The sequence below is a fragment of the Nelumbo nucifera genome, chromosome 2 (genome assembly GCF_055504915.1).
Source record: "Nelumbo nucifera cultivar China Antique chromosome 2, China Antique-T2T, whole genome shotgun sequence".
In the NCBI taxonomy this organism is placed as follows: domain Eukaryota; kingdom Viridiplantae; phylum Streptophyta; class Magnoliopsida; order Proteales; family Nelumbonaceae; genus Nelumbo; species Nelumbo nucifera.
The window spans coordinates 73863058-74007236 of NC_142650.1; the positions used below are offsets into that span (position 1 = coordinate 73863058).

Consider the following 144179-nt stretch of genomic DNA (forward strand, 5'->3'; position numbering starts at 1 on the left):
TAATAATAATAATTTATTATAATTTTTATTAATTGAAAATCCAATTGAATTACTAATATTATATAAAATTAATTCATAGTAGAATTAATTTTATAAATAAAATTAATTTTTCTATGAAAATTTACTAATTTTTAAATTAACTTGTATTATTTTAAATTTTATTTAAAATAATTACATTAATAAAAATAAGTGTGATAAATGATAATTGTTTTTATTGAAATTGGATATAACACATAAAATTCAAAACTAATCAAAAATGAAATTAATTTCTAGGTGGCAAGTCAATAGTTTAACCTTTTAGGTAATATGTGTCAACCCTTAATATATGATCTCATAATTAAATAAAAATTAAAAATATATAAAAATATGAAAATATAGAAACTTTCTAGAAAACATTTAGACACATCTCTAATATTTTATATTAATTATTATAAAAATTAAATACAATAAACAAAAATTGTTTTTAATGATGGAAATAAATTGCAAAATTTAAAACTAACCCACAAGTGAAATTGTTTTCCTATTTGGTGGTAGATCAACAATTTAATCTTTTAGGTCAAATGTGTCAACCTATGATGTCATAATTAAATAATAAAAACTAAAATAAGATAAAGCACAAAATATATAAATTATATGAAAAACATTTGGACATATCTAATATTTTATATTATTAAAGAAAAGGGAAGATATAAAGACCTCCCTTGAGTTTTTTGACAATCATAAAAACCTCCCGTGTTTTTACTTTTACAAAAACCTCCCCTATAATATTGAAAAAACATACAATTACCTCCCTTCCATCATTTTTTAAAAATACCAATTTTACCCCCATGTCTATCAATTCATGTATAATTTTACTAAAATACTCCAAAAATACTGTTTATCTTCTTCCCCAACAACTATGTGTTTGATATAGCTTCTATTTATTAAATAAACATTTGTACTTGATTTTTCATCAAAACAGAGAAAAAGTAGTTGCTAAACATTTTCCTGGGATTTATTGACAACTAGACATCACTAAATGCCATTAGGCACCACATCAGCATAACAGTAAATAAACGCTTTTGCATTGAGTAAAGCGTTAAAATAAAGGTTCTCCAACGATTGATTTGCACGTAAATCAAGACAAATTTATGAATAAATATACATATGAAATAGCATGATGGGACAAATGCTGATTCGGCAATAATATGGCACCATTTATCAAATAAACGAAGCCATACAAAAAACCGCCAAAGTGAAGGCAGAGAATAAAATGTCTCTATATTGAAAAGTAAGCAATCGCTTGTCCTCCATCCCTCCATCATTACAGTGTTCAAATGGGTAGGAATTTGGTTGGATATCTACGGTATTTCGACCAATAAAATCATGGTAATCTGTCCACACAGAGGGCATGCATCCAAATGTACGTTACAACATTCTCTTAGACGGACTTCTCTCTCTAGTGAAGATCCTATAATAGAGATGATTTTTTTGGTAGAAATTTCTGAGGTAATGCGTCTCTCTAAAATCATAGGCTAGGTGAGAAAGGGCACCTGATGATTATAACCTACCTTCTCTAATCGATGAAACAACAGCCCCTGGTGAAATAGGAATGTATAGAGGAGGTTTTTGTTAAAGTGAAAACATAGAGGAAGTTTTTATGATTGTTAGAAAATGAAGAGGATGTTTTTATATTTCACTCTAAAACTAGTAGGGGACCCATCGCACGAGAAAACCCAATGTTTAATTTTCTGGTAAAAATGATCAAAAGGATATATTGAATGTCGGCTGCTGGTAAATTTCCAAAAGTATATATACTAAATTATTGATTTTTTAAATATATTAAATAATTTATTTTCTTTTTAAATATATTATTTACAAAATTAAACTAATTTATCTTTTATTTTTCCTTTTCTAAAATTTTCCAATATAATACTAATTTATATTAATAACAGAAATAATTTTTGTAATTATTGCTTCAAATTACCGTTTTCCTTTACCAATATAATACTAATTTATCTTTAATAATTTAAAATGAAAATCACACAATTTTTAAATAATTTTCCAAAATATATCAAATGTAATAAAATTTCCCAAATTAACAAAATATTCCAATAATTTTCAATAATTATTTACTACATTTTAAAGAAATTTTCCAAAATTACATTAATATATTTTTTATTTTCTTCTCCACAGTTTTCCAAAATTATGATATTTTGTTTGCCAATTTGCAAACTCCACCAGCTCTTTCCTGGAGCTATAATTGTTGACTTTATTTTTCAATTTTATAATTTTTAATTAATTTTAAATGAAATTTATAAAGAAATTATTGGTTGAAAATTTTGTATATTCATTGATTTCTAGTCATTTTTCTGGAAAATAACACAATTTAATTGTTTGTGTAATAAACTTAATTTTAAGAAATTGTAACTACAGTAAAATATTTATTATAATGATTACTCTATTTAATTATTACACCAAATTCAATAATAATTATTAGTGTCATAATTATTTTGAAAAAATAATTAATTTAACAACACTAATAATTATTATTGGAATTACAGTTATTTCAAAATTACTGTAATTACAGTATTTTGAAAATAAAAAATTTTACTATAATAAATAATGTAACTTAATAATTATTATTACACTAATAACAAAATTACACTAATAAAATTACATTAATAAATTTCTGAAGATGTAAATTCCAATGATAATTATTACTGTAATTATTGTCAGCAATAAATTTCCAATAATAATTATTATTATAATTTTCCGTAAAATAATAATTTACACTAAAATTTCAAAGATAATTATTTCCGTAATAAAGTTAATATTAAAAACAAATCTGTAATTAGAAATAAATTTTTCATCACAATAATTATTGTAATTGAATTATTACAATAAAATTCCAATAAGATTTATTAGTTTAATAAAGTTATTTGGAAACAAACTGCAATTATTACACTAATAATTATTATTGGAATTTCTGTATTTCAAAATTATTGTAATTACAGTAATTTCAAATAACAGATTTTATTGTAATTTATAATTCTGTAGTTATTATTATTATTATTATTAAATAATTGAAATTTTTGTAATTTAATAATTACATTATTGGAATTGATACAAAATGGAAAATTGCTAATTATGTAACAATAATCAGTACTATTAGTTTCCATTATTTTAAATCAAGATTCACAGTTTTTTCTATTATTAATTTTTCAAAAATTATTAGATAATGGGAATTACTATTTGAGATTATGAAAAAAGGAATTAGTTAATCTACACTAACAATTATTGATAATAATAAAAATTTCAATAATTATAAATTTTCAATAATGACAATAATTTTCCATAATATTCCAAACAGTAAAAAATGTCATAAAATTCCAAAATTGCACTAAGTTCTCTGTTATTTTCAATTAAAATTAATCAATAATTTTATGAAAATGTAATAATGAGAATTATGCTAATTTTCTGATTAACCAATTATTAATTTTCAATAATTATTTATTGGTTGAATGATCAATAAATTTTCAATAATTTCAGTAATCTATTGAATAATCAATAAATTATCCATAATTTCCAAAAAAAACTACACCAAACTATCTTTCGGTTTCGAATGAAAGTAATCAATAATTTATAATTATCTGAAATCATAATTATATTTTTTATAATGTAATTATTTCAATATCTTTTACCAACAATCAATTACTAAAATTTTTAGAAATTATTGATAAATATTAATAGTATTTTATTGATAAATTAATTATTTGTATTTATTTTCAGAAATTACTATTATTATTTTTATAAGAGAGGATAGGATTGGAAATATAAAATCATGGAGGGGTAGGATTGAAAATATAAAATCAGGGTGTTGGACAATTCATCCATTTTTTCTTTTTTATAAATGGGTAAGAAATAAAATAAAATACAAATTTAAAACCATCCCAAAAATGAGCTATTTTCCTGTTTGGTGGTGAGTAAGAATTTAACTTTTTGGGTCAAATGTGTCAATCATTGATGTCATAATTAAATAATAAAAATTAAAAAATGTAAAAGCATACAAAAGTATAAAAAAATTGTAGAAAACATTTGAACACATTCCAAATATCATATATTCATCATAGAAAACAAAAACAAGTGTAACAAATAAGTATTTTTTATAGAGAAAATATATAAAAAAATGTAGAAAATCTTGGAAACATATCATTTACTATATTATCATAAAAAAATTACCACAGACAAAGCACGTACACACTTACTAGTTTTAATATAAGAAAAAATCTATAAAACTGAAAAGACGTAGTATTGAAAGAGCTTTGACCAATCAAAACACCTTGTAAATTATAATGAATATCACCAGATTGTTCACCACTTTTACCATACCAGTTGATTAGCTGTAAGCTTATCATGTCTTTCTATTATCATAGTCAAACCCTTAATATAAAGATCCATAAAGTGGTCTGGATTTTTTATTTGTTTACTTTTTATATATTAAAAAAGCCAAAAATCCAGACCACCTTATCATCTCCTCATAAGTCTTTAACTGATGAGTTTACATGTAGTTTAGAAAATGATGTTCCTAGCCAAACTTTAGAATAACTGAAGCAGAAGTGTACTGTTGTAATAGGAGCAGAAGTGCAACAATTCTGCTGACTTTACATGTAGATTTCACGGGAGCCTAAGTGCAGTTTATAGAGTAACATATCTTAACTATTGGCACAATGGTGAGAATCTCCAAGACCACCTTCATGATGATGATAAACAATGTAAAAGCTCAAGTTCGTGGTTTGGATCTAGATCTGTTGATAGGCCAGGCTTCGCTCAGCCCATGAACAGGTCTGTTTGGATCTGTTTGGACTGCTGCTACAGTAACCCGAACCAAGCAAGAGGAGGAAGAAGAAGAGGGAGAAGAAGAGAAGAAGAAGAAAGAAGAGAAGGGACTGCCGAATCTGATAGGTAAACCCTATCAGTCGACCCCTTAATAGTTATTAGTCTCTAATCACATTTACAAAGACTAAACTACCCTTACTTAAGTGTGGGGCAAAGTGTCTCTAATAAGACTGCCACATAAGCAAACAACTTAACAAAGATAAGATGACTAAACTACCCTTATTCGGCTCACTTTAACACTCCCCCTCAAGCTGGAGAATATATGTCATATAATCTCAGCTTGTTACATAGATAGTTCACTTTCCCTGAGCTTAGAGCTTTTGTAAACAAATCTGCCCACTGATCATTCGTGCCCACATGTTCTGTGCTTATTTCTCCAGCAAGAACCTTCTCCCTCACAAAGTGGCAATCAACCTCTATGTGCTTTGTTCTCTCATGAAAAACAGGCTTGGATGAGATATGGAGTGCAGCTTGATTGTCACAGTACAATCTCATAGGTTTATCCATGTGAAACCCAATTTCTTGTAGGAGATTCCTCAACCACACTAATTCACAAGTAGTGTGTGTCATGGCCCTATACTCGGCTTCAGCAATACTTCTGGCCACAACCGTATGCTTTTTACTCTTCCACGTCACGAGATTTCCTCCAAGAAATGTGCAATAGCCTGTAGTAGATCTTTTGTCATTCACTAAGCCTGCCCAGTCTGCATCTGTATACCCAACTACTTCAAGTTTTCCTCCTGGTTTATACAATAGTCCACGGCCTGGAGCTCCTTTCAGATATCTTACAATTCTAAGAACTGCATCCCAGTGAGGTATACGAGGGTTCTACATGAATTGGCTCACCACACTGACTGCAAAAGAGATGTCGGGTCTCGTGATAGTCAGATGGTTCAGCTTCCCCACTAGTCGTCTATACCTTCCGGGATCTTCAAATACTTCTCCTGTATCACTGCTCAACTTAACATTTGGTTCCATAGGGGTCTCAGCCGATTTTTGCACCTAACAGTCTTGTTTCTTCCAGTAGATCAAGAACATATTTTCTTTGGCACAGATTTACACCTTGTTTTGACCTGGCAACTTCTATTCCCAAGAAATACTTCAATGTTCCAAGGTCGTTTGTTTGAAAATGATTTTGCAGAAATACCTTTAGTTTGCCAATCCCCAATTTGTCACTACCAGTAATGACAATATCATCCACATAGACCACTAATAAAATCTTCCCAACTTCTGAGTCATAGTTGAACACTGAGTGATCAACCTGGCATTGCTTCATTCCAAAACTCTTCACCACCTCACTAAACTTCCCGAACCAAGCACGCGGCGATTGTTTCAACCCATAAATTGCCTTCTTCAATCTGCATACCTTACCATCCTCCCCCTGAGCAACAAACCCAGGTGGTTGCTCCATATATACCTCCTCCACAAGGTCACCATGAAGGAAGGCATTTTTTATGTCGAGCTGAAACAGAGGCCAATCATACATAACTGCCAGGAAAATTAGCACTCGAACAGAGCCAATCTTAGCCACCGGAGTGAATGTCTCCATGTAGTCCACTCCATACAATTATGAGTAACCTTTAGCAACAAGTCTGGCCTTCAGATGCTTCACACTACCATCTGGCAAGTATTTCACAGTATACACCCATTTACAGCCCACAACGTGCTTACCAGGTGGGAGAGTAGAGAGTTCCCACGTTTGAGTATGTTGAAGAGTAGAAAGTTCCTCCTCCATTGCTTGCCGCCACCCAGGTGAACTAAAAGCTTCTTGGACATTGTTAGGTATGGAAATAGATGACAAAAGTAAAACAAATTGACGATGTGAGGTGAAAAGACGAGATAATGAAACAAATTTGGAAATGGGATGGAGAGTAGAACTACGTTTACCTTTCCGTAAGGCAATGGGTAGGTTAAGGTTTGAGGGTTCAGCAACAGGAACCATGACAGGATCCGCAGATGAGGTAGAAGCTGGAGGAGGGGCCGGTGTCGTTCGACGTGTATACACTTGCCGGATCGGTGGTCGTTCAGTGGTGATCTGCACTGGATGAGGTGATGAGTCTACTCCAACAGCAGCATCTGAAACTGGATCACTGACAGGAAGAGGAAAAGGAAGTAAGGGTGGAGAGGAAGGTGCTTTAGGTCTTGAGAAGAAGGGGACAGACTCAAAAAAGGTGACATCAGGGCAGACATAGCACTTTCGAGTAATGGGATTATAACACTTGTATCCTTTTTGAGTCTAAGAGTAGCCAAGAAAGACACATTTAATGGAGTGTGCATCTAGCTTGTCTATTCCAGGACTCAGATTGTGGACAAAGCACACACAACCAAAGACACGAGGAGTTAATGGAAATGGAGATAAAGTGGGGAACAAGATAGAGAAGGGGGACCGACCATGAAGAATGAAAAAGGGCATCCGATTAATGAGGAAACATGCAGTGAGTACAGCATCACTCCAAAACCGTTTAGGAACATCATATGATGAAGAACAAACCGAGCAGTTTCAAGGAACCGACGGTTCTTTCGTTCAGCCACCCCATTTTGTTGAGGAGTGAACACACCTGGAGTCCCGGTCATGTGATCAGAGGCTCCAGAGTCAATAATCCAGGGAGAGGTTTTAGATGACATGCAAGCAATACCTGAGTGGGCAAGTGTGGCAGTGGTATGCTGTGAAGTGGTTTGGAGGAACCGTTCATACTCATCACGCGGTACACTCACCATCTTCCTCCCAGAAGTAGATGTAGATGTGAGAGGAGTTCGGTCTGCCTGTTTACTGTCACTGATATCAACCTCACCTGCTACAGCATGATTAGCCCATTTAGAAGGAAGGCCATGTAGGTCATAACAGAAATTCACTGTGTGTCCTTCCCTACCACAATGAGTACACTTCCTTGCAGAGTTATTCTTCCCTCTGCCACGGCCTCCCCCTGCGTCACGACCACACCGACCAATCATGGAACTGCCACGGCCTCCTCGGGAGGCATGTCCTCCCCCTCTTATACTGTGTCCACCTCCTCTACGAAGTCGTGAGAATACTTCCTCAAGTGTAGGAAGGGTAGAGCTCCCTAATATTTGGGCTCTAACTAGTCCATACTCCGATTTCAGCCCCACCAAGAATCTTGTAACATCTAGTTGTTCCCTCTGCTGTTGCTGAACTTTAATATCTGGAGTGAGGGGATGATAGACACTGAGTTCATTCCTTATATTCTTCATGCAGGCATAGTACTCTTCTAGTGTTTTGTTTCCTTGTTGCAAATCAAAGTATTCCTGATAAAGTTGATATACCATTGTTGTATTATCTTGTCCAGAATACAGCTTTTTAGCATGTTCCCATATATCCTTAGCCGTATCTAGGAACATGAAGTTGGCACTAATTTTGGGTTCCATACTATTCCATAGCCAAGTCATGATTTGAGCATCCTCTTGTTCCCAATCATCAAACCCTGGAGAGTCAGCCGGTGGTTTATCATCTTTTACATGCTTCACTTTCCTCTTTGCCTTGAGGAAAACTTCCACTGATTTGGCCCATGGAACATAGTTCTCCCCATTCAGTTTAATTGAGGTCATCTGTACACCTAGGTAGTCAGAGGGAACCACCACACTAGGTTTCTGATCATTACACCCATCTCCCATTGCTGCCATGGTACTCTTTCACCGTTGCCTCTAACCTGAATTCTCAGGTACAAACTGAGTGTTGTTATTAGAAGTTTGATGTTCCAGCTCCTATAGAAGCCCCTAAACACAACAATGGGTACACACGCCTTATTCTTGTTCACACTACTACTGATTTCACAACACCACGAACCACATAAACATCAATTTAACACTTACTAATCGCATGCAAGCCCTCTTACAGCCACTCAATAAAGATTGTGCATCACAAGCACCACCATATAGTCATATCTGTTTCACCCAATACAGACCTGTTTAACACTTTTAAGAGGGCACTACACAACCACAAAGAACTCGGCTAGGTCACTGCATTACACTTTACACCACTCGGCCACTTACAGCAGCCCTTACACCACTCAGCAACTTACAGCAGCCCCTACACCATTCGGCTACTGTACACACAGCCCGTTCTTGGGGTTCTCTCCAAGAACTAGGGCAACAGTGAACCTAGTTCTCTAGGTTCTGATCAGTACTAGCAGGTTCTTGAAGGTTTTCTACCCAGAAATACCAGTAACACAAGGAGAAGAGATAATCGACCTTCCTTTGAGAGTCTCAACCAACCATTCACTGCTGAAGCTGCTTTTCTTACTGAAGAAAGTTATGCGCAGCAGAGAGAGATGAGCTGAGGTGTTTCAGACCTAGGACGAACTAGTTCTCTCCATTGACAGCCCAGAAACGAAGGAAGAGAGGTCACGAACCCTGCTGAGATGTTTCACGAACTGAAGTAGGTCAGGAACATGGCTCTGATACCATGTTTGGACTGCTGCTACAGTAACCCGAACCAAGCAAGAGGAGGAAAAAGAAGAGGGAGAAGAAGAGAAGAAGAAGAAAGAAAAGAAGGAACTGTCGAATCTGATAGGTAAGCCCTATCAGTCGACTCCTTAATAGTTATTAGTCTCTAATCACATTTACAAAGACTAAACTGCCCTTACTTAAGTGTGGGGCAGAGTGTCTCTAATAAGACTGCCACATAAGCAAACAACTTAACAAAGATAAGATGACTAAACTACCCTTATTCGGCTCACTTTAACAGGATCCAATCAGTTAAAAGTAGCCAACCTTCTAATTCTGTAAGCTGAAGTCTCAGAATGAAAAAAAAAAAAAAAAAAACAAAACAAAAAAACAAAACAAAACAAAAAAAGAATAGCATTTGATATAACATGTCTATTTTGACTAAAATAGATGCATTCCATGTCATCTTCCTTGTTGACTCCAAGGAATTATGATACAAAAGATCCATATCACCTTATTGCCTCAAGTCATAAAAGCCTTTTAACTGACAAGTTTTCATGTAATTTAGAAAACGATGTTTCTAAACAAGCTTTAAAATAACTAAAAATGATCCAAAGGTGTGAAGTGCAGTTGATAAAGTAACATATCATCAATGTTAGTACAAAGGTGTGAGGATCTCCAATACCACCTTCATGATGATAAACACTGTAAAATCTCAAGATCATGGTTCATACCCAAATAGTTGGAAGTAGTCAACCTTCTTCTGATTCTGCATATTAAAACTCAAAGAATGAAACAAGAATAGCACTTGATGTAACATATCTATTTGCTTAAAAAAGAAACATACCATGTATTGCTCCCATCTTATCTTCCTTGTAGACTCCAAGGGGTGAACCATGGATAGAAAGAAGCATCTCACCATTCTTTGGTAATCTTCGAGTTTTAGGTGTCATTCCAACAGATAGCCTCTGGGTGCTGACCTGTGATTACAGTTAGGAACCACTAAGCCACTCCATACACCTTAAATGGTATATAGGATCAAAAAGAGCATCAAGGAAATACTTTACACAGAAACAATAATATCAATAAAAGTATGGATCCAGAATACTTGATTCACATACCAAGGCCTCCATGAGCCAATAGTATAATAAGACCTAACTACTTAACAACAGCAACAATCATTGTTAAAAATGAAAAGTACCAGACAGATGCAGAGTCACAATTGACCAAAGCTTCTTGGCCTCTTTTGTTCCTCGTTTACTAGTGTAAAATCTTAATTATCTCCTTCATTTGGGTAAATTACTTAAGTCTCCCCTATGTTTGACAAATGCTTTAACCCCCCCCCCCCCTACTTCGACCTCTGCAAATTTCTTCCTTGACATTTCCAATATTTTTTTTTTGATAGATAACAGAAACGTTTATTAATAAAAAGATTAAAAAGGAGGATATAACGGCAGGGAGGCGTAAAATTTCTTAACCCTTCCTAAAAGTTTACTTCATATTACAAAGCTGCCCAGAAAAGAAAAGCTCTTCCCACCCCTTGCTTAGCCAAAGAATCTGCCAGGAAATTGGCACACCTTTTAGTCCACTAAACTGAACTTCCATATTTTGGGTCAAATGTTTAATTTTCCAATAAATTATACAAACCCCTTCAGTTAGTTTGAAATCAACAACTTAACAGAAAATGATAATGTCATCCTTTTAAAAAATTAAAAATTCCCAGTTTGACCATGTATGACACCATTGGAGTTTCCATTGACAAAATACCCCCAAAAGGTTCTTCTACATATTTCAAGAAATTAAGACAAGAGCCTTTTGGGGGTTATTTGGTCAATAGAACTCCAATATTCATTCATGGGCAAACTGGGGATTTTAAAGTGTTCAAAAACATGACATCATCGTTTTCGGTTAAGTTCTTATAGTCAATCAAACGGATCTGTTTGTATAATTTCTCTAAAATGTCAAGGGAGAAATTTGCAGATTGTCAAAATAAAGGGGAGGTTAAAGCATTTGTTAGAAAACACAGAGAAGGTTTAATTAATTTACCCCTTCATTTTTTTTCCTCTTACATCATCATTATTTTCAGTTAAGTTCTTATCGTCAATCTAACAGATCTGTTTGTATAATTTCTCTAAAATGAACTTATCAAAACAAAATCTCTAAAATGTCAAGGGAGAAATTTGCAGATTGTCAAAGTACACGGGAGGTTAAAGCATTTGTTAGAAAACACAGTGAAGGTTTAATTAATTTACCCCCTCACTCTTTTCCTCTTACATATTACACATTGCAGAGAGACTTAAGGGGTGGGAACAGAGTAGGGTGCATGCGAGGTCCATTGACCTTACCACGGAGAGCATGCAGTTACAAAGATTTGACCATATGCTTCCACATACCTCATTATAGTTTCTTGTTACTCATTCTGTATGCTCACTTATCAAAATACATTTTTCTTTTAGATTTTTACATGATAGATTTGAAAATTACCAAGATTTTTCTTATTTAATCAGTATCAGAACAAAGAAATTTTATTTATGTAATATAATAGTAGAGTTATCTTAAAGCAATTAGAGGGGCAATAAGAATTAAGTTGGTTTAATGGTATCACTGCTGATAAAAGCCACAAATGCTTGGTACACCAGGTGACCATTTGTTACCCTGCCAGCATATTTGGTGCCTTCCAGTTCCTTCAAAAAATGCACCACTGAATGGGCCCTTTAAGAAAGTGCCTCATCATTGGCATCCTCATTAGAAAGGAGATGAAAAATAGAAACATGGCATGCATATATGCCAAAAACTCACAAAGACAACAAACCACTAAACTCTGCACTTCTAGAACTCATACACCTTTTCATCATATTCATACTTTTTGAAGTAGGTGGAGCTTCCTGTTCTATATTCTCAAGAAAGTTTGATGTTGCCAATTTGCCATATGAAGAGCCATAGCAAGAGAGATAAATGTAACTTCAACAACCAACAAAGATCTAAAGAGAGATTATCTAAGTAAAATTTTGTTAATTTTTTTGTTATGATTTATTTATATTCATTTATGATAAATTTTTTTCCAAAGCTACATGGATTCCCCATTTTATAGAAGCTTTTGTACACCTTATGTTATATCCTCTTTCTTTTTATTCTTGAATAGTGTTGAAAATTTATGTTACTTTTTGAAATAATTGTACAATAGTTTATCTTCAAATAATAAGAATAATAGAAAGACTTCGTTTGTTGGGGTCGGCACATCAGATGAACAGTGTTTTTCTAGTGATTCCGGAATTGATAAATGTACTAATATCTAGGTAAGTAACAAAGTATAACCTATAAGCCATGAAGATATGGAACACCACTGAGATCAATATTGGATGAAACATTGTATGATCATTGATCAAGAATATACTTACTCCAGGAGTTTGGAAAGCATCTTGCAAGCCAAGCATCTGCGTTTCTGATGGTTCCTCCAAAACCTAGAAAAGGGAAAGATCAGAGTGGAAGAAGCTGAAAGAGGAGAAGGGAAGAATGGAACTCTTTTTGAGGTTCAAAAGTTGCCACAATAACAAAAACGTGGAGTTACATACCAAATCAGGGATCTGCAGGTTTGCAGCACCTACAAGGCTTGTTTTCACTGCCAAGAAATCAAATGCAGCTTCTGTTAAAATACAACTAGGATATGAAATTTATGCAGCCTAGTAAGTAAATTTACCTGATTTACTAGAAAATTCAAAACCACCAAGTGCTGGCATTGCACTGGTGCAAGCAGGGTATGCTATGGACATCAGATGTAGAAAAGATGCATGTATATTACTATCATCAGCATGACTAATGGATAAATGACCATCTTTATCCTTCCATCTCACTTCAAATTGCCCTTTTTCGTTTCTTACTACTGACAGATTAGGCAAAGTTTCCTTGAAAAATTGTAGTGCAGGGGTTTGCATCTGTTCCTTATTAAAATTTGAGCGAAGCAACCGCAAGCCAGTTAGCAGATGTTCAATCTCCACATCACGAATAGCCCTGGTAGCTGCAATTCTCCGTTCAACTGTATGCAAGAAAACAATATTTAGCACTTCCAGATCTTCTAAAGAGAATGAATAAGGAATAAAGAATGGTATGTATAACAGAAAGACAAAATTTTATCAATTTCTTATTACTAAATTATATTTACAAACTGCATATGAAAAGAACATTTAGGATAGCCCTGCATTCAACACATGCCATCAAAACAATTTCAATCAACAAGCTTTCTTACAAATGCAATATTCAGAACATCTAAGCTACTAAAGATATATTAATATTTTTTTATGAACTCCAAAAAATATTAATATTTTTATATGTTAAAATAAAAAAAAAATCATGTATTTTCAAATCATACGACTGAATTCAACTAAGCCTTGTCCCACCTATATGGGCTGAAATCTTGTTCAACCATTCCACTTAATTTGTAGCTATTTGCATAACTGCACTTTGGGAATGACTAGTTCTCTTTAGGCATAAATGAGTGTCTTTCTATCATAGACATACTATATAATTTGCAAATCATGTTCACAAACCATTTTCTCAATCATCTGTTGGCAAATTTTTTATATTTATCTAATTGAAGATCCACCAAAATATTCTGCCAAACTTTTCAAGGGGTAGATCCCTTGGACCTTTCAACATGACAACCAACCTCCATCCATTCTTTGAATGACCCCACATGCCCATGTATGTCCCTCAATTTGGCATCACTGGTCAAAAATATCAAACCCACCCAAGTCCTAGACAAAACTATATAGCATTAACTTCTTTTCCGTAAACCATCATCATAATCTAAGTGTTATCCCAACTATATGGCGTTTCCAACATGACTAGTTCTCTTTAGGCATAAATAAGTGTCTTTCCATCAAATGAATATCAAAAAATTATGAAAACATTTTCAAAACCCAATATCATAGACATACTATATAATTTGCAAATCATGTTCACAAACCATTTTCTCAATCATCTGTTAGCAATTTTTTTATATTTATTTAATTGAAGATCCACCAAAATATTCTGCCAAACTTTTCAAGGGGTAGATCCCTTGGACCTTTCAACATGACAACCAACCTCCATCCATTCTTTGAATGACCCCACATGCCCATGTATGTCCCTCAATTTGGCATCACTGGTCAAAAATATCAAACCCACCCAAGTCCTAGACAAAACTATATAGCATTAACTTCTTTTCTGTAAACCATCATCATAATCTAAGTGTTATCCCAACTATATGGCGTTTCCAACATGAACCCTGTTTTTTCATTCCGTTCAGTTCAGTGCCATTCTTTACCCATCTCAGTCCAAATCAATGCAAGAACCCTTATTTATGTAAAGAAAGAAGATGAGAAAAAAAAAACAAATCCAGTATGAAGATGAGAAAAAAAAAACACTGTAAATCAACAAAATAAAATCCATATAAATCAAATCCAGTAGGAAACTAAGAGATTCTGCAATAGAATAATAAAGGAAGAAGATGAGAGGAAAAAAAAAACAATTCTAAAGAGAACTTCCTAGGAGTTTATAAATCCTTTGCTTAATAAGATCATTGTATAATAAAAGATAAAAAGAACAATAAACTTGCCCACTTCTCAACACTCCCCCTCAAGCTAAGCATAAAGATCAACCATCCCCAACTTGCTTACATAGTGGCCATGCTTTGTCTTTTAGACAACTTTAGTGAATACATAAGCCAACAGTCCATCAGTGCCAACATATAGAAGACATACTTCTCCAAAAGTCACCAATTCGCTGATAAAGTGCTTGTCAATCTCAATATGCTCAAGTTTTGTCATTTTATACTACATTATGGGTTATGTTTATGGCTGCCTAATTGTCACAAATACATCATCATGGCCTTAACATATATAGTTCCCAACTCCTCCAACAAAGATCAAATCCACAGCATCTCTAAAATACCATGTGCCATTACTTGATATTCTACTTCAACAATATAGCAAGTAACATTGTTTCTTTCTCCTCCAAGAAATAAGATTTTTTTTATGAATGAGTATAATTTATTAAATCAGAAATATTCTACTTCAACTACCAAGTGCTGAACTCCTAATTGTTCTGCAATTTGAATACCTTGCACCGCCGCTAATATCTCAGCTCTAGTGGAGTCTCCTATTCCCACGGGGCCTGAAAATAATGCTAATATTTTGCTTTCATTATCTCTCAGCACCCCTCCTATCCCCGATGGGCCTGGGTTTCCTTGGCTACTTCCATCAAAATTTAGCTTTAACCATCCTTCAGGTGGAGACATCCACATTACAGATTTCCTGTCCCTCCTTGCATGGCTGTTAGCCACCACTATCCAATTTCTCCAAAAATCATCAAAGGAGAATGTATGAAATAAGTCCATAGTTCTTAACCAATGGATGGCCCTAGTTAAGATACATTCCTCAACAGCTTGAGAGCTTCTTTTCTCCTTAAAAACCCTTGCATTCCTTTCTTCCTAGATTGTCCACAAGGCAGCTGCTCTAATACATCTCCACATTATTTTTCCTTTTTTTGTAGGCCACACAAAAAAGGAAGGATCGAACAGCTCACTTAAATCTGCGGTCAGATTCCACCTGCGCCCAAACAAAGAGAAAATCCAACTCCAAATAGCACTAGAAAAGGAACAAGATACAAGTAAGTGAGAGCAATCCTCACCACTAGCCCTGCAAAGTACACACCAGTTAAGGGACAAACACAAAGAAGGCCTTTTCCTCTACAAGCAGTCCAAGGTATTAATCTTTCTATGAAACACCTCCCAGCAGAAAATAATAATTTTAGGTGGAACCGGTTTAGGCCAAATCTCCTTGGTTGGAAAGCCCCACTGTCCCTGGGAAGAGAAAAAGGAATTTAAAATAGGAAGCACAGGTAAAGTAACCTTTTGGGTGAGGGGACCATAATCTCACATCCAAACTAAGAGGGTCCAAAAAGACACGGCCAAGAAGGAATAACAGATCTGAAACACTGTTAAGTTCATCATCCCTCAAGCCTCTCCGAAAGCCAAAGTCCCAACTTAAAGAGGGGGGTGAAACAGGAGAAGGGAGAAAATGAGAGAACTTTTTCCTTGTAAAGGCAAATAGAATAGAGAGACGGAAATTGGTCCTTAAGGGCAACATTACCCACCCAAATGTCTTTCCAAAATAAAATAAAGGTACCAAAATTGACATCATATCTGACAAAGTTGAGAAACTAAGGGAGGATACTCTGGATTGCTTTCCACGGGGAAGCCAACGTAGCTTGACGTGATACACCCGCATCCCATCCATTTTCTAGTCTACCATGTATGCTAGCTATCACTTCGTGCCACAACCTCTCCCTTTCTCTAGGTCATCTCCACAACCACTTTCCTAAGAGAGCTTTATTCTTGAGAGTTAACCTTCCTAGTCCCAAACCACCTTCCTCTTTACTTCTACAAACTATTTCCCAGTTAATTAGGTGGTCTTTCTTTTCCTCCCTTGGCTCCCAAAGGAAATTTCTCATTAATCTCTCCAACTTCTTAGCTTCCATATTAGGAATCCTAAACATGGAGAGGAAATAGACTGGTAGGTTTGCTAGGGTAGCTCTCAATAAAGTCACTCGACCCCCTATAGAGATATAGTTCTTTTTCCAAGAAGTTAGTATTTTCTCAAACTTTTCCAACACTGGGGTCCAGAAGCTACTCTCTTTTGGGTTAGCCCCTAGAGGGAGACCTAAGTACTGCAATGGCCAAGTAGCGACGGAACAACCTAAACAATCAGCCACATATTGGATAATCCCCTCATTCATGTTAACACCTACCACACAACTCTTCTCCAGATTTATTCTCAAATTTGATACCTCCTCAAAGTGTTGTATTAATGCTCTGAGATTCCTCACTTTTTGTCTGTCACCCCCTTCACAAAATATTATGATATCATCAGCAAACTGTAGGTGGGTTACCCTAATATTGTTCATTCCTATCTTCTAGCCACTCACTTCCTCTTCCCTATCTGCCTTAGAGATTAATCTACTGAAGACATCTGCAACTAATGTGAAAAGAAATGGGAAGAGTGAGTCACCTTGTCTAAGGTCTCTACAAGTAGGGAAAAAATCTTTGACCACCCCATTCACCAAGACTGAATAATGACAGGAGCTAATACAACCCTTTACCCAATTGCACCATCTATCTCCAAAACCATAACACCCAAGGACCTCTAGTAAAAAACTCCAATCAACAAGATCATAAGCCTTCTCTAAGTCTAACTTACATACAAAACCTTGATTCCCCGACTTTCTCATGTCCTCCACACACTCATTTGCTATTAGGATCTGATTTGTTATTTGCCTTCCCTGCATGAAGGCACCTTGTGCTTGACTAATGATGGAGGGTAGTACTACTCGAATTCTTAATGACAACACTTTAGCCAAAATTTTATAGATACTTGTAACCAGACTAATCGGCCTGTACTCCTTAGGGTCCTTCACATCTATCTTTTTTGGGATTAGGGCTAAGGAAGTGGCATTCACTCCAAGGCTCACCCTTTTTTTGTCTACAAACTCCTGAAACACCCCAATAAGATCTTCTTTTACCACATCCCAACAGTCCTGATAAAAAGCCATTGTGAAGCCATTTGGGCCAGGTGCTTTGCGTCTATCCATTGAGAATATCACCTATCTAAACTCTTCTTCACTGAAATCCCTCTCTAACCAATTTACTTGTTCTTTAGATAACCCATTCCACTCCAAATCATCCAATATTGGCCTATTATTCAATGGTTTTCTATAGATTGATTTAAAGTGATCCACAAACATTCTCGTTATCTCATCTTGATTTGTGACTTCCTCCCCATTTACCTCTAACTTGGCCACAAAATTTTTCCTTCTCCTCCCATTAGACAACGCATGGAAGAATTTTGTATTTCCATCCCCTTCCTTGACCCATCTATGCCTTGACTTTTGCCTCTAGGAACTTTCCTCTCTCAGAAGAACCTCTTCCAAATCCTTCTTTAAATTTCTTCTCAAATTCCTTTCTTGTTCACTCATTATCCTTTGGGCTTCTTTGGAATCTAATTCTTCAATCCTAGACACCAAATTACTTTTTTGCTCCTCTATCCTCCCAAAGTGTTCCCTGTTCCATTCCTTGATTTTGGATCTCAACCTTTTCAGCTTTTTGTGGAATCTCACTCCCTTCCACTTCACCCCTCTTACCTCTTCTCTCCACCACTCCCCAATCAGGTGCACAAAATCCAAGTGAGTCAACCACATATTCTCAAATCTAAACAGTTGTGGACCAAGGGCTAGTGTTTCAAGACTTAACCGGATAAGGCAGTGATCAGAAATGACTCTGGATAAGGCTCTAGCCATCAGGTTCCTCCAATGGTTCTCCCACTCTTCATTAAAGAGGAATCTGTCTAATTTCGAGCAAAGACGGTTTTCTTGGAAATTAGACCAAGTAAAATTGGCTTGTGAGAGGGGTAACTCCTTTAACCCACAAATATTAATGAATTCATTAAACTTTCTCATACTGGTTATGACTGTTCTTTGGGGATTATTTGATTCATTACAAAATCTAATTACATTGAAATCCCCCCCCAAGACACCAAGGGCCCTCCCATAAACCTCGAATGCCATGCAACTCTTCCCACATCTCATTCCTCTCTCTATATGTACTGGGCCCATAGACATTGGTTAGAACCCAGGTAAAGCCATCCCCCCACATTCCTCACCTTTAAGGACACTGAATATCTCCCTATTAGCTCCTCCATTGATTCTACTGCATCCTCCCTCCATAATGTTACTAAACATCCAGACGTTCCCCAAGAAGGAGTTGAAGTCCAACAAACTCCTCTTGATTTCCACACACTTCTGACCCACCTTCTATCCAATTCTGCTAATTTGGTTTTTTGTATCAACACTATATCCGGTTTCTCTCTTCTTAGTAAGTCTTTAATTGCCCTTCTCTTTCTTTCACTTCCCAATCCTCTCACATTCCAGCTGATGATCTTCATTGAGCACTCCTTTCAGACACCCTTCCCAAGAGACTCCACCTTACAACAGAATCCTTCTTCTCTCCCTCTCCCACTGAATTCAATATCACCCTCAATATCTAAGATTAACCTTTCCACTTCTGATCTTTTTTTTTTTTCCTTTTATTATTCCCCTCATTCTTCCTAGATAATGCATTAGCTTCAGCCACCTCTCCCTCCAAGTTGGAGCTTTTGTAGTATTCCTTCTCTTGAGAATTATCTGCTCTCTCCCTTTGATCTAATTCCTCCTCCTTCTCCTTATACTCCTCCAACAAAGCGCAAATCATTTCCCATATTTTCTCCAATTCCTCCTCCTGTCTCTCTCTGGGTTTCCCATCTTATTTCCCCCAAGAAATAAGATTCCCAACCACAAGAGTACAATAGCTTAAGTAAACCTCCTATAATCTATAGATCCATCCCAATCTACGTGTATAAAACATTGTATCTTCAATATGCCCATAATCCAAGAATAAAATACCCCAGCATCTCCTTCAAGTATGCCAGAATCTTCTCAAATGCAACTAGATTGGTGTCCCTAGGTGAGTGTAAATACTGATAAATAACACTCACCGCATAGGAATATCTGGCCAAGTCATACATAACTATTGACTGAACAACAATTAGTTGGGGTATTAATGTCTTATTTGTCACTTATTAATTACTACTAATGAGGGGTATAATTGTAACTATACTCATTACCAATATGTTTAAATAAGAGAGGACCAGCCACTAATGGTAGCTAGAGAAGGACCAGCTACAAGATGATAACTGAGATAAGAACCAACTATCCAAGTTGAATCAACTTGAGATTCAAGCAGCTGTTAGCTGCTACCAGAATCTCAAGGACAAATTAACAGCTGAAAGTAAATATACAATTTAATAATAAATGTGCTATGAAAGTAAACAACTGTAAAGAAATACATGTAAAGCAATTAATGTAAAGTTAAGTTAGTAGGATCAGTGATGTTAGTAGCTCAGTAGCTGCACTAAGAGATCTTGTGACTTGAAGATCTAAAAAAATGAAACAAAATAAAAGCAATGTCTGGAAGATCACAAGGATTCAAAACATTGCAGTTATTTGAGGATGTTAGTAAAAGTAAACTAACAAACAAACAAACAGCAAAACGTGAAGAAAAGAAACACACACAAGGCACACAAGATTTTTATAGAAGTTCGGCCAACTCTGCCTATGTCCTCTACCTCAGACCACGACTGAGGATTTCCACTAACCAGTTGGACTTCCTGGATGCCAACAAAGCCTTTACAACCAGCAAGACTTCATGGGTGCTTGCAAGACTTGAACCAATTGGACTTCGTGGGTGCCAACAAGACCTAAACCAATAGGACTTCTAGATGCCTACAAAAAGTTGTAGTTGGGCTCAATAAAAGTGCCAACAGGATCTTAATGGTGTTCAAAAACTTTGAAAACCTACCTGCTTACAGATATTTCTTTTCTAGCACAGTGGCAAGTTGACAACAAGAGAGCTAAAAATACTTAGCTCAGTGAAGAGATTTGCAATAGATGGGTGAGATTGTACAAGATCAAGGTCTTTTCAGCTTTTCTCACCTTTAACACTATTGAAGCTCAAGAATCTCTTCAAACGACTCTAGCCATATTGCTCTCTCTGACAAACAACTATACACAATGTACAAGGAAAACACAAGTTGTTTTTCTCTAGCTTTATTTCAATCTCTTGCTTCTTGTTTTTGAATCAAGCAAAACTCCTCTATTTGTAGAGGATCTGAGAGCAAGCAACCGTTTTTTAGTTGTTAGAGGGATTTTCCCTTTCTTAGAAATGATTCAAATTTCCTCCAATATGTTAGGAGGCTTTCCATAGATGGCAATAGCCATTTGAGCCTTCAAATGGTCAAATTTCTTTGAAGTAATCGACTATCAGAGTTGCTAGCCGGCTACTTGACGAAGGGAGGAACCTTTATTCTCTCATAGTCGATTAATTCCTCCATACCAGTCAACCAATATCATTTTGAACTCAGTCTATCTGGATTAGTCAACTATGCTTTTTTGGGTAGTTGACTAGTCTTCTCAAAAAGGGCATATTCATGCCTCAACTGTCACAGTTAATCAGCTATGCCTTTTGGAGTAGTCGACTATATCTCACAATCCTAGCATTTTACACTTCGGCTTTCATAATTAGTCAACCATGCGTTTTGGGTTAGCCGACTATGTCTCACAGTTAGGCTAAACATGCCTCGGCTGTCATAATTAGTCAACTATGCATTTCCGAGTAGTGGACTACTCTATAGAGCCTGAGCAATCTTGCCTAATAGACAATCAAACTAGTGATTTAAAAGGCGCACCTAAGACGCGCCGAGGAGCACAAGCAAGGCACATTTTAGGGTATACGAATCGCTTAGGTCTCAGGCACAACACTTTTAAAAGGCATGCGCCTAGTACACCTTGCGTGTTAACCCAAGCGCACACCTTTCGAAAATTCACTTGCTTCGCTCACTGAAGCTCCAAAAAACCCATATTTGCTAATGTTGCTCATTCATTCATCCTAATAAAAAATATTTGTAAAATACACTATTACACTTAAGGTTATAAAACCTTTTTTATAGGGATTAAGAATCTAAGACCCTAAAATGAACTTGTTTGGGCTTGCCTTGAGGGGCTTGGTACAAAGGTGACTCATAGAATCAGGAATGTGTAATGTTTAACATCACATTATTTATCCAAAAAAAAATGTTTAACATCATGTTAGCTTTTTGAAGTAATGCAATTGGGAAAAAATAAAGAGATTAAAAATTTACATGACGGAATATGTTTTATATGTTATGCTTGGTTTTATTTTTTTAATTTTCATTTTAAATATGTATTACATGTTATGCTTATGTATTTTTATTTGAGATAATAGTCTTTTTAAAACATTTATTTTAAAATTTAAGTTTATATTTTTAATTAATATTGTGATTATATTTTTAATGTTTTTTTTTTGTTTTTTGGCAATTTTTTGAATGTGTTGGTATTTTTTGAATTTTTTAGCATTTTTGCACCTTGCACCTCGGGTGCAAAATGGCCCTTACACTTTTTTGTGCCTTGCACTTTTAAAAACTAAGCCCCAACACTTAGAAACCTTAAAAATTCTTATCCAAAAGTTTGAGATCTCTTCCATTGGCTTTCAAAATGCATTTTTCCAATTATAATCACTTGTTTAAGTCCAAGAAAACCTAGGAACCAAACCTATTCTAGCCATTGGTCTCTAAAGTTGCCTACACTGAGCTTAGTCTCATTAAGACTCTAAAGAGTGCATCATATGCAATTGATTACATCAGGATCCTAAAAGATAGACAAAATTTGAGCACAGCTTGATGTACACTTCTCCTTAGAGAGTTGTTGTAGTAGTTGTCCATTCAGTAGCCTTGATATGCTTGAATTGCCTGGTATACGTACATGGATTTAAACCCTATGGAGATTGCAATGAAGACACTCAAGTAAGTGACCACAGTGCACTCACATTGTAATCGGAAACCCAAGTTTCCACACTTAAATAACAAAGGAATTGTGTCGAAGAACACCTAGTTACAACTGGCATAGCCTGAAAATCTCTACAATGCAGTCCCAATCAAAGTCTTAAATCACAACAAATAGACACACTCACGATGAAATGTACTGAACAATTATCTCAACACAAAAGTCCATGCAGTTCAGCACAACATCGTGGCAGTTCTTGCGTTGCAATGACACATTACCAAGGTACTGAAGGCAATAGTCTAACATACAAAAGATCTACGAAGACAAACCAAAACATTAATGTTTCAACCAAAACGTGTAAGGCATGAAAGGCTTTTAGAAGCAGGGTTGTAGCTGAACTTGTGCTAACATGCAGATCCCGAGGAGAAGAGTAGAAACCCATACTGGCCCATATCAGCCCAACGTTCAAAGTATCAACACGTATCGGCCCATATCGGCCAATACATATCATGTTGGTGGCTTCCCGATACGCCCCTCCAAGGGTTGTATTGGGTCAGACCATGGTTCAGAGGGTAGTCGGGCCTTAAACCGACCCCTCTGAATCGGTTTTGAAAATAAAACTTAAAAAAAAGTACCGATACAGGCCAATACGCCTGTTAAAGTGAGCCGAATAGGGGTAGTTTAGTCATCTTATGTTTGTTAAGTGGTTTGCTTATGTGGCAGTTTTATTAAGACACTCTGCCCCACACTTAAGTAAGGGCAGTTTAGTCTTTGTTAATGTCATTAGAATCTAATAACAATTAAGGGGGTCAACTGAATGGGTAGTCCATCAGATTTCGACAGACCCTTCTTTTCCTTCTTCTTCTTCTCTTCTTCTTCTTCTTCTTCCTTCTCTTCCTGATTCGAGTTACTGTAGCAGCATTCAAAACATGGTACCAAAGCCATGTTCCTGGCCTACTTCAGTTCGTAAAGCATCTCAGCAGTGTTCGTAAAGCATCCCATGACAAACATATGCCACAATGAAAACTAGATATCTAGTTCAGGAAAGTTTTATCGACTAGAAATTACAAGTTCGGAGTATATACTTGAAACAAGCAAAGAAACTTTTAATGCCAAAGGCCACCTAGCAAAGCTCGCATCATTTTCTGAAAATAATTTTCCATGGGCCAGGTTTTGAAAGTTGAAATACTTTATGATTTAATTTATGAGGAAAAAAAAAGGCATTTTATAGAATATATCTAAATCAGATATCTTACAAGGCCCTCAACTTTAACAATTTAACAATTTAACCAGCAAAGATGCTGATCATATATTATTTAATGATCAAAGAGAAGAAGAAAAGGGGGAGGAGAGAGAAAATAAATGCAAGTTACAAGTGAAAAATGGAACTTTCACCTTCATGGTCATTTGATGTATCATATTGCTTTTTGACTTGTGGCTCCTTGCGGTTACCGCCTAAGTTGTTATCAAGGGTCTCAGATTTTCTTTTGGCATTTTTCCTGGGCCTTCCTCTTGCCATTAAACAAATATTATGAAAACAAACTCAGATACTATAACTTGACAGAGGCTCTCTTTACACCAATGAGAAGAGGTCCTGATGAGGCCATATATGAAACTGCTTCTTTCTGTAGCATCATACATATTAAAGATGTAAGATAGGCACATGGATAGATAGGAAGTGAAAAAAGAGATCCATCAGATTATAAATCATCATAATGAAATACAAATATAATATAGTTATATACATAGAAGCATACATAAGCAACCCAGATTTGTACATGTTACACTGTGTTTTTTATCTTATGCTTTGTGCCTCAATAAATGTTCTTTCTTGAGATCTAAAAATAGTGCCTTAGTAAATGCCGTCAACTACAAAAGAGAGAAATTGTTGACTGTTCCAACTGCCAGAAACAAAAAAAAAAAAGTTAAAAAATGTTAAAACTGTTAATAGTTCTGTAATAGTGTGGCACAAGTGCACTATAGTCCTTCAACAAGGGGAATTGAAGGAAGAGGCTTTTTCACAATGGGATTGGAATTCCTAGTCATTGATCATGGTAGGAAAACTCGGGGACAGAATGGAACCACTTAAGCCTGCATTTTAGGCTCGGATGAGTTAGTGCAGTTGATGCCGAGTGGGAGTATAGTTGACTCAATAAGATAATATTACAATAGGTGTCGAAGTCTTCAAACCAAAATGCAGATACATTTGATTATTAACTAAGAATCACTTCGACCCTGATTTCAAAAAGGAAGAATGTAGAAACATTCAACTATTAACAAAGTTGTAAGATTCTATGTTACCTGGTTCTGTAGCGTTGTCACCCAGTGCGGGAGGTGGCCAGATTTGCAACGGCAGCGCAGCGGCGCGTTCGTAGTAGAAGATGAACAGAACAGGGGCTACTGAGAAAGAGAGGGGGAAAGAGGGAGGGAGGGGCCGCCGGTGGTGAAAGTCGACAGTGACCGGCAGGGGAGTTGATGGTTGAAGCGTGAGAGAAATGAGAGAGGAAGAGAGTTAGGGATCGAAGAGAAAATATGAATAAAAAAAGGGGTTCGACTATGATATGGAAAAGATATGTATATGCAAATTTTTTAAACCACTCCCGCCTTGGGGTTGAGGCATCACTTCCACAACTGTGGCGCGGGATCAAAAGAACAAAAATCCACGTGGACCTCGGCTTCACCGCCCTTCAAATTTGGGCGTATGACTTTTGGAGATTGGATCTGCTCCACATAAAACGCGCCTCACACGTATGTTGTTTTTCACGGTCTCAATGCACGGTGGATGTGCATGTGAGGCGCCCAACTGTGAAGAGCATATCCCGTTCCTGACCTTTGTATATAACTAGCGGCGTGCCCCTTAGTGCAGGGCTAATAAGTAATAAGAATGCAATAACACATTAAATAAGTAATTTTATTTATTTAAGCAGATTTAAAGTTTGTTATTTGGATAAATAAATCAAATTAATTTAGTGTAATTTAATTGATTAAATATGATAAATTAATTAATTATTAATTTAATTAATCTAATTAAATACTTAAATTATATTAGTTATTCAAATTTTAAAACAATTAATTTTATAATTACAATTAATAACTTTAAAATAATTAATAAAATTTTAAAAAATACGTTTAAGCAAAATTAAGTAACTTAACAAATGATATGCACTATGACATTTTAACAAGTGTATATTATTGGAAGGGTTGGGAGATAGGGATGGTTGGGAGTGGTTGAGTTCTTGGAGTGAGTGAGTGAGAGAAAGTGAAAGAAGAGAGAACGTTTTAAAATATTAGCTCGCTTTTGTTTCATGGAATTTGATTGAGACGTTAAAGAGATGTAGATAACAAGACCTGGTTTGGCCCCAAAATTATAGGTTTAATCCAAAGTTTTGTGTTTAGACTTGGTGTGGGCTTGCCCCTACAAATTTTTAGCCCAAACTTTGGCCCAATACTTTAGCCCAACCCGATCTCACATTAGGCTCACAAACTTCCAAGTGAAGGCTTGGACCTAGGTTTTTGTTAAAGCATGGCCTTGGGCTTGAGTGTGCATTAAGCCCGCAAGTTTCCAAGCTAGATTGGTTTCCAATACTTCAATCCCAACTTAGGGCTTGCTTAGATGAAACATAATTAGAAGGCTTAATTAATTATATTGATTAATTAATAAATATATTAAAAGCATTTATTATCTTGTAAATAATATTAAAAGTTCATCCAATACTTCAATCCCAACTTGGGGCTTACCTAAATGAAACATAATTAGAATAATTAATTAATTAATTGAATATATATATATATAAGTTCATGTAGAGAGTGGTTGAAGATAAATGAAAATTTGAAAATAAAGACGAATGAAAAATTAGAAATAGTAGTATTGTAGTGGGAGTAGAGAGAGATACGGTTGTCAACAGTTCGGGTCCAAGTAGAACTGAAAACAACCCGACAAAAATTACTAAGGACCTGGAACCAAGATTGGCTTTAGTCAGTGCAAGCCCGTGCTTACATCGTTCAAACAACCTCTTGCAACCTTACATTGGGAATATCTTCCCATGAAATAAAGCACAGAAGTACGGAGATATTCCTAATGCAAGGTTGTAAATGATGTTTAAAAGGACTTTGCACTCATTGAAGCCAAACTCCCCAAACCTAAACTAGACCCGACAGGGTTTATAATTTTAGACCCATAACCAAACCGATTAGTTCTCAGGTCAATAAAGTCTAACCTAATGGACCTAATTATAATAAACCTATTGAAAATAATATATATAATATTTAATTTATTTAATATATTATACATTTAATATGTACATATTAAAATAATATGTATATATATATATACATATTAAAATATACATATATATAGCTTGGGTCAGGTCTAAATCAATTTGTGACTAGGTGGAACTGGCTCTGACTCGATAAGAATCTGGACAATATATCAGGAATCATAACCAAATTTATCCAATCATTTCAAGTCCATCAGGTCCAACCCGACCCATTGACAACCCTAGAGAGAGAAGGGATGATAAATGAAAAGTAAAGAGAGTAAAAACAATTTTGTGACAATATTGTAATTACACGTTGATGATACTCTTGTAATTACATGAAAACTCAATATCGTATCCACAACTAAAAGAGAGACAATGATTGCTTTCAATGGCACTCTTGTAATTAGTAAAAATTCAAAGTGAGAAATAATGGCATTCTTCTAATTATATAAAAACTCAATGTCATATGTATAAATATAAAAAAGGCAATGATTGCTTTCAATGGCATTATTGTAATTAGAAAAAAATGAATGAGATAAATAATGGGATTCTTGTAATTAGAAAATGCTCATGAACATCACACTATTTGTGCCAAAAATAGCAAAATATTTCACATAAGCCCATATAAACTTTACACTCTAGGATTCCATTTTAAGCAAAATGGGCACTCCATCCATACCTATTTTGCTTTTAGTATATATATGATACAAACCATATTTATATAAAACTGGCAATTGGGAAGAAGGGGCAACTTATTGAAAATATGAAGTAGTCATATATGTTTGTTCTAATTATTGTTGCGATTGGACTGTAATTTTAGGACTCTTTCCCATCTCAACAAGCCATTTACCTAGGTAAATGCACTTATTTGAGTAAGTATTTCCCTAAGGATGCATTTGGAAACGGTGCAAATATGTAGAGTGTAAAACGGTTTAGATAAATTGCAAAATTATGTTAGTTTTGCACCGACAAATTTACCTTCTTACCAAACAGACTTTTAGCTGTAATGGATGCAACACATGAATTCCAATAAAGCATATGCGTTTTTTTTTTATCAAATGCCCACTTGAATGCAAATTTACTTCTTTTTTATTGATATACTCTTACATCTTATTATCAATGTAAATATGCATTGGTCAGTCATTTGTCAATGCATAAATATAATGTTGCCAAACATAGGCAAAAGTGAACCAAAGTACAAATTTACTCTGAACCAGGATTTATACTCCACTTGCATCATTTCCAAATACAGCCTAAGTTGTACAATGATAGTTTTATCCAAAATAAAAACAAAAAAAGTGATAAGTTTCAAGAGCGTATTACTTGCCTAGGTAAATGAGCCACTCGAGAATAGTTATTTTCCGTAAGGCTCACTAGTACTGAAATATAAAGGTAGGTTTATTCATTTTTCTGGAACCCACCAACTTACCCTCCCCCATTTCGCAAAAAAAAATGAACAAGTCCTTAGAAAATAGTGTGGCAAAATTGTATATCGACATGGTTCATTGTTAGCTTTTATTTGTCTTTTTATATAGAAGATTTTTTCCGTTAAAATAAGAAATGGAATACTTTTAAAGATAAAACCCTCATAATGCCTCTCTCTCCCCCCCTAACATCTGACCCTACTAGGTCCCACAAAACCCCCTTTCTCCCTCTCCACCCCCAACTTATGATAGTAGTCTTACACAAACTCTTTCTCTCTCTAAGCTACACTGTGTCCCACACAAACCCCTCTCTCCTAGTCTCTCCCCTCTCCCTCTCCTCCCTAAAGCTTCAATCAGATCGTGTCGTGCTAGGCCGGTGGTTCATAGTCCACGGGCCGGCATGGCATGGCCCGCAGTGCCCTGCAAGGCTCGTAATGGGCCGCACTCGACCCGTCTAAAAACTAGCCATTGCCCCCCCAAAGTCCCCCCAACGGCTAGTTTCAGATTTTTGGGTGCTTTTTACATAAATACCCCCCTAACAGCTATACAGGGGGTATTTATGTATTTTGCTTATGGAGGGGAGAAAAGTGACACAAATGCCCCCCAACAACTATATAACAACTAGTTTAGGGGGGGGCTTTTTGGGTAAAGTTATAAATAACTTTACAATAACCAAAATACCCTCCCAACAACTAAAAAATAGTTAGTTTTTAGGGTATTTTGGTCAATTAAATTAATTTCAGTTCCTATCCATTTCATATTTCATTCATCCAAGTATGAAGTATCCAACCATTGTATATTTCTATAGGTGTAAAGTGGGTCGTGTCAGGCCAACACGACATAGCCTGTGGGTGGCCTGCACAAAGTGCGGGCCGTGCCGCCCTCCCTCGTGAAAATTTTGGGGGTCAGCTCGGCATGGCCCACGGCCCAGGCCCATGTCGTTCTGCGGGCCGGGCTGAGCCTTGGGCCAAGTCAGGCTGTGCATTGGGCCAAAGCTATTTATTTAAAAAAATGATAAAAAACTTAAAATTTTAATTTTATATGAATTTTGTGTATATAATTGCTTATATATACAATAATTAAATAAATTAGTATAGTAAAATTAAAAAAGTATTTATTTTATTAATAAATTATTATATAATTATAATTTATATAATATTATATAAAATATATAAAATATATAAAATATATATATATGGGTTGTACTAGCTCGCGAGTCGCGGGTGGTACGACCTGCTCGATCCTGCCGTGCCGTGCCGGCCCGTGGACCTAAAACCCTAGGCCCAGCACAGCCTACATGATTGTGTCGTGCCTAACACGGCCCATGGACTGTCGTGTCGGGCCGTGGGCAGCACGACCCGATTTACACCTCTATATATTTCAATATTTGTATGCTTTGTAATTTGTATCATTCAAATTTAAATGAAATAAAATTCCTATTTGAATTGTTTTATTTATTTATTTTTTGGGTAATCGTAATCCATTCAGTCTAGTCCGGTTCGGCCCAGGCCCAAGGCCCGCCCTATGGCCTAGCCCGGCTTGGCCCAAGCCCGCGGCACAGCACGAGCCTGGGCCGTGGGCCATGCTGGGCCGACCCCCAGATTTTCATCGAGGAGGGCGGCACGGCCTATGACGGCCCACGGGCCAGCCCATCATGGCCCACTTTACACCTCTAGCTTCAATTATGGCATTGGGTCCCACATAAGTGCATAACCCCCTCTCTCTTCATACATTTAATAGAAAAAAATGAACTAATAGAAAAATAGCATTAATTTTCTTAAAAGAAAAAAAGAAAAAATAACATTAACAACTTCATTAGATTTCTAAAGAAAAACATCTATTCTTCATTTTCTTACATTAAAATCTCACTACAATAAATAAAAAATCTTAAAAGGTTAATTCTATATCAAAAAAATAATTAAAATCATCAAAAACAAATTAAAAAATATTTTAAAAAAGATTCCAAGTATAATATCAAAAGTATAGAAAAAAATGAAAAAGTATAACAATTAGGTTTGTAGTAATATTAGAAAGAATATTAAAAAAAATATAAATTAGTTAATTAATCTAAGTTCACTTGACTAAATTAAAAATATTTTGACAAAGATAAAAGAAAAGTTAAATAGAAAATCTGTTGTAACCATCTTCCTCTTCTTTCTCATTCAATCTCATATCATAGGTAAGGAGAGGCCCAATCAACTCATCCATATGCATAGAGTTGAAGCTTCTTGATTCTTTAGTGACTATTAACTTACTTTAATTTCCCATTCCTTTAAAAGAGATCTTAAAATTTTTCTCATTTTCTCTTTCTCATAAAAGATTTTTCGAATGGATTTGAGTCCATTCGCAATATATGTGAATTTAGTAAACACGTTAACAATAAATTCATAAATAGGGATGACAACAGGCGAGTTATGAGAAGCTTTTGTAAATTCTAGACCCTACATGCCTCCCTAAACCTCCCAACCCATACCCACCCCAAAACCAAGATTTAAGAATCCAAACCCTTTCCACACATGACAATGCAAAACCCTCCCCAACCCTATCCTCCATGATTCAAGGGTAATGTGGGTTGGGTTTAGAACCTACATCTAATTTTCCTATTATTTATTGTCACATATATGCAATAAATAAGTAAATTAACATGAAAAAACAACAAAATTTCCAAATATTTGATTAATACATGTGGAAACACATATCGGACTTTCCACTATCACATTCTCAGCTCTCTCTCTCTCTCTTTATTGGAAAAATGGGAGAGCACTCACTCGCTTCTTTCTTCCTCTTGCTCTCTATCTCTCTTGAAATTGCTCTCGCTCGACCTCTTTCTCTCTCTCTCGCTCGCTCGCTCTCTCTCACTCTTCAAACTCTCTGCTCTCAATTCTATAGCCTCTCTAAAGGAGAACCATTGAGATCTCCCCTTCCAAACTCCTCTCCTTTGATCTCTCCCCACTCTCTTGGGAATGGTACTTCCTATTTATAAGGAAAGGGAGGGGTGGTTTCTGCAAAAATCTTTAAGGTACATGGGATCTTTTAGGTTAACTCGACAATTAGGGTTTGAAAGGGTGCATTTAGGGTCACATTTGGGTAAGGGGTATTTTAGGTAATTTTGAAAGGAATGATTTGGGAATTTGGTGAGTGAAGGGCAATTTGGTAATTTGAGGGTTTGAGGGAAAGGGGTATTTTGGTATTTTGGCAAATAAGGAGGATTTTGGTAATTTTGGAATGAGGGGTAATTTGGGAATTAGGATAGGGGTATTTTGGTAACTTGGGAATTAGGTCGGGGGTAATATTGGAATTGGTCCAGGGGGTAATTTGGGTAACCTGTTCAAGGGTATTTTGGGAATTAGGTTCAAGGTAATTTGGGAATTGGTTAAAGGGGTAATTCGGGTAACCTAGTCAAGGGTGTTTTGGTCATTTTAGAAGGATGGGTTTTTTGGGGAATTTGTTTAGGGGTATTTTGGTAATTGGTTCGAGGGTATTTTGGGAATTTGATGTGGGGGTAAATTGGTAATTAGGCTAAGGGTACTTTGGTAATTGGTTAAAGGGGTATTTTGGTAATTTAGTGAAAGAATAATAGGATCCATCCAATGGGCGCCAAGAAGGTTGCGGAATGGGTGGGCGAATTTCAAAAATTTTCCTACCTTCTTCCAACTGGGAATCATATTCCCTAAATTTAGAATTCAATATTCAATGATCTTACTTGAACCATAATCGAACCAGATCTAAACCAAAAGCAAAAGGGAGGAATATACCTGATCCGGAGAAGCAGTATCTCCCAAAGTTGGTGTTCACGCCCAAAGAAGAAACCAAGATCCGCTCCTGCTGAATATGACACAGCTGTGGGTGGAACGGAACCAGCAGAGTACATCCTACACACTGGATCCTTCGCAAGAATCCTCTGGAAACTCTGAACACCGAATCTTCTTCAGTCTTTTCTGCAAGACTGATGTCAAGAACTGGTTTCTTGACTTCTTTCCTCTACAAAGATCGAATCTTGTGAGAAGCAATGGCGGCGGCGGCTGGAGGAGAACTCCAAGGGCGAAGACAGAAGAATTGCTGCTCTTCTCTCTGGAGTTTGAATGAGATCTAATCTCTATTCGCAGGAAGCTTTCTTGCTTTCTCTAAAACCCCTTGGTTCGAAATCTGATATTTTTCTCTCTTAGAGTTTCTCCTCCTTTCTTCTTGATTAAGAAACCTCCTAATTAGGAGTTATCCCAATCCAAATCAGTATTTGGATAAGGGATTGTCTTAATCCTATCTATAGATTAAGTTAGCTTACTCTTGTTCTTATCAGGATGTTACCAAATTCAAATCAGAGTGGATAAGGTTAAAAGGCCCTATCCTTTTGCTAACATAATCTCAGATCCGCCCCAGAGATGGGTGATCACATCAGCCCAGCTCGAAATGGGCTTTTGGCCCATTAAGTGTTCAGTGCTTAATTTGTTTCCAATCTGCTGCCCAGTTGGGCTTCTTTGTATGGCGTGGAACCCAAGCATTGATCTACACACCAACCACATGGGTTCGGCCCAGCCTTTATTACAAGGCCCAGCCGAATTCACTGAAAAGCTCAGTGAACCCCCTGAGCCCATCACATGGACCCTATGGGCCCAACACTTACATTAAGTGGTCCCTGGGCTAAGCCATCTTATAAAAACCCAGGGACTGTGGGCAGGTGCAAGATTAGCCCATCAGGTACTATCCTAAATGGTCTTACACTTAATCTCTCAACCCTTTATGATCAAGCACTGCCCGACAAGCGAGGACCTCTCCCTCGGCTGCAAGGAACAGTGCCGCACTCTCCACTCACATGGATCCCGGGAATTAAAACCATTTGCAAACATTTCAAAACCGTACATATATATGTATATATTAATTTTGCAAAACAAAATTCCAACGATTGAAATCAATTGTCGGCAATTTGGTTTCCATCAGAGAGAGTGCATTCCCGATCATTACCCTTCATCCGACAAAGGGGCTGATCCTGTCACTATGATCACCCACTCAGATGAGTTCTCAGACTGTCCCAACATACCCAGGTTTTGATCCCCATCTAAGGATCTCATTGATTGGCATATCAAAGACAGCCCGATCCGACACCTAGTGAAGTGTCATAATCGGGTCTAGGGGTTAGGTGTAACTTTCCAATTTTGCCCATCTATCTCCAAGGTCCAGGGCAATACTAGAAATCTGGTCCGGTTCAAGGATTCGAGTAATCCCATACTGCATGTGCCTTGGGTCTCACCCTGGTGGCCGAGACAGGCCATCCCAACACTTGGTGGCACACCAGTATCAGCCTTGGCAGGATAAATCTCCCCAGACTTATCCAATGGCTGTGAACATTTAAAACTAACACGAGTCTCTATAAGTGTCCAGTTTTAGGGTCTTACACAGAATCATACCAAACAACATGAATCAAACATGCACTTTATTTATTTACACTAAATAACAAAAGTACATCAAATCGGATTGAAGCTAAGGGCATACAAAACTGTCTAACATTTAGGGTATAAGGTGGGGTTCGACAATGGATTTTAGGGATTTGGGGGTTGAGATTTTGGTTCTTTGGATTCTTTGGGTTTCGGCGAGGTCAGAACGGTTTGATCGGTATTCGAGGGTGAGTTGAGGGTTCAAACAGAGGACCGAGCAAAATCGGGTGCTGACACTAGCAATGGGCTAGGAATTAAGAATTCTAAATTAAGACCATCCATACTTTCCCATCAAAATATAAGTGAGACTTTATGGTGCCAAATTTAATGGTAAGACTAAGGTATCATAGAACCATCATAAAAGTCATTACAATTGTCATTCAAAATTTAATATCTAACCATATCAAGAAAATTAAACAAAATACATAGAAGAACATAACAAAAGGAAATTAATTATAAAAATAACAATCAAATTAATTGTTGCAAAACAACTCTTTGTTTTGCAAGGAACATAACATGTGGTTTATTCAAACCGATCGAATAATCCAAATGTTAAAACCATGTTCTCATAGATTTAATAAAAGAAGTAGTCGAACAACTTGCAACCTCCTTAGATCATAAGACCACATCAATGGAATCCCATGTATTAACAAAAAGTAAATTAAAAAAATCTAAAAAAATTCAAAACAGTAACACCAAAACACAGTAGAGCACCATATTAAAATCAACTTCATAAGCATGCATCTACCCCAAGAATCCACCTACAACCATCATATGAAAACCCTGTAAATTAGAAATACCTAGTTGAAAGGAAGAAGAGGATCATGATGATTTCATAAGGTGGCACCTTCAACAAAGCCATCACATGCTTCAATAAAACCTTACAAAATGTGAACAAACAAAGATCATAAAACAATTTCAAGAAAACCAACTATGGATTAATGTCACGCCATTCTTCAAAAGAGCCTTACATGCCTTGGCAAAATCCTGAACAACGGATTAAAATATTGATACGATTCAATATAGGATATGCTAAGTGTATCTTATCGATCGTGTGTATTGGTCCAATACGCCATTGTATCGTCTAATACAGTCTGATAGGTACCCATACGAAAGCATGTTGAAACCTAAATTGATAATGTGCACACTATAAAAAACAAGGCTAGCATGATGCAAACCTAAGAACCCAAGATGATTAATACCTACAATTATATGCATCTTTACCAAGCCACCTTTTATTTCATGACAGTGAGTGGAATAAATTATCTTTTATTAAAATTAATGTCTACATGTAATCCAAAAAAATCAACATACACATGTGTTAATGTGTATGCCCTCAGTTCATATTGATGTGTTGTACATACTTTTGTTATGAATAAAAGAATGTTTATTTCATGTGTTATTGGGTTGTTCCGCTACATACCCTTAGTTCATATAAATATTATGTAAGAGACCTCAAAATTGTTATAATGTGGACTTTAAACTTCACAACCAGTGGATATATTTGGGTAAGTCTATCTTGACAAAGTTGTCATTCTCGCACTTCCCAAAGTAGTAGAGTTGTGATCTCAGCTGCTCGAGTTATGACCTAAGGTGTGAGGATGAGTTTTGTTGGAAACATTGAATCGGACCAAACCCATTATGTTCTTGGACTTTATGACTGGTGGAACAACTGAGTGTTGCTTTTAATACCTATACTTGATATTGATATCACATTGAGCATCAGACTTGTTTTTCTTTGATATACCAACCAATGAGATTCTTCTAGGGTCAAACATTTGGGTATGTTGGGAGAATTAAGTGTAGTATGTATATTGATGATCAATGTTATAGGTTCTACTACTATGTTAGGATGTAAAGAATATTTTATACAACTTCCTCCTTGGAATCCTGAATATATCAACAATATGATTATCTACATCCTCAATGATGGATCCAATGGTGTTGGAAGTTAGACATCATGTCATAAAAATAAAACAGGAAAAAGACTTTCTCTTGTTTATAGTAGAGATATTAATTGCAAGTGATTAATTGAGTTTGTATTTACTTAATTATCTCATAATGGGGTAAACCAATAGACTTGGGCTTTATACTAGTAAGGTTTCAAGTGTTTTAAGTGTTTAGACACTCAATATGCATGCTCATTTAAGCCATGACAGTTATAGTCGAATTTGCCTATAATGGCTAATTAAAACTTACGTGGCCGACCCCACTAGCTTGTATGAAGCATGTGACATGTTGGCTCTCCCATTAAGTTGTGACCAAAGAACATGTAATCTTCTAAATGGATAAATATTTTTCAAAAATAATAAAGTGCTAGTGGATAATTAAGAGTTTTACGTAGTACTAGTCAAATTACGTGATAGATAAGCTTAATAAGACTAGGATTTGACTAGGTGATAGATTCCAATCTAATGGCTAATTTAAGAGACTTGGGCTCTTTCTAATCTTATCTTAATTGAATTAGAAAATGTAAATAGATTAGGAGAAGGCTCTTGCACCCTCCAAAATCTATAAATGAGAAGGGATCAAACCATGCTTTGTTCTCCCTACTACTTGCATTCGTTCCCCCCCTCTCAATTGTGAGACATTTAAATTGGGGTGGTTTTGCACCTTATTTGACCAGAGCTTATATCCATTGGTCCAAGCACTACTCTAGCCTTGTTTCGGGACAAGAAAACCACCAAAAAATGTGACAAAGGTTGGACTTTTGTTGTTATACTTCCTGAAGAAGAAATCCAAGATCGTAAATATAAAGTTGCACCATCTTCAACTTGTTGTAAAGTTACTGGGAGGATTCAAGCTTGGGTGTGAACACCACTTCGAATTTTGCATTTGTGGATTTTAGCACAAATGGTCTAAGAACCCAATCGGTCCTATGAGAAAAACCGGTTTTCTCATGTCTTCGGTTTTAGCATTAGGATTTATTGAATTTTTTAATTTATGTCTTTCTTATTGTTAGGATTTTTGGAACAATACGATCATTGGATGATCATTTCAATATGTTGAACAACTCCAATAACAAATTACAAAGATTAATATTCAAAATTCATATTATATAAACCAATGGAGTATATAAGCTATAAAATCACATTTATATCAAATATTATTTTTTATTTTAAGAAATTTATACAAATAAAATATAAATAATATAATAATTATTTTAATATTTAAAATTTATAAAATTGCACATGACATGTATCTTAATTTTTTTATAAAATATTAATTAATATTTTAATTTGCATTAAATAATAATGTATTTATTATTTATGAAAACAAAAATATTGTTTACAAAATATTCGAGAATATAATATGAATTGAAGATATCAAATCCATTCATCTACATTTATATTAAAAAAATTAAAATTTTACTTTAAAAAACTTTATAAAAATAAAAATATTAATAATGAAATGATTATTTTAGTAATTAGAATTTATGAATTTTCACATGGCATGTATCTTCAAAATTTTAATAGGTTTGATATATTTTATGTTAAGATTATATATTTTTATAAATTATTAATTGATATTTTGTTTTTATTTTTATAATTACATATTTATTGTTTACAAAAATGAAAATATTGTTTAACAAACATCTGAGAATTAATTTTTTTAGTTGTTTTTTTTGTTAATGTTAAAAATTAAAAATAGTAAAATGGAAAATGATATATTAATTCAAATATGTTATTTTTATAGTTTTCGTGGCTTAGACTTTAAACGAATATAAAATAATAGTGGCTTTGTACATGTATTAATTTGAATAAATCTATATAATATGTGTCTTAGACTTTTGATTGATGCATTATCAATAAAATTGTAGGATTTTTATGCCCACTATATTAATTGTAATATATTTCTTCATATATACCATTAAAATATACAATTTCTATGTATTTATAAATTATTTATAGCTATTTTGATATTAAACTTAATGTTATTAATATATTTATAGAATTTGTATACATTTTCTTAATGTACCCAAGCATTTCTATATATATTTCTTCATCCATATCCACGCATTTCCAGAGCATATCCGTATCCATATCCATAGCCCAGTTGTTCGATATGGCACTTTATACCAATACTTTGGTCCTGGTCCTAAACTCCTCAATAAACAAGTGCGTTATCCCTCTTAGACCAATCAACTCCAACTTTGCATAGAAATTAAAGTTTATTCTATACGTATTTTCTAGAAAAGGTAAAAATATAATAAAGAAATGAGAAATGTAAGAAAGAAAGGCATGTCGAGAGGAAAAAAGTAATAAAAAAACATTGTCGTCATTGCATGGGGGGGGATAGAGTATAGAGCCGTCTAGAAAGTCTTTTTGGGAAGATCTTTTGGTAGCTCTAACAATCAAATGATGCATTGAGCTTTTGCATTAAGATCCGAGCAGCCTAAAGCCCGTTTGGTTAAGGAGTGTCTTTTCACACGTCTTTTTGCGCAAAGATGAATAGAAAAAACGCAAAAGCTCCATTTGGAGCTTCCCAAAAATTGCCTATTTTGGGCTTCTCGTGTCTTTTCGGTGCATTGGCTTTTGACAACTAGATCTACTATGAACCAAACGGGAAAGACGACAGACTGCACATAAAGACGCACCAAACGAGGCCTATGTTTTTCCACATTGAAACAATAGGAAGATGTTGCTCCTCCTCTATATTGAAGTTATACTTTCAATTTGCATGATTTAGTTGGAAGAGAAAGATTAGTAATGTGTAAGGAGAAGATACGAATGGGTTAGGAAAGGAGGAGTCCTATTATGGGTAGTTTTTCATTATATCATGATTTAGAGTCGTTGATTTTTAAGTCTAACCCTCTTTTTTCTTTATATAAAGGGAAAATTCCTGATTAGTACACTGTCTTTGGGCCTAGTGCTACTTTGGTCTCCGAACTTTAAAACGTAATAATTCAGTATATGAACTTTTAAAACATGTCAATCCAGTAATTATCGTTAACCCGCCATTAAGTGGTGTTTGAAAAGATACAAATGCCCTTTAGTGTCATCTAATTCTCCTTATCAACCATCCAAATGTTGACAAAAAATGAATAGTCCCAAATCCTTGCCTCTTCTATTAAACCCCAACTTTCTTAAATAGAAGAGGCAAAGATTTGGGATTGTTCATTTTTATCAATATTTGATGATTGATAAAAAATAAGATTACATTCAAAAGACATTTGTATCTTTTCAAATGCTACTTAATGGCTGATTAAAGATACTTATTAAATTTACACATTTTAAAAGTTTGGGAGTTGAATTTTCGCATTTTAAAATTTGCGACCAAGGTAACAATAGGCTAGAGTACGAGAATTTTCCCTTGTATAAATTTACTTGTAAATTTTTCTTCAACATGAACCGAAGAGTAGGATTAGGAGTGGTAGAAGGGGAAGGGACAAATGAGAGAATTGAGGAAAGGGCTCAGGGCTGCAACTAATATTCTTGTCGGTCCCACCATTTCTCTATTGAAGAACCGAACAGTGCATATTCTTAATAAATAATTCAAAGTTTAAAACAGCTTGTAAGGATCATATTCGGTATTGGGTACCGACTATCAAGAGAAAAGATCATATCCCGTCTTCATTACTCGGACTGATCTAATGGTCTATAATCCATTATTCTGTGGCAGTTATTGAGAACATCTCTCATGATGTTTTCAATACACAGTGGGATGTTCTATGGACGTTGTAAGGGGAATCTTGTGGGGGCTGATTTGATATCCCAAAAGCGGTCATAAAATACGTGCCTGTAACTTCCTGTATAATGTACTTCTATAAATCATTTTGACATGAAACTCTCTCCCCTCCCTCTGAGACTATTGAGTCTTGGCTCTGCAATCTGGTGAAGTAGGGAAGTTACAATGGGAGCTGGAAGGAAAACACAAACATTTACGTTGAACCACGAGAGAGGGAAAGGTCCATTAGCGGTCCGTGCAAACTCTAGTGCTTCTGCTCGTGGGTTGAGGAAAGGAGACACTGGTGGGTTGATATTTGGTTGTACTCATGCTACGATGAAGGAGTGCCTGGCAATGCAGTTGTTTGGTTAGTTCTTTAACTTTCCTAATCTCCATTTGAGGTTATGTAATGATGATTTTGTGGTAACGTTTGCGTTTCGTGCTCTTGCAGTTGGTCTTGTGATTTTTTTTGAATATCCATGTTGATTTTTACTCATTGAGACTTCTAGATCGTGATATATATATTTTTGTAAATTAGGTTTCCAGGATTCGTGAAATTTTTACCTGTTACTCATGAACTTTTATCACTATGTTAAACCATCCTGTTTTCTGGTTACAATTCGTGCTCTTGTATTTCGGTTTGTGGTTTTCTTCAATTCAATGCCCACATCGACTTCTTTTTACTCGGTGGAATGTATTGACAGATGTTTATTATTCATTTATGTATAAATCTTGGCATCATGAATTCATGAAGTACTCGACTCTTTCACAGGATTGCCGGCTCAACATATTTCGTACGTGAGGAATGTTGAACCCGGCCTACCCTTGTTTCTTTTCAATTATTCTGATAGGAAATTACATGGTATTTTTGAGGCTGCATGCCAAGGGCAGATGAATATCAATCCATATGGCTGGACTGATGGGTCTCAGAGAAGCCCGTATCCTGCACAGGTAGGCATGCATTGTGTTATTTCTAATTTACTCGAAATTTTCCATTTAGGAATAATGGATGTATTTGAAACAATGGATAATTATATTACTATTTTTCTCTCCCTCCCCCTATTTTATTAGGTTCGCATCCATGTCAGGTTGCTGTGCCAAGCACTGACAGAAGGGCAGTTTAAACGGATAATTGAGGATAACTATTACAGTTCGAGCCACTTCTATTTTGAGCTGGACCACAAACAGACAAGAGATTTGATTGCATTATTTTCTTCATCACCGGTCCAAGGTAGTACTACCTTACCGAACAGTTCTGTCAATTGGAACACTTTGCCAATGGTCCTTTCAAATCCTATTAGAACTCGTGGAGACGATGGCTCTATAACACCAACTTCAGAGATGGATGTAGGTCAATCAGATCAGTTTAACATGGAATCCTGGCTATCAGGTGCTGCATCTTCCTTGGATGATGTAAGCGAGTCACTAGAAGAACACAAAGATGGGGTTGTTGAGGAAAATTTTGAAAAACAGGAAGAGGTATACCGTAGGCTACTTGAAATATCCAAAACTCGTGAACGTTGCAATTCTTCTCCAAAGGAAAATGCTGAAGACATTGCTAGTCCTTCTATGGTAAATGACAAGCATTCAGAGGGTGAATGCTTTTCAGATGAGCAACGGGTTTCAGAAGAGAATAGAGAATGTCCATTTAACTCCACTGATCCTCATTTCATCATATCTAAGGTTATTAATGCTTTTGTTATCTGTTAACTTTGTCTCTCTAGTTTGGTTATTTGTTTATTCTGTACTCATGTTCCCTAATGCGTTTAATGTAGTTGATGTGGAAAATAGAGCAATTGGAGATAGAACAACTCCAAAAGATGGCAGCATTGGAGAGCAAGCTGGTATTTCTGCTCATAATGTTGGATACTAGATTGATTTCTTTTTGTTATTTCTTACTGATTTGTCATGCATCTTTAATTGCCAAATAATGCCTTTGACACTTTCAAGTTTATTGGAACATTCTAATGCGTTTCTGCATCAAATGTTATCATCATCATCCATGCCTTATCCCAACTATATGGGGTTGGCTACATAAAGCCTGCTTCTCCAATCCATTCTATTTAAAACCATATCCAACATTAAATCATTAGTGCTTAACCGTTTCTTACTACTACCCATGTCCTTTTTGGTTTACCCCTAACTTTGCTAGTGTGAGCATGTCTTACATTGTCAGTCCCAAGCCCAGATAAAGGAGGAGGGTTTCATCAGGTTGGCCAATGACACTAAAACTTTTGCCAAACTCTCATTAATATGGATCCTGATTTGTCTTTTCTGCATCAAATATGTATTAATAAAATTATGAATCAAATTCAGACTATTGGCGAATGTACATTATTGTTAAGAAGGTTGACAGAATTATCAATTAGTTAGGGCAGTAGTATTGAATTTGATTTGATTTTACTTGATGTCCCTCATGTAATCTTCATAGTGTAGGAAGACATTTTTGGAGTTATATGTAAAAGTTGTCTTCCTAGAAGACTCTTGGAGCTAAGGTGGTTATTTCTTCTTTGATGAAAAACACCACAATTTTCAAGGTGATTATTTCTTCTTTGTTATTTGATTTCACAATTTTGCTGATTTCATGTTTGTAAGGTGGTCTTTTGGAGCATAGTGATTTCTTGTTTAGTCCAGACTCAGATCTGAACTATTCGTAGGGGAATCCACAATTCAGCCCTCCAGCAGCCAAGGGTTGATCTGATGAGTTTTAATTGTCCCTTAAAAAACCAGCCAACCAGAAACCTACTTCACCTATTTCTCATGGTTGAACTATTTTATCTTTCAATGCCAACCATGGGCCTTATGACCGGTATTTATGTAATCGATTAAACTCTCTTAGTTTCTCTTTGGTTTCAATCATTTATTGACTACAGTAGACAATATTGAACGTTACACTGATTTATGATCTCTATTCTTCTGTCCAAGTGAGGTGTAATGTATCTTAACAAGTAAACTCTCCTTATGTTACACTGATTTATGATCTCCATTCTGCCAACCAAGTTAGAAGGTCTAATATTGCTTTCATGTTTAACTAGAAATGATCACATGACTGAACATTTATATCTTAACAAGTAAAATCTCTTTTTACCTTAAAATGGTGGCCTTTGCTGGATCAAGATACTAAATATATGCTCCTTGCTCCAAATATCAAACCCTTCACAGAATTCAGTAGACAATATTAAACTCTCCTAAGGTTACACTGATCCCAAATTGTAACAGTCTTTAACATCCAGAATTGTAAGTCTTTAATATTTTTTCATGCTGTTTTTGTCAAGGTGCCATCCTGTCACCTCCTTTAGTAATCCTTTTATTTTAATAAAAATTTTATTATTACTCTTCAAAAAAAAAAAAAAAGGTTACACTGATTTCTGATCTGCATTCTGCTGACTAAATGAGAAGATCTAATATTGCTTTCATGTTTAACTAGAATTGATCACAAGATTGAACATTCATATCTGAACAAGTAAAATCTTTTTGTACCTTAAAATGGTGTAAAATGGTGGCCTTTGCTGGATCAAGATACTAATATATGTTCTTTGCTCCAAATATTAAACCCTTTGCAGAATTCATTATATTCCTTTTCATGGTGATTTTTTTTGGTAATAAAATAAAATTTATCAAGAAATGAAAAAAGAAAGTACAAAGGAGAGTGACCAGAAGTCATTCGAGAGAGGCAAGAAAAAGCAAACAACTCCCAAACAAGATGCCCAATCAGCTGAAATCCAGCAACCAGAAAAACCCAAAAACCAAGGACACCAAAAAACAAACCCACATACAACAGCCCAGGCACCTCAAAAACCTCAAAACAAACTTAACCTCAAAGAGAGCACAAACAAAACACACTTCACCCCCCCCCGAGAAAAAACAACAAACTCTCACAGCAAAATTTAACACAAATTCAACATCTCCTTGGAAAGCAATTTATGAGGTCTATCATTTCTTCCTTAATCTCATTTGGTATGATGTGGGAAATGGCCAAAGAGTCTTGTTTTGGGTGGATCTTTGGATAGGTAAACATTCATTAAAGGTCTAACTTCTGTTGCTCTATGCACTTTCCATTTACAAATTCAAGCCCATTTCTAAGTTTGTGAGCGTCTCAACTTTGGGTTTAAATTGGGACTTTGGTTTCAGAAGGGGTCTTAGGGATTCAGAATGTGAGTCTCTCATCTCTCTTTTGGCCAGACTTGACTCGTTTTTTTTTGGATCAAATTGTTGAGGATACTAGGGTATGGTCAATCTCCCCCAATGGTCTTTTTACTTACACTTCCTTCTTTAACTTCTTAACTCAGCCAGCTATCTTGGGGGCAATGTTCCTGGTGAAAGAAATTTGGAGTAAGGCAATCCCTCCTAAGATTCAGGCTTTTTTTTGGGAAGTCTTCCTTGGAATGACAAACACTTGTTATATGCTGCAGAAAAGAAGGCCAAATAAGTGCCTCTCCCCTCATGTGTGCAGCCTATGTAAATGAAATGGTGAAACTGTTTCCCATATCTTTTTATTTATTTTTGATGAATCCATATCTTTTTATTTTTCCCTTTTGTGCTTTGTATTTGGGGACATCTTCTTTCTCTTTTTGGGTGCAGGTGGAATCCCCCACAGGAGGTGGTGGGCCTTTTTGACCCTAGCTTCATGAGGCAACCAAAACAAAGAGGAAGGTTATTATGGAAAATAGTGAGGGCTGCCTTGGTGTTTGGACTATTTGGGAAGAGAGAAATGGAAGAATTTTCAATGAAAAAAGCAGATCAGAGATGGAAATTTTTGAAACAATAAAATAAAAAACTGCTCACTGGGTAAAAACTCTGGAAGACTTCGAAGTCTTCTCTTTGAATGACACCCTCAGAAGTTGGAAGGAAGTGGCTGTATCAGCCCAAGGAAAAGAAAAGTTTTTTATGGAGTGGAGACCCCCAGAAACAAATTTCATGAAGCTGAATTTTGATGGAAGTTTCCTTGGTAACCAAAATGTAGCGGGGATAGGAGGTGTCTTCAGATTCAGGAGGAAAGGTGTTAGCTTTGTATTCAGGGCCTCTAGAAAATGGGGACGTACTGACTGCAGAGCTAATTGGACTCCTGTAGGGATTAAAATTTTCTAGGTACTTTGGGTTCCTTAATTTGGAAGTGGAAGGGGACTCTCAAGTGGTCATTGCTTGGACAAGATGTAGCACCCAAATCCCATGGATCTATAGGCATAATTTTAGGGAGATTGTGAGCATTGTAAGGGAGTTAAATGTTACTTTCAAATGGGTGATAAGAACAGCAAACGGGATGGCAGATACTCTAGCTAAATAAGAGGCTAGGAGACCCCAATTGTTTTAGGCTGAACTGTAAACTGTAATTTGGAAAAGAACACTCTCACCCTGTTGTAATTTTCTGTTCTAACTCTAATAAAATATTTTCTCATTGATCCAAAAAAAATTTAACACTAGCCATTAAAACTTCTTGAGGTTTTGTTGGTCTTCAAAATCTTCTTGTTTGGTCTAATCCCAAAGAGCCCTTTTAGTCTAGCAAAAGCCTAGACCAGAATATCTTGATATTTCTCTGTTTTTTAGGCTCAGTTTGAAGGAGCACAAACACAAATATTTAGACTGCAAAACCTTGTGTTTTGTATTATTTTGTATGTATTTGCACTGTACATATTTGTATTTGTACTCTATCCAAACTGGGCCTCAAGATTTCTATTTGCTAAAACATTCTTCCTGAAATCCCCCAAGCAAGAAGGGTTCTCATTAATCCTTTCCAGCTCCAGGACTGTGTTTTTCTCAAAGAGCTGGACATCAACCAAAACTTCAGTTTTTTTCACTAGCAACTTCTACTGAACTAAATGTGTTTAAATCAATGTGGCCTGCCTCAATCATTGGAGGGTGCAACTGGAAATCTCCAAGATTCACCTCCCAAAACAAACATGCCTAGAGCTTTACCTACATCCACAGCTGTGTCCATAACCTTAGTTAGGTCAATAGCTTTATCAATCTGATGAGTCTCATCTGTACGAACTTCTTCCTCACCATCCTCATCAGAAGATAGGGCCCATCAGGACATTTTCCAACTTCAGTCTCTGTCAAAGGTCTTGTTCTGCATGCCCTCTTCCTGTTGTACACTTTGGGCCCTGAGAAATCCTGGTTTCACATCTGTTTCTTCTCCCCTCCTCTAACCTTTCACTTCTGAGGAAACAGCGTCAACCAAATCAGAACAAAGGCCTGTTCTGCCCCTTCCTCTAAGCCCTTCTCCAAAGTGAAAGTCTTAGCTGCAACAGGGTTAAACCCCTCCACTATGCCCTCTCAGCCATTATGAGAGATCTGTTCTGAGACCTGGTTTGTGGAAGGAGATTGTCAAATGGTGATTAACTGGTTTCAATCAAAGCTGAAGGCCCTTGGTGTTTAAGAAACAAAATAATAGAAGCTATGGCACTGGCACTGGTTACCAATCTGAACTGCTCGTTCGGTTGCATACCTAGGTCTGTCAATAGCTGAGACAGGCTAGCCAGACTTGGGGTGAACAAGAGGGAACCGGAGTGGGGCACACCAGGTCCAGTGGTATCATTTGTAATTTAGAGTGTTTAGTTACTTGTTGATATATGTTAGCTTATGGCTGTTTTGAATTATGAGTTACCCATCCATTCTCTTGTAGTGTAGGGTGCCTCTTTCTTTTTTTAAAAGGTATAGGGTCTCTCTATCTTTTCCTGTTGTTATGTGATAAGGTTACTTGTTTTTTTATTGGGCATATGACCATTTTGAATTTGTAGTAATACCTTTTACACCTACTGATGCTTAGATCATCTGGTTAACATCTGCTTGCTTTGGCTTTCTAAATTGATAATTTTCTTTTTTATTCAAGAAATGCAGATTTGGTTTTCACAATTCACGGTTATTAAGAAACTGCTGCTGGCACAGTTTCTGATCTTATTATGGACTTCTTCATTAATGTACTTTGTGAAAATAACGGTCATTATTCTAGTTATATTATCTATTGGAGTTTTGAGAATTTCAGTCTATGTATCATGTTTTAGATTATTTGCTTTGGCTAATGCTTGTCCTGCCATTCCCATCAATTCTTGAAGAATGTCTTCTTTTTCTTTCTGTCTGAGTTTCTCTTAAGGTTTATATTTTGTTGAAGATTGTTAGTGTAGGGGTATTTCTGTCTTTATACTTATGTTGAGGTTGCTGATATGTAATATTATATTAGAACTAGTGTCCCTCACTTAAATAAGGCACATGTGTCTTTTCCATTATATTAATAATATAAAAACATGAGTAACTTTCCCTAATTCGAACCAAACTTTTCTTCTCTCCTTTTCTCCTCCTTTCTCTCTCTCTTCCTTCCCTCTTTCTTCCTCTTTTTCTTGGCTGTTATCAGACTAACAGAACTCAAAGGCAGGCCAAATTATAACATGGTATTAGAGCTCAACTAAGCAACTCGGATCTGCCCAGATTTCTGTTCTCTACGCACTCAATCTAGGGTTTTCCCTTGATTTCTCTGCCATCGATTGGAGATAAGGGAAAGGGCTGAAAAGGAGTGGTCGCCCTCTTCCCTTGGAGGTTTCTATGCCTCCAGTTGTGTCTTGTGTAGTCGGTTGCTGTGGTTTCTAAGAAGCCCTCCCCTAATCGATGAAGAGAAGAGGGCTGGTTCGTGTGGTGCAGTGGGTGTCTTGTGTGGACTGATTTTCTTCTCGTGTGGTTTGTCTTTCAAGTAATGAGGTAAGAGATTTCTATGCATATTTTCTGTTATGAATCAAGTAGGAATTATGTTTCAGATCGTATGATGGGATTTCAGACTGCAGTGTGCTAGGGTTTATGCTGTTTTTTTTGTGTGATTCGAAGGAGGAATGGTGCTCATATAGTGGTGAGATTTCAGGTAGTCGTAGGGTAGGGTTTGTGGTGTAAAGAGTGCAATCTTCATCAATAACAAGTGCTGAAACCAATGTGATCAGTGTGATCAAACATCGTGCAGTGTGTCGAATTCAATGATAACAGAATTCAACAATAGGAGATAACAGTGATAGCAAATCTAATGTGATGATACCTACTGACTATCTGAATGTTCAAATGACCTCCATTAAACTGAATGGAGAGAATTATGTACCTTGGGCTAAATCTGTAGAAGTTTTTCTGAAGGCAAAGAAGAAGGTGAAACACATAAGGGAGGAGAAACCCTCCACTGATTCTCATGAGTATGAAGAATAGGAACAAGAGGATGCACAGATTATCACGTGGTTATGGAATAGTATGGAATCCAAGATTAGTGTAAATTTCATGTTTCTTGACACTGCCAAAGATGTGTGGGACCATGCTAAGAAGTTGTATTCTGGTAAAGACAATACAACCAGAGTATATCAGCTATATCAGGAATACTTTAATCTACAACAGGGCAATCAGAGTTTTGAGGAGTACTATGCTAGTATGAGAAACATCCGTAATGAGTTGAATATTTATCACCCCCTCACTTCTGATGTCAAAATTCAACAACAACAGAGAGAACAGCTTGACGTGACTCGATTTTTGGTGGGGCTGAAATTTGAGTATGAACCAATACGGGCTCAGATACTAGGAGGGTCAGCTCTCCTTTCTTTAGAAGAGGTGTTTGCTCAACTTCAGAGGACTTCTATTGGATCTATTGAGAACTCTAATGTCTCAGATAGATCAGCCTTTGCAGTGTCAAGGGGCCATGGTGTTAGAGGTGGAGCTCGAGGAGCTCAGTCTGGCCATGGTGGTAATAGTGGTCCGGTATATGGCTGGAGTGGTGGTGGTGGACCTACATATAACCGTGGTGGTGGTCGTACTGGAGGTAGAGATTCAGGGGGAGCCCGTGGTAGAGGACGTGGCTCAGGTCCGAGGAGGTGTACTCATTGTGGTATGGATGGACATACCATTAATTATTGCTATGACTTGCATGGTCCACCCTCAACCTGGGCCAATCATGCCATGACTAGTGACACCAGTTCCAGTTTTAGACAGGAGAATCGTTCAGCTGATCAGATGCCTCCTACATCCACAAATGGTTCTGGGAAGGAGATGGTGAGTGTTCCCCGTGATTTGTATGAGAGGTTTTTCCAATCCACATCTCAGCAGAACACGACTACTTTCGCACACTCAGGTATGGCTTGTTTGGCATCCATACCCAATCCCTGGATTATTGATTCTGGAGCCTCCGATCACATGACTGGAACTCCAGGTGTGTTTTCTTCTCTCTCTCATTGCTCAACATCACAATCTATTATCCTTGCTAATGGTTCCACATCCTCCATTTGTGGTGTTGGTAATGTTGACCTGGACCTTGTATCCCTATCCTCGGTTTTGTATGTCCCTAAATTTTCGTTTAACCTTATGTCCGTTAGTAAGCTGACCAAGTCACTTAATTGTTCCATTACCTTTTACCCTTCTATGTGTGTTTTTTAGGATCTCAAGGCGGGGATGAAGATTGGTGGAGGGCATGAAGCTGGTGGATTGTATTATCTTGACGGTGGTGGAAGAACATTAACAAGTCTCCAGTCATCTCTCTCTCCTTTCCAGTGGCACTGTCGATTTGGTCATCCTTCACTGAAAGTTTTGAAATCTTTGGTTCCTTCGTTGAGTCAACTTTCTGTTTTAGATTGTGAGTCGTGTTAGTTTGGGAAACACCATCGTGTTCCCTTTAGTTCTAGGGCTGATAACCGTGTGTCGAGTCCTTTTTCTTTGATTCACTCGGATGTTTAGGGTCCTTATAAAGTGATGTCATACAATGGATATAGATATTTTGTCATTTTTGTTGATGATTTTTCAAGGATGACGTGGCTCTATTTAATGAAAGAAAGAAGTGAATTGTTTACCATCTTCCAGAATCTTTATGCTGAGATTTGCAATCAGTTTGGGGTTCACATTAAAATTTTTCGTTCTAATAATGGTCGTGAATATTTATCTTCATCATTTCAAGAGTACTTGGACCAACATGGCATTATACATCAGACCTCATGTACCTACACCCCACAACAAAATGGGGTGGCTGAGAGAAAGAATCGTCACCTCTTGGAAACAACACGATCCCTCATGCATCACATGAATGTTCCCAAACGCTTTTGGAGTGATGCGGTGCTTACTTCTTGCTTCTTGATTAATTGGATGCCCACGTCTATCCTTGATGGTCGTTTCCCATTTACTACCTTGTTTTCCACCTTGTCTCCGTTTCCTCTTTCTCCTCGAGTATTTGGGTGTGTCTGCTTCGTCCATAATCTGGGCCCCGGGAACGACAAGTTAGATGCACGATCCCTTAAGTGTATCTTCCTTGGCTATTCTCGGACCCAGAAAGGGTATAAGTGTTACCATCCTAGTTCTCGACGTTCCTTTGTGTGTGCTGATGTTACATTCTTTGAATCTACTCCGTTTTTCTTGGGGTGTGGTGATGCTTCTTCCTCCTCATCACCTCCCCCTCTTCCACTTCCAGTTGCCGATTCTGTTCCCCTTGTTCCAGCCGTGACCAAGTCTTTGCCTCCAGTGCCACCACCTATTGAACGCCCACCTATCCGTCAAGTGTATACACATCGCCCACGTGTACCGGCTGCTACTCCTCCGGCTCCATCACCGTTGACAGATCCGGCAGTTGTCTCCACACCAGCCTCAAACCCAGTATCTGATCTTGATCTTCCCATTGCCTTGCGGAAAGATAAACGCATTTGCACCCTTCATCCTATTTCTAATCATGTTTCACTCACTCACCTTTCCGCCTCCCATCGCCAGTTTATCTCTTTGTTATCCTCAGTTGTTGTTCCTAAGGATGTCCAGGAAGCCCTTGCCTCTCCAGGGTGGTGCTGTGCAATGGAAGAAGAGCTCTCAACTCTACTTCATAATCATACTTGGGACCTCACCGCTCTTCCTCCTGGGAAGCAGGCTGTTGGTTGTAAGCGGGTTTATACTGTTAAATATTTGCCTGATGGTAGTGTTGAGCGCCTGAAAGCTCGACTGGTTGCAAAAGGGTACTCCCAAACCTATGGTATTGACTACACAGAGACCTTCTCCCCAGTTGCTAAGATAGGGTCGATTCGTGTTGTAATCTCTCTTGCAGCTATGTATGATTGGCCCCTATATCAGCTTGATATCAAGAATGCCTTTTTGCATGGTGATTTTCTCGATGAGGTCTACATGGAGCAACCACCAGGGTTTGTTGCTCAAGGGGAGGATGGTAAGGTATGCAGACTAAAGAAGGCTATATATGGGCTTAAACAGTTTCCTCGAGCATGGTTTGGTAGGTTCAGTGAGGTGGTAAAGAAGTTTGGTATGAAACAGTGCCAAGTTGATCATTCCGTCTTCAGTTATGACTCTCCGGCAGGAAAAATACTATTGGTGGTGTCTGTAGGTGATATTGTTATTACCGGGAATGATAAAATGGGTATTGACAGGTTGAAGACTTTTCTACAGGAACATTTTCAAACAAAGGACCTTGATAAATTGAAATATTTCTTGGGGATAGAAGTAGCAAGGTCTAAGCACGGTATTAATTTGTGTCAAAGGAAATATGTGCTTGATTTGCTGGAGGAAACATGTTTGTTAGGTGCTAAACCAGCTGAAACACCTATGGGAAAAAATACTAAGTTGAGCAGTGATATGGGTGAAGTGTTTGAAGACCCTGGTAGATACCGACGACTTGTAGGTAAACTGAACTACCTAACCATTACTCGACCAGATATTTCATTTGCGGTTAGTGTGGTAAGTCAGTTCATGCAGAAACCTCTGGTTCTTCATTGGAATGCGGTTCTAAGAATTGTGAGGTATTTAAAAGGGGCCTTTGGTCGTGGTTTGATATACAAAAGTGGTGGAACACTTGAAATAGAAGGGTATACTGATGCTGACTGGGCTGGTTCTATGTCTGATAGGCGGTCTACCACAGGTTATTGCATTTTTCTGGGGGGTAATTTGGTGATATGGAAAAGTAAGAAGCAGACAGTCGTGGCAAGAAGCAGTGCAGAGGCAGAATATAGAGCTATGGCACATACTGCTTGTGAATTAGTGTGGCTAAGGAACCTTCTACAGGAGATAGGATACAACATTAATACTTCAATGAAGCTCTATTGTGACAATTAGACTGCAGTTCATATTTCTTCTAATCCGGTGTTTCATGAAAGAACCAAACACATAGAGGTTGACTGTCACTTTGCGAGAGGGAAGGTGCTAAATGGAGTGATAGACACTGCATACGTTAATATAGGAAACCAGTGGGTAGACTTATTTACAAAAGGGTTGAGTCGGGGAAGAGTGGACTACATATGTAACAAGTTGGGATTATATGATATATACTCACCAGCTTGAGGGGGAGTGTTAGTGTAGGGGTATTTCTATCTTTATACTTATGTTGAGGTTGCTGATCTGTAATATTATATTAGAACTAGTGTCCCTCTCTTAAATAAGGGCACATGTGTCTTTTCCTTTATATTAATAATATAAAAACATGTCTGGCCGAATGGGAGAGTAACTTTCCCTAATTCGAACCAAACTTTTCTTCTCTCCTTTTCTCCTCCTTTCTCTCTCTCTTCCTTCCCTCTTTCTTCCTCTTTCTTCTTGGCTGTTATCAGACTAACAGAACTCAAAGGCAGGCCGAATTATAACAAAGATTCATTAGTTTTATGATGTTTTTCTGAGTAGATGTTTTATGTTAGTTGTTAGATAGGAGGTGGGGACCACAGTAGTTATGTGAGCCCAAATTTTATTATGTTTTTTGAGTGTTATATATGCTGTTTTATGTTTTGCCGCCCTATAAGGGCATAGTTGTCTTTGTACTATTCTATTATTTTTGTATATGTAATAAGTGAAGGGGGTGGCCAGATTATTGCTCTCTTTTCTTTCAACTTCTCTTCTTCTCCTTCTCTCTTCCTTCCCTCTTCAAGAAATTACTTTCTTTCATATTTTTTATTCAACAGATTTCTACTTGGTATCAGAGCATCGGCTAGGGTTTCTTGAAGCATTCTCATGCAGCCCTAGATCAGCTGACTGCATGAAGTAGTAAAGGGCTGATCGATCTGCTATAGATTGCCCAGTTCTTGGAGTTTTTGGTGGGATCTAGACATCAGGAAGGTGATCTACTGTTCGGCATCAAAATCAGGAAGAACTGGAGTACGAGGAAGAGTCCCAGAAAAGTTGGACTCTTTGTTTTTGATCTGATCTTGGGCGCCCAAGTATTGTTAGTTTTCTTTTGGTTTTTGAAGAGGGTGGTTTGGTTTTTGAAATTTTCTAGGCCTCCCGGAGTGATCGATTCACTTTTCTCACTGTTGGGAGGCGTGGGGAGGAGAGAGATTTCCCTCCAGCTAGGGTTTTCTTCTTCCGGAAGGTCTCCAATCTATTTTTTCTTACTGTTAAACTGTTTGAAGTAAAAGGGAGAGTTGGAATACCGGGATGAAATCTACCGGTACTGTGGGACTGGGTGTTGGAGGTAGTAGTGATATTTTTGGGTCTGGGATCATTACTACAGTAAAACTTGATGGTACAAATTATTTGGAGTGAGCACAATCAGCTAAGATGGCTATTGGTGCCCGTGGAAATTTAGGGTATCTCACTGGGGAGGAGAAGAAACCTGATACAGACTCTTTCCGATGGGTGCAAGAGAATTACATGGTAATGTCCTGGTTGTGTAATTCTATGTTACCTCATATTGCAAAAAAATTCCTATGGGCCAATACTGCTAAGGAGATTTTGGATGGAGTGATTGAAACCTACTCTTAGAAGCAAAATGAAGCCAGAGCCTATCAGTTAAGAATTCAGGTGATAAGTTTGAAACAGGGAGAAAAACCTCTTGCTGTGTATTTCTCCATGCTGAAAACCCTATGCCAGAAAATAGATCACTTAGAAACTGTGGTATGGGAAAGTGTAAATGATGCAACAACTTATCACAAACTGGGAGAGAGGAATAGGGTTTTTGAGTTCTTGGCAGGGCTGAACCCTGAATTTGACATTGCTAGGCAACGTATTCTTTCTAGGGAGGGTGTGACACTCTCTCAGGCCTATGCTTTTGTCTCTGGAGAGGAGGGTAGGAGGAATGTAATGTTGAGACAGCTTGGGATTGACCAGTCGACTATGGTTGGTACAACAAAACCTGAGCCGAATGGAGACATGGGGAGTAGTGAGGCTAGAAGGGAAGATAAGAAGGACTTGGTGTGTGATTATTGCAAGAAGCCTAAGCATACCAGGGACACTTGTTGGAAGCTTCATCCAAATCTTGTGCCTGCTCAGATAAGAAACAAGAAGGGAAATGCAAATGTAGCCACTACAGGAGACTCTCCAGCCCCTCTCTCCCAAACTGATTGGGAATCCATTGCAGTAGAAGCAGTGAGAACAGAATTGGAGAGGTTTGGACAGCTTATGAGTAAGAAAGATTCACCCAACTCTAGCCTTCCAGATGGATAGCAGAATGCAGGAGCCAACTACACCACTTCCTTTTCACATACAGGTAGTTCATATGCAACTGCGAATCTTGCATCCGCTTCAGGTAAGGAGGGACCTCCCTGGATTATAGACTCAGGAGCATCTGAGCATATGACTAATGCCCCTACCATTTTCAGTTCCTATCAGTTGTTCTCTGGTAGAGACATAGTCTCTACAGCAGATGGTTCACATATGCCCATTGCTGGGAAGGGGACAGTTAGAGTGACCAATGATATAACTTTGTCCTCTGTTTTACATGTCCCTAGACTTATACCAACCTACTGTCTGTTAGTTCTTTGACAAAAAAATCGAATTGTTCTGTGACCTTTCTTCCTTGTAATTGTGTTTTGCAGGATCTAGAGTCAAAGAAGATGATTGGGAGTGGTCGTGAGGTGAATGGATTCTACCTTCTGGATGAGATTTCGAGACATCAGGGCCATCATGTTAGCAGTAGCAGTAGTAGTGGGTCAGAGTCAGTAAACCAGATTATGCTTTGGCACAATCGCTTGGGACATCTTTCTTTTAGTTCTTTGAAATGTCTTTTCCCAAAGTTGTTTGAGTCTATTCAATTGTCTACTTTGGAGTGTGAGAGTTGTCAATTAGGAAAGCATTGTAGACAGTCTTTTAAACCAAGTAATAAAAGTACTTCTGCTTTTAATATTGTTCACACTGATGTATGGGGGCCATATCAAATCCCTTCCATGGGAGGATTCCGTTACTTTCTCTTGTTTGTGGATGATTATACACGATATTCTTGGATATATTTGATGAGATCACGTGATGAGGTTCCTAACTTAGTACGACAATTCCACCAGATGGTTCTCACACAATTTGGAGTGAGAACTAAGGCTTTTAGATCAGATAATGCCAGAGAGTACTTTGAGAAGGACCTAACTACGTATCTCTTAGAATATGGTGTAGTTCATCAGAGTAGTTGTGCGTATACACCGCAACAGAATGGAGTTGCTGAGAGGAAAAATAGACACATTGTGGAGGTGGCAAGGAGTCTTATGGTGTGTGCTTCAGTTCCTGTGCAGTTCTGGGGAGATGCAATTCTTACAGCCGTACATGTGATTAACCGTGTTCCTTCACGGACTTTGGGGTTTAAGGTGCCATTTAGCCTTCTTTTTCCAGATGGAGAGATATTTCATATACCTCTGAGGTTTTTTGGCTGTTTTTTTTGTTCACATTCTTGGCCCTCATTGCAAGAAATTGGATCCTAAGGCCAAGAAATGTGTTTTTCTTGGGTATGCTGAGAACCAAAAGGGGTATTGCTGTTATGGCCCAGTGTCGAGGAGCAGATTTGTCACTATGGATGTTACCTTTTTTGAATCCACATTCTTCTTCTCAAGTGGTGTTCCTCAGGGGGAGAGTTTTGGGGAGGAGAACTCACAATCTGTTCCTCTTCCTGTTTCTGTGGTGCCTCCATCAGTTCCGCCTCCACCTGCACCATTAGTTCAGCTAGCACCTGCGCCTCCAGTTTCATTACCTGAGCCACTACGGGCAGCCTCACAGCAATATCAGCGCCGACAGATGATGGTTGACTCCACACATCCTCGATCCACACCACTCTCTGTCAGTCCTTCTGAAACTCCAGATTCGGCAGATACAGTTCTAGGTATTCCTTTTGAGCCTGAGCATGTTATGTTTTTTGATGGTAATGTTTTTGCCCCTAACACCACTGTTGCAGCTGATCCCACTGACCTTGATCTTCCCTTTGCACTTCGTAAGGGGAAGAGAAAGTGTACAACCCACTACATTTCACACCATCTTTCCTACAGTGCCTTATCACCCTCCTACCGTGCTTTTCTTTCTTCCCTGGATTCTGTGTCTATACCCCGGAATGTTACTAAGGCTCTCTCCAAACCTGAGTGGAAAACAGCCATGCAAGATGAGATGGATGCTTTGGTCAAAAACCAAACTTGGGAAATAGTTGATCTCCCCCTAGACAAGGAGATAGTCGGATGTCAATGGGTATTCACAGTGAAGTATAAGGCTGATGGCAAGATAGAGATGTACAAGGCAAGGTTGGTAGCAAAGGGTATACTCAGACCTATGGTGTTGATTATCTGGAAACCTTTGCACTAGTAGCTAAGATGAGTTCAGTTCGTATCCTTTTATCTCTAGCAGCCACCTATTCATGGCCCTTGTTCCAGCTTGATGTAAAAAATGCTTTCCTCAATGGTGACTTACAGGAGGAGTTATATATGGACATTCCAGCAGGCTTTTATGAAAATATTGGTGAAGGAAAGGTGTGCAGACTCAGAAAATCTCTGTATGGACTGAAACAGTCACCTAGGGCTTGGTTTGATAGGTTCAGAGGGGCACTCATCCGTTTTGGATACACACAGACACAGTCTGATCAAACCCTCTTTGTGAAGAGGAGAGATGCTTTGGTGTCAATTCTGGTTGTGTATGTGGATGATATAGTGGTGACAGGAAATGATCTGGAGGAGATTGATGATCTCAAAAAATCATTGCAGCAAGAATTTGATATCAAAGATCTTGGTGAGCTCAAATACTTCTTAGGGATTGAAGTTGCAAGATCCAAGCATGGGATCTTCATTTCACAGAGAATGTACTTGACCTACTGGAGAGACTGGGAAGCTGGGGACCAAACCAGCAGACACTCCTATTGATCCAAATCACAGAATTAATGGTGTGGATGGTGAATTGGTAAAGGATGTGGGGAGATATCAAAGAATGGTGGGCCGGCTGCTGTATTTGTGTATGACACGACCAGATATTTCTTATGCTGTCAGTGTTGTGAGTCGGTACATGCATGCACCTCGGGTTCAACATTGGGAAGATATTGAGAGAATACTTGCATATTTGAAAAAGCACCCTGGCAGAGGCATTCTTTTCTCAAATCATGAGAATTTGAAGCTAGAATCCTTTACAGATGCAGACTAGGCAGGATGCTTAGATGACAGGAGGTCTACATCAGGAGTGTGTACCTTTGTAGGTGGAAACTTGATCTCCTGGAAGAGTAAGAAGCAAGCGGTTGTGGCAAGGTCAAGTGCAGAGGCTGAGTATAGATCCATGGCTCATAGTGTCTCAGAACTTCTTTGGGTTAGATCTCTTTTGAGTGAGATTGGGGTGAAAGCAGAGGAACCTATGATGTTATACTGTGACAATCAGGCTGCAACCAATATTGCCCACAATCCAATTCAGCATGATAGGACAAAACACATTGAAGTTGATAGACACTTTATAAGAGAAAGGGTAACAACCGGAGAAGTTTGTTTGCCTTATGTTTGTTCAGAGTTGCAGCTGGCTGATGTTCTCACTAAAGGGGTGGCAAGGAACAAGCTTGAACATGATCTATGCAAGTTGAGAATGTGTGACATTTACTCCCAACTTGAGGGGGAGTGTTGAAGATTAATTAGTTTTATGATGTTTTTCTGAGTAGATGTTTTTTGTTAGTTGTTAGATAGGAGGTGGGGACCATAGTAGTTATGTGAGTCCAAATTTTATTATGTTTTTTGAGTGTTATATGTGCTGTTTTATGTTTTTCCGCCCTATAAGGGCATAGTTGTCTTTGTACTATTCTATTATTTTAGTATAAATAATAAGTGAAGGGGGCGGCCAGATTATTGCTCTCTTTTCTTTCAACTTTTCTTCTTCTCTTTTTCTCCTTCTCTCTTCCTTCTCTCTTCAAGAAACTACTTTCTTTCATATTTTTTAATTCAGCAGATTTCTACTTATTTCAATACATTTAATATGAGTCGTGGTGTATGCATACTATTTGTTTATTCTATTGTATTTATCCTCAATTTGCTTGAATGAATGGAACTTATTTTCTGCATTCCAGGCAGAGTCAGAAATCAAAATTCAACAATTACAGAATCGCGTGAGACAATTGGAATCTAAGCAAGATCCTCCCAGTGGATGTGAAGGAGCAATAAATGGGTCATGTGATGATAATGAAATTAAACCAAATGGACAACATTCATGCCTTGATGGCTCAATACTTATAGTAGGTGGATATGATGGAAGTTCATGGTTATCCAATTTGGATTCCTATTCACTATTTAGGGATGAAATGATACCTCTGAAGCCAATGAGCACTGTTCGTTCATATGCTTCAGCAGGAACATTGAATGGTAAAGTCTACATTTTTGGTGGCTGGAATGGTAATTTGTGGTATGACACAGGTAGGTGCTGTTTTTCTTTGCTTAGATTTTTTGTCCTCTTATTTTATATTATTTTCTTTTTACAACACACTGACATTTCAATCCTACTTTCTGAAGTTGAGTGTTACAACCCAGAGGATAATGAATGGACTTTTTGTCCACCATTAATTGAGAAGAAGGGAAATTTAGCAGGTGCAACTTTAGATAACAAAATATTTGCAATCGGTGGTGGAAATGGAATTGAATGTTTCTGGGAAGTTGAAATGTTTGACCCTGCTCTTGGACGGTGGATCCCTACTAGATCAATGCTACAAAAGGTACTTATAATTTGTTGTCTGGACTACAAGCTAGGTTTATTAAATAAGGTCAAGCCTACATATTTGTCATCATGAGGGAAAAACTGCAGAAACATATTTGATAGATTGCATGTATGTAGATGACATCAATATGCATGAGTTTACTATATTGCACTATTGCAGTAGTACAGACAAGATGGTTCTTTATTATTATTTTTTGATTGGAAATTGGCATGATTTTATTAATGGCGTTGAAAGTGTACTGTGTAGTTTTAAAAACTGTAAAATCTCTATACATACATTCACAGTTCTATACGAGCTACCCCGATGCTGCTCACCCTTTGTCCTGGAAAGAGTCCCTTAGATAAAACAGAGACTGTCCTCTATTTCAATGGGTATATTCCCAAAATCAGAACCTGCCTACTGATTTACTCAAGAGACTGGGAAACAGCAAATGAGTTAGAAGATTGAGGTATCCAAAATGGATCTGCTTCTGGCAGATGGATCAGGTGTCTTCTCTAATAGAATTCCAACTCCAATTTATCCTGAGAAAACCAGTTAATTATGTTCATGGTCCCTAAGTACCCCTCCTACATCTCATTGCCCAGGGTTTCCAATATTACAGCCATCGAAGTTCTTTCTTACTGTTGATGTTGATGCCACCAAATACCTTCTATTGATGCATCTGTAGAAGAGCATGAAAGTATGCCTCATGTCTTCATCCTGTGATTAACTCTGATTTCAATTAGGACACTTGGTGGTTCTCTAGATTGATGTTATCTTGAAAAATCCAATCATTTTTTTCCCAGATTTTCCATAATATGGTTGCTCTTGCACACCTCTACATGATTTTCTTTTCTTTCTTTGGGAGAAAAAAGTTGGTAGAAATAAAGTGTGTATCTGGCATTGTGGATAAGTAAATTAAAGCAGAAAAAAGTTCCAACATAATATGTACAAAAAAATAGGAGATTTGTAAATTGAAGGTGGTGAGCTTGCATTACATAGAAAGCATATACGTGGTTATAAAACCTAATTTTCTCTTCTTCTTGAAAGAGCTTCACAAGTATTTATCTTTAGATGAAAGACTTGCCCAACATGAGGCCCTTAGATTTTAGGATGTGGAACACAGCCACACTACCTTAACTGGAAAGACTTGAAAAGTTTGGTCTATTGGAGCAATGGCCTTGAAAAAGGAGGCATAAGCGAAGTTACCTAAGTTGCCAAGTTTCCAACTTCTTGTATTACTAGCATAAGGATCTTAGAAGACACCCCTAACATTTGACATTTCTAAAAGGCAAAGTTACCTACCTGAAGGAAAGGATCCTGTGGGGTGTAAATAGGTGTTCTCACTTCTCAGTGTGATATTGGGCAGATTGGTCTATGGAAAGATAAATATTGACTTCACTTGATTTTTTGTAGTAAAGATAAAAATTTATTAAAATGAAAAAGAGAGTACAAAGAAGGTGATAAGGAATCACCCAAGAGATAAAAGAAACAAACATTTACCCATCCTAAATCCCTTAGAGGAACAAACCAAAAGAAACACTCCAAAAGGCATAAACAATCAGCCCACAACCAAACAATGACCTAAATATCTAAAAGCTAAAATTCCTCAATTCAATTGACTTCTCTTCTAAATTGATAAGCCCTTGCAATGTTTAATGCTTGGGAATAGGTTTCAACAACACCATCCCATATATCTTTTGAAGTTTTAGCCCACTAATAATTCCGACTGATGTGTGGCTGTATGTAATTAATAAGCCATGGCATCATATACTTTTCTTGCACCCATTCTGCATGAGAAGAGTTAGCGGATGCAGGTTTTTTAGTTTCTCCACTTATATAACCAATCTTCCCATGCCCACCAATATATATTTTAATAGATTGTGACCACTCCAATTAATTAGTTCCACCAACTGTACACAGGTGATGGATACATTGGGAAACATACCAGCATTCCTAAGAACCAGCTTGGTCAAGCACTTGTTTGAAATCATTCCAGACGGTTTTATTAGGATAATAGAGATTCACATAACTCCCAAAGAAACAAGAATAAAAATTCAGTCAATACTTCCAGTGACTAGTAGCAGGGTTAACTTTAATCTGGAAGGAGAAATAGTACCGTTGATCACTTCAGAGTTCAAACACAAAAAAATCCCCCAGAAAGGCTGTCAATCTCACTGAAAAGATAGGAGAGACTTATCTTAATTTGGGCGCCACTTGCAAACAGTCTTTAAGACTTATCTTAATGTGGGGGCCACTTACAAACAGTCTCTTTAACCTTCAACTCAAAAACTGGTTCTTTGGTTTGTCTTGTTTTGGGCAGGACCTCTGAGTGATTTCTAAGGCATGGCAAACAGCAGCAAAAGTAAGTAAGAATAAACCAGGCAGGAGAAACAGGTTCTGATCATCCCTTTAACATCCCATGCGATGGCTGATCCTAGTATTGCTTGGGAAAAGAGAAACAAGAGGGAAAGGAAACCCCCTGCTCTGATACCAAGTTGGTGATCAAAGCTTAACAAAAGAATAAAAAAAATAATAAAGAGAGGTTTAAGGGTGCTACAACACTCGATAGATAGAAAGGAGAAAGGAGAGAAGAGAGAAGAGAAAAAGGGCTTGAGGAAGACCAAATTGTGGGTAACATGGTGCTGTCCCACTCACTTAAATATGATCTGTAAACCTACAAAATAATAAAGAGAGGTTTAAGGGTGCTACAACACTCGATAGATAGAAAGGAAAGGAGAGAAGAGAGGAGAAAAAGGGCTTGAGGAAGACCAAATCGTGGGTAACATGGTGCTGTCCCACTCACTTAAATATGATCTTTAAACCTACAAAAAAAATGCATCTTTACCCTTAATAAGTAAGGGCAGCAGCAACTGTAAAAAGAAATAAAAATGGACCATGGTCCATTATGATTTATGACATAACAATATAATGGTACAACAGTAAATAAAAACCAAGGCCCATTTCGACAACAATTTATATACCTATTTTTTTCCGTACAATTGAGAGGAGCACTAGTAATAATGAGGGGTAGTACTGCCCCACAAGTCTTCAACTATAAGTCTCGTGCAAGGTTCAAAGTATTGATACACCCTGATACAGTTGAAGGGTTGTATTGGTACTTTATACCACACACATGCCACTTTTCTAGTTTTTCTTTTCCAAAAATAGGAAGGGGGTAGGTTTAAGCATTGTTTAACATTTAAAACAGTTAGTTTTGGTATTAGCCTTAAAAAAGGTTTAAGGCGACACCTAGGCGACAAGGCGCCCTTTGAGGCTCTCGTCGCCTAATCGCCTATCTACTTCCTACTATAAAATACTTTTTTATTCATTCTTTTTTGAGATTATAATTGTAAAATAGACATTATTAAACTAAAATAATCATTTTGTGTGTTTATATACTAATTTCTTTTTATTATTTTCTTATTTATTAGGGTTTAATTAACACAAACATTGCTAAATGCTGTGTTGAACCCTCAAAGACTTAAAAACCTGAACCAATAAGTAAGGAAGAACTAAAAATTTTATCTAATCAGCACATTTTCCTCTTCCATATATTCTGTAGGTGTTCAAGACTGCTATCAGTCTTGATCACTAAGAAGTTTCAGATTCGATGAGAAGAGAAAGTGAAGAAGTAGAAGAGAGAGTGGTGAGAGAGCAGTAGAACACAGATTTTGAGGAGAAGAACAGAATGTCAATATTCTGCCGCCGCCACTTTAATTTAATATATATATGTTATGCTAGTTACATGAAAGGACATATCTGCCCTTGGTGTTTACATAATAACTGCTAACACATAACAAACAATATAAAACTGAAAAATAAAATAAACAGCAACTAGGAATGACAGAGTAACAAATTGACCACAGTTGTGACTAGATACATTCTACCCTACGGACAGAGTGGGACCACAGATGTGGGGCCCACATCAATGTTCTCTACACTCCCCCTCAAGTTGGGAGTATATGTTCATCATTCCCAACTTGGATAGATCCGCTTCTAGCTTCTTTCTTGATACTGCTTTAGTGAGGATATCTGCTAGTTGCATATTGGATGTGATGTAAGGGAGGCATACTTCTTGAGATGAGACCCTCTCTCGTACAAAGTGGCGGTCAACTTCAATGTGTTTGGTTCTGTCATGCTGTACTAGATTATGTGCTATATTAATGGCGGCTTGATTATCACAGTACAGCATCAGGGGCTTTTCATACTCAATACCCAACTCCTTAAGTAGAGATGTTAGTCATAGGATTTCAGCCACTCCATTGGCCATGGACCTGTATTCTGCTTCAACACTTGACCGAGAGACAACACTTTGTTTCTTACTTCTCCAGGAGACAAGATTTCCTCCCACAAGGGCACAATATCCTGAGGTAGACCTTCTGTCATCAACACTCCCCGCCCAATCAGCATCCGTATGGACCTCCACCTTCATGTGATTGTTGTTCTTGAATAGTATACCCCTACCTGGGCATCTCTTCAAGTAGGCTAAGATTCTTTCTGCCGCAAGAAGATGTGTGGTTCTAGGAGAATGCATGTACTAACTGACAACACTAACAACATAAGTAATATCTGGCCGAGTGAGGCAGAGATATAGGAGCTTTCCTACCAATTGCTGGAAGATAACTTTGTCTTCAAGAAGCTCCCCACTCTCGGCACTAATCCTGTGGTTCTGTTCAATTGGTGTATCTGCAGGCTTGACACCTAATTTTCCAGTTTCTGCCAACAGGTCTAGGACATATTTCCTCTGAGAAATAAAGATCCCCTGTTTGGATCTAGCAAACTCAATACCCAAAAAATACCGGAGTACACCAAGGTCCTTCACCTCAAATTCTTGATGAAGAAGCTGTTTAAGAGACTCAATCTCATGGCTATCATCCCCTGTGACCACAATATCATCAACATATACTGCCAGTAGTGTCAAAGAGGACTCCACCCTCTTGATGTATGACTGAGCCTGTACATAACCAAACATCACAAGAGCTAGTCTGAATCTATCGTACCAAGCCCTAGGTGATTGTTTCAAACCATACAGAGCCTTGTTGAGCCGGCAGACCTTCTTACCTATTTCTGCATCGTAGAATCCAGGAGGCAAACGCATGTAAACTTCTTCCTGTAGATCTCCATTTAGAAAGGCATTTTTCACGTCCATTTGGTATAAAGGCCAAGTGTGACTTGCTGCAAGGGACAATAGGACTCGAATAGTAGTCATCTTGGCTACCGGTGCAAAGGTCTCCAAGTAATCTATGCCATAAGTCTGTGTAAACCCTCTCGCAACTAACCGAGCTTTATACCTCTCAATAGATCCATCTGCATTATGTTTCACCGTAAATACCCATCTGCATCCAACTGGTTTCTTTCCTTTGGGAAAATCAACTACCTCCCAGGTGTTGTTTTTCAACAGGGCATTCATCTCAACTTGCATTGCATCTTTCCATTCAGGGACGGATAGGGCTTCTTGCACTGTTCTTGGAATAGGGACATTGGAAATGGAGCTAAGGTAGGACCTGTAGGTAGGAGATAGGCGATCATAGGATAAAAAATGGGAAATACAATGGGTTGTGGATGTAGTACAATGTCGTTTCCCTTTACGGACTGCAATCGGAAGGTCAAGATCATCTGTAGGAGAAGTCTCTGTGGGCTCTGGGACTGTAGTATCTGGACCTGGAGCTGCAGATGAGATTGGAGCTGGCTTGGACTGCTAATGATCATGATCAACCTGCCTGCACCGCCTGTGATAAACCCACAACTGTTGATCCCTCTGACCACCCTCACCACTGCAGCTCTCCCTCAACTCCTGATCCCTCTGACTACCCTCACCATTGCAGCTCTCATCACCCAATGTAATAGGTAAAGGAACTGCCCCACTCTCACTGCTCTCCCCCTGAAGACAAGATGTCAATGATTTAGCAAAGTATTACTTTGCGTTATCAGATCTGAGAACTTTGATCTTGGCATCAAACTAGGTTAGGATAATTTGGTGAAAGTTTTGGGTCAGGGAAGGTACCTCATCTCGTGAACGCATGAGATAAACCCAAGAAAAACGGGTATGGTCATCAACAAATAACAAAAAGTATTTGTACCCACCCATGGAAGGGATATGATAAGGCCCCCAAACGTCAGTATGCACAATGTCAAAAGAATTATCACTCCTTTTATTACTCAATAAATAAGGCTTTCTACAATGCTTAGCAAACTCACAACTTTCACACTGTAACTGAGACAACTCAATAGACTCAAATAAAGCAGGAAACAAACTCTGTAAAGATCGAAAAGACAAATGACCTAATCGGTTATGCCAAAGCATAACCGGACTCACACTCTGAGAAACAAAAGACATCTTCTCAACTGACTCTCCCTAACACAACCGCTCCCCGAGCAGATAGATCCCATTCGCCTCACGGCCAGTCCCAATCACCTTCTGCATCTCCAAGTCCTGAAAAACACATCGGTCAGGGAAGAAGGTTACTGAGCAGTTCATATGCTTGGTAATACTACTGACTGAAAGAAGGTTAGTATCAAGCTTTGGAACATGCAAGATAGATGACAGGGAGATAGTATCTGAAAGCTTGATGTCACCCTTCCCAGAAATAGGAACCAGGGAGCCATCAACAATAGATACCTTATCCCTACCGGAAGACAAATGGTAAGTAGTAAACAATGAAGGCAAACTAGTCATGTGATCAGATGCACCTGAGTTTATTACCCAACAAGGTTCAGTAGTACCTGGAGCTGAGGCATGATAGGCTGAAGCTCGAGTACCTGAATGGGCGAAGGCAGATGTGGTAGGGACTGATGGAGGCTGCGGTGGCTGAGCTGAATTTCCAACTTCCTTTTCTAGCTGTATTAGGGCAGCCTGAACTGCAGTTAAGGTCTCCAAAGATGTTCCTTTTGTGCCAGATGAGGATGCTGAATCAATTTCACGGCAATATGAGCAATGCCCTTCTTGTTCCTCAACTTCGCAGGAACCAAGTGAGGATGCAGTTTCCAACATGTCTCTTTTGTATGTTTGGGCTTCTTACAATGTTCACATACAACATCCTTCTTGTCTTCCTTCCTCCTGTCCTTCTCTGAATCACCCCCTGATTTGGGTGTAACCGCTACAAAGGCTGGTGTGGGTGGCTGAGGTTGCATCATAACCTTCCTTCTAGTCTCTTCACTGTGTACAAATGAGTATGCTTGAGAGACAATCACACTGTCTCTAGTCAAAATCTGTTGCCGGACAATATCATAATCTGAATTTAAGCCTGCCAGAAACTCAAATACCCGGTTTGTCTCAACCTGCTTTCTATATATCTGTGCATCTCTGGGACTCTCCCACTCAAGAGTCTCTAAGTGATCAATCTCACGCCACAGGGACTGCAAGGTAGAGAAATATACTGAAACCGGTCTCTCTCCTTGTCTAAGATTTTTCACTTCACATTTCAATTCATATGCTCTGGCAACATTAAGGGATTGGGAATAAGTTTCTTTCATAACATCCCATATCTCCTTAGCTGTCTTAGCCCACAAATAATTCCGGCTAATATGTGGCTGCATAGAATTACACAGCGATGTCATAACCAAGTAGTTTTATTGTATCCACTTGGTATATGTCGGGTCTCCCTTGGGAGGTTCTTTCATGTCTCCCAAGAGGTACCCTAATTTACCTCTTCCACCAATAGCCATCATGGCTGATTGGGCCCATTCCAAATAGTTTGATCCATCAAACTTTACGGTCGTAATCTGACCACCCATCTCAGAAACATTACCATAACTGATGTTCCCAAGGCTGCCTTCTGCCTGATTTTTAAACTCCATTTCTGTCAAGTCTCAAAACAGCACTTGAACTACCAATCTCAATCAAAACAGTATAGGCCTGATCTGTATTCTCAGTGTATGTGCACAAAACTGAAATAATTCTGATCTGAAACCAACTAGCCAACACAGCAGTAGCTGTCCGTAGAGCTCTAACCCCTTAGGACTCTGAGAACAGCTTAAAAAGAATGTGATATGCTTGCAGTAGGGTTTAATCAGTCCTTAATTTAGCAATTCAGTTGCACAACCCAAACAGAACTGTATAGATAGGCTTGCAGTAGGGTTAATAAGAAACCCTAGAATCTGATCAGCCCTACCAATAAACTTAAGGGAAGCTCCAGGTAGATCACAGGGTTCAGTCAAACACTAGGGCTTGCCGCAAGATCACTTTCAAACCCTAGAGTAGAGAGAAACACAGTTCGGTCCACCCTAGTGAATCGAAGAGAGAAAAACCTAGGATGGTTCGGCCTTCCCCTCCAGATAGGTCCAACCTATCTTCTCTGATAGAACTTATCTTAGAAAGTAAACAACTTACAAGGAAAAAATTGTTTGCTGCCTTCTAGGGTTACCCGAACCCTAGTCTTCTCTGATCCTTCCTGACCACCAACACTCTGCAACCCTAGCAAGTTTCCAATAGCTTCTAGCACCTCTGGCGATCTCCAAGAATCAGTCTGCGAACTCCTCCTTTTCAGCTTCTAGTCCTAGGAGATTCTCATGTGGTCGACTGGTATTAGGCTCACATGAGAAACCCTAAGGCTCTGATACCATGTAGGTGTTCAAGACTGCTATCAGTCTTGATCACTAAGAAGTTTCAGATTCGATGAGAAGAGAAAGTGAAGAAGTAGAAGAGAGAGTGGTGAGAGAGCAGTAGAACACAGATTTTGAGGAGAAGAACAAAATGTCAATATTCTGCCGCCGCCACTTTAATTTAATATATATATGTTATGCTAGTTACATGAAAGGACATATCTGCCCTTGGTGTTTACATCATAACTGCTAACACATAACAAACAATATAAAACTGAAAAATAAAATAAACAGCAACTAGGAATAACAGAGTAACAAATTGACCACAGCTGTGACTAGATACATTCTACCCTACGGACAGAGTGGGACCACAGCTGTGGGGCCCACATCAATGTTCTCTACATATTCTTCTTCTTCTTCTTCTACTACTACTACTACTACTACTACTACCAATGCTTTTTATTTTCTTCTTTTCCTATAACAAAAATAAGGGTTCAGCCCCTATATTTTTTGAATTTTATTTTCCTTCTTCCTTTTCTTCTCATGAATATGTTGATTTTCTATACTTTAATATGAAATTTATACCTTTCTTATGAAAATCATGAATAATTATTAAAGAAATATGGTTATGGTACCTAAGGAACTACCCTAGGATCTATGTTTTTTGCATAAAAAATCCATCGCCTAGGCGACAAGGTGCCCCCCCAGTCGCCTCGCCTCGCCTTGGTGCCTTGAAAATTATGGTGGCCGATACAACGCGATATGCCTAATACGGGTTGACCGTGTTGACATTTTGAACCTTGGTCTCATGACATCCCTTGGGATCTCATTTGTCCAAGTTTGATCCCTAACTATGACCCAAGTTAGTCAATAAGTCTGTCGTGATTTTCTTTCCTGAGCATGTGAAATTACTATCAGTTGGATATTGTGTTTACGTGCCAGTAACAAGATAGTTTGAATCGGCATATATTCCATGGTGATTAGGATTTCTGATTAATATAGTCATTTATGAACTTGCAATCTCTCTCAATCCAGACTAGTTAATGACCATCCCGTACTGATATAGGGCAACTATACCTATGTATTTTGTTTGGGACCCACCATTTACATGGTAAATTTAGGGTCTATCTATAATTAACAAACCACTTAATCTGAAAGAATGACAGCCACACTAATATAATGTATCGAAAGCATTTGTATTAGGTTTTCTATTTGAGTTAGGAAACTAAATTAGATTTGATTTGTTACTGGTAGATACGGGGTAACCTAATCTGAGTTAAAATTTATTACCCCTTTTCTACGGTGGAGTCCTATCACGTCTTTGAGGATCTCCTCTTTTCTGAGGGCTTTGTGTAATGTGTATTTATAGGTTTGGTGTTGACCAAGATTAAATCCCACCTGGAAATTCTCCCTTGCTTCCCACACCTCTGCCATATTGACCTTCATGTCACCAATTCGTTTCATTTTGCTTCTAATATTTTCTTGTCCATTCTCTAGCATTGCAGCATCAATGTAGTTGTTGACAGACACACAAAAGTTGACTTTCATCACAATTTCCTTCAGTTTGCTCCTTCTTATGTAGATTATTCTGTTGTTTCTCCTGGGTTCTGGAGTTAACCTGCAGGCATCAGTGAACTCACTACAATGTTGCCTGGCTTGGTCCAGGATCTTTTTTTTTTTGATAATTGGTTTGGTCCAGGATCTTAGCTATGCTTGGCCTGAAATTCCACATGGTCTGTAGGAGGAAAGTAGTAATTTCTAATACAGCAGAGCACTGCTACTTCTTCAGTTCTCATTCTCAAACTTGCATTACAGATCTGAAATATCTCTAATTTTATGTCTAGATATTTCAACCATAATACTTCATTAAATTCATTTCAGATCTGAAACCATTCCTTTCCTTGCATCCTTAACCCATTATTAATCAATCCATGGGATAACCCCTGTCCTCCATCCTACTTCAGTTAGAGAAGTGGTGGTGCCTGCATAAGGAACACATCTACTTTTTGAGCTTAGGAGGACCTTGTTTGGTTTTCTTAGTTTTTCCTCGATTTGGAGGTTTCATTGTTTTTTTTTTTCTAAAATTTAAATTGGTTCTCATTTAAAATTTTTTGATTATTTTGATTGCCATCTGGATTCTAGAGAGCTCCTTGTTTGATGGATTTTTTATATTCATCTGTGATAACCAATAAAAATAAATAAGTGCAAGTTTTTTTGACAAGTAAAATAGAATTTTATTAATAAACAGATATGAGCATTAGCTGCATTACAAGCATCCCTTGGAGAGGCACAAGATGCTACATCTCCCGTGAAAAAACAGAAAATACAAATTACACCTCAGCCCAAAACAGTTGGCCCCTATTCACCCCTTGTTGTGTCTGCTGTCACATTAGCTGATCTGTGCACTCATTGTATCCGTCCACACCCATGGTGCCCATTTGGCTTGTTTCTGCCATTTGCATGTATTACAAATCCATTGCCAACATTCATTTATAGTTTATTAATTTAAACTTCTGGCTACAAGACAATATTATGTTTTTAGTCATATTTCAGGATCCTTTAGACACCTGTTTTTAGTCACATTTACTGACAGCATGCTCTTTTTTCCCCTTTCCAGAGATTCGCTCCTGCTGCTGCGGAACTTAATGGAGTACTCTATGTTGTTGGTGGATATGATGGAAAAGATTACTTGACGTAATATTTCATACTTCTTTTCTTTATTTTTCACTTTTATTCTAATTTTTGTCACCTTAAGCCAGCAAACAACCTTGTTACAAAAACATTTCATTGAAGAACTTACAATATGATTACTTGCGAATGTACCTAGTTAATATTTTGGTCCTATTTATTACTTGCTCTGTTCGATTATTCTTCTCAAGAAACATGAAATTTGGAGTGGGTAATATATGCGAAAATCAATTATTAAAGTCTGCTGTGAGACATAATTGTGTGGGCTTGGGCCTTTTCTAAGTTTCTGTAATGTATCTCTTTTTTTGTTTAAGTTTTATGGCCCTGGGCCTGTCTTGTACTTTTTTATTTTATTGCTGCCACCTAATCAGGGGCAGTTTTATCTTTGTTGTAATCTTTTAAAACCTCTCATTTATATATAATTTAGGACTGGACTGAATAGAAGCTGCTGTCCCCATTCTGCAAGTTCTTCTCCTCTTTTCTCTTAAAACCTGAATGTAAACATGGTATCAGAGCACTGATATGTCTCTTTCTGGTTGGTCATCATCTCTCTTGCTGTTCTTTCTTTTTTCTAGTGTTTCTATAAAAAACCCTAGGTTTGCTAGTGTTGTATTGAAGTTTCCTTAGCTTTTTTTCTTTGGAAAACGGTCCAAGGAGAACCAGGATGGGTTCTGTTATTGCTCAACATGGGTAAGATAAGGTTTGAGTAGTCTTTGGACTACTAGATTAACCTGTTAATGATAGGTCAAGCTTTGAACTGTTAGCAATAATAGTTCTGGAGATTTTTTCAGTTCATACGAGTGGGAGATTCAGGTTGCATTGCAGGTGGTTGTTAAAGAGAATTGCTCAGTTTTGAAGAGTAGAGATGTCCTCCAATACAAGTGAAGGTGACTTCTAATGAGAACATGTCGGTTGAGGGTTACTACAACATGGAGAACCCTAGTTTCTCTAGCCTTCAGATTAAACATGTGAAGTTGGATGAATACAACTTCAAGGAATGGTCTATCTTAGCAGAACTACATATATTTCAAGCCATGGGATGCTGGGATGTATCAATGGACAGGTCAAAGAACCTAGGTTGGAACTTGGAAGAGCCTACATATGGGAAGTGGTATTGGGAAAATTCTCTTGTCATGTCATGGCTGCTATCCTCCACGACAGATAAGATTGCTAGGACAGTTCAGCACTATCCCACAACATGAAAGATTTGGGAAAAATTGTCTAATATATATGGACAGAGAAAGAAAAATACAAGAGTCTACTGGTTAATCCAAGATATTGCAGCCTTGAGCCAAGAAAATATGTCTGTTGTGACATAGACAGTTCGAACTGCACAGAGAAGTTGAAAGGGTGTGTCTAATGTGCATACGCTCAAAAAGATGTATTATACATTATTTGGGTACAAGAGAAGGGAAAGAACAAAACTGCCCTCCACTAAAACAAATAAGAAAGAGTTATTCAAAAGAGAAATAAAAGATATTGTACATAAGGTACATGATAATATGACATTCCTAACAAAGTTAGCCCATAGTATCTCGACACCCCCTCAAACTAATGCCGAGATAAAAGCATCAATTTGTCAGCAAGAAACTTGTAGCGAGGGCTTGTCATAGCCTTCGTGAAGATGTCAGCAAGTTGAAGACTAGAAGAAACACGAGGAAGAGTGATAGTTCCAGCAAAGTATTGATCTCTAATGAAGCGATAATCAACCTCTACGTGTTTAGTACGTTCATGAGAAACAGGATTAGAGGCAATCTTGATGGCACTGACAGTATCTATGTGGATGGGAATGGGAGTTGGGAGCTACATATGAAGATCACCAAGAAGAGCTCTGAGCCACATAATTTCACTACAGAATGATGACATGGCTTGATACGCAACCTTAGTGGAGGATTTGGATTTCTTGCATTTCTAGGAGATGAGGGAATCACTTATAAAAACACACCAGCCAATAGTAGATCTTCTAGTGTCAAGACATCCAGCCCAATCTGCATCAACATAGGCTGATACATGTAGAGATGATGATGATGAGAAAAGAAGTCCATGAGAGATAGTACCCCTAATGTACCGAATGATTCAGAGAACTGCAGCCATAAGGGAAGAAACAAATTGACTGACAACTTGAACAACATAAGAGATATCCAGCCTTGTCATGGTGAGGTAGATGAGACTACCAACAAGTTGTCGATATAATGTAGCATCTGGAAGAAGTTCACCATCATCCTTAGATAGTTTGAGGTTCACCTAAAGAGGAGTATCCACCTGCTTATCATTGGTGAGGCAAGCAAGATTAACCAAGTTCATAGCATACTTTTGCTTATTTAGAAAGTACCCTTAAGAAGAGTAAGCCACTTCCAATCCAAGAAGCAAGTCAAATGACCAAGATCTTTCATCTTGAAAGAGTGAGAAATACTGTTATAATCATCACTGGTAGTAAGTATATCATCAACATAAAGAAGAAGGGTGATTCCTTGGGCCCACTTCAAAATGAAGAGAAAATAGTCAGAAGGACTTTGTAGAAATCCAACATCAATAATGACAGAAATCGTAAAGAGATTTCTTGAGGCGACAGACCATAGTTGGATCACAACAATATCCTGGAGGAGGCTTCATAAACACTGTTTCTTTGAGATGACCATGAAGGAAAGCATTCTTGACATCCATTTGATGGATGTCCCATTGCTTAATTGCTGAAATAGCCAACACCAATCGAACTGTAGTCATCTTTGCAACTGGAGGAAAGGTTTCCTCATAATCAATCCCATATTCTTGTTTATATCCTTGAGCAACTAAGCGAGCTTTATATCTATCAAGACTACCATCTGATTTCAGTTTGACAGAATATACCCATCTACTCCCAATGATTGAAGCATCTGAGGGTGCAGGAGCAAGATCTCAATTATCATTTTCTGCCATAGCTGGTCCATTTGGGAAGAAAGGAATGCAAGACTTTTTCAGGTAAGGAAAAGACTAGTGAACAAAGCAATCATGGTGAGAGTGTTATATTGGGTAGAATCTTTGGAGATGTTTGATGCTTGTTCAACTAGTGATCTCTTGAATAATTGGAAGTGGACAATTCAGAGTACCATAAGTTCACTACAACCCTATTTGGTCTCCACCGCTGAATGGCTATGTAAAATTAAACTTTGGTGGAAGCAATGCAGGTAATCTAGGCCCCTCTGGTATTGGAGGGGTTTTTAGAGACTGGGAGGGCAGAATTGTTGGTCTATTCTCGGGTCCAATTGGTGTAGGTGATTCTTTAAGGGCCGAGGTGTTGGCTGTTGTGGAGGGGCTGCAAAAGGGAAAGGACACGAATATAAGGAAGCTGATTATAGAAGGTGACTCCAAGCTGGTACTAGAGTGGCTGTAGAAGGAAGGACAAGGGTTTTGGATCTTTAATAATGAAAAGAAAAAGCTTAAGTGGTTGACACAATATTGAAGTGAAATTTAATTGGGTAAAAAGAACTACAAATGGGATTGCTGATGTACTAGAAAAGCAAGGGGTGGAAAGGAGTCATTTGTTTTGGGCTCAATTGTAATAGCTAAGTTCTGTTATGGAGAGTTAAGAAAGTTTACCTCTCCTATTTTGTAATTGTTCTATATTAATTTTAATGAAATTCTGTTATTGATAAAAAAAGAGGAACTGCCATAGCTTGCTGATGAGTCTTTAGAATATCTGTAGATGGCAAGACAGTAGAAAAGGAGCTATGGTTGGTAGAAAAACCATAGCGGTTAGGTCTAGAAACACGAGAAGAACGATAGAGAGGTGGAGGGTATGAAATTGTCATAGGAGAAGGTTTTAGAGTATTACTTATAGTATCAAGGGGAGGAGATGAGCCATGAGCTGGTGGAGAAGGGGGCAAGGGAGCAGGTTCTGAAGCAACTATTCACTTCCGTACATACTGGCGAAGAGAATCCAAGAAGGAAGGAGTGGAGTTCATAGTACTTGTGGATTCAAAAGAGTGCAAAACAAAAATAGGAGCAGACAACTTGACAACGTGAGTAAAGAAAGAAACATTCTCAAAGAATACATCATTTATGGAAATTTGGATCCTCTGTGCTTGAGGGTCATAACAAAGAAACCCCTTATGATCCAAGCTATAACCCTTGAAGGAACATAGAGCCAATTGATGTATGAGCTCTGTGCGTTCATGGGGGGGGGAGGGGGAAGATGAACAAAGCAAGCACAACCAAAAATATGAAGCAGAGAGAAGTTTGGAGGCCGATGAAGTAAGCATTGGAAGGGAGAAACATCATGAAAAACAAAAGAGGGAAATTGATTAATGAGGTATACAACTGTGTTGGCTGCCTTTGCCCAAAAGGAAGTAGCTACATGGAAGTCTTGCAACAAGGTTCTTACCACACTCAATTAGGGGTGGCCACAAGCCGAGCTCTTCACGAGCTACTCGGCTTGGCTCAGCTCGGTTGAATAAAGCTTGGCTTGTGATGCTCGCGAGTTGGCTCAAATAGCTACATTAATAATAATAATAATAATATAAAATTGTAGAAAATAATATATATATATATATATTAAAGATATTATGTATATAATATGTTTATTTATATATATAATAATAACTAATTATTAAAAATATTACGATCTTTTGACTTGAGTCGAGCTCGAGCTCGAGCTCGAGCCTTGTACTACCTTGGCAAGCCGAGCTCGAATAGCTATTCGGCTTGACTCGGCTCGACTCCACCCCTACACTCAATATGTGTCCATTCTTCCGCTCTGCCACCCCATTTTGTTGTGGGGTCCCAATACAAGATCTTTGTGATTGAATTCCCTGTTACCTCAAATAGGTTTGAGAATCTCCATCAAGGTATTCCCCCCTGAGTCTGATAAAAAAACACCAATAGTAGCATCAAGTTGGTTTTTAACAAGAGCATGAAACAATTTGAAGGTAAAGAAAACTTTTGACTTTTGCCTCAAAAAATATATCCATGTATATCGTTGTAATCATCCACAATATAACAAGTATTGGTACCCCAACCTTGAGGGTATGGGAGACGACCAAACATCACTGTAAATCAATTTAAAAGGAACCGAAGAGTACATAGCAGTAGAGGGAAAGGGTGGCCAAGGTGTCTATGCCAAAGGTGCCACTCATTATTTCTACAAACAAGTTCAGTGCTAGGTGTAGTAGAAAGTAAGCACGATGATGTTAGTGAAGATTGTGATTTCTCAAACTACAAAGTGAATAATCATCCTAGCCTACGCCCCTTCCCCTTCATCGCCCTAGTTCGTTGGTCCTGGATCAAACATCCATTATGAGAAAAGGAAACGATGTTACCATCCTCTTCTAATTGGCCAACAGAAATTAGATTAATTGGAAGTTTTGGGACAAGAAGGGTTTTAGGAAGATGAAACTAAGAAGAAGAAGAGGTATGCAAGGTCAAATCACTATAACCAAGAATCTCAAGTTTTTTACCATTAGCTGTAATGATACGCTTATTCAAGGATTTAGGTTTAAAATTCTCACCAGAGTATGCCCTCGTCATATGATTGGAGGCACTGGAGTCTAACTCAAAGATGACTAGGAGAAGAACAGTAAAGGGAAGACTTACCAGACAACCCAATAGCAGAGAATGTAGAAGAAATGGCTCAAGACACCTGCTGTCGCATCTTTTCCTCAGTTATAACTCCAAAAGACACCTTTGACTGATGCCGGTGCAGGAGAAGTAGAATCTGTACCACCTTCTGAATTGTCCATGGTAGTCTGATAAGCTCTATGCTGTTTTTTCTTGTATCCTAAAGAGTTTCCCTTACACAGCTTAGCAGGGCATTCAGATTTTATATGTCCATGTTGCTTGCAATATGTGCAAGTGTTCTTCTTTCAGCAATGGGAGACAACATGACCATATTCCTAACACTCGTAACACTGTACCTTAGAGAGATCCTTCTTTGGCTTTCGTTTGTTTACAAAGAAGACAGTTTCAGTCCCAGATTCATGCATCCCATTAATGGTGGATTGAGTAACCAATCTTGTTTCTTCCCTGAGGAGTTTGCCCAATATAGCATCCAGATTTGGGGTAGTATCCCTACTCAGAATATTTGATCTAATCACTTCATATTCAGGCCGTAAATGCATTTGGAAATGCATGATCTTCCTCTTGTCAAACAAAATGTTCCTTCATAGTCTTGACACAGCAGGCTGATAAAGAGTCCCCCATGTGTACCAATTAATATTCAGTCCATAGATTAATGAAACCAGCAAAGTACTCTTGGATCTTCTTCTCCCCTTGGGTGTAGGAGAGGATTTCTGTTTCAATTTGGTATTGTCTAGGTAAGTTGGACTGTTGGTAGACCTTCTCCATATGCTCAAACATCTCCTTTACAGTCTTGAGACACTTCATCAGAATAGCTATGTCAGCTTCTATCGAACCAAGGATCCACGAAGTTATTCTTGCATTGTCTATCTTCCATTGCTTCAGCCCTTTATTATCAGATTCATCAGGCTTGGCAACCGAACAGTAGAAATCACTGTTTGTAAATCAGGATGGTTTCCTTGTGAAGAGAAAGAAAAAGAAGATGAAGAGTTTCAGCAGTAGAGAAGAAAAGAGAGGAAAGGAAGAGTGGGATGTTAACCAGAATTGAATTAGTTCTGGCCGTCAACCCCTCATTATATTTTATACTAAACTTAAAAGAACGAAAGATTACAAGAATGCCCTTAGTAGGGTGGCTATTAAAGTAGCTGAACAATCACAACTTAAAAAACATAAGCTAATGGGCCTAAAGCCCAATAACTTCCTAACTTAACAACTTAAAATAAAAACAAAAACAATTGGGCCCAATAACTAGAAATCAGCCCAACTCAACACTCCCCCTCAAGTTGGGAGTAAATGTCACACATTCCCAACTTGCGTAGATCATATTCCAGCTTGTTCCTTGCAACACCTTTTGTAAGAACATCAGCAAGCTGCAGATCAGAAGCAATGTATGGGAGACAAACTTCCCCAGAAGTCATCCTTTCTTTGATGAAATGTCTATCCACTTCAATGTGCTTAGTCCGGTCATGCTGAACTGGGTTATGGGCAATGTTAATTGCTGCCTGGTTATCACAGTACAACTTCATAGGTTCTTTTGCCTGTACACCAATTTCTCCCAATAGGGAACGGATCTAGAGGACTTCTGAAACCCCATGTGCCATGGCTCTATATTCAGCTTCAGCACTTGATCTTGCCACCATTGTTTGTTTCTTACTCTTCCACGAGACAAGGTTACCCCCAACAAGGGTGCATACTCCTGAAGTAGATCTCCTGTCATCAAGGCATCCTGCCCAATCTACATCTGTATAAGCCTTCAACTGTTCATGATCAGCAAACAATATGCCTCTACCCGGGTGTCTCTTCAGATAAGCAAGAATCTTGTTAACATCCTCCCAATGCTGGACTCGTGGAGCATGCATGTATTGACTTACCACACTTACTGCATAGGAAATGTCTGGTCTTATCATACACAAGTATAGCAGCCGCCCCACAAGTCTTTGATATCTCCCAATGTCCTTTACTGGCTCACCTTCTGATGCATTAATTCTGTGATTCTGATCAATAGGAGTACTGGTTGGCTTTGTTCCAAGCTTCCCTATTTCTTGAAGAAGATCCAAGACATACTTCCTCTGAGAGATAAAAATTCCATGTTTTGATCTTGCAACTTCAATGCCTAAGAAGTATCTAAGTTCTCCAAGATCCTTAATTTCAAATTCTTTGTGTAGATTCTTCTTCAAACAATCAATCTCACTTAGGTCATTCCTTGTGACAACAATATCATCCACATAAACAATTAGGATTGACACCCAGGATCCCCTTCGTTTCACAAACAAGGTATGATCAGATTGAGTCTGAGTGTAGCCAAAAGCAACCAAGGCCTTCTTGAACCTGTCAAACCATGCTCTGGGAGATTGTTTCAAGCCATAAAGTGACTTCTTAAGCCTGCATACCTTTCCCTTTTCAGCATCACTGTAGAAGCCAGCAGGAAGATCCATATACACTTCCTCTTGCAGATCCCCATTTAGGAAAGCATTCTTCACATCAAGTTGAAACAGGGGCCAAGAGTATGTGGCAGCAAGAGAAAGAAGTATTCGAACATAGGTCATCTTTGCAACAAGTGCAAATATCTCTAAGTAATTAATGCCATAGGTCTGTGTATACCCTTTTGCAACAAGTCTGGCCTTGTACCTTTCTATACTTCCATCTGCCTTATATTTTATTGTGTAAACCCATTTGCATCCAACAGTCTTCTTGCCCTCTGGTAGGTCTACAATCTTCCATGTCTGATTCTTAATTAAAGCTTTCATCTTTTCCTGCATAGCTGTCTTCCACTCAGGTTTGGAGAGAGCCTCACTGACTCCCTTGGGTATAGACACTGAGTTAAGAGAGGAAAGAAAAGCACGATAGGAAGGAGAAAATCCACTGTAGGACAAGTACTGTGAAATACAATGAGCAATACACTTTCTCTTGCCTTTCCTGAGGGCAAGAGGAAGGTCTAGGTTATCTCTAACGGGATTAGTAGAATCAATGGGAACTGAAACAGTAGTGGGATCAAGAGGAATACCTGAATCCGTGTCAGTTGAATCTGGAGTCTCCAAGGAACCGACAGGAAGTGATGTGAGTTTTGCTGCAGAGGAATCAACCTCCTTGTGAAGTCTCTGTTGTGAGTAATGCTGAGAAGTAGGACACAAGGGAGGTGGTAAGGTAGGTGATACAGGAGGATCAGGGATAGGAGTGGACACAAGGACTGGAACTGGGAAAGGGATAGATTGCTCACTCACTTCCCCAAAACACTCCCCCTGAGAAGGATTCTTTGAGAAGAAGTATGTGGACTCAAAAAAGTGACATCCATAGTAACATACCGACTCCCAGAGACTGGATCATAGCAGCAATACCCTTTCTGATTTTCTGCATATCCAAGGAAGACATACTTCTTTGCCTTCGAGTCAAGCTTCGAGCGGTGAGGACCAGGGATATGCGCAAAGCAGAGATACCCAAACACCTTGAGAGGAATATGAAACATCTCCCCCTCAGGAAAAAGGAGATTGAATGGGGTGCTGAATCCAAGTATACGAGAAGGCACCCTATTAATCAAATATACTACTGTGAGAACTGCATCACCCCAAAACCGAACTAGAACTGTAGATGTGATCATCATGCTTCTTGCAATCTCAACAATGTGTCTGTTCTTTTTTTCTGCAACACCATTCTAATGTGGACTGTAGGAATAACTGCTCTGATGGACAACACCATATTCTGACAGATATGAAGCAAGGTGTTTTTCAAAATATTCCCTGGCACTGTCAGATCTGAACACCTTTATTTGTGTTCCAAATTGTGTTAGCACCATCTGATGAAATTGCCTTACCAAGGATGGTACCTCATCTTGGGATCTCATCAAGTAAACCTAAGAATGTTGAGAGAAATCATCCATAAATAAGAGAAAATATCGGTAACCACCCATAGAAGGAACATGATAAGGTCCCCCACACATCAGAATGAATAACATCAAAAGAAAATGAACACCTTTTATTACTGGCTTTATAGGAATGTCTACAATGCTTTCCAAGTTGACAACCTTCACATTCCAAACTTGACAAACTAACATACTCAAATAGCTTTGGAAACAAAAGACTCAAAGAAGAAAAAGGCAAATGACCCAAACGATTATGACAAAGCATAACCTGACCCACAGACCCTAACTCACTATTTCTACTGACATGATGACTCTGATGAGGAGAAAGCACATCTAGGAGGTAGATTCCATTCACTTCACGACCACTCCCAATCGTCCTCTTTGAATCCAGATCATGCAAGATACAATGACCAGGAGAAAAAATTACTGAACAATTCAGGTTCTTAATCAAACTACTAACAGATAACAAATTAGTGCTCAATCTAGGAACATGAAGGGCAGAGGGAAGGGAAATGGAATCACTAAACTTGACAGACCCCTTCTCAGCAATGGGAACATGAGATCCATCAAATGTGGAGACCCTATCTCTAACAGAACAAAGTTGGTAAGAGGAAAAAATAGTGGAGCTATGGGTCATGTGTTCTAAGGCTTCAGAATCTATAATCCAAGGGGGTCCCTCCTTACCTGAAGTAGAAACATAATTTGTAGTGGCATGTGAACTACCTATGTGAGCAAAGGAAGTAGAGTGAACTCCACCAGAACCACCTGTACCTTGCTGTTCGCCAATTGCTGAACTAGAACTGGCTGTATCCCGCTGGTTCAGAAATTGCCCATACCTCTCAAGTTCGGCCCTTATTGTAGCAGCTGCAATAGACTCCAAAGCAGCTATAGTAGGAGGGGCCGGAATGTCACCAGTGACTGCTATGTGAGCATTTCCCTTCCTATTTTTGAGTCTATTCGGCATAAGATGTGGATGAAGCTTCCGACAAGTATCTCTTGTGTGCTTAGGCCTCTTACAGTAGTCACAGATCAAATCTTTTTTGTCTTCTTTCTTGATCTCATTGCCACCCCGATCTCCACCTTGTTTAAGTCTCACAGTGCTAACCATGGCTGACTGATCAAAACCAAAATTTTTCATCATCACATTTCTCCTACTCTCCTCCCCTGACCCAAAGGCATATGCCTGGGAGAGGGTAGCACTGTCCTTGGCAAGAATGTGCTGGCTTGCAATATCATACTCGGGATTAAGGCCAACAAGAAATTCAAACATCCTATACTTCTCTAGGTGTTTCTGGTAGGTTGCTGCATCCTTAGTGGTTTCCCATGCAAATGTCTCTAAATGGTCAATCTCTCGCCACAGGGTTTTAAGGGCTGAAAAGTAAACTGCAATAGGTTTGTCTCCCTGCCTTGTAGTGATAATATGATTTCTCAATTGATAAATCCTAGCAACATTCTCCCTCTGTGAATAAGTTTTTGCAACTCCATCCCATATTTCCTTAGATGTATTTGCCCATAAAAAGTTTTTACTTATATGGGGCAGCATGGAATTACACAGCCAAGTCATCACCATATAGTTCTCCTATACCCACCGGGAGCTGTTAGTTTCGGGTTTAATTTCTTCATCAGTGATATACCCTAACTTCCCACGAGCGCCAATTGCCATCTTTGTAGATTGTGACCATTCTAAGTAATTCGAACCATCCAACTTAACTATAGTAATGGTCCCAACCCCGAAAAGGTCTCTAGCACCTTCTCCCACTAGTCCCATTTCACTCCCGGGCTTGTTTTCAACTCTGTGACCATCCATACTTCTCAAATGGTGCAAAGAAAATTACTGTAAAATGCAAGAAGATCAGATGAAACACTTTGGAACCAACAATACTGTTGAAATAATTTAGTTTTTTGTTTTAGGGTCTGTTTGGCTAGTTAAAGCATTTTTTATTTCTGTTATTTCTGTTATTGTACTCACTTACAGCAGGGGCACAGGGGTCTTTTCCCTTCTTATTTTTGCCGCCCTATATAATATAATAAAAGCTGGCGCCGCCAGCACTGTTCTATTGCTCCAAACTTTTTCTTCTTCGTTTCTTCCTTCTCCTTTCTCTCTTCTTTCCTTCTCTTCTCTACTTCCTCATATTTCAATCAGATTTATTGTCAAGTTGGTATCGGAGCAAGGCTGTTGAATCTGGGCGATCAAGTTTTTTCTCTTCAAGTTGCTGAATCTGGGCGGAACAGAGGACTGAATCTGGGCTGATCAAATCAGATCTGCAACTGGTACAACCCTAAAGTTTTCTTTCTTCTTTTATTTCTTTCCTTGGTCGTGTACCAAGTGGAGAGCAAATGAATCCAAACCACTGAATGTCGACAGACTTTTGTGAGGGTTATATCTTTTATTTGTTGGATCGTGTGATCCTGTACCTATGAAAAGGTGACTGTAGGTCGTAGATGACCTGTTTTCTCTACTCGTTAGTCTGATTTCATGTGTGTTAGGATCTCTCTTATTGATTAATGCTGTAGTGGAACTTACACGTTATTGATTAATGCTGTGGTGAAAATCAGTCTCGTCATAGTTCTTCTTTGGAAGTTGGTGCTGTTTGTTTTTGTGCTCAGATTAAGTCCAGAACTGAATTGTTGTGTGTGGAGCTTTTGTCAATATAAGGAGGGATCCTAAGTTGAGAGTTTAGATAAAAAAACTTGTGTTACCATGTCGTCTGAGAATTCTGCTACTTCAGAGATTCCAGGGAGCCACAATGGAGTGAGTGGGGAATGGATATGAGTTTCCCCATGGCTGTTATTCCCTTTGATGGTCTGAACTACCTTGAGTGGTCTAGGGGAATAAAACTCTACATCACTGCTAGGGGGAAAATAGGATACATCAATGGGAGAGTGAAGGAACCGAAGTACGGAAGTGCTGAATATGATAGGGGGAATCAAGAGAATAGTATGGTGATGTCATGGCTCTTGGTTTCCATGCTGCCACAGGTAAGGAAGACTTTTATGTGGGCTGAAACTGCTTGTGAGATATGGGAACAAGCAAAGTCCACCTATTCAGAGCAGAGACACTATGCCAAGATATATCAACTGCAAGCTGAATCCTCTACTTGCAAGCAGGGGGAGAGGAGTCTCTCGATGTATTATTCTGATTTGACATTGATATGGAAAGAACTTGATCACTACCAGAATGTGAATTGGAAGTGTGATGAAGATGCAAAGGCGTATAAGTCACTTGTATCTCAGCAACGGGTCTTTGCCTTCCTCCTAGGGCTGAATCCTTCATATGAGTCCATCAGGGTGCAGATCTTGGGTAGTAAAGACTTACCATCAGTTCAGGAGGTGTATACCTTAGTGCAGTCAGAAGAGAGTAGAAGAAGTGTGATGAATTGTGTAGAAGGGGAGTCAGTTGCCCTAACTGTTCGGGGAAATTCAGATACAAATGTCGGAGGTGCTTTTAAGAAAGATGACTCTTAGAAGAGAACAGATGATAAGAGTAAACTTTGGTGCACTCACTGCCAGAAGACACGACACACGAGAGATACATGTTGGGATCTCCATGGAAAAGAGAGAGAAGAGGCAGCTGCTCTCTCTAGAAACCTCCAAATCAGGTAGGACTTGAACCGCCCTCTACAGAAAACTCCAAGGAACCCTAAAAAATTTGGGTGCCACTTCCTAGGTCAAAATTGAAGAGTCCAACAGAAACAGGACTCTCCCCCTTTCTCCAGTTTTTCTTGATTTTGATGAGTAACCCTAGACCAGCTATAGGGCAAAATAGATTGACCAAAAAATCCAAAAACTGGGCTTACTTGAGATCTTTGATCAGCCTCTTAAATCACCATGCAGTCGGTCGATCTAGGGCTGCATGAGAAAATAGCTCAAGGAACCTTTGGCCTTGCTCTGATACCAAGTAGAAGTCACTGTTTGTAAATCAGGATGATTTTCTTGTGAAGAGAAAGAAAAAGAAGATGAAGAGTTTCAGCAGTAGAGAAGAAAAGAGAGGAAAGGAAGAGTGGGATGTTAACCAGAATTGAATTAGTTCTGGCTGCCAACCCCTCATTATATTTTATACTTAACTTAAAAGAATGAAAGATTACAAGAATGCCCTTAGTAGGGCGGCTACTAAAGTAGCTGAACAGTCACAACTTAAAAAACATAAGCTAATTGGCCTAAAGCCCCACAACTTCATAACTTAACAACTTAAAATAAGAACAAAAACAACTGGGCCCAATAACTTGAAATCGGCCCAACTCAACACGAACCATCTACATAGCCCTAGAGTCCTTGTCCTTAAACATAAAACTGGAAGCGAAACTTCACAGAGCATAGTTATTCCCATCAAATTTGACTGACAGTAAATCCCTTTTGTCTGAAGCCATTTCAGTTGGAAAAACAACAAGAACTAGAGTTGCAGCAAGTAAATCTGATCTAACAAGTCTCAGATCAATCACTACAGATCTGATGTAACTAAGAGAAATCATATTTTATGAAATAAAAGCCTCCAAGAAGTTTCTGAAAGATTGACAGTCCAGAAAAGGAGAATACAGAGTCGACTGCAAGAAGATGAAGTTAGAAACCATACCAACAAGGAACCAAACCTCAAAGCAGAGATATGGGAAGCAAAAGTAGGTCTAGGCGACACCAGATCTAAGGCTTCAAGGCTATCCAATAGAGCAGAAGAGAGAACCGAATCAAACACCAACCTGGTACTCGCCTTTCACTGGAAAACAACCAAGAAGAGAACTGATCGAAACAGTCATTAGGAAGTTACCAAATCAATCTCAGAAACTGAAGAGAAGAGATGACTTCTGATGCACTTTAATCGAAGTAAACAGCAGCCAAGAGCAAGAGCTTCCAGCCGATCTAGAATCGAACTGCACAGAGAAGTTGAAAGGGTGTGTCTAATGTGCACACACCCAAAAAGATGTATTATATTATATATTATTTGGGTACAAGAGAAGGGAAAGGACAAAACTGCCCTCCACTAAAACAAATAAAAAGATTTATACAAAAGAGAAATAAAAGATATTGTACACAAGGTACATGATAATATAATACTCCCAATAAAGTAAGCTCATAGTATCTCGACATGTTGTTACCTATTTTGCTACTCTTGAGGGACTTTGGGAGGAGCTTGAAACATACTAAAGATACATGCCGGATTTTTACTGATAAAAAAAAAAAAGATGCATCTGGATTTTAAATCCTCACCTAAAACCAGCAGCTCTAAGGAAGGACAAGAAGCCAAACTAAAGTAATGGACCTCTTGGGCATGTTGGAGGTTTAAATATTGCTGAGAGCATGCAAAGGAATGCAACTACCGGTGCTGCTTCTCATGTGGGACAGACTACTACTCATCAGCTTTCCAGAATTCACAGCCCAAGAGGTAGAAATCCTCAATTGGGCTATGACTCGATTTAGATAATCTTCTGTTGATTCCTAATCCTTTGCTAAGATAGGTACTGCTTCTGCTCTCAGTGTTATTCAGGCTGCATCTTCTAGCTATTGGGTCATTGACTCGTGAGCTTTTGAACATGTAACAAATAGCTCCTCTTTGTTTTCATCATATCATCTTGTTTCTGGTCAAGATAAGGTGAGAGTGGCAGATAGTTCTTTATCTGTTGTCTCTGGTAAAGGAGATATTCAACTTGGGAAAAATCTTTCACTCAAGCCCGATCAATAGCATCAAATGGATAACAAGGAACATTGCACTCACAACATAGTGGGTTCAGAGGTCATCCAACTCACTGGATGATTGTTTAGCTAAGCTAGGGTTTCAAGGGATCATTTGTTTTGGGCTAAATTGTAAACCATATAATAGGTGAGGGGTAGAAGCCTATGTATAGTCTGATTATCAGCTTGATAGTTAATTGAGGCTGACTCTTCGGATGCTCTTTTGTACCTTATAATTCTCTTTAATTGGTAATATTATTTTTGTTATTGTTACTGATAAAATATAGAAGGTGACTAACAGATGTTAATTTAGATGACAGAGGAGCAACAACAATCTCTTTATTGAAGCCTTTAGTTACTTGCATATATGATCTCAAATAGGAACAAATCCACTAAAGAAGCAACGGTGATACAATTAATATAAAGTGCCATTACCCAATGTTAGTTCTAACTATTTGGGGTCTTGGGAGGGTAGACTGGATATGGTCCTAATCTTTACCTTTTTTGCATAAAGTTTTTTTTTTGATCAGTAATCAATAAAATATTTCATTAAATATGAAGAAATATGGCATTGCAGTTTAGTGCACAAAGAAATACAGATTATCAAGAATTACAACTTCTAACCCACATCTGCCCAAAATGGTTGATCCCTGTATACCCCTTGTTTTTCCAGAGTATCAGCCAGCCATTTAAAGCTTGCCTCGAGCTCCTTTGCTAGGCTTTTGATTCCTCTGATTAGATATCTGAATATCCACACTCCTGGACTGCTGTCTTCCTTGCAAGAATTTACTAGCTTTGGTTCTCCCTTGACCTCCAGTTTCTTAAACCCCTGCTTCTTTGCTAGTTTCAGACCTTGGTGTAAAGCTGTTAATTCTGCTCTTGCGGAGTCCCCTACTCCAATCGGCCCTGAGAACAAAGCTACCACTTTCCCTGCATCATCCCTAGACACACCTCCAACTCCTGATAGCCCTAGACATAGTTTTCAAGGCGCCAAGGCGAGGCTAAGCGACTGGGGGGCGCCTTGTCGCCTAGTTGCCTAGGCGAGCACCTAGGCGTCGCCTGGGCGATGGATTTTTTATGTTGAAAACATAGATCCTAGGGTAGTTCCCTAGGTACCGTAATCATATTTCTTTAATAATTATTCATGATTTTCATAAAAAAAGTATAAATTTCATATTAAAGCATAGAAAATCAACATATTCATGAGAAGAAAAGGAAGAAGGAAAATAAAATTCAAAAAATAGGAAGAAGAAGAAGAAGATAATAAAAGGAAATTAGTATTTTATAATTATAATTATAATCTCAAAAAAGAATGAATAAAAAGTATTTTATAGTAGGAAGTAGAAAACTGCTTGGCGATTAGGTGAGGCGAGCCTCAAAGGGTGCCTTGTCGCCTAGGCGTCTCCTTGACAACTATGGCCCTAGAATTATTCTATTAGGCTGAGGAGGCTTCCAGTCCAGAATTATTCAAACCCAATTTGCTGTTTTGATCTTTATGCTTTCACCAATGTCCTCTAAACTCCTAGACATTTCTTTGAACAGTCTTCCATTTCTTTCATCCCAAATTATCCAAATTGTTGCTGTCCTGACTGTCTTCCAAAGTAGTCTTCCTCTCTTTTTTGCTTGCTAAAGAAGTTTGTACTAAACAACATAATGAAGTCTTGTGGGGTGTCCCACCTGCAGCCAAAGAGGGAGGAAATGCACGTCCAAATACAATTTGCAAAGGAACAGGAAATTAGTGAGGAGTTGTTTCACCATTTGCCTTACATAAGACACATATGAGGGGATATGCTTTTGTTTGGCCTTGCATTTTTTTTTGCTTAAAGTTACCTCTCTTAGACTTGAACCTGCATTCTCATGCTTGCCAGCCCAAGATGATATGCGACTAAAATGACAACCAATCTCTTGAAGTAGAGGCCAAAGATTTATGCTGGACTGAGGGGGACCCCATGGACTGTTTGGGCTTTACCTCAAGTGGCCTTTATGAAGGTGAAGGATTGATCTCCTAGGATTAGGAATGCAAGATGTTTAACATCACACTGGCTACTTGTGCTTTTTAAACAGACTTGATTGAGGGTTAATACTTGGCCCTTACTTGTTTTCTCTAGTTTTGAATTAATTGACTGACAGAGTATTAAATGATGAACTAAAGAGGTGGTGGTGCCTGCATAAGGAACACACTTGTTGAGCTTAGGAGGATCTTGTTTGGTTTTCTTAGTTTTTGCTTGAGCTGGAGGTTTCATTGTTTTTCTTTTTGGAAATTTAAATTGGTTTTCATTTTTTTTTGATTATTTTGTTCTCATCTGGATTCTAGAGAGCTCCTTGTTTGATGAATTACAACTTCCCACATCTGCCCAAAAAGGTTGTCCCTTTATATCCCTTGTTTTGCCAGAGTATCAGCCATCCATTTAAAGCCTGCCTTGAGCTCCTTTGCTAGGCTTTTGATTTATCTGATTAGATATCTGAATATCCACACTCCTGGACTGCTGTCTTCCTTCCAAGAATTTACTAGCTTTGGTTCTCCCTTGACCTCCAGTTTCTTAAACCCCTGCTTCTTTGCTAGTTTCAGACCTTGGTGTAAAGCTATTAATTCTGCTCTTGCGGAGTCCCCTACTCCAATCGGCCCTGAGAACAAAGCTACCACTTTCCCTGCATCATCCCTAGATACACCTCCAACTCCTGATAGTCCTAGATTCCCTATTGAGCTTCTGTCGAAGTTAAACTTTATTCTATTAGGCTGAGGCTTACACCTCCTTGTGTTTGGGAGGCTTACATCTCTTATGTTCTGAACTACGCTTCACACCTCTAGGTAGTGGAATGCCTCGCGTCATCTTTCCGTGTTTTGAAACATTGACTCAAACGAAGCATTCTATAATAGTTACCGTACAAGTTGATTTTCTTTTCGAAAAATACAAAAACCAGAAAATTGAGAGGGGGTTAGAGAGAGCAGAGGGAGCAGATAACTGGACATTTCTTACATTAACTACATTGAGGTTCATGCATATATGGTTCGAGCATTTCACGCTGGATAGGAAGAATGGAGAGAAATAGGGGAATTATTAACTGTTTATCCTCCTAAAGGTTTTCATTTTGATTTCTAATTCTATTTTGTAACGACTGTTGTGATCTAGTTAAGGACTTGTTTCCAAATTTGATTTGAGCTAACTTTACAGGTCAGCTGAAAGATTTGATCCTCGAGAAGCTTCTTGGACCAGAATTCCTAGCATGAATACAAGGAGAGGGTGTCACTCAGTGGCCGTTTTGAACAATAAACTGTAAGTTAACTTTTTTAATGTGTAGCACCCTACCTTATCTGTGACACTGTTTTCTTTGTTGGTAGCTTTGCACTTGAATGTGTTTCACGTTTTTGGTGATCCTGCTGAAATGTTTATTGTGACTGCCATACATTTTGATTTGTCAGATAACACATTCCAAGGCTGCAGTTCCATTTATAGATGACTTTTGCAGTTTATTGTTAACTTTCTTTTTATTCTTTAATCTGGAAAATTTGGTAAAAAGTTAAAACATAGTGTCAGGTCGCCAACTGAGGGGTGACTCAGTTAGTAACTTGGTATGTTAGCTGGTTTGTTCCAGCAGAGACGGGAATTTGAATCCTGCAACCACCAAATTTTGGGGGGGGGGGGTAAGTGTGGTGCTGCGCTACTCAAACGGCCCCTATGGGGATTTGGGCGTATCACCAATTACCAAAAAAAAAAAAAACACAGCACCAGGTCTAGTTACAGAAATTTATTTATTTTCTAGTCATTTGGCATCTGAACAATCTCAGAATATTCAATGCTTATGATGAGAAACTATTTCTGCAGATATGTACTTGGTGGGTACGATGGGAACAAAATGGTTCGAGATGTTGAAGTTTTGGATCCCCGTACTGGTGCATGGATGACGGGGGACAACATGAATGAACCTAGGGGTTACTTTGGTACAGCAGTAATTGGAGACTCGATTTATATAATTGGAGGAACACAATATGGTGAGAACATTGAATGCACGGTACGTCTGTCTTACTCCACATCCCATGTTCTAAGAATTTCTTTGGAGATAGTAACTGTTAATTGTCTTTAATATATATCAGGTGGAGTTGTACAAGGAAGGCCATGGTTGGAAGATGACCAATTTGAATGCCATCGGTAAAAGATACTCCTTCTCTGCCATTGTCCTATAGCATCAAATTAGTTGCAGGTTGCATTGGTTTTTCTTGAGGAAGCATTAGAAGGTAATGGCTATATGCTGAACCTGTCTTTTTTCTTTTGGTATTGGTAATCTTGATCTGCCCTGAATTATTATTTAATTTTCAATCTTTTAAATTGTCCATGTGGTGTATTGCACATGTTGTTTAAAATATGTATTTGCACTGCACAATATCTCTAGAAATCTAGAAAATTTCTAAAATGAGATAATATGAAAACATCCTTCTAAAGGATATTCATATCTTTTTGGATATTCAATTTTAAGGATATTCATATCTTTAACTGATGAATGGAAAAGAATTTTCATATCCTTGGTAGAAGAAAGGACCATCTTACTAGAAGTGAAAATTTAGCTCGTAAGGATGGAAGCCATTCTATGCCTCATTGTATGTGCATGCTATTTTGGGATGTTAAATGTTATATCATAACAACAAAAGAGCAGAAAAGGTATGAAAATGGAAAAGGGTTATTTGTAGGGTTTCCAATGGGTTGTATCTGGTTGGGTCCAGATTCGTCATATCACACACATTTTGCCCTATTAATAATGTCTACCTATCCAGATTCTTTAATACGAATGTTGGCCATAAATAATTGGTGAGAGAGGAATATGTGAGACGTTTTTCCAGCTAACTTGATTTAGACTTACGTAAGGAGTGGGTATGCATCCATTATGAACTTTCTCTCTCAAAAAGTGGTAGTCCACTTAAATACGTTTCATCTTTTCATGAAAGAGAAAATTGAATGCAATATGAACAATTGTGTAAATCGACGGATCTTGTTTACTATCCTCAACTTCCATCAAATATGTTTCTTGATCATAGCCATATTGGATAGGAGGTCTAGAGACCTAAGTAGAGCTTCTAGGTAGTGTGGGATCATAGTAATCTAGTGTTGTTGGGACTCTCCCATTGCGGTGGTAATCTCCTCTTTAAGAACTATTACTTGCTGAGATTGATCGTTGAGGTCCTTGAGGATATAATCCTCTTCCATAAAGTGGGCATTTTGACTGACGACACCCTTTGTTCACTAGGGTCATAGAATAAGTAGTATCTTATAGAATCCTTCGGGATTCTAGTTTGTCAGTACTTGTCTTTTTAACATGTTCTTAACAACCCCAAATTTTTAAGTGTCTTACACTGCTTGTTGCCAAAAGTTTCAAGTGCTTCTTGCCAAAAGGAGGTGGGTAACTTGGAGTGTATAAGGAGAGACCTTACCATATCTAATAATGTTCGGTTTCTCCTTTCAGTTACACCATTTAACTAAGGAGTAGCTAATAGTGATAGTTCATCCAATACCCCATTTGTTTGCAAAAGTGACATTCATCTAATGACTTGTCTTTCTTTTTCCTTTTGGATTTTTTGTTCTTCTTCTGAGGTTTCTTACTTTGCTTCCTTGTATTGTTACCATTTTCCTTCCTTGGTTTTGCAAGTAGATGAAGATGCTTATCCTTTTTAATCAGTGCTTCAACATTTTACAACATATTGTGGAGCTTGTTCAAGGTGGCAGTCATCTTGTTCATATTGTTGTTATTACAAACTGATAAAAGGAAGGCGAAAGAGAGTTAGGATGATATCCGTTTTTATGTCATCCTCTAACTTGCTGCCAAGAGGCTCTAGTTCATTAATATAACCTATAACATCTTCATGAGATGGTCATGAACCAGCTGACTCTTAGGGCCTGTTCGTTTCCTCTTAACTCTTATCTCTTAAGAGGACTCTTTTAACTTTAAGAGAAAATTGGTTGTTTGTTTCCTCTTATCTCTTATCTCTTAAAGTACAATTATACAACTTTTTGTTTTCCAATGATACCCCCAGAAAGATAAACAAAATCTTTCATATATGGGGTCAAAATAGATATTTGATAGTTTTCAGATTCAGAACAACATTTTCTGCATTCAGAATTCAGAGGAAAGAAAAGTTCACCAATACCAATATACCTCTTAATGTAATTATTGCACTTTCAGATGTCAGACTTCAGAGCAAATGAACAGGCCCTTAGTCATGCAGGTGGTCATCAACATCTTGAGGACCTTTTGTCTTTTAGAATTTCTTTGTAGGTGGCAACATTCTCATATTGCTTCTGGATGGAGTTGTCCATGGGAGCAAGAATATAACACTTGGCAAGAGAGTTCTTATCCTGCCAATCATTGTATTTCCTTCTTTGTTCCTCAGAATCTCTATTGCCAGGGGCTTTTGGAGCAGCCTGGGTGACAACCTTGTCCAATTTCTCAGATGTGAGAAATTGGAGGTGTTTTCACATCTTTGAGAATGTGAGGAATTAATATTGTTTTAGCTGCATAAGTCCATCACTTTCTGTGATGGATACTAATCATCTATCTATCTAATAGGTGTCCTCTTTAGCCTCCACTGGACAATATCCATTTCCATTTTTGTAGGTTAGACCTTTCCAATATTAAGTGCAATACCATCTAGTTGGAGACCCCATGGTATTGTGAGAGAGTCCTCCAATGCTATAGGAGCATCGGTGATCAAGTAGATAGCCCCATTTTAGGGTGCATCTCCACTCACCATGTCAACTTACCACCACAATATTGCTGGAAGGCCTTTAGAGATAGTTTCAAAAACATATTCCTTATTTTTTCACTTATATTTTCATGAGGGAACTTAGTAATTTAATCCCAATTGGTTGGTGGGAACATTGTAACGTGAGGATCCCTCATGGGAGGAATCCAAGAAGATCAATTCAGCAAGGAGAGCATTCAATGATCTTAAAAATATCATGGGGATGATGTGCATCCACTCATGATACGTAGGCGAGTCACATATAGTCTTAACATGGCCAATTGTGGCCATTTGGCGAGATCAACAATTCAGCATGTTCAACAATTAAATACATAAAACTAAATGAGAGCTCAACTTAATTAACATTGTAACACGACGGGCCCAGTAATAAAGTTCATATTTAATACAATGATACTTTACCTTCTCTCAAAAAGAAGTTTATGTCATAACAATTTTATGACTTTATTCAGCCTATGTGTTGGGCCCAATTGCATATGCAATTCAGCTCAAAACGTGGACAACATAGGATGGGCCTATTATGTTATAACTGTTGTTAGAGTTGTTATTTGAGTTATTTCTGCTATTAGAGTTGTTTCTGCTGTTAGTTCTAGGGTGCTGTTAACATGTTTCTAGCATTTATTTATTGTTTTTTATTAGGGTGTGCTGCAAGGGCATATATATAAAATTTCCCTTTTGTTTTAATTACATTATTATAAATAGAGAACCGGGTGCCACCAGCCCAGATTTTTGGCTCCGAAATAGTCTCTCTCTCTTCTTCTCCGCTTCTTTCTCCTTCTCTTCTCTCTTTTCTAGAAGAAAACATGGTATCAGAGCATATTTCTGGGCGACATGACTTTTTTCTCTCTGAATCACATCTCTTCTCACTCAGATTTCTGGTTTGTTGGACTTTTAAGAGAAAAAACCTAATTGGACTGGTTTGAACAATCAGATTGTGTTTTTCCTGGGTTCTCCCTTGATCGTAGCACCAAGGAAACCTTTTTGGTGACAGCTGATGCTGTGAAGGTTGTGTTTTGATGTGTCTACCTTTGTACAGGTGCTCTACAGGGGTTGTGTGACTGTGACCCCCTTGTGACAGGTATGTGCTGTTCTTTCTTGGTGTGTGTGTGTGTTTGTGTGGCCTAATGGTGATTATTGAAGTTTGAGTGTTTGGACCGGTTAGTTGCTGTTAGTGGTGTTTTCAGCAGTGGTATTCCATTCTAGAGAGCAGATTGGTGTGTGTTTTCTACTCATGGTTGTGGGTGGTAGTAATAGGGTGGAGGCATATTTCTCTGTGCATCAGTGGTTCTTTTGTTTTGTAGAACTTGTTTACTATGGCAACTAATGGTTCAGCTTCATTTGGGGTTACATCAACCCATGGAACAGCTAGTATGGGTGTTGAGAATATGATTTTTCCGATGCCAATTACCCTTTTTAATTGGTCTGAACTCCCTAGAGTGGGCTAAAGGTGTGAAACTGTATGTTACAACTAGGGGAAAGGCTGGATACATAAATGGGAGAGTGAAAGAACCTAAAGGTGGGATAACTGAACATGATAGGTGGGATTAGGAGAACAATATGGTGATGTCTTGGCTTCTTGCAGCCATGGAACCTGATGTAGAACTTTATGTGGGTAGAGACCATGGATGAGATATGGGAACAAGCCAAAACAACCTACTGTAGAGAACACTGATGTGGGCCCCACAGCTACGGTCCCACTGTGTTCGTAGGGTGGAAGGTGTTCTAGTCTTCCTAGGGTTAGCTATTGGTCATTTAGTTGTTTCAGTTGTTATTTATTTCAGTCTTATTTTTTGCTCTATTTGTTATGTAAAGACTAAGGGCAGATCTGTCCTTTCCATATAATGAGCATACCCTATAAATATTAATTAAAGTGGTGGCGGCAGAACATCAAGCTTCTGCTCCTCCTTTTCAACTCTTGTGTTCTACTGCTTCTCCTCCCTCTTCCTCCTCTTTTCTCTTTACCTTTCTTCTTATTTTCGAACCTGAAATCAATTAGGGTTCAAGACTGATAACAATCTTGAACTACTACTTGGTATCAGAGCTAGGGTTTCTCATGTGAGTCTAGTCCAGCCGACCACATGAGAACCATCTAAGGCTGGAAGCTGAGAAAGTAGAGTTCGTTGACTGGTTCTTGGAGATCTCCAGAGGATTAGCAGTTGTTTGAAGAATTGCCACAGTTGCAACGAGTTGGTGATCAGGAAGAATCAGAGAAGGCTAGGGTTCGGGTAACCTTGGAAGGTAGCGAACAACATCCTATTGTAAGTTTTTTATTTTCTGAGAGAAGTATTATCAGAGAAGATAGGTTGGACCTATCTAGCAAGGGCGGCCAAACCACTCTAGGGTTTATCTTTCTATTCTCTAGGGTTTTGTCTTAATCCTGCGGCAAACCCTAGTACTGGACTGAACCTTGTGATCTAATACTGTGGCAAACCCTAATAGTTCTCTCCTCAACATTGATCAGTTTTAGGGTTTCATATTAACCCTACTACAAGCCTTATCCGTACGGTACTGTCTGGAGTGTACGGCTGAGAATTTGCTTTTAGGACTGATTAAAACCCCAATTCGGCTTCAGCATATTAGATTGTTCTTCAAACTGTTTTTCAGTTTTCTTTTGGGGTTTCGAACTCTTCTAAGGGGGTGAAAACAGTTCGGACTGTTGCTGTTATGTGTGGTTACTGATTTCAGATCAGTTTTATACCTGTTTCATGTACATCTACTGTGAGTACAGATTGGTTCTATACTGATTTTGTGATTGTGGTTGATAGTCCAAGTGCTGGTTTTGACTATAGTAGCCCTAATTTTGAGACTTCTGGTTCTTGACCGAAATGGAGTTTAAGAATCAGGCAGAAGGCAGTATTGGGAACAGCAGTTATGTGGTATGTGGGCATTGTAAGAAACCCAAACACACAAAAGAAACATGTTGGAAGCTACACCCTTATTTGGTCCCGGCAAAGTTAAGAAGCAAGAAGGGTAACGTTCATGTGGCAGTGCATACTAATTCAGCATCCTCATCTGGCACGAGAGGCACATTCTTAGAGACCTTAGCCGCAGTTCGGGCTGCTCTTATACAGTTGGAAGGGGAAGTTGGGAACTCAGCTCAGTCACTGCAGTCACCATTAGCCCCGGCCACATTTGCTTCCGCAAATTCAGGTACTCGAGCCTTAGCCTGCCATGCCTCAGCTCCAAGTACCACTGAACCCTGTTGGGTAATAGATTCAGGTGCATCCGACCATATGACTAGCTTGCCCTCATTGTTTACCACTTATCATTTATCTTCTGGTAGGGATAAAGTATCTATTGCTGATGGCTCTCATGTCCCCATTTCTGGCAAGGGTGACATCAAGCTATCAAATACCATCTCCTTGTCTTCTGTCTTACATGTCCCTAAGCTTGATACTAACCTCCTTTCAGTCAGTAGTATTATCAAACACATGAACTGCTCAGTAACCTTCTTCCCTGACCGGTGTGTTTTTCAGGACCTGAAGACGAAGAAGGTGATTGGGACTAGCCGTGAGACAAATGGGATCTATCTGCTCAGGGAGAGTTCTCGTCGGAAAGAGCCAGGGGATAAGAAGTCACTTGTTTCCCAGAGTGTGAGTTCGGTTATGCTTTGGCACAACCGATTGGGTCATTTGTCTTTTCGGTCCTTAAGGAGTCTGTTTCCTAATTTGTTTGAGTCTGTTGAGTTGTCCTAGTTGCAATGTGAAAACTGTGAGTTTGCTAAACATTGTAGACACTCTTATTCGTTGAGCAATAAAAGGAGCAATCATCCTTTTGATCTTGTGCATACGGATGTTTGGGGGCCATATCACATTCCTTCCATGGGTGGGTACAAATATTTTCTGTTATTTGTTGATGATCATACCCGGTTTTCTTGGGTTTATCTTATGCGTTCACGAGATGAGGTTCCCACCCTGACCCAAAACTTTCACCAAATGATCGTAACCCAGTTTGATGCCAAGATCAAAGTTCTTAGATCTGATAATGCAAAGGAATACTTTGCTAAGCCATTGGCATCTTACCTTCTTACCCATGGGGTTATTCACCAGAGCACTTGCCCTTATACACCTCAATAGAATGGGGTTGCAGAAAGGAAGAATATGCACATCTTGGAGGTGGCTAGAAGCATTATGTTTACCTCCAATGTCCCTATTCGCTTCTGGGGTGATGCTATCCTCACGGTGGTATATCTTATTAATCGGGTTTCTTCCCGGGTTCTTGATATGTCATCTCCTTTTTCCCTTCTATACCCAGATGAGGAGTTGTTCACTGTTCCCCTCAAAACGTTTGGTTGTACCTGTTTTGTTCAGCTTCTTGGTCCCCATCACTCCAAGTTCGAACCCAAGGCCTCCAAATGCATCTTTCTTAGTTATGCGCAAACTCAAAAGGGTTATTGCTGCTATGATCCTGTCTCAGGGAAGAGGTTTGTATCCATGGATGTCACTTTCTTTGAGGAGACACCCTACTATTCTCGGGTCTCTCCTCAGGGGGAGAGTAGTGAGCGTGGAGATTTGGGTCCTTTTCTTCAGGGGTAGTGCAGTGAGGGCAGGGTTGGCCCTTTTCTTCAGGGGGAGTGCAGTGAGGGCAGGGTGAATACTTTTGGGGTTGTTCCCTTACCTATTCCAGTGGGTGATGAGGGCTGCAGTAGCGAAGGTGGTCAGGGGGATCAGGAGTTGAGAGTCTATCACAGGCGATGCAGGCAAGTTGATCCTGGTCATCAGTAGTCCCAGCCAGCTCCAACCTCTTCTGTGGCTCCAAGTCCAGATATTACAGTCCCAGGGCCCACAGAGACCCCTTCCATTGTTGCTACCTCACCCCCTGCAGATGACCTTGACCTTCCCATTGCCATCCGTAAAGGAAAACGGCATTGCACCACATCTACAGCCCACTGCATTTCCCAGTTTTTGTCCTATGATCGCCTATCTCCCTCCTACAGGTCCTATTTCACTTCCGTTGCTAATGTCTCTATTCCAAGAACAGTGCAAGAAGCCCTATCAGTCCTAGAGTGGAGAGGTGCAATGCAAGTTGAAATTGATGCCCTATTGAAAAATAATACCTGGGAGCTAGTTGACCTGCCCAAAGGAAAGAAACCAGTTGGATGTAGATGGGTATTTACTGTGAAGCACAATGCGGATGGTTCCATTGAGAGGTACAAAGCTCGGCTAGTTGCAAAAGGGTTCACTCAGACTTATGGTATAGATTACTTGGAGACATTTGCCCCGGTAGCCAAGATGACCACCATTCGGGTTCTATTATCTCTTGCAGCAAGCTACACTTGGCCTTTGTACCAAATGGATGTTAAAAATGCCTTCCTCAATGGGGACTTGTAGGAAGAGGTTTACATGCAGTTGCCTCCTGGATTCTATGATACAGAGGCAGGTGAGAAAGTCTGCCGGCTCAATAAGGCATTGTATGGTTTGAAGCAGTCACCTAGAGCTTGGTTTGACAGATTTAGACTAGCTCTTGGGAAGTTCGGTTATGTACAGGCCCAGTCAGATCATACACTGTTCATCAAGAGGGTGGAGTCCTCACTGACACTACTTGCAGTATATGTTGATGATATTGTGGTGACAAGAAATGATAACCATGAGATTGAGTCCCTCAAACAGCTCCTTCATCAAGAGTTTGAGGTGAAAGATCTGGGTACACTACGGTACTTTTTGGGTATTAAGGTTGCTAGATCTAAACAGGGGATCTTTGTCTCTCAAAGGAAATATGTTCTAGATTTGTTGGCTGAAACTGGAAAGCTGGGTGTCAAACCTACAGATACACCCATTGAACAGAACCACAGGATTAATGCAGAGAGTGGGGAGCTGCTTGAAGACAAAGTTATGTTCCAGCAGTTAGTGGGAAAGCTCCTATATCTATGCCTCACTCGGCCAGATATCAGCTATGCAGTTAGTGTTGTCAGTCAGTACATGTATTCTCCTAGAACCACGCACCTTCTAGCAGCAGAAAGAATACTAGCATACTTGAAGAGATGCCCGGGTAGAGGTATACTGTTCAAGAACAATGACCACATGAAGGTGGAAGTCTATACGGATGCCGATTGGGCTGGGAGTATTGACGACAGAAGGTCTACCTCCGGATATTGTGCTCTTGTGGGAGGTAACCTGGTCTCTTGGAGGAGTAAGAAACAGAGTGTCGTCTCCCGATCTAGTGCTGAAGCTGAGTACAGGTCAATGGCTAACGGAGTGGCTGAGATCACTACTTGAGGACTTGGGTATTGAGTATGAGAAGCCCTTGATGCTGTATTGTGATAATCAAGCGGCTATTAATATAGTACACAACCCGGTGCAGCATTCCAGAACTAAACATATTGAAGTTGATTGACACTTTGTACGTGAGAGGGTCTCTTCACAAGAAGTGTGTCTCCCATACATCACCTCCAACATGCAGCTGGCAGATATCCTCACCAAAGCTGTACCACGGAAGAAGCTAGAGGCGGATCTATCCAAGTTGGGAATGATAAACATTTATTCCCAACTTGAGGGGGAGTGTAGAGAACACTGATGTGGGCCCCACAGCTATGGTCCCACTGTGTTCGTAGGGTGGAAGGTGTTCTAGTCTTCCTAGGGTTAGCTATTGGTCATTTAGTTGTTTCAGCTGTTATTTATTTCAGTCTTATTTTTTGCTCTATTTGTTATGTAAAGACTAAGGGCAGATCTGTCCTTTCCCTGTAATGAGCATAACCTATAAATATTAATTAAAGTGGCGGCGGCAGAACATCAAGCTTCTGCTCCTCCTTTTCAACTCTTGTGTTCAACTGCTTCTCCTCCCTCTTCCTCCTCTTTTCTCTTTACCTTTCTTCTTATTTTCGAACCTGAAATCAATTAGGGTTCAAGACTGATAACAGTCCTGAACTTCTACTCCTACTATGAGCAAAGACACTATGCCAAGATTTCTCAGTTATAGGCTGAGTCCTCAACCTGCAAATAGGGTGACTGTAGTTTGTTAGCATATTATTCAGCCTTTCAATTTGGAAGGAGTTGGATTACTATCAGACTATAGATGGATGCATGATGATGATGCCAAAACTTTAAGATGTTGGTCTCTCAGCATCGGGTTTTTGCTTTCTTGTTGGGATTAAGCCTTGTGTATGAGCCTCTCCGAGTTTCAGATTCTGGGGAGTAGTGAGTTGCCTTCAGTTCAAGAGGTGTATGCTTTGGTCCAGTTTGAGGAAAGTAGACAAAGTATGATGGCTACAAGTGAGGGGGAGTAGCAGGTGGCCTTAGCTGCAGCAGGTGGTAAAAATGTAGGAAAGAAGAGTGATGGCAAGAGAGAGTTAATGATAATGATAAGTTGTGTTGTACTCGCTGCCAACGTTCGTGACATACATGTGACACATGCTGGGGTCTTATTGGGAAGCTGATGTATGCTGTAAAAAAGGAAGAGCAGGGTAAGGTGCAGGGTTAGAGGAAGTATAATGCAACAAATATGGCATCTCAAGATTCTCAACTCGCAGGGGTGTCTACTGGTACTACACGGGAACATTCAATGGGTTCTTATGGACAATTCAGTTACTAGTACCCCTTCTACTTCATTTGCAAATACATTAGGTAATGCGGCCTGTGCTTTCCATGTCTCCACTGCCACTGATTCCCCCAAGATCTTTTCTAGTCTTAGAACCTTTTGTCAGGGAGAGATATGGTGAGGCTTGCAGATGGATCATTCTCTTCCATTGCGAGCCGATGATTAATATCCCTTCCCTATGGTCTTAACCTTAATAGTGTGTTGCGTGTACCTAAACTTCCTATCAATTTGCTTTGCATTAGTAGTATCACAAACTCTTTAAATTGTAGTCTAACTTTTTTTTCTTGGTTCGTGTGCTTTTAGGATCTAACTTCTGGGAAGACGATTAGTAGAGGAAGCTTAGTAGATGGTCTCTATACTCTCGATAACAAGGCTGGTTTCTTGGTGTCATCTTCTGAGTCGAATAGTCAGTTGGTCAGTAAAATAAGAGTCAAGTTTTTTTTTGTGGCATTATCGTTTGGGTCAGTGTCATTTGAAAAATTAAAGTATTTATTTCCTTTTTTATTTAAGTCATGCTTAGTGTCAGATTTCTTGTGTTAAACGCGTCAATTGAGCAAACAATGTAGAACAATTTTTTGTTCAAGTAATAAAAGATCAAATTTCCCTTTCCACATTATGCATTTTGATGTCTGGGGGCCTACTACTATAACTTCAGATGGTGGGTATAAGTACTTTATCACATTGATTGATGGCTTATCTCCTTATACATGGGTATTTCCCATGCATACCAGAGATGAAGACCCAAAGATTATAAGGGATTTCCAGAGGATGGTGTTCATACAATTTTGTGTTGAGATCTAGATATTTCAATTAGACAACATAAAAGAATTTTTCCGTGGTGAGCTCTATGAGTTTTTTGCTTCCCATGGATCACTTCTTAGGAGTTCATGTGCGAGAACACTACGACAAAATGATGTTGCTGAAAAAAAAGAACATACACCTTCTTGAAGTAGCATGAGGGATGATGTTGCATATGAATGTGCTAAAACGTTTCTGGGTAGATGTTGTACTTGCTGCTGTGTATGTCATCAAACACATACCCTTAAGAGTATTAAACTACAAGGCACCTCATCAGTTATTGTTCCCTCAGTTTCCTTTGCTTTCCATCCCTATGAGAGTGTTTGGTTGTCATGCCTTTGTCCATGATTTTTCTCCTCGTGGTAAGTTGGACCCTTGGTTTTTTCCATGTTATCTTCCTTGGGTATCCCTCATCTCAAAAGGGTTATCGGTGTTTTGATTCCATTGGTCGTAAGTATTTTGAGTTTGAGCCATTCTACCTTGCTTCTTTTTAGGGGAGAGTAGTATGGAGGAGGAAAAGCACGTTAAGTTCCCCTCTACCATCCCATTGAGTCTGAAACATCCCATGGATGTTTCCTTTTGAGTCTGAACCATTCTACCCTACTTCTCTTTAAGGGAGAGTAGTATGGAGGAGGAAAAGCACATCAAGTTCCCCTCCTATTCTGGACCATGCTCCTTTTGTGTCTTCCTATGTAAGCATCATAGAGATCTCTAGTGTTCTAAAGATGTAGAGCTATCGGATTCTTAGCAATTGATACTGATGAGGGCAGATTTGGCCCTCCAGTGAAATTGCAACACGTGGCACCTCGTGACAACTAGGCAAGCACCCAGGCAACAACTTACCAAGTTGGTGTCCCCCCCGGGCACCGGTCTGGCTGGCCTGGCGCGACCTGCACGCGGCCCACAGGCGGCCTACGCGCGACCTGGCCGGATCAGCCTGCCACAGGCGCTGACCTGGCAACCTGGCCCGGACACAGGCGCCGACCCGGCAACCTGGCCCGGACACCGACCCGCCGACTGACACAGGCGCTGACCTGACAACCTGGCTCGCGGTCTGCGCGGCCTGGCGCGGCCTACGCGTGACTTGCGCGCGGCCTGCGCGCGGCCTGCACAGCCTGCGCGACCTGCGCACGGCCTGCGCGACCTGCGCACGGCCTGCGCGACCTGCGCACGGCCTGCGCAGCCTGCGCGACCTGCGCGACCTGGCCGGAGCAGCTTGCCACAGGCGCCGACCTGGCAACCTGGCCCGGACACAGGCGCCGACCTGGCAATCTGGCCCGGACATAGGCGCCGACCTGACAACCTGGCCCGGACACAGGCGCCGACCTGGCAACCTGGCCCGGACACCGACCCGCCGACTGACACAGGCGCCAACCTGACAACCTGGCCCGGACACAGGCGCCGACCTGGCAACCTGGCCCGGACATCGACCCGCTGACTGACACAGGCGCCGACCTGACAACCTGTTCCGGACACAGGCGCCGACCCGGCAACCTGGCCCGGACACCGACCCGCCGACTGACACAAGCGTCGGCCTGGCAACCTGGCCCGGACACCGACCCGTCGACTGACATAGTTGCCGACCTGACAACCTGGCCCAGGCGCCGACCTGGCCGCCTGGCACAAGCGCCAGCCTGACAACCTCGAGTTCATCACCGTACCCCGGTTCTGACGGGATATGATGTCTTACCAATTGAAGGCTTTTCACCCACCTAACCCGCGAGGGCACCACTATATAAGGACTCCGACCCCCAAATCCAGAGGGGAGAAAAAAGGATGGTAACCCCCGCTCTCTAGCTCTCTCATTTGTCTCCAAGCCCTCCGTAATCAGAATGCTAACTTAGGCATCGGAGAGTCCTCGCCGGGAAAATACCCCCGGGTCCTCTGATTCAGTTCTCGCAGGTCCCTCAGCTCCCGCCGTCTACAAAGGAGAGAAAATCACCTCACGTGGAGGGTAGTCGGGTTGCGCTGCACCAGGGAGCTCCACCATCCTCTAAGTTGCAGACCGCCTAGGAGCAAGTCAAGTGATGAGTTCGCCATCAGGCAGTTCGCCACCAGGGAGTTCACCACCAGGCAGTTCGCCACCAGGCAGTTCGCCACCAAGGAGCACTACCAGGTAGTTCGCCATCAGGCAGTTCGCCCCCAGGCAGTTCGCCCCCAGGCAGCTCGCCACCAGGTAGCTCGCCACCAGGCAGTTCGCCACCAGGGAGCACTACCAGGCAGTTCGCCATCAGGCAGTTCACTACCAGGCAGTTCGCCACCAGGCAGATCGCCACCGGGCAGTTCGCCATCAGGCAGTTCGCCACCAGGGAGTTCACCACTAGGCAGTTCGCCACCAGGCAGTTCGCCACCAAGCAGTTCGCCCCCAGGCAGTTCGCCACCAGGGAGCACCTCCAGGCAGTTCGCCACCCGGCAGTTCGTCACCAAGTAGCTCTCCACCAGGGAGCTCGCCACTGGGTAGTTCGCCACCAAGCAGTTCGTCACCAAGTAGTTCTCCCCCATGGAGTTCGCCACCAAGTAGCTCATCACCAAGGCACGACACCACCGGGTCAAACAATGAGGTACTTAGCCAAAAAATTTATACATCACAAAAAATGGTACGTGACCAAAAACGGTTACATCAGATACTGTTAGACTCCTAGGAGGTAAGTTCAAATGAACCAAGCACCCTTGTTCCCATTTCGGTTGTGGATGATCTTGACATCTCGATTGCTCAAAGAAAGGGAGTGGGGCCATGTACTACCAAATGCCCCATTACCCACTATGTATCCTATGACCATATTTCTCCCACTTACCGTGCCTTCCTATTTGTCGTTGATAGTATTCTTATACCAAAAATTGTGGTAGAGTCTTACCATGAATGGATAAGTGCTATGAAGGAGGAGATTAATGCCCTCCATAAGAATCACACTTGAGAGTTGGTGGATCTTCCAAAAGGGAAAGGCCCAGTGGGGTGCAAGCGGGTGTTTATAGTGAAACACAAGGTGGATGGAAAAATAGAAAGGTACAAAGCAAGGCTGGTAGCAAAGGGCTATACACAAGTTTATGGTGTTGATTATGATGAGACGTTTGACCTAGTAGAAAGATGAATTCAATTTGGGTTCTGTTATCATTGGCTGCAAACCTTAACCATATGCCTTCCCGGGTATTGGGGTTCAAGTCTTCCCATGTATCTATTAGGTTTTGGGGTGATGCAGGATGACAACTACATATCTTATTAATCGTATGCCTTCTCGGGTATTGGGGGTTCAAGTTTCCCTTCAGTGTTCTCTTTCCAGACCTTGAAGTTCTCCTTTGCGAGTCTTTGGGCGCACTTGTTATGTTCATGTTCCTAGTTCCCTAAGACAACGTTTGAACCTAAATCTAGGAAGTGCATTATTCTAGGGTATGCCTCCACACTGAAGGGTTACTGTTGATTTGATCCTTGTAGTGGCACCCATTTTGTTTCTATGGCTGTCACTTTTGTAGAGTCAACTCCTTTTTATAGCCATTCTTTTGAGGGGGAGTCCTCCAGTGAGTTGTTTGCTTCTCCCCCACTTTTACTGGCTCTTGTTGACTCTTGTGCTAGTCCTTGAGCTCCTTTGGCTCCTTTTGTTGAATATTCTAGCTCCTCCACTCTTGCACCTCATCTTCCTCTTTGTCCTCTTGTGTTTGCTACACCTTCTGTTCTTCCGAGTTGGTACCAACGACAAAGACTAAGGCACATATAGCTAGTTCACCCATCTCTAGGTGAGCCTTTGGAATTTCTAGTCACTAAAGAGAGGACAGGTCCTATAGAACCACAACCAGTACCCTCATTCCCAGATCTTGACCTACCCATTGCTGTAAGAAAAGGTAAAAGAAGTGTACTGCTCATTGCATTTCCAAACACTTTTCTTATAGTTTGTTGTCCCCCTCCTATTTTCCTTCCTAGCCTCCATTTCAGCCCAACCTGTCCCTAAGAATTTATCAGGAGTCTTATCTAAGCCTTATGTAAGATAGAAGCACTTCATAAGAACAATACTTGGGATATTGTAGACTTGATGGAAATGAGCCTGTTGGTTCTAAATGGGTTTACACCATAAAGTACCATGCCAATGGACAAAATGAGAGGTATAAAGCCTACCTTGTTGCCAAGGGGTATACTTAGGTCTATGGGATTGATTATATGGAGACCTTTTCTCCGGTGGAAAAGATGACATTTGTGAGAGTTTGTCTTTGGTAGTAATTATGATGGGCCTCTTTACCAGTTTGATGTCAAAAATGCCTTCTTGAATGGTGACTTGATAGAAGAAGTGTATATGTCCCTTCCCCCTAGAGAAAGTATGTGTTGAACCTTCTCACTAAGACTGGGAAACTTGGTGCCAAGCCTGCTAATGCTCATATTGATGTGAATCATAAGCTCTTGGCTGATGATGGGGAGCTCTTGACTGACAGGGGAATGTTTCAGACATTGTTGGGGAAGCTTCCATACCTGTGTATGACACAACCAGACATTTCCTATGCTATGAGTGTGATTAGCCAGTTTATGGATGCTCCTAGAGACACACATATGACTATTGCAAAAGGGGTGTTGTGTTATCTTAAGGGTACTCCTAGAAAATGTATATTCTTTTCTAAGCATGGACATATGAATTTAGAAGCGTTAAGTCGTTAACAGATGCTGACTGGGCGGGTTGTATAGATGACAGGAGAGCCACATCGGGTTGTTGTGCCATAGTGGCTAGAAATATTGTCTCCTGGAGGAGTAAGAAATAGTTTGTTGTTGCCTGATCTTCAGCTGAGGCGGAGTATATGGCTATGGCTCATGGGGTGTTGGAGTTGTTGTGGCTCAGATCTCTCTTGGAAGAGATGGGAATTGATTATGATAGGCTGCTGATGTTGTATTGTGATAATCAGGTTGCCATTAACATTGCTCATAACTTAGTTTAGCATGACAGAACCAAACACATTGAGGTAGATAGAGACTTCATACGAGAGAGAGTGGCCTCAGGAGAAGTGTGCCTCCCTTTCATTTCTTTAGAGGAACAACTAGCAGACATCTTGACCAAGGGAATACCTAAGGCAAAGCTCCAACACTATATAAGCAAGCTGGGCATGATTGACATTTATGCTCAGCTTGAGGGGGAGTGCAGAGAGGTTGGGCCAGGTGAGCCTTAGTTTGGTGGCCGAATGGGCCTTGCTTTAGTTCAGTTGTTTATTGTTTTATTTCTGCTGTAATGGGCTGTCTTTATGGGCCCTTAAGACATTTAGTTCTTATGTTTATTGGGTCAACCGCCTAACCGGGGGCACCCATGTAATTTTTCTTTAATTTAATCCAGCACGTATACAAAGGAGCTAAGGGAGTGAGAGGGACGGTTTCTCTTCTATGCTCTTCCTCTTTTCTTCTAACATCTTCTTTTTCCTCTTGAACAACCATTTCTCTCTTCTTCCTTATTATTTTTCTTGTTATACAAGTAGGAAATTCTTGGACTGCTTTTCTTCTTGAACCTTGTATGGTGTGGGGCCCACAACTAATGAGAAAGGCAACTTATGTCACATGCATTTAACACTTAAGTTAGTGGGGCTAGTTGCTTAATGTTAATCAGCCCATGGGGTTAATTCACCAATATCCATTATGGGCTTAAGTGAGTTGGCCCAAAGTGTCTAAACACGAGTACTTGGGGTCTTGCCATCCTAAAGGCCCAAGTTCAATTGGTTCAGCCTATTATGCGATCATTAGGTTAAAACTGTGGAGACTCTGTGATTTGATGTATCTTATTAGTATAGTCCCTATTGTATATTACTTATGTATCTTATTCTTTTTTCTTTTTCAGCTCTATATGGGCATTCTTGTAATTGTACATATCTTTGAATATATAAGAGACTCTGAGGTGGGGGTCAATTCATTCTTGACACCTCTAAAATTATTCTTGTTCTTTTCTCTATTCAGCCGAGAGTGTTGACAAAAACAATCCAACAAATCACTTGCAACTAATTTCTCTACTAATAACACTTGACAACACATATGGGGAAGTAGACATAGTGTCCAACTTTCACCTCTAATAGATCCTTATAGAGGTGGAAGATTCAGGTATCCATCATAGGAGGCTGTACAGAGCATTTTCTCTCTAAACATAGTAGTAGATCTTATCACATTGATCATCAATTGACATCAAGGTTCATAATGTCATCGTAGCTTGCCTTTTATTCTTTTTAGTTTTTCTTCTCCAACTGGTTCAAAGGGGTTGGTTTAAGGCCCTTCTACCCCTTGAACCAGATCAGACCCTGAAACACCCCCTGTAGGGGTGTATTGGGAAGCCACCGATGTGATACGTATCGAAATTTTGAACCTTGATTGACATACCATTCTTAAATACCCCAAGACCTAGATATTTGACCGTAAAAGGATCTCACTGGTTAGCATATCAAGGATAGGCAAGTTTAATACTCGGCCTGATACCAATATCAAGTCTAGGGATTAAATGCAACACAAGTTATTCCACTTATCACAAAGTCCAGGAACACACTGGGTTTGGTCCAGTTCAATGTTTCTTTAAACATTCATTCTCACACCTCAGGTGACAAACCCTAGCAGATGAGATCCATTGCTCTACTACCTTGGGCAGTGTGGGAATGACAACCTTGTTAGGATATACTCCCCAAGTCTGTCCACTGGTTGTGAACATTTAAGTCCATATTGCAATAATTATGTGGCCTCATACATATTACTGATATGAACTAAGGGGTAATAAAGCAGAACAAAGCCGTGACACATGAAATGAGTGATCTTTCATTCACAGTAAAGACATGTACAATACATCAATTAGAGTTAAGGGCATACACATGTCTAGCATACTTTAGCTACAGTATCTTTTAAGTAGTATGGCCCATAGCCCTATTCTTTATTTAGGGGAAATTTGATACCGGTCAAACTGTGGCTGAACTGAATGACTTCTTGTTTTGTCTTTTGGTGAATTAAGTAATTTGGGAGGTTGTGAGCTCTTTACTGGTTTAAGCTGAAGTTGAGTTTTATTACTATACCTTTGAATATTTTATTTTTTTAATTATTCTTTCAACTAAAAGACGAAGTGCTAAGTTATTCACTTTAACCACTTTAGTTCTTGTCAAACAGCCCCTTAGTGATTGCTCTTGGCTACCACACTTTGCTTCTTGCTCTTTCAAGTGACCAGATTGTTTCTTAGATAAGTACAATATCCCGTAGTAGACCTCCTATTGAAAGATGATTCAGCCCAATCTGCACCTATATAGTCACCACTCTTGCATGGTTATCCATATGTCCTTTCAAGTATCATAAAGCTCTAGTGGATGCTTCTCAGTGAGAAATTCAAGGGCTTTGTATTTACTTACACATTAAAGGAGATATGCTCATATGCATCCACTGATTGGCAAGTAATTGAACTTCCCAACCAGTCTCCTATCTCTTTCTGGGTCATCAACTAATTCCCCTTAATCGTTTGTTATCTTCATGCTGGGATCTTTTTGGCATCACTGGCTCATTGCTGGCTTTTCTCCTAACAATTCTGTTTCTTTCAGTATGTTAATAATGTATTTCCTTTGGGATAACTTAATGTCATACAACTTCGACCTTGCTGCTTCAATATCCAAAGAATACTTTGGTTGATATTCAGTTTGAAAGTATCAATGAAAACTTTGGATTTTTTTTTATGCAATTCATATTGCTTGCATTAGGAAAAAGATACTGTACAACATTATTGGATCCACCACACCAAGCTCTAGGTGATTGTTCCAGTCTATAAATGGCTTTGTTAGTTTGCAATAAAATATGTTTTTATTCTTTAGCAACTAATTACGACTATCCATAGTGCCACCTAGGAGATGCTTTAACTATATACACCCGAAAACACTTGGTATAAAGTTTATAACCAATAAATTGAGCATTCTATGCTTTTATAGATTCATTATATATGCATAAGTTTACAAGTAAGATTTTTTAAACTTTTTTTTTTTTTTAATTTTTTAATTTTTCATTTTAGGCACAATAAGTAGGACTCTGATTAAATCCAAAATTGATACCATCCGATTTAGATTTAATGTTTTGGTAATTGGATTTGACTTGGATGTAGCTGGATCCAATCCGAATCTAACCCATTTATATTTATAGCCCTAGTAAGGCATATGCCTTTAGTACAGAGACGCATAAAGAGCTAATGCCTTGTGTTTTCTCTTTAAAATGACTTTTTAATAACAAAAAGATTATAAATATTCAGTGGCCATCATATTAAGATGCTCCTTGTTATATGTTAGCATAGTTTTTAAGGCGCCAAGGTAAAGCCCGGCGATAGAGGGGGGTGCCTAGGTGATGGAGTTTTTTACATAGAAACCATGAAAAATGGGAAACTCCCTAGGTTCCAGAGCAACCAACAACCATCTTTCATTTATAGTTATCTATAGACTTCATAAAAAAGTGTACACTTCATATTAAAAAAAAGCAACTCAACATATTTATGAGAAAAAAGAATGAAGAAAAGGTCAGAAAATAAAGTGGTCGTGCTCCTATTTTGTCTATTGGACAGAATTTTAAGTTCATTGCTTATTGTTTCAGATTTTGAGGTATTCGAGGGTTCAAATAGCATACACCAACATGTGTGTTGATTGAACCCTAAAAAGTAAGAAAATAATCAAAATAAACCAGTGTTTAGGAAACTGGACGGGAGTGACCGGTTGAACCATGACTCGTGGTCTTGGCCAGTTAGGTCACACCCCAAAAACAGTAATAACTGAAAACCAGTGAAAACTGGCTGACTGCCCAGTTTAACCGGAAAACCAATGAACTGGTCCCAGTTTTGTGAAACCACCCAGGTCATTCTGTAATTGAAATTTTAAAATGTGTTACTTATTTTCATGTATTACTTAATTACCTCTAATCAAGCTCTTTATTTCTGTTAATTAATGATTCTTTATTGTATATATTACTTTATACGCATTTTAAAGAAAATGTAAATTAAGAGACTTGAACCTGGTCATTTGCTTTAAAACTAAGGAATTTGCCATCCATCCACCATATTTAAGTATAATAAAAGTTGTAAAAAATATTATATATAGTATTTATATGACACGTAGTATATATGTATATGCCACATCATCATGGTTTGACCCTGGTTGAACCTCTTACCCGTGAACCTCCCCCTTTTTCTTTTCTTTCTTTTTTTTTTATGCCCAGTTTGGTTCTCTGAACATTGAAATGAGCTAGCATATAAAACCCAAAGTTTGAAGCACTTGAGGGTTCAAGACAGCATAGACCAACATATGTGTTGATTGAACCCTAAAAATAAACTAGCATATAAAATCCAAAATGAATATTTTGATTTAATAATATCTATTTAATTATTACAACATCACAAAACAAAGGATATAAAGGTGTTTCATAGTGGCATATACAAAATAGGTAGGCAAATAAGCGAGGTTACCATCCATAGGCGCCTTGTAGCCTAGGTGTCACCTTGACAACTATGTATACTATCATAGTACAAATGTGAAAAACCTGACTCTACCATCAATCATTTGTGATTTGTCGATTTGAGTTTGATAGTTTAACATTAAGTATTGTGGATAGTATCATGCTTAAAATTATTTTTTATTTGAATTTGATGGTTTTTTTATTGGAAATTACACCTATAAATATTTTCTAATTTTCTATTTATTTGCTATTATTTTCAATTATTTATTAATTAAAAAATATATGCTCGGATGGTTACGCCTCTTGCATGGTTTACACCTCACATCTTTTAGGATAGTGAAAGAGCTCTTGTTATTGCTTATTGAACATTCTCAGAACTGTAGAATCATCTGCCAGATTCCTAGCAATTCAACTATGATTGCTGACAAGTGTTCCAATTCAATCAAAATTCCTGGTAGTGAATCATTGCCACCCAACATAAGTAGAAAATCGGCTGCATTATAAACTTTAGTTTAAAGGTTATAGTTGTTTCTGCATCTTGGTGATTCATGCAATTATTGGTGAAATTTATATTTCAATAAATTTTCATAGATGGATCACATCTGTATGTATCCTACACTCGTCCACACAGTTTTGTAGTCTTACTTACGTGGGCAAGATATCTCCTTTCATCCAATGGCAGTATGCATGCACCAATATTGCCTGTCATGAGTCGCACTCAACTAGGTTATTCGGTCTCCTGTCACGAGTCCCACTCAACTCCTAATATTGCCTGTAGGCCTATTTGTGTTGTGAATTTAATTGTTTAATAGATGCCTCATAAAATAAAAGTATATTCGTCATCATCACCATCATCATCAAGTAAGCCTTGCCCAACTATATGGGGCCATCTTCATGAATCATTCTTCACCATTCCGATATGTTGATATCATCTGTTCATTGCCATATTCAATAATTTAAACATATGTACAAGAAAATGGTTTTCAGTTGGTGCATGGAAACATATTTCCAACCTAGCAGTCTACTAAGGGCCAATTCTTTTTGGAAAAAAATTTGGGAAAAGCCATTACAGTCCATATTCTCTATTTGGAAAAGAATTTGGGGACTCTTTTGAGTCCTGATGTGTAACCAATATCTAGCTAATCAGATAAGATATGTAGTCAGGTTGGATGATGATCTAATTCCGTTAAAACAGCCCAAGTGATTTGTGCCATCAAGCTAATGGAAGTGTTATTTGTCTATTTACTGTCCATTTGAACATGTATATAATAAGTTTGGTTCTTTCTAGCAATGCATATTCTTCTAATTACTTGTTTTCTCATTCTCTTTACAGTCAGTGCCATTTACAGCTCTAGTGATTTGTGCCATGAAGCCAATGAAGTTTTTTTTCTCATTCTTTTTAGATATATATTCTCATTCTACTATTTATATGTAGTTTCATAATTCTAGCTTGATGAACCATATTATTATTTATTTTTCTAATACACTTTGTTGCACTTGGAAAAGCAAGGCTAGGCCATAGGGGGCTCCTTGTCAACTAGTCATCTAGGTGTGCATCTTTTCATTTTTAAATCATCATCATCATCTAACCTTGTCCCAACAATATGGGATCGGCTGTGTTTATCAAAAAAAAAAAAAAAAAAAAAACTATATGGGATGGGCTATATGAATTCTGTTTAACCAATCTGTTCACCATACATAGCTTCTGGCATTCCTGTGTGGGACCCAGTTTGGAACACCAGAAGCCGTGTCCCAAAAGCCCTCCCAAACGGCACTAAGTGCCATATCCATTGTTAAACTACCAGTGCTTGAGGTAGGTCATAGGTGACCCACCCTCCATGGGTTCTTTGTTGTCTAGACAGCTTTGCCTGCATTCAAATATGGGCTTCTATGGTTGTTTTCTAAGATTTGATATTGTGTCTTTCCAGGTATCACATGTACAGTTGAAATCTTGGAGGTGGAATTAGATGGACTTAAAGAATATCACTGGTTTATGTTTTGGGGATACGGGCATACGGCAAAGTGGAGGCTGACTAATATTTTACGTTGGCAGGAAGTCTCCAAATGAAAATCAGCTTCTTGTTGGTTGGGCTTTTTGGCATATTTTTGCTGAATTTTATTTTTAATTTTTTTTGAACTTCGAAATTTATCATGCTATAGAAAAAGGAATATCATGATTCACCTAATAATCAAAAAAGCAGATCTGTTTCATGTGGAATCTTCTGGTGAGGAACCTTACTACCCTTTTAGAGGATGGCTCATCGGTCAACTTGAGAACTTATAGGATGCAAATGGATCGGTTTTTTATCCGATTCAATATTGTTGGATTCGGATCAGACATATCGGATTAACGAATCTGATTGGATCAGGAAATACGATCTGATCTGTGCATTTTGGATATTGAATTGGAATTACCCAGCGTAAACCACAACTTTCCCCATTTTGGTTTCCCTCATCGTCTACTCTTTAATCTTTTTCTGTTTTCTTTAATAATCAATTCATTTGCCTCGTTTCAGAAAAAAACTTGTCTTCCCGCCAATAAAGCTAGTCTTGGTCTATTCCCCTTTTCTTTTCACATCCTTTTCTTTCAAACTTCAGGATATGCATAATCAAAGATTTCAATGTGGGACTTTTTACCGACACTAGAGCATGGAGATCTGGAGATGTGGGAAATGGGAAAGATCACGAACTGAAGGAAAATTATTGATAGATATGGGGTCTCTTTTCCTTTTTCTTTCTATTGAGAAATCCCAGATTTTCTCTGCTATTAAATCTCTTCAAAGTAATCTTGGTTCATTTTTTTTTTCTTGAGAAATCCCAAGCTGTACTCTTAAATATCTTCAAAGTTCTCTCTCTCTCTCTAGTGTTGTTAATTGAATCTAATCCAAGTATTTTTCAAATCGAATTTGAAATTAAGGTTTTAGTATCCCATCAGATTCGAGTAAGTCTTATCAAATTGAATTCGGATGTACCCTTTGTTCTAATTCAATTCATTTCATTTGCTTCCCTAAGAACTTGCCTGATTCAAGTATCAAGTTAATAGGGTTATGGGCTATGGTTATTGGTCTATTGTCTGCTCCTTTGAGCTACTAAACTCCTTAAAGATGAATGTGGTTAGTACTTGGTACGAGGCAAGTTAAATGGATGGAGCTGTAAAATGGGTCAACCCGCCCATGGCTTGGCATGATTAGACCCACTTGCTATGGTACCTAGGCGGCTAGGCCATGTTAGGCTTGGCGGGTCTAGACCTAGGAGCTGACAGAACATGTGGGAAAATGGCTCGTACTGACATGCTTATGAGAATATAGCCGTTGGAATTTGGAACTAGGGGTGAGAAAAAAAAAACCGAAAAATTGATCAAAATCGAACCGAAAAATTGGTTAACTGAACCGGTTGGTTTGGTTTCGGTTTGATGATTTTAAAAAACTGAAGGTATCAGTTCAGTTTCGGTTAACCAATTTAAAAAACTGACGTTTAACTGAATCAACCGGTATACATGTTTTTGTAAATATTTTTTATATATTATAAATTAATAAATATGCATTATATATAAATATATATATATATATATTTATAATATATTATATATTATATATTATTTATTATTTAAAATATAATATTATATATATATGTTTATAATAAATGTTATAAAGTAAAAAAAATCGAAAAACTGACGAACTCAACCATCGGTTAACCGAACCGGTCAACCGGTTAATCGACTGATTTTGGTTTGGTTCCGGTTACCGGTTTTCCAAAAATCGGTACTACCAGTTCGGTCCAAAAAAGAGGCCCATGGTTCGGTTACCCGAACCGTGAGCACCCCTACTTGGAACCCTTTAATGGCTATAACAACATTTTAGGGGTGTAAATTTTATTGAAATGTCCCCTAATAGCTATAACTTAGTTTTTTGTTTGTTTGTTTTTTTTTTTTTTTGGGGGGGGGGAGGGGGGTGGTATTTGTGCGTTTCACCTTAGGGGTTATATAATGACTTAAATTCCCTCTCAATAGTTATATAATAGTTAGTTTGGGAGGCATCTTGGTAAAGTGATAAATTAACTTTTTGAAAGCAAAATATCCCTCTTAACAATTATAAATAGCTAGTTTAGGAGGGTATTTTGGTAAGTTGAATAATTTTTCCTTAGGGTGGCATAAAATGATTAAAATGTCCTCTCGACAGTTAGCTAGTTAGGGGCATCTTGCTAAAGTGATGAATTAACTTAGTAAAAGATAAAAATATCCATCCCAACAACTATGGGAAATTAACTTAGGAGGGTGTTTTGGTTAATTGAATAATTTCCAACGCCTATAAATGCCCTCACCCTCCCTCATTCTTATCAGAACTCTCATATTCTCATATACTCACATACACTCTTATACAGTCTCATACTCTCTTAGTTTCTTACTTAGTCCCCAATTTCTCAACTTCATTTCAAGTTTCAACAAGGAAGAGGCTTGCTTTAGTGTATCAAGTTAACAATTTGAGAGACTTAAAAAGTTCATCAATTGAAATCAAGTTTCGACTATTGGATTGGAATTGCTTTACTTTTATTTTATTTTTTCTAAATTTTAGGGTTTTAGTGTTTCACATTTACTAAAATGGTTTTTCTTCTTAAATTTACTCTTCCTATAGTTCCAATGAGGTCCAATCATAGTATGATATCATTGCTGATGGTGCTAGTGGTATTGCTGATAAAGCATATCCTAGTCTACTTAGGAGTGGCAAGAGAAAGACTAATAAAATTTGAAAAATATTTACCATAGAAGTTGAGGGAAAGGGAAAGAGAATAGTTTTCCAAAAAATGGAGAAGTGATTTTAGCTAATAGAGAATAGGTGGTATAGGCCATTTAGCTAGACACATGGCATTACATTTTGAGGAAAAATGGTGATGCAAATTAAATACAAGTAAAATGTTGTTTTTTTTGATAATTTTCAATATTTATATGAAAAGATGAGACAAGAACTAGTACAGTGTATTATACATGCTGAATAATTGTTATTATTATTTTTTGTAGATCCAAAACTTGAAATATTTTTACAACAATCTCAAAATTCTCAATTTAAAATATTTTTCTAGAAAAACTATAAGAATGGATGCTTTAAATTTTTTTTTGTTCATATAATCAATATTTAATTTTTACTCTTTCAACTCTTGATTATAAAGTTGTACTTCTGATATAATAGTTGTATTTGTGTTGTTGGGTATTTTATTGATGAATTATGGCTTTTGCAAAAAAGAATTTTAACTCATATTTTTAATATGTACATGGGTTGTAACCTAACTTAACCACAACCATCTTGATACACCCATTTTGACCAATTTGAATTTTTAGAACTAGGTAAAAAGTAAATAAATTCTCTTATGTTGCTACATGTTAGTAGTTTATTGGTCAAACACTGCCACAAAAATTGGACTTCATTGAAAAGTTATAGAGAAAGAAAATAGAAGAGAAAAAAAGGAGGGTGAGATTGATGCACGATTTAAGTTATCAATTCATATCGGCTTGACATCCTATGTTTATAAATAATAAATCTATGTTATAAATATTAACAAACATAATCCGTTCTTAGGAATTAGGATATACATGTGTCTTGCTTAGTTCATCAATCATATTTTGAGGTTTCTTAGTTGTTCATATAAATTATCAAATCATGTGCTTATTATGTGTATGAGATGGAGATTTAGTGTTATGAATATACTTTTAGGATTTGTTTATTTGAATGTGACATGGTATCAGTGCATATCTGAAGTGTGTTTTGATATATTTCTTAAAATTGAATTTTTGATATTCTGCGTTTTTGATACTGTTTTAGTGGTTCAGATAAGTATTGTTCAAAGAGAAAGAAGAAGACCATAATCTCTTCTAGTTGACCATAACTATTGTTCAGATAAGTATTGTCCAACTAGAGAGTCTAAAACCTCCTAGTTGACCATAATCTCTATTATATTAGAATAAGGGTACAAAGTCAAATATAACCCTAGTACTTAAGTATGGGACATGAAGAATAAAATACAAAACAGAATTACATCACTACACTACTTAAACTATAATGAAAAGACTAAGTTACCCTTACTCAACCAACTCTAATAGATACTTTTAACCTTGAATAAATTAGTGAGCCAAGGATTAAAATATTGATACGATATGCCCCATGTCAAGCGTATCATATTCGTATTAATGCATCCAGATACACATGGATACATTTATATATAAACCTTTTAAAAATTTTTAACTTATTGATCTCATCTCTATAATCCTATTAAAATAAAAAATAGTAAACAAAAAGTAAAAAAATTGGAGTATTGGGCATATTGATACACATTGATACCGAATTTTGGTATCATTGGTAAAAGGAGAGAGAGAGAGAGAGAGAGAGAGAGAGGGAAAGGAGAGAGAAAAAAGATGAAAGAAAATAAGAGGGTGGTGAGAAGGTAAAGTGGAGAGAGAAGAAAGGGGTGAAAGAGAGACGGGAGAAAAGATAGAATTTGTAGGAGATGAGAGAAAAAAGAGGGTGAGAGTGAAATAACAAAAAACTAAATGAATTGATTTCATAATTTACCCAAAATCTCAAGAGGAATCTAAGTATTTTCATTTTTCTTGTTAAATCATACATGTAATTGATAATTCCACTTTTTAGGTTGAATAGAAATATGAAATTCTTCCTTGAATCCAATGATCCAATCAACCAAAGTTGTTCACTAATTGAAAACTCAAAGCTCATACTTTTTACACCTTCAACAACTTTGTAGTCTAGATCTATTGGGCATTAGAACTTGTAGTTTGTCCTTCTCTCTCTAGGGTTTGATTCGCTTGTTGTAGGGTTTTGGAAAACTACAATTCTAAATTTCTCTCTCTATATTATAAAGAGGTAAGTGAATTTTGGGGTGTGAGATCCTTTTTGGATTACCATAACTTACGAGTAAAGTTAGTATATGAGAAAGAAACTCCTCTTCACCTTAGGATTTATCCAAGAATTCTACCTAAACTGAGAAACCCCTTGAAAATGTTACCTGCTTAAAAACTCTTTAAAATCAATTGGTAGCATATGATAACCTATGCATATCAGAGATTTCCAAATCAATCAAGATATTGTAGGATATAAGAAACTTTCTATATCCTAGAAACCATCTTGTGGGTCCTAGTGCTACTAGGACACTTTCTATATTTATTCTAGGGTGATCTAGGGCCAGAATATAAAAGTCCTAGTGCAACTGTGACTCCTCCCTAGGAGTCTTAGTTTAATTAGGATTCCTTCCACACTCATCCCGGAGTTGCCTAGTCTGAGCATTAGGAAATGACTTACTTAGGTTGATTTAGAGTTGCCACCCATTAGTTAGGTGAAATGGAGATGATGAGACCTTTTGGAATTATATCAAAAATCATTTTTTTTTTGATTTATGACGACTCCAAACTTGAGGCACTAACTAAATTAGTCTGGGTAAGACTTAGATGGTAAAGGGAAGGGGGGTTAGACACCCTTCTTCCGTTTCTAATAAGTGGGGCCTACATGGGGATCCTAAGACGAGTACAATACAACCATAGAATTCTTCATCAACGTAACAAAGAAGAGTCTAAGGAACTACCAAGAAGAAAAACAAGAACAATCACTGCAAGAAAAAGAATTTCCGATGGGCTTTGAGATTGAGATCAAGGAGATTTGGACTTGGGTGTTTCAGTTAATGAAAGGATTTAGAATGAAATCTTTATCTGAAAGGGGGTAAATGAAGGAGTTTTGAGTTAAAACTTTACAAGTAGGTATTTTAGGATTTTTTTTGGGGTCTAATGGTAGTGTTTGATGACCTTAGGGATGTGAGATCAAGACTATGGGTGTTTCAACCAATGAAAGGGTTCATAATAGAATCTTTGTTTGATAGAGGGTAAATGGGGGAATTTTGAGTTGAAATTTCATGGGTAGGTATTTTAGGATGTTTGGAGTCTAATGATAGTGTTTTATGAACTTAGGAATGATGAGATCATGGGAATTTGGGCTATGAATATTTTGGCAAATGAAAGGGTTTGAAATGAAATCTTGGTTTGATGAAGAGATAAATGAGACTATTTTGAGTTAAAATTTCACGACTAGGTATTTTAGGATGTTTGGAGTCTAATGCTAGTATCTGATGGGATCAGGGATATTGGGATCATGGGAATCTAGGTTAGGGGTAGTTCGACTTATGAGAGGGTTCGAAACAAAATCTTGTTTTGATAGATGGGTAAATGTAGGAATTTTGAGTTGATATTTCATGGTTAGGTATTTTAGGGTGTTTGGAGTTTAAAGATTTTTAATTAGATGGGTATAATGGAAGATATAGGAGTTGAAATTATCTTGGGTGATACAAAGTTGGCTAGTGTGGAATATCAAAATAGAATCTTGAATCATTTATGTGTCAAATAGGAGTATTTTTCCATGGAAATTTTCAGGTTGGTTGAGTATGGGATTTTGGGGTCAGTGGTAGAGTCTTAAGTAGTTAGTGAGATAGATTTAGTAATTTTAAGCTTTGAAGGTATCAACTAATTTGGATCACTGAAATAAAATCTTTAACTAATGGTTGATAAAATTCTAGAGTTTGGATCTGAGGTTTGATCTGAATAGGTATTTTAAGGTTCTAAGTTAGATAGTTGTGTTTGATTTGATGGCCATGATGTTGGCAGGATTTGATCAGGGTCATCAAATTGGGATTAGATAAGTTCAATGATGGATTTCAAGGATTAGAGCTAAGATTTGAATTCTTTGGGTTTTTTGGTGCTTTAGAGAGATTGTAATGGTTTAATTGGGTGTTTGGTAATGAGTTGGTGTTTCATGTGAATAACCAAACAGAAATTGGGTGATGATAATTGCTCCTCTTTGTTGTGAGGTAGTAGGCTACGGATCAACAAAGACAATAGAAGTACACAAATATTTTTGTGAAGGGTAGACTTTAGGAGAAGGGGTTAAGGTGAAAAAGGAAGGGTTCCAATGCAACATCGTCTCATCATGTGTTAAGGCTAACTTTATTATAGCGTATTTGCCTTATTTCTAATGAACTACATGTTCATGAGGATCAAACAAAGTGCACATATGCGAGTATAGTGAATTCAATGAAAAAGCCATGTTACGCTGTGATGCAGCTTGAAAAACATGCACTTTAGAAACATTTCATGTAAGGTAATTAGTAAAATTCCTGTTATGCCTTGGTGCAATTTTAAACAAAGCATGAATGCTAAGAGAAAGAATTTTATGACGTGATGCAACATAAGGTAAAACATAGATTTTGGGAGGAAACACATTATGCTGTGTAGTTAGAAATCCATTGTATGTCAGAAAATTAACTAAGATCACATATGCTATGATGCAATTTAAAATAAAGGTCAAATATCGAAGAAAAGCATGGTATGCCATGATGCAATTGGAAATCCATTTTAATCTAGGAAATTAACAAAGAGAAAAATATGTTGTGATGCAATTTAAAATAAAGCTCAAATATCAAAAACTGCACATTATGTCGTGATGCAAACAAAAAATCCATTGTATACAGGAAAATCAACAAAAACCACGTTATACCATGATGTAGTTGAAAAAAAAAAACAAAAATGTTAAGAAAAAGTGAAAGTGTTTCATGCCACAATGCAATAAAAAATCTATAATATGCCAAGAAATCAGCAAAAACCATGTTATGTCATGATATGGTTAAAAATAAAACACAAATGTTGGGAAAAAGTGCATTACACTATATGTCAAGAAGTCAACCAAAACCAGTGAAAATCAAATTATGCAGTGATGCAGTTGAAAATAAAATACAAATGTTGAGAAGAAGCACATTACACCGTGATGTAATTGAAATGCACTATATGTTAGGAAATCAACAAAACCACGTTATGTTGTGATGCAACTAAAAATAAAACACAAATGCTAAGGAAAAGTGTGTTATGCTGCGGTGCAATCAAAAGCAAAATGGGAGAAAAAAACACAAGTACAATATAACAATGAGGTATGCTTTACCTTTGTTAATTTTCCATTCATTTACTAAATCTTTAATTAAATTGCAACATCCATCGAAATAAACATAAGTTTTTTTCTTGTTTCTTGTTTCTTTCTCTTTTATATCCTTTTTGTTATTTTTCATTCATTTTTCACTTCCCTCTTCATTTTTTATGTGTGTTTTCATAATTTTGTTATCATCACCTTCATTATTATTTCTTTTCATTGATTATAGAAGTATTGTAATAACTTTCCTTTTCTTTATTTTTGCTTCTTCCTTCCACCCTTTTTTATCAAATTTTTATTAAGCACCTATTGGATCCACGCAAGTCCTTAAAGTTACAAATTCATGACACCATGCAATGTTCGATCTTATGTCGGGAAGGTGGCTAGTTTCACCATGGACAAGAGACTTTTAGGATGAGAAATTCTCATAATATAAGAGAAAGAATACAAATACTCTAGAGGTGATATGAGTTTAGGTAATTCCATGGACAAGCTCTCTTTTGAGCAAGTTGAATTCAGTTCACTTTGTCCTACACTTTTTACCAATGCTTTGGTATTGTAGATTTTAACAACTTTTATGATAAACACACCTTGTATTCTTCCGATTGCTCTCACCATTACCAATTTTGTTTTCTTTATTTTTTTTTTTTTTTTGTTGTTTTGACCCTTTTTTGCCCCTAGTGCCTTGTGAGAAGGTTTTCACCAGGTTTGGGTATTGCCAAATTGTGGTGTCATGGAGCAATTTCTGGTTTTCATTTGGCTCAATGAGATTTGATTTTGCCATGACCTGATGTCTTTATGCGAGGCTCCCTTTCGGGTTTTCACCTCGCTCTTTCAAGCCATTCTCTTTCTTTCCTCTTTTTTGACCCTTCTTTCCCTTGGTGCCTTGTGTGAAGGTTTTCACTCGGTTTGGGTATCACCTAGTTTTTGTGTCACGAAGCCCTTTCTTGTTTTCATCTAGGCCAACAAAGTTTAATTTTCCCATGACTTGATGTTTTTACTCGAGGAACTCTTTCGAGTTTTCACCTTGCTGTTTTAGGTCATGCTTTATTTTAGAATTTCTCTCCACTCTCTCAAATCTCATCATTGCTATAGGGATCCCCTTATTTATTTCACAAGTTTATTTAAAAAATGCATAAAAACATACTTTAAGGCATGAGGAAACATTTCAAGTCTAATCTCTAATCTCACTAATGGAGTTACTAGTCTATGGAAGTTAGCTTGTCGGCATGGACTACAACAGAGGGATGGTTATGTGGGGGTGGTTTTGGTTTTGGAAGTTACTACCTAATTTTTACAAAGAGATAAAAAACAAGAAATATGGGAATTTTGAAAATCTTTTAGTCTAGTTAAAAATAAAGAATTTGGTTTCAAATTTCCTTGAGTGAATCCAAAGCAACTTAGTCTAACTAGCCTAGGTAAGGATTAAAATATGAGTTTGGAAGGGATTAGGCACCACACCCTCTTGAGGCTGAAGCCTTAGCCTTTTTTCATTCCCTTATTCCTTAAAGTAGGAATACCTTAGTTATTGGTCAAAACCCACTAGAAGAGTAAGAAAGTAGAGCATCATTTCGTCATTGGTCCTAAGAAACGACTAACTTATAGCCTACATTTCTCAATTCAATACTACATAGCATGTTATAATGCAAGCAACAACATATAAGGGAAAGTAACTATTAACCTAAATGTTGCATGAGCATGTTGTTTAGCATATATATTGCAAAATGAAGTAAATTAGCAATTTAACATGATGCACGAGCAAGAAAGTAATGCAAATAGTTACATTAACAACATAACAAACCTATGAGCTGATCGGCCCCTTTTCTCGGTTCATTTTATGATGCTTTTCCAAAGGGGGTCTGAAACCGGAAAAAAAGGGAGTAAGTGCTCCCAAAGCAAACCAAAGCTAAATATAAAAGAAAGGATGGGGATTTCTTACTTGGAAATGCTTAATTCCCTCCTTAAATTGGAGACACGAACCAAAGCTTCTTGCACTTAGACCCTTCACAAATTGGACTTCAAACTGCATGAACTCGATTACAAACTCAAGTTTTTAAAAAGATTACAGTAGAAGCTCCCTTAACTCCCTAGAAAGAGAGAAAGGGAACTTGTCTTCCACCCTTAGGGAAATTTCACAAAAGAGGGAACCTCCACTTAGGAAATCTCTAATACTACACATAATTGGAGTGCTTTAGAGATTTTTTAGGAAGAAGCAAAGATATGCATTGAACACTCGCTTCAGTTGAGATTAGTTGTGAAGTTGATGTTATGTTCAAGGCTTTAGCAATGCCCTTATTTGTAGAGATGGACTTGAAGTGAATCTATACAAGAGCTAGTTGCAGATTCCATCTACACCCACACTTTTTGCTTTAAAACTTGAAATTTAGAGGAAAATGGATTTTGGAATATCTAAAGAGGTAGAAAATGAGTGGGAGTGTGGAGAACTTAATCAAAATTATTAGTTGCAGGCCAATAGTCACACGACTACCCCTTTTTAGGACTTGTCAAAACTTTTCCAAATTGATTGAAAAGTCTTGGGTTTGAGTATGTATTTGATTCTTCTAGAATCCTTGTCCCTAATTAGTGTTTTATTTAATCAATTGCACATTTCTTGCAAGATTCTAACGTGAAAAGACTGTAACTCCCTTATTCTAATTTTTGCTTGTGAGGGACAAAATAGTTATCTATAGTATTGATATATTATGCTAATCTATAAATTAAATTACTGAATTTAATCAATAATATAATATAAGTTTTTAACTTTATCATCATCATCATTATTATTATTATTGAAAATTAAGAATTTAAAGAACATGTACTATTTTTTAGAGGATAAAAGAAAGAATAGATTTCATGGATAGATCTTGGAACTCCAAGGCCAGTCAAGGTTCAAAGTATCGGATACGCTTGGTGTATCGGGAAGGTAATTTTAAGATACATATCGAGATATGCCTTGGATACGCATGCATATCGGAGAAAAATAATCAAGATACACATAGGAACAGTATAAAAACTTCAATTTAACATAAAAAATACATCAATAACACTAAATATAAAGCTTTAATAAGATATATACAATAAATTAATATAGTTTAATAGAATTTATGAAGAACCGCATCATACTCAACATACGTGAACATCTAAACAATGTTTATTAAAATTATAATCACATCAATATTTAATAATTCAATTCAACACATACAACATAATTCAATACAAAATATTAATGTCTAAAATTAAAGAAAAACATTTAGTAATAGAAGTGTAAAACATACCTTCATGAATGATGATGTTTGTTAATAACCTATATAACATAAAATTAAAAAATAATTAATAAATAAATCTTAAAATCATAATAAAAATTAATTATTTGATAGGTTATTTATTTATATACCCGAAATCAAGTGATGGCAACCAATAATTCAATACTATAGGGAGTTTCTTGCAAACTCATAATTGCTTATATTTACATTGTATTGATCTCTAACCAAAGCGCAATATTCGTCCCAACTCATTCTATTAGAGTATGACGTATATATTTGTCTGAAATGCTTAAATTGCTCCATAGTACAACATTGTTGATAACAAGATTGATTCTGATAAATTTGATCCATATCCTTCAACAAAACCACAAAAAATCCAAGAACTCATTGTAGTTCTAGGGGTTGTAGATGTACGACCGTGTCATATGATTCATGTACATATTGAGAAGAGGTATAACTATAATTAGAAGTTGAACTCAAGCTCATTCTACTTAATCCAGGCATCATCTCATTACTTTCCATGGATCTTCTATAATGTTGGTTCCATTCATACCCGATCTTCCATAACTATAAGAACCATAACTGTAACTATCCATTAATTGCATGTCTCTATGACTTGGACGGTATTGCTCTTGACTAGGTGGTATTGAATCATCCACGGGTGGTATATATTTAACAAAAGTACCACTAGCAGCACCTTCATTGTGGCCACATGTTCTATCATAGCCACCTCTATCATATTCATAACCAGAACTAGATTTACACCATCATCACCACCACCATCATCATCACCACCACCATTACCATCACCATCACCATCACCATCACCATCTCCATTACCATTACCATCACCATCACCACCATCATCATCAGTAGATTCATTACCATTACCACTCTCACTACCGCCAGTCTGTTCTCTGACTCAATCATCAACATTTATTCCCATTTGACTAGCAATATAGGGATTAGGTCTTAGAGGATTATCTAGTTCATCTAAGACCCTTGTTTCATTTTAGTATATTCTAACCAATGTCTTCTATCTCTAATGAGGTGTTTAACCCTCAATCTCATGTTGTAGTAGACATATACTAAGTTCTCCAAAGTGTCAAAGAATAGACAATTCCTCTATTTTGTATGAATAAGGCCGAAGGTACTTCAATTTTGTTTACAACCACTAGAAGAAGCCATTTTTGATAATACCCTTATTGTTATTTTACAAAGATAGTAGGCATCTTGACCATAAATCAATCACCATTCAGTTGAAAAAACAAAAAAAATATTTTAATATAAATATAAAATTTATAATATTAAAAATAAAATTAATTAGTTAACAACTTGATAATTTAACATTAAATAATAGAAAACTCAAGAATATATAAAATTTTAATTTACTTGGGTCAGTTCTTGTCCTTGCTTTGATAGGTATAGGATCTATAAATCCACTTAATGCTTTACGAAATATTTTTGCCTTAATTGAAAATAATAGATATTAGTATTATATCATCAAAATATATTATTATAAAATTTATCAACTTACACAATTACACTTTTACCTCTTGCAAGGAAAGGGCATCTCTGGTTTCATCTGGCTCTAGCCTTGTAATGACTCTTTTCAAAAATAACAATAAATCCTCATCCATAGCAAGATTATGATCATATTGGAAGGCTAGATTTAAATAATATGTTAAAATTTAAGAAAAGCGTAATATTGTTAATTAAAATCTTATATACTCATTTAAAAATTAACATAAAATATAAAATATTGGAAATTAATGATATAATTATATAAAGTAAAAAATACTTGCTTTATGCAAATGGTGAATAAGCTGTGTATTCCATCTCTTGTTTATAATGTCCAAGATGTGCTTATTTGAATTTGGAAATTTCTCTTCAATCATCTTCTTCACTTTGTGCATTGCCTCGTATACAATTCCTATTGTTGCTCTTTTTTCACCATCAACAATTTGAAGCATTTTTACAAGGGGCTCAGTTATCAAAATATATTGTTGAACTAATTTTCAAAAGTTGTCATTGATAATCTTCCCAACTTCTCTTTTTTTTATTATTGCGTGTGGCAGTGATTTCCATTCATCTCAATGCTGTCTTTTGAGAATCCTGACTTTCAAGAGCAATATAATGAGTGGAAAAATGAATTTTCCCTAACGTATTAACTCCTTGTTATTTGTAAAACACCTCATCAAGTTGAGAATAATTGAGTGTTTATAAATGATATTGCTAATCGTTTTTCCCCTTTAAATGACTCTAGACACCATAGAAACTTTAGCAATGTCTTTTAACATTAAATTAAGGCAATGGGCTACACATAGTGTCCAATATAAGTGTTTTCTTTTTGTTTTAATATTTTTCCAACTACTTTATAAACACTTCCATTATCAGTCACGATCTGAACAACATTTTCTGCACCAACTTCATTAATGACTATATTCATAAACTTAAACAAATATTATGCATTATGTCGATCGCTAAATGCATTAATGTGTTAGACAATGTATGCCCTTAGCTCCAATCAGAATGATGTACATTATGACATTTATTGTAAATGAATAAAATACATATTTGATTCAAGTTATTATGGTGTATTTCTATGTAATACCCTTAAACTGGACACATATGAGACTTGTATTAGTTTAGAATGTTCACAGCCATTGGATATGTCTAAGGAGATTTATCCTGCTAAGGTTGACACTGATGTGCTACCAAGTTGGTTGGGTAGCCTGTCTCAGCTACCAGGGTGAGACCCGAGGTGCATGTAGTGCAGGTTTTCTAGAAACCCTAAACCAGACCATAATTCCAGTATTGCCCTAGACCTTGGTGATTAGTGGGAAAAACTGGAATGTTACACCTGACCCCTAGACTCGATTATGATACTACACTAGGTGTCAGATTGGGCTATCTTTGATGTGCCAACCAGTGAGATCCTTAGATGGGGTCAAAACCTAGGTATGTTGGGACAGTCCAAGAATTCATTTGAGTGGGTGATCATAGTGACAGGATCAGCCCCTTTGTCGGACAAAGGTAATGATTGAGGATGCACTATCTCTGATGGAAACCAAAACTGCCGACAGTTGATTTCAATCGTTGATCCATGTGAGTAGAGAGTGCAACACTGTTCCTTGCAGCCGAGGGAGAGGTCCTCTTTTGTCGGGCAGTGTTTGATCATTATGGGCTGAGAGGTTATGTGTAAGACCATTGAGGGTAATACCTGATGGGCTAATCTTGCATCTACCCACAGTCCCTGGGTTTTTATAAGGTGGCTTAGCCCAGGGACCACTTAGTGTAAGTGTTGGGCCCATTAGGAGTCCATGTGATGGGCTTCAGGGGGTTCACTGTCTTTTTAGTGAATTCGGCCAGGCCTTGTAACAGAGGCTGGGCTGAACCCGTGTGGCTGATGTGTAGACCAGTATTTGGGTCCCATGCCATACAAAGAAGCCCAACTGGGCAGCAGTTTGAAAGGTTAATGAGCACATAGACTTATTGGGCCTAAAGCTCATTTCGAACTGGTTTAGTTGGACTAATTAAAGAGAGGGGCAGATCTGGGATTGGACCAGCAGATAGGATAGGGGGTTATCCCTATCCACTCGGAGAATCCAGATCTGAATTTGGATCTGGAAACCTCCTAATGAGATTAGGAGAGAGCTTATCTAATCTTCAGATAAGATAAGGATTTATCCTTATCACTTAAAGAGATTCCAGATTCAAATAAGGATCTGAATCAGGAAACTCCTAATGAGATTAGGAGCTGATCTCTTTAAGGCTATAAAAGGAGGAGGGGGCGAACCATTCATATCATCCTACCATCCCAAAAAATCCGAGAGATCAGATCTCAGATCACACAGAGAGAAGACAACAATAGTGTGACTGCGCCATTTTCTCCCTGCGTTCTCCTCTAGTTGCCACCTACAGCCAGTTCAATCTCCAGTTCTGAAGGAGAGATCAAGAATAGTTATTGATATCAGTCTTTGGAGAAAGGTTGCTCTGAAGTCGTGCTCACAGCCTCCATCAAATTCTTGCTGAAGGATTCGGTTCTTAGGAAGAATACTACTGATTCTGCTCCACCCTACACTGTGTCATCTTCAATGGGAGCAGTCTTTGGAGATTTCTTCGGGCGTGAACACCTTCATTGGAGAATACTGTTTCTTCGTATCAAGTATATCCCTCTCCTACTGTTTTGGTTCAGATCTGGTTCGGTTCTTGGTTCAAGATTGATCCTTGAAAAATGCAGTTTTTCTAAAACAGGGAATGTGATTCCCACATGGGAGAGAGTGAAATTTTTGAAATTTCGCCCTACCTTCCTGCAGGGTTTGGCCATCCATATGATGGATCTCTCATCCCTTCAGTGGTATCAGAGCCAGGTTCAAATTTTGAACCGAAATAAATCAGATCTGAACCTGCGCAAATGGGCAGAAGGCATTCTACCCGATTTGCGCAGATTGTGGTTTTTCTGGGAAATTGTTTCCCAGATCAAGGGCGAATGATCTGAAATTAATTCTTTATAAATATGAATTGCATTTAGAATTGTTTTTTATGAATTTCTTGATTTATGGGCTGTTCGTACAAAGGAGATCGAAACCTTTAATGGTGCAGGAAATCTGCGATTTTGCAGTTCTATTATTTTGGTCTGTTATTAATTTTTTTTTTAATTTCTAGACTAAATGTATAGGAATTCGATCTGGTGTAATATTAAAAGAAAAACTAGGATTTTCTATTTATTTTATTTGATGATAGAAGTTGGCGGCGCAAAGGAGGAGATTTCGCAGATATGAAAATCGCTATCTGCGATTTGCAGTTTATGAAACTGCAAACTGTGTTCTGACATTTGTTTTGCAGATTGGAGATGTGCGAACAGCCCTGTGACTGATTCTTGTTTTTCTTTAATCAGTAAATTTAATTTCAGATCGTTTCTTGAATTAAAATCAAACCCTTAACCTATTCGAACCAGATTGGTCCAAACTGGTTGGACCGAATCTACGGTTCAATGAAGGCTGATGTCAGCCCTAATTTTCCACTCTTTGGGCCAAGGGATTGATATTTAATTATGAGATTTAATTCGGCCCACACCTGTAAGGCCCAATTTTAAAGAGTTAAAACTACTAAAGCCCACTAACTATAGGAAAGCTATATGGGCCGAACTGCTAACTGCTACTAAGCCCATATACCTAGATAATATTAACCAGTAATATTATGGATTGAATTTGGGCTTTAATAATGGGCTTTATAGAGATTAATTGATTGGATCAATTCTATTCTTGCATGTGATGTATGAATGTGTGATGTGTAACGTTCATGGGCCAAAAGCACTTGGCCCATGCAAATATGATAGTGGCTCTTGCGCACACCATGGCTGAATGCACATCATTGCCATGGTGTCCCTATGGGTCATTGGATGACCTCCCTCAGTGGTGGGCCCCACACCCTTGAAAAGGATACGTGCAAAACCCTATCCGTTTAGGGCCCACCTAAATTTGGCTTTATGAAAGTGGGAGTCACTTTGGTTTGACCTAAATTAAACTAGGGCGTAACTTTTGTTCCCTCCTGATTTGTAGAGATATGATTGTATAGAAACAACATTAAAACAACTCTTCTAGCAACATTTCCAGATTCATGATCATAATACTCCTTAATTTTTTTGTCCAGTATCTCTGTCTCTATACAAAATTCTGTCCATCTCTTCTATGCTAGGAGTGCCACTTTTTGAATATTTTTTGGACCTAGAGGGCTTAAAAAAATACCACTCTTGCTTTTAGATAATTGTGGTTGTGATGAACCCCCCTCTTGATGTTGTGATTATCTAAATTGGGGCCTAGTGCTATAGAATCTTTACAATTGCTTTTGTTCCTATTGAGAAGTTTGTGATGCATGTCTATACATATTAAATGCTCTTTGCTCTGCATCATCATCATCATCATCACCATCATCAATGTTGACATATTGAGACCTTTCTTCTTCTTCTTCTTCTTCTTTTTCTTCATTTTCATCATCCCTTCCGGGCCTCAATGTTCTTCCTAACATTTTTGTTCTCTTTGTTTTTATTTCTTCAACATCTCCTATTCTTTGAGATGTTCTTTCATTGCCTTGGAAATTTCCATTGGGCACTTTGGACAATCAAAAACGTTTTGGATACATTCTAGCCAAGTGATGTTTAAGATGGGTTACACCGCCGCTTTTCATAATCTGCCCATAAAAAATTACATTTGGTATGAAGTCTATTATTATTTAGTCTAGTACCATATCTCCATCCAATATATGGGTCTTCTTGTTAGACCTTATCAGATACGCTAGAGTTGGACACCAACTCTATCACTATCTGGTTGTAATGTATCTTATCCCTTGTACATATCTTATCCCTCTGTTTTTATCCTTTGTTATCTTTTGTAACATGACACAACACCTGTGTATATATATTGAGATAATTACATCAATGGAATATACAATAATTCAATCTTCCATTAATTCCTTTATGGTATCAGAACCAGTTCCACTCATGGAAAACTCCTCAAAAAGTTGTCACCAATATTTCCAATGGACCTGTCAATCTCTACTCAAACGTCACTCAACTCATCTCTGTGAAATTAGATTGACACAACTATTTATTGTGGAGATCTCAGATTTAGCTTGTACTCTATGGGCATGAACTTTTCAGCTATGTGGTTGGCTCCTGCCCATGTCCACAACAGTTTCTTCTCTCAACTTCACACTTTGCTCAAATTGAGAATCCAACCTACAAACAATGGATGGTTCAGGACCAACTTCTTTTGAGTTGGCTTCTCTCTTCCTTAACTGAATTTGTACTTTCTCAAGTAGTAGGCTGCAAAACCTCACGACAGATATAGTCTCTCCTTGAATTAGTTTACTCTCCAAAGTCTAAGGCTAGGATTATGTAATTACAGTTTGAGCTTAATGATCTAAAAAGGAAGGTCTCTCCATGGGAGATTATCTCCTCAAAATAAAAAAACATAGCCGATGCTCTCTTTGTTGCAGGAGAACCATTATTTGAATCCGATTTAGTATATCAAACAATTGAGGGCGCACCTTCCGATTAATAAAGTTTCACCATTGTTGTATTCACTAGACCTGAAGGGGTAACTTACGATAATCTTCAATCTTCTTCTCCAGCATGAAATCAAGTTGCAACCTGCTAGAAAATTAAGCACACTTGACATCTCTGCAAACATGGTGACCAAGGGACGCAACAAAACTCCTCAGCATTCAGATTATTCTTCAAACAGAGGAAGAGAGAGAGAAATGACTTTACCCCAACCAAATAGAAGATACAAAGGAAGTCCATGTCAGATTTGCAAGTTACCTAAGCATTCTACCTTAACATGTAGAAGCTGGTTTTATGCCTCCATCAAATATTCACCAAAGAAGCCTTCAATACACCTCACTAAAACTTCATCTCAGTCTTCTCCATGTGCAGACTTGTGCTGGTATCCAGATTCTGGGGCAATACATCATGTCACTAATGATCTGAGCAAATTGAAGATACATTCTAATTACACTGGTCTAGATCAACCGCGAATAGGTAATGGCTCAGGCTTGCTTATTCGACACGTTGGCACTTCTTCAATTCCCACTCATGAGAAACCTTTACTACTTAAACTTTACATGTGCCCAATGTCACTAAGAACCTTCTCTCTGTTTCTCATTTTACCAATGATAATGATGTCTTCTTTTAATTTCATCCTTCTACTATTCTTATTAAGGATCAAAAGTCGAAGAAAACACCGCTCCAGGGAACTTGATGAGGGGAATTTTGGTCAACCCACTTGATGATGGACACGTGGACGCTATTAGTGACGTAGCATCCCATTCAGCAAGATAGCTCGCCGGCTCGACATGCAGCAGTCAATATCAGGTACGAAACCGATATAGAGCAAGCTTGGCCCACAATGTCCCACACAGTAGAACAGCTCGCTGGAGTAACACGTGGCAGTCAGCATCAGATACGCGACTGAGCTAGGGCGAGCTTAATCCTTTGTTAGCTCACAACTCGCGCGAAACAGCCCCGCGAACAACGCCCGCGTAAGCGCTATAACCGCAACACAGAGAACGGTTCACCGAGTTGACTACCCTTAGACCAGCATGCGACCTATAACCACCACATGGATCTAGCAAACAACTAATTAGTACACCCCAGGGTTTAGGAAACAGCTTTGTGCAAGGCTCAGAGATATTACCAGACAGTATCTGAGCCTCGAGTAGCTATAAAAAGACCATAGGATCATTCCAAAAGGTATGCACACATAAACTCTTACTCTCTCATATCCTCTCTCATAAAGGATCACTCACTAACTTAAGCATCGGAGTGTCCCCTGGGTAAAAATATACCCAGACACTCTAATCTCACTTCCTTTTCAGCTCTTAGCTCGGACCCCAAGCTTGGTCTCATAACTCGGCACTATAGCTTGACTCACACCACAGGCTAAACCTGATCCGAGCCACCTCATCAGACCTGAGGGAGTGGACAGATTCTGTACCTCATCTATTGGTGGGACCATTTTTGGCTTCATCAATTGGCGCCATCTATGGGAAACGTAGCAAAAAGCCTGTGTTCCCTTTCATTCATCTCTTTCTCTCTCTCATTTTACTTAGAAATAAACTCTCTAGATGGCACTTTCAGGAAATTCCTCCACCAACAACATCCATGGCCAGATCCCGACCGTCACCATTGGTCAAATCGACGTTCCACTACCGCAAGCAGAGAATGTGAATATGCCTCCCCCATTTGTGGAACCAACAACACCTCTTGCAGTAGTGGGTATGTGACAGTTTAATGACTTGGTACGATGTGTCAATAACATGATTGAACAAATGCGATCATGGGAAAATCAGTCTATATTTGTCACTGGACAACAACAATCCCAGCATCCACATCAACAACAACCTCAGCGGTTGTCCCAACAGCAACCACACCAGCAGCAGCCCCAGTAATAGTTGCGCCAGCAATCCCAACACAACCCCATCAGCAATCTCAGAAGCGGAGTTAACCTCGGCGCCCGGCGATGTTCGAACTACCAGCACCCAAGGGCAGCTAGCCTTACGACAATCAACAACCCCCCTATCCAGCCACCAAAATAAAGAAGCTTGCCTCAATCTCAAGTGTGTAGCCAGATCCACGCTCCAAATGGAGAAGGCATTGCGGCACCGGATGAACAAGGACCAGTGGAGAGCTAGGTGGAAGCCCCCGCTGAATCTAATGTGACGAGCTCCATCAAGAGTACCAAAAGAAAGAAAAAACACCGTGCAGGGAGAAAGACATGGCTCGCCCGGGTAGGGGGTGAAGCACAACTGGGAGAAGGTAGCATGACAACGAGGAGAATAATCTCCTTATCCAATCAACCTGGTTTGACTAGGGAAACCCTGCTTGCACCAGAAATCCTCAGAGCTCCACGCCCTAAAAACTTCCAGGCACCTACCCTGGAATCTTACCGAGGGAAGTCGAATCCAGTGGAGCACGTTAATAGCTTTCAAGATTTAATGCTCCTTTACGGGGCTAATGATGCTAGTATGTGCATAGCATTCCCCACCACTTTAAAAGAAGAAGCTAGGTTATGGTGTTCGGGATTGGCTCCAGGGTCCATAAAAAATTGGGACCAGTTCGCCTGACTCTTCATCAACCGATTCATCACAAGCATGCCACATTCGAAATCAGCTATGTGCCTGTTCAATGTAGACCAGAAGTCCAATGAGTCACTTAGGGAATACATTTGGTGCTTCAACATGGAAAGGTTGCAGATCCCTAATTTGGATCCCTCCGTACAGCTAATAGCAGTCAAGAAAGGTGTTAAGCACAAAAAGTTGAAATGGGAGCTAGAACTCCACCCTCTAGCTACCATGGAAAAATTCCTCACCATTGCCCACAAATACATTAGGGCGGAAGAAGCAGTAGGTGGGGAGACTATGATTGAAGGAAAAAGGAAATGAACAAATGAAGAAGCAAGCACCAGCCGAACTAGGTGAAGGAGTAGACTACCTCGTAAAAGCAGATCCCCAAGGAGAAGGCACAACAACTCGCCACGTCGAAAAAGCAGGTTGCCAAACAGAAGAGCAGGATGACAATTGGAAACACCTCCCGTATACAGCAGGATGACAATCTGAATGCTCGTAGAAAGGAAATTTTCATGCATATCCAATCAAATGATTACGTGAAATGGCTACCCAAGATGAGGGGAGACCCTAACACCAGGAACTCGAACATGTATTGTCATTTCCATAAAGACTATGGGCACGACACTGAGAACTGTTGGAACCTAAAAATTGAAATTGAGGACCTTATCAAGCGTGGCTACCTGAAACGCTTCATCATGGATGAGCCCCAAGGAACAGAAGCCAATAAGGAAGCACCGTAGAATAGTAGGCAGTAGGAACCACCAACCACAATCCCATAGGCCCCAGAGAATCAGGTTAGGGGAACAATCAACGTAATCATGGGGGGCTCCATTATAGCAGGATGCACCTCATCTGCTGGGAGAAACGCGGTATGCAAGCTGGAACAAGAGGATGACCAACCCTACAAATGTCCTAGATTGGAAGTCATTTATTTTATAGATGATGACATGCGGGGGATCTAATACCCTCATGATGATGCACTAGTGGTAAAATTTCTAATCATTGATTTCAAGGTAAAAAGGATTTTGGTAGATTCAGGCAGCTCGACTGACATCTTATTCACTGAGGCCTTTAAGAGAATGGAGTTGAGTAAGGTCGACCTGCATCCTGCTAATATACCTCTAGTAGGATTCAACGGGTAAGTAGTTCGCCCGATTGGTAAGATTAGGTTACCAATTGAAGCTGTCTCCCTGCCCCACACAGTTCACCTGAAACATGATTTCTTAGTAGTAGCGGCATCATCGCCTTATAATGCGATCTTGGGAAGACCAATTCTACATGCATTGTGAGATGTAGTATCCACATACCACTTAGCATTGAAATTTCCAATAGACATCATGGTGGGAGTGCTACGTGGTGATCAACTAGAATCCCGGAAGTGCTACGTGGCCTCATTGAAAGCTAAAGGGAAGATGATAGTTGACATCGACCTAGACCCATGACTAGAAAACACTGAGGAAAGAGCTCTCCTGACCAAAGACACGGTAGCAATACAAGTCTCCAAAACTAACCCAGAGAAAGTGCTACAAATAGGAGCTCACCTAAAAGATCCCCTACGATTCGAATTAGTAAGTTTTTTATTAAAAAATCTAGATTTTTTCGCTTGGTCGACAACTGAAATGTCTAGAATAGACCCTAAACTAATAACTCATAAATTTAATGTGGACCCTACAGTTAGACCAGTCCAACAAAGAAAGAGAAACCTTGCCTCAGAAAGGTGGGACATAGTAAATGAAGAAGTTGGAAGTTGTTAGCTACAAACTTCATAAAAGAAGTCTTGTACCCGAAATGGGTAGTGAACCCAGTTTTAGTGAAAAAAGCAAATGGCAAGTGGCGGGTGTGTATAGATTTTATGGACCTAAACCATGCCTGCCCAAAAGACAGCTTCCCCCTACCCAGCATAGACCGCTTGGTGGACGTGACCTCAGGATTCGAACTGCTTAGCTTCATGGATGCCTATTCGGGATACAATCAGATCCTAATGGACCCTGAAGATTGGGAGAAGACCGCATTTACTACCAAGATAGGCCTGTATTGTTACAAGGTCATGCCATTCGGTTTAAAGAATGCTGGAGCGACCTATCAACAATTAGTGATATGTGTTTTTTTAAAGTTAATTGGTAATAAAGTAAAATGCTATATGGATGATATGGTTGTATAGACTTTGCTTTCAAAAGAATTGGTTTCTAACTTAAATCTTGTATTTGAAGTTTTGAAAGAACACAACCTAAAGTTAAACCCAAACAAGTGTGCTTTCAGTGTGACCTCAGGAAAGTTCTTGGGCTACATCCTCAGCCAACGAGGCATTGAGGCCAATTCGGAAAAAATCCAAGCGATCTTAGATATGAGACCACCCAAGATGGTTAAGGAAACCCAAAGACTAACAGGATGAATAGCCGCCCTGAACCGGTTTATGTCCAAGTCAGCTAGGAAGTGTCTTCCCTTCTTTAAGGCTATAAAAAAACCAAGACATCGAGTGGACTGAGGAATGTCAGCTCGCCTTCGACAAATTGAAGCAATACCTCAGCTCGCCCCCTCTATTTACCAGGCCCAAGGTGGGAGACGAGCTCAAACTTTACCTCTCTACAAGTGATGAAGTGGTAAGGTTTGTCCTTGTCAGAGAGGTTGACAGAACGCAACTTCCCATATATTATGTTAGCAAAGTACTCCAGGCCACCGAAATGAGGTATCCAAACATCGAGAAGCTTGCCTTCACCTTAGTATTAGCCGCCTGGAAGCTGAGACCCTACTTCTAGGCACACTCCATAGTGGTGCTAACAGACCAGCTGTTGAAGCAAAATCTCCTGAAGCCTGAGATTTCGGGAAGACTCACTAAATGGGCAATCGAGCTCAGTGAATATGATATCCGATTCGAGCCACGCACAGCGATCAAAGCATAGGTCCTAGCAAATTTTTTCGCTGAGTGTACCTTCAGCTAACCATTGCCCGGGTAGACGGTGCTAACAACGGAAGCCTTATCTATCATGGCACCCCCACCTCGTGAGAAAGCGAGCTGGGATGAGGAGCCCTGCATACTTCACGTACACGATTTGTTTAACTGGGGTGAAACTGGAGCTGAGTTAATACTATACGGACCCTGCAGAACAAAGCTGGAATACATGCTCCAGTTTTTATTTCGAACATCAAATAACGAAGCTGAATACAAAGCCCTACTAGCAGGATTGACATTAGCAAAGGAAGTAGGAGCCAAACACATGGTGATATGCAGCGACTCACAACTCATAGGAAACTAGGTAAATAGGAATTATGAGGCTCAAGACTCATCCATGATGGCATACCTCGCCAAAGTTAGAGAACTCCTACCAGTTTTCAAGTCATGGTATCTCTAACAAATCCTGAGATTGAAGAATATAGAGGTTGATGCCCTCTCCAAATTAGTGAGCACGATGGACTCGACAAAATGAACCATCTACATTGAAGAACTACCACGACCCTCAATAGGAAAAGCGAGTGAGGAGGTCACTAGTATCCCGCTGGGTCAAGTTAGATTGACCCACTCTACAATTACCTGAAACACAGTGCTACCAGCGGAAAGAAATGCAACTCGTTGGGTAGAGCGATAAGTAGCTCGCTACATGGTAGTAGGCAAGCTTCTCTATAGAAGATCCTTCACAATTCCCTACTTACGATGCCTAAGGCAAGATGAGGAAAATCAAGTTCTACGAGAAATCCATGAGGGTCTTTGTGGAGGACACTTAGGGGTAGGGGCCTCGCCCAAAAAGCCCTATGACAAGGATACTACTGGCCCACCATGAAAGTAGACGCAACCGAGCTGGTCCAGCGCTGTGATTAGTGCCAACGGCATGCGAACATCCTACACCAACCCGTTGCCAACCTAAGATACTTAAGCAGCCCATGCCCATTTGCATAGTGGGGCATAGATCTAATGGGGCCCTTCCTACCGGCCAAGGGACAAAAAATTTTTTGGTGGTAGCTATGGATTACTTTACTAAGTGGGTGAAAGCAGAACCCCTAGTGACAATAACAGCTCGCATCATCCAAAATTTTTTCTGGCGAAACATAGTGTGTAGGTTCGACCTGCCAAGAGTGTTAATATCTGATAATAGAAAATAGTTTGAAGACATTAAGTTTCGAGACTGGTGCAAAAAAATGGGAATAGAACAAAGATTCATACTAGTGGCACATCCCCAAGCTAATGGGCAAGCCGAAGTCACCAACAGAGCGATATTACAAGGACTCAAAGTTTGGTTATCTCGAGCCAAAGGACTATGGGTAGACAAGCTACCCAACGTGCTATGGGCCTACAGGACTACTGTCAAAATGACAACCAGTGAAACACCCTTTAACCTGACCTATGGGGCCGAAGCCATAATATCGACATAATTTGAAATTCCAACCCTACGATCTGAAAAGTACACTGAGGAAACAAATGGGGAAGAGTTGCGAGCTAACCTCGACCTACAAGAAGAAACAAGAGAACTCGCTTACATTCAGACTGCAACATACCAACAATGTGTTGCGCAATACTATAATGCTAGAGTTAGGAAATGAAATTTCAGGATCGACGACCTAGTGCTTAAGAAAATCATGGTACCTGAGCCTGGAGTAGGGAAGCTCAGTCCGAACAGGGAAGGACCTTAAAGGGTTTCTAAAATTTTTGGTGGAAATGCATATGAGCTCGAGACACTCGAAGGGAAATAGGTAGCTCGCCTGGAACGTAGATAATCTACGGTGATACTATGCATGAACAAGGATCCAGGTAACTCTCCAGTACAAAGAAACAACTAGGTAGGCAACATAAGAACTCGGAACGATACACCATGATAGAATGGCGCAGAATAGGCATGCACGGAATATCGGAAAAAAAACAAGATTTCTTTACTACAAAAAAAAACAAGACTTCTTTAGTTCAGACAAATGTGGAGCACGCAGGCCCCAAAATCTTGATGGGAGCTTGAAAAGACCCTAGAAACAACTGAGAAGAACCACCAGACGCCACAGCAGATCCCTTGGCCGAGCTGAGAAGCAGGCTACTCGTCACCGTCAGCACCATCATAAGGCTCCTCCCCCTCTCCCCCTTCGAGTTACTCTTTGTCGTCTTCCTCCTCCTCCTCCAGGGTTAGCGGCTCTTCATCCACCTGGGTGACAAGTTCAGGCGGCACTCTCGGAGAAGTGATGGAGCTGACGTCAATGTCGGGGTAGAGAGACTTGAGATAGTGGTGGCACAACTTGAAGCCCTTCTTCATTGGAGGAACACCGTCCAGTGCCCGCTGAATTTCATACTCGGGAGACTTAAGGTAAGAAACCACCACCTCTGTCCTAGCTCGCTCAGCCCTTGGACACTCCTTTTGAGAACACCTTGACCTTGCCTCAGACAGCTCGCGCTGCAAACGTTGACGTTGTCCATGCTCCCCCTCTGAGTCCAACCTGAGCTTTTGCACTTCAGCATTGAGCAAACTGACGTTGACTTGCAGGCTAGCTCGCTCCTTCTGACAGGAATAGGCATGATCCAGCAAGGCCTAGCCGTAAGAGTTCACCTACAGGAGAAAAAATACCTGGGTAAAAAAAAAAAGAGGGGGGGGGGGGGAGAGTGCACCTGCATAATTTATTGGGTCATCCGGGCTCCAGCCTCCGCAAGGTCATCTCGGCAATCCGCTGCATGTCCACCGGAAGAAGTATCCCCTACCAATCTGGAGCACCACCCGAGCGTCACTTAGCTGGTCAATCACCTTGACATTCTGAACACATGGAGTAAAAGGAGGAATGTTAGAGAGATAAGGGCTTGCCTCCTGTGTAGGCTTAGAGACAGTAGAATCCGGCTCGGCAAGCCTTGGGTCCCCCTCATCTTCTAGGTCAATAATGGGAGGTCCCGGAAGAGGTAGCACCTCACGACAGCCTATGCTCAGCTTGGCGCTTCTTGCGGGCAAATCTCCGCTCAACAGACATCATTGAGGTGAAGCTCGCCATACCTGGAAAAGTGAAAAAGCCCCAGTTGTCAAAACAAGGGGAAAGTTTAAATGGACAAGTGATCTGAACTGAATGTGCAATAAGTGGCGAGGCATCCGACCCACCTATCCGGCTCAGGCCCGCTTACACAAGCATTGAATCGGCCAGAAAATCCTTAATTTTAACACGTTCTCGGATGAGCCGCTGAAAGGCATCCCATAGCTTGTCATCCTTGCACTTAGGAACATTTTGAGGAGAGCTGTACCAAGTGGTACTACAGCCCCAACCACCTGCCCTTCTCAAGAAAAAAGAAATGATTCCTCCAATTCCTAACCTTATTTGGGAAGATAAACATTTTCTTCCCACTATGAAAGGGGAGATAAAAATAGAAGGGACCCAAAACCCGCTTCATATGCACTAAAGCCGAGAGGGCCTCATTTCTTAGAGGAAAACCGTGGTGATGGAACAAACTGATTAACCCAATCAGCGTCCTAACCTCTTAGGAGTGAGCTGGCCAAGGGACACCCAATAGCGCATTAGGGCAGCAATGATGATGATATGAAGGGGAAAATGAAGAACAGCCGCCAAAGACTCTTCGTAGACATATAAATCTTCCGGGCCATGCTCCCTAGGATAATGACCAAGACTAGGCATAATCCATTAGTACTCATCTAGGATCTCGTATTTATGACACAACTCTACCACCTCATCCCCTGACAAATCGGTTCCCCCAAAAGAAGTTGTTGCAACCTCGTCCTCCTCCCCTCTACCCACCATTTCCCTATCATAGAAAATGTCAAGGGAATTTTCATAGGAGGAAGTGGAATACTCACTGGAAGAGATGCTGGAAAGGACTTGGAAACAACCACCGCTGGACTGACAGAAGAAAAACACATCTCACCCACGGGAAACAGAGCTCTCCTCAGTAGGAAACTCCAAACCCTTACCTCACTCGGAAAGTCCAAAGACAAAGTGGGGACCTCAAGGGCTCCCCTTATTTAAAAGCTCGCAGGACAAGAAGAATTAACTACCTAGATTTGAAAGAGATAGGTGCATGTCTCCCACATCTCAGCGGTGCCTGTGACTGACAGGTTGTTGATAGCTGCGAGCAAACACACGTGCCGAATCCGTTAGTGCGCCAAGCGCAAAATTTGAAAAAGGCACGCATTTTGCACCAATCACGGAAATTGAAGGAAGCGCACATTTTTGAAAATTCAAAAGCCCGCCAAAGCGAGACTAACTAAACACGCCAAATCAAATAAGCTGAACTGAATGCATGGACCAAGCAATGGAAAGCTCAACTGGACCGACCAAACCTGTAGACAGAAGCTAGGTAAACCCAAACTGCCCCCAAAAAAAACTTCTACTCTCTTCATTTGCTAAATAATGACTTGAGAGTGGGGGGCTATTAATGAGGGGCGTTTTGGTTAACCCACTTTATGATGGACACGTGGACACTATCAGTGACGTAGCATCCCACTTAGCAAGACAGCTCTCCGGCTCGACATGTAACAGTCAATATCAAGTACGAAGCCAAGCTAGAGCAAGATCGGCCCACAACGTTCGACACAATAGAATAGCTCGCTAGAGTAACACGTGGCAGACAGCTTTAGATATACGACCAAGCTAGGGCGAGTTCGATCCTCTGTCAGCCCCCAGCTCGCCTGAAATTGCCCTGCAAACAATGCTTGCGTAAGCGCTATAACCGCAACACAGAGAACGGTCCACCAAGTTGACCGCCCCTAGACCAGTAGGCGACCCGTAACCGCCACATGGATCTAGCAAACAACTGACTAGTACACCCCTAGATTTAGGAAACAGCTCCGTGCAAGTCTCAGAGACATTACCAAATAGCACCTGAACCTCAGGTAGCTATAAAATGACCCCAAGACCACTCCAAAAGGTGTGCGCACATAAACTCTAACTCTCTCGTATCCTCTCTCATATAGGATCACTCACTAACTTAAGCATCGGAGTGTCCCCCTTGGTAAAAATATACCTAGGCACTCTAACCTCTCTTCCTTTTTAGCTCTCAACTTGGACCCCCAACTCGACCTCATAGCTCAGCACTGTAGCTCGACTCACACGACAGGCTCAACCCGATCTGAGCCACCTCATCAGACCTAAGGGAGTGGACAGATATTGTGCCTCATCTATTGGTGGGACCATTTTTGGGTTCATCAGAACTCTTGATTTTGGCCTTTATAAGCTTTCTCATGATGAACCGACTCCCCTAGTTATTAGTAGTCCTCAAGCATATATTGGTGAATGGGTTGATCTTGACATTTGGCATTAAAGGTTGGGTCATCCTGCTCCCAACATAGTGAAGCACGTAGTGCAGAAGAATAAGTTGAGAATCTATTGAAGTGAAGTTCCCTCTATACTCATAAAAGTGAAGTTCCCTCTATACTTATCTCTTTCAAGACACAAGTTGAGAATCTATTGAATCACAAATTAAAAATATTGCAAACTGGTGGTGGCTCAGAATATAAGAAACTGGGTTCTTTTCTTGATCAACATGGTATTATTCATTGACTCTCATGCCCACACACTCCACAACAAAATGGGTCTGCTGAGAGGAAATATCGTCATATTATTGAATTCGGCTTAACCTTGATGGAAAAAGCATCAATACCACCATGTTTTTGGACTAAGGCAAACTGTAGTATTTCTCATCAATAGATTTCCTACGAAGGTTCTTAACTATAGAACTCCATGGACCTGTCTTTTTGGCAATGACCCAAATTATCTTTCTCTACGGGTCTTTGGGTGTAAGTTCTTCCCTTACACTCGACCTTATGGTGATGATAAACTAGATTACAAAAGTTTATCTTGCATTTTCATGGGATATTCAAATTGTCACAAAGGCTATAAATGCTATCACGTATCATCAGGTAAAATGTTTATCTCTCGGCATGTTGTTTTCAATGAATCACAATTCCCTTTTGCTATTCACACCTCTCCCAGCATACCCTCATCACCTCTTCATTTTCATGATACTTTCACTCCTCTGTTGCTCTCCCCACTCCACAACCATCACCCCATGATCCTCCTATCCCAACCCCATCTAACCCATCCAATGCATCCCTATGCTCCACCATTGACACACCTTGTCCATCCAATGAACCTCTTTGCCCACCAGCACATCGTCACTCGCAAACCAAAGCTATATCTATCGACCAAATACCCCTTACCTTTCAACACAACATAACCCAAATTTGTCCATCAAGCCTTACTCCTACCTCAATGGCATGCTATTATGCAGGACGAGATAACTTTACTTCATGCTAATAACACCTGGACACTCTGCCCCTTACCCACTGAGGCCAATGTCGTCCGATCTAGTGGGTATTTCAGGTAAAACATGATCTTGATGGTATCACTGATCGCTTCAAAGCCAGGTTGGTAGCCAAGGGCTACACACAACGTGAAGGTCTCGACTATACAGACACTTTCAGCCTTGTTATTAAGCCAGTGACTCTTCAGGTGGTTCTACACCTTGCCCTTGCCAATGATTGGATTTTACAACAGCTTGATGTAAACACTACTTTCTTACATAGGGATCTCCAAGAGGTTGTATACATGTCTCAACCCCCTAGCTTCATTGATTCTAAAAAGCCTAAGCATGTTTGTCGCTTCCACAAAGCTCTTTATGGGCTCAAACAGGTTCCTCGGGCTTGGTGTTCCAAGCTTCGTGACTTTCTTGTTGCCTCGGGTTTTCAGCCCTTTATATCAAATTCCTCTCTCTTCATTCAACATTCAACTGTTGGCATCTTGTTGGTACTCGTTTATGTTGATGACATAATTATTATCGGGTCTTCATCTCAGAATGTTCTTTCTATCATATCCACCATTGGTTCTAAATTTTCTATTAAGGACCTTGGCACACTCAATTATTTTCTGGGCATCGAGGTTTCTTACTCTAGTACCCGCATTCATCTCTCCCAACGGAAATACATATTTGATCTACTTTAAAAATCAAGCATGGATTCCGCCAAACCCATCAACATGCCTATCACTCTTGACATATATCTCTCTCTCTTGGTGGTACACCTCTCCAAGACCCTACTAATTATAGAAAGCTGGTTGGTGCTCTCCAGTATTTGACGATTACTCATCCAGAGATTTCTTTTATTGTCAACAAATTATGTTAATACCTACACCATCTCACCATTGATCATAGTAGGACCCTCAAACCAGTCGAGAAAAACTATTCCCATATGGAACAACAGTGTTTGGCGTTGGTCTTTGCTACACAGAAGTTCAAGCACTACATCCTAGGTCAAAGAGTCAGACTCATCGCACGGAATGACCCAATAAAGTTCTTCATGGACAAACCTCCCCTCTCTGGCAGACTCGTTAAATGGATGATGCAACTTAGTGAGTATATGATAGAATATACTCAGCCAAGGGCTATTAAGTGTCAAGCAGCAGCAAAGTTGTTGGTCACCTTCGCCTCAAGTGGTGACTTTCCTATATTAGATGAAATACCAAGAGACATACCTATGATTGCCGTGGCCAAAAGTAGTGAGTGGATCTTGACTTTTGACGGAAGTAGCACTAGCGCCTCGCCAGCACTGGGTTACCCTAACCTCGCCTGACGAACACACATTTGCCTATTCTTTCAAGCCCCACTTCCCCTGTTCTCACAACATAGTAGAGTATGAGGCCCTAGGTCTTGGTCTGCTCAAAGCAATAGAGTCCGACGCAAAGAAAATCAAGGTGGTCGGAGACTCCAAATTGGTGATTGGCCAGCTTGATGGAAGTACAATAGTAAAGGAATCAACTATCTTTCCATACAGAACCTTGATTCAGAAGCTAGTCCGCAACCTGGAGGTAGATTTCAAGCATCAAAATAGAGCCAAGAACAGGTTTGCCGTTGCACTAGCGACTCTAGGATCCAAAATACCGTCCAACAAAGAGCCCATAAGATCACCATCCAGTCTATAGATAAGCAATCAATCGTCAAATTGAAAGATTGGGTAGAAGGAGATGATTAAGTAACAACGGATGATTGGAGATATGACATAGTCCAAAAGTTAAAGAGTCAAGCCATAGGAACACAGGACGACAAGTTGGTCGCAAAGTTTCAACTAGTGAATGGGGTACTGTACCATAGACAGTCGAACAGGGTGAGAACAAGATGCTTAGGAAAGGATGAGGCCGAAGTAGTCCTGAATGAAGTGCGTAAGACCCATTATGGAGACATCACAAGCACCCTATTTTGAAAATTACAAAGGTTAGGGTATTATTGCCCTGTGATGAAGTCAGAATCCTCTAGACTATAGTGGGAATGCATTAAGTGCATCCCATAAGTCAGAATCCTCTAGACTATAGTGGGAATGCATTAATGCATTAAGTGCATCCTCTAGACTTGTGGTTTGTGAGGTGGACTGGAGAAGAATGTATATAAGCTATCTGCAAGATCATACACTGCCCATTGATACTACATTGAGAAGAAGGTTATTATCTAAGGCTAGGCTGTTCTATCTCCAAGACGGGATGCTATACAGGAAGTCATATACAGGGAAACCTTTGCGATGCCTGGCTGGCGATGAAATTGAAGAAATACTAGAGGCAGCTTATGGCTCCGAACCAGCCGCTCACCAGGGACAGCTAGCACTATACACTCATGTCTTGCACCTAGGTTTCTACTGGCCAACTATGATGGAGGATACTCAGAGGCATGTGCGAAAATGTCACAAGTGCCAAATCCATGGTGAAAGAATCCACAAACCCACCAACAGCCTTCACCCAATCATCACACCCTGACCCTTTCATACTTGGAGAGTAGACCTCATAGGCAAGATACATCCCCCTTCCAAAGGGTACTGCTTTATCATAGTGGCCACAAATGATTTCACCAAATGGGTAGAGGCCATACCTTTGCGAAGAATCTACGCAGACAACATAGCCAACTTCCTAAGGCAAAACATAGTTCACAGATTTAGAGTCCTAATGAAGATCCTGACAGACAACGGCCTATCCATAAAAAATCAAGAAGTCTGTGATCTTATAGGGCAATACAGTGCAAGACTAAGGATATCAACAACATACTATCCACAAGGCAATGGACAAACAGAAGCCACAAACAAGACCTTACTAAGGATGTTAAGTAAAACAGTGGCTGATAATCAAAAGGATTGGACAGAAAAACTGTCAGAAACCCTTTGGACCTATCACACCACTATTAGGAAGAGAACACAAGCGATGCCCTACTCATTGGTATACGGCCAGGAAGCAGTACTACCAGCAGAAATACGGGCCGTATCTGCCCAAGTAGCCTTTGCAATGGATAAAAAGGTTACACCAGAAGACATGGAC

The 144179-nt window shown here is 38.7% G+C and overlaps 2 protein-coding genes across 3 annotated transcripts; one reads left to right on the forward strand and one right to left on the reverse strand.

The window, feature by feature from the left end:
• Window positions 1-9714: 9714 nt before the first annotated feature.
• LOC104604165 (uncharacterized) lies at window positions 9715-25232 on the reverse strand. Its single transcript, XM_010268424.3, has 7 exons — window positions 25006-25232; window positions 24100-24329; window positions 12977-13312; window positions 12852-12898; window positions 12678-12740; window positions 10127-10259; window positions 9715-10048 (listed from the first exon to the last, which is right to left on the reverse strand). Exons 2-7 carry the CDS (start codon window positions 24221-24223, stop codon window positions 10032-10034), a joined length of 720 nt encoding a protein of 239 aa, XP_010266726.1. The 5' UTR covers window positions 24224-24329; window positions 25006-25232; the 3' UTR covers window positions 9715-10031.
• A 14300-nt stretch (window positions 25233-39532) lies between these two features.
• LOC104604166 (influenza virus NS1A-binding protein) lies at window positions 39533-111287 on the forward strand. Of its 2 annotated transcripts, none has more exons than XM_010268425.3 (11): window positions 39533-39850; window positions 40256-40434; window positions 40555-41166; window positions 41259-41327; window positions 57671-58013; window positions 58110-58309; window positions 69453-69529; window positions 87764-87865; window positions 88415-88601; window positions 88684-88824; window positions 110998-111287. In XM_010268425.3, exons 1-10 carry the CDS (start codon window positions 39670-39672, stop codon window positions 88771-88773), a joined length of 2040 nt encoding a protein of 679 aa, XP_010266727.1. In that variant the 5' UTR covers window positions 39533-39669; the 3' UTR covers window positions 88774-88824; window positions 110998-111287. The 2 variants fall into 2 exon arrangements, with proteins under 2 accessions (XP_010266727.1, XP_010266728.1); XM_010268426.3 differs by having other exon boundaries at window positions 88415-88581; window positions 110998-111136.
• Window positions 111288-144179: the final 32892 nt, after the last annotated feature.

What these genes read in the sequence shown, in the direction of transcription:
- LOC104604166 (XM_010268425.3), top strand. Translation starts at nt 39,670, where the DNA reads ATGGGAGCTGGAAGGAAAACACAAACATTTACGTTGAACCACGAGAGA. An exon ending in TAATTTGTGGTATGACACAG is followed by an intron (nt 58,014 to 58,109) that starts GTAGGTGCTGTT and finishes TACTTTCTGAAG; the next exon opens with TTGAGTGTTACAACCCAGAG. An exon ending in GTGAGAACATTGAATGCACG is followed by an intron (nt 88,602 to 88,683) that starts GTACGTCTGTCT and finishes AATATATATCAG; the next exon opens with GTGGAGTTGTACAAGGAAGG.
- LOC104604165 (XM_010268424.3), bottom strand. Translation starts at nt 24,223, where the DNA reads ATGGCAAGAGGAAGGCCCAGGAAAAATGCCAAAAGAAAATCTGAGACC. An exon ending in TGAATTTTCTAGTAAATCAG is followed by an intron (nt 12,899 to 12,976) that starts GTAAATTTACTT and finishes ATTTCTTGGCAG; the next exon opens with TGAAAACAAGCCTTGTAGGT. An exon ending in ATGCTTTCCAAACTCCTGGA is followed by an intron (nt 10,260 to 12,677) that starts GTAAGTATATTC and finishes CTGTAATCACAG; the next exon opens with GTCAGCACCCAGAGGCTATC.